General features: G+C 48.8%; 1 long non-coding RNA gene across 1 annotated transcript; it reads right to left on the bottom strand.

Annotated features, from left to right (window-relative positions):
- Positions 1-82,854: 82,854 nt before the first annotated feature.
- LOC125992780 (uncharacterized) lies at positions 82,855-83,552 on the bottom strand. The gene is made up of 3 exons (XR_007489779.2): positions 83,249-83,552; positions 83,094-83,164; positions 82,855-82,957 (listed from the first exon to the last, which is right to left on the bottom strand). It is a non-coding gene; the product is annotated as an uncharacterized lncRNA (long non-coding RNA).
- Between the last annotated feature and the right edge of the window lie 60,627 nt (positions 83,553-144,179).

Raw genomic sequence — 144,179 nt, forward strand, 5'->3', positions numbered from 1 at the left:
GTACATCGCATATGCGCACTGTCGATTGGGGAGATTCAACTTGTACAGGCGATGCCCCGAGGCCTTTGTACATCTCGTATGCGCACTGTCGATCGGGGAGATTCGAATACAGTCTCTCGTCATGAGCTAAACACCGGTGTGTTTGTGGTGCTGTACGCGGACAGCGACACAAACAGTGTCCACTTGATGTCCGGGCCCCAACCGTCGATGGGCGACAGCTGCACTGCAATGTCCTTCGGAGGGGTGTAACAGACGACATAGTGCTCCGGATCCACAGGCTTGTAAGTGCCCGGAACAGAGTCTTGCACGGCCACAAAGCTGTACGTGACACCGTGGGCTGCGTGAACTGTGTTATGCAGCATAGTGTGGGGCATCTTAATGTACACTAGACTGTTTGCGGGCGCCGGGTCCACCACCAGTCCCTTGAACACAATTGCGATGCAGCTGTGCCCCTGCATCATTTGTGGTAGGTGCATGGTTGCTCTGTCTGATGTGCCGACCAAAGCTAACAGCATGTTGTTTTCTTACTCACACCCTCTGCTTGAAAGAGTGTCCACAGTCAAAATTGGCCTCCATGAGGTTGTTAGCTATCATCCACCGTTTGATGACCGCACACAGTTGCTCTCTGGACATGTCTAGGAAGTGCAGGAACCGTATGGCGTCTTCGCGGGTGGTTGTGACAAAGTTAGCCATGAGGTTCAAAGGGCGCATGCTGCTGACCCACTTGGCGCACTGCCTCATCAGGCTCTCCGTAGTACGTGTGGAATCCGGCACGTGTGGCTTGAGCCGAGTCACCAGCAACTTGATGAGCACCCACTCTTCCATATCCACGCAACGCTGGCCCACCTTGAGCCTCCTCAAGTCCCCGGCCGGGCCCAAACTCACATCCCTGAGACAGAAGTCACCGCGCGCCGGGTTATACATGCCGTAGTAGCCCACCGGCGACGCCATAAACCGCCGCTTACGCTCGGCCCCGCGGTCGGCCGGATCACTGCCCCACTGCAGCATGTGTGTGGCGTTGCTGCGCTGTAGAATCAGGTTGGCGTCGTACAGCCACACCTGGTACGTGTCGCGGTCCCAGAAGCCCTCATAAAGGTCCAGCACCCCAGCCTGGTGATCGCTCAAGGTAGCACCCTCGGCATACATCTGGATAAGACGCTTCAATACCTTCAGCTGCACAGGACGCGGCATGCGCACCATCTCCGTGGCTTCCCGGTGACCCGACAGGATGTCATTCAGTAGCGCTGGCGCGGCCCTAGTATCTCGCCGGGTGCATATGGCGGCCACGCTCAGGTAATGTTCTTTGGCACACACCAAGTTGTTAGAGTAATACTCGTCGTCCACCAGCTTGCCCGTGGCGTGGGGATCCGTGGTTACCAGCATGCTGTTCCCGATATCCGAGGGGACCACGTAGGCAACGTGGTCCGAAAAATTGCGCACGGGCACTCGGTGCGCCCACATGTACCAGAGCTCGGGTACCACGTCGACGCCCCACCCCACCAGGTTGGAGCCCATAAGCGCTTTGGCCTTCACCTTGGCCGACGGTGCTACGTACTGGCGGCGCTGTACCACCGGCCACTCGCCCCTGCACGTGTACTCACAGTCGGTATACTGGCACTTGCGGGAGCCGTCCACCTGGCGGCGATTGCGGGCCTTCATAAATACACAGCGGCCACCTTGAGCAGGTACTCCACATGTTTGATCTCCACGTCTTTGTCCATGGCCGTGCGCAGCATGTCCAGGTCCAGAGACTCATCGTCTGTGCGGCCCACGGCCACCACCATGTGCACGTGGACCACAAGCCGTGCCTCACCCAGTATCAGGCGTGTGTAGTCATGGGACCGGGCGCGCACGGCCCGGTAGATGGCCTGGAAGGTTTCGGTAAAGTTCCAGTGGGGTGTGAGTATGAACAGGTCCGTGACATCGCGCATGGTGAAGCCCTCGGCCACGGCCCGGCTGCCCAGCACCAGCGCTACGTCAGAGCCGTCCACGTTACGCTCGTGGTTGAACCGATCTAGCATCTTCTGGGCGCGCGCCGAGTCGGCACCCGTTAGCACCATGAAGCGCGTGGGCCGTTTGACGCCACCGTACGTGGCGCCTGTCACCATAGTCCAACCGCCGTTCCGCAGCAACTGAGAAAACAGCGCCACGCCCGTGCCGCGCACCACGTCACAGTACACAAAGCTCTTCCTAGCAACCCCCAGTTGCGACATCACATAGTCGAACTTGACGCTGTAGTTGGCCAGGTTGCCCTGGGTGGGCAGGGCCGCCAGTGACGCTTTGCGCGTGCTGGTGAAGATGGTGTTGGTGCGCTGGTCTTCGGCCACCGCGCTCAGGTATACGCCCCGCTGGTACGCCGACATCTTCAGCTTGACCACCTTGAAGGGCAGACCGTCTATACGTCGGCCGCGGTAGCGCACCCTGACGCCGCTGCTCTTGCCTAGCACATATGACACACGCCCCTTGGCCGTCCTCATAAAGTCCTTCTCTGCACCCCGGACAAAGTTGCCCGCGCCCGTAAAGAATCGCGACTTGTCCACGGGCTCTGGCAAAATCAGGTTCATGACATCCACGATCTCGTCGGCGCGGTCCGCCATGGGCGTGCCCGACAGAGGCACCTTCTTGGCCCCACGCACCGACCTCATGAACATCAGCAGCGAGCGGTACGCCACATTGTCCTCCCTCAGGTTGTGCACCTCGTCCACGATGATGAGGTACCGCTCGTACGTGGTGGCCAGTAGGCCCCGCGACACGCGGTTACACCACGCGGCGAAGCGGTCGTATGTGGTGAAGCGGAAGAACTGCTCCACAGACCGCCGCTCCCGACGCCACGAGCTGTTGCACTTATCGAGCAGCTCGGACCGGAAGTTGCGCATTAGGCCCTCGCCGCGCGTGATCACCAGCACCCCTCTGAGGTACTTGGCGGCGCACTGGGCTATGGCCACGGCTGTGCACGTCTTACCGGTGCCCATTTCGTGAAAGAGCAGCAGCTCGTTATAGGGCGTCTCGGGACTCAGGAAGCGCGCCAGGTACTCCTGCTGCACAAAGTCATCCTCGGGGTCCAGGCCGCCCTCTAGCCTAATGTCCCCATGGACCCCAAAGCGCCGCTCCTCGATATCCGGGTACAGCGACAGGAAAACCTCCATTTTGTTTTGATCATTCGCAGATGAGATCCCTGAACCGGCCAAAGTCCACCGGCTCCCGAATGCTGTCGTAGATGCGCAGTGCCGTGAAGTACGTGTTAGTTTGGGTCTTGTCGGAACGCACACGCAGCACACGCCACGCGCCGTCCGCAAAGGCGCACTCGACCACGCAGCCGGCCATGCCCGGGTCCCACGCCAACACCTGAGCAAAAGGCTCCGTGGCTGCGTGCAGGTACAGCCCCGCGCACTGGGCGTCGATGGGCACCAGCTTGAAGTCCACCGTGTTCTTTTCGGGAGGCTTGTACTTTACCACGGACACGTCACGCCCACCGTAGAAGGGCTCCTCGTTGGACTGGAACAGAAAGCCGTCGCAGTCGGACCGGTCGGCATACGCCTCGTAGAGTGCTTCAAACTCCGACAATGGCACAAACACTTTAACCGTGACACGCAGGGGCCCGTGGTGACAACGCGCCACCACACGTGCAGCCTCAAGCCCGCTGTCCAAAGTGTAGTCAGCCACGTGGGTACCGCACACATACACCGCATCAAAGATGTACAGGTCCTGGCCGCAGTGCTCACAATCTACCAGGGTGTCCGTCAGGTGCAGGCCGCAGGGCCTCTCAAACCGCTCCTCGGTCAGTTGCCATATGGTCGCGCAACGGTCCATGACGTACACGTGGTCACGCCCATCTATGTACAGCATATACCGGGTGCCGTCAGCCTTCCATGTGGCGCGCCCGTCAGCGCCCAGCCTCACCACCTCGGAATAATTATGTCTGCTCATCGATACGGGCATGCAGCCGGGAAACTGGTCACGGTAGCGATAGCCCACGGCTCCTGTGATGACGCGTGTTATCTCAGCGCACAGCTCCACGTCGTGCACGGCCCCTAGGCCCAGCTTGTGTGTGGACGTCTCACAGTGGGCCGGTACGCATGTCACAGGCAGCTCAGGCAGCCATGCCGGCAAGTCGGCCGCCACTAACAGTGTGCGGGCGTTGTACTTGATGCACAGGGTCTTAACATACTCCTCCCTGTAGATGCCCGGAGGTCTGGCCTCTGCAAAGAGGCGGATGGCGTCATGCACCGACATCTTGCGGCACTCCACCAGGTAGCAGCACACCAGGTAACCAGTGCGATTGAAGCCGTATGTGCAGTGCACATACACCGGGCCTTGAGCGGCCTGACACAGGCCCAAGAAAGTGCGCTCCGCTCTGGGGCTGGGGCACTGGTTGTGTCCCTTGCAGCGTATCTTGTGATAGCACGAGCCCAGGGCTTTGCCATTGTAATAGCGTGTGGTGTTGGTTAGGTCTATCACGGCCCCATATGTGTAAGGCCTTGTAGTGGTTCGCGAGGGGAATGTGCTTGTCGTAGCGACTGTCAAGAAATGTTTTACCTGGGGTTATGAACCCGCAGATTGTGAAACCTTGGGCTGGACACTTGGCCCAGCCATGTGGAGGCAACATACCAGACATTGTTCATACCCTAGTAGTTACCACTTTTGTCTTGCACCTCTAAACACAACCCTTCAGACATCCAGTGTTGCATTTCGCTTAATCAAAATATGTGCCCAGACTCAAAGAGGGTGCACATCAGAAGTATCTTTATTTATTGTTCAAATCAGTAGCAAATGTTTCAGCAGTCATTCAAAGTATCGCGAAACAAGGACACATTCCTTTTCATGCGGCAGTCTTTCTCCATTATGTCGGTCATCCGGGCCCGCACATCGGACAAGTCAGCGAAAAAGTGGGTATCGGTCAGATTGTCGCAGAAAGCCGCGGCAGACGTTTTCAGGAGATTGTGTTTTGCCTGTAGCTCGGCAAGCTGGGCCTGGACCCGGCGAAGTTTGGTGGAGCTGTTGTCCGCCGTCCGATGCCGCTTCAGCTTGATACGAAGGCTCTCTTTGGTCAAATGCTCGTATGCCAACTCAACCTGAAGCTCGTCCCGCTGCTTGATGGCTGTTTCGGCCTCAGCGCAAGCCAGGGCATGTCGCCGCTCAAGAACCAGTTTCTCCGCACATACCTTGGCCATCTGGTTACCGGTGCCGTGCAACTGCAACATTAGCTGCTGTTTCCCCTTGTAGTGTTCGGCCTGCAGCCGTTGCTCCAGGTTACACAGGTCCCGACTGTGACGCAGCGCGCATCGCTCCTCGGTTTCACAGATGGCATCGGCTACCCGTCGCTCAGACTCGGCGAGGCACTCCTTCACCATGCGATCCGGATCATACACCTTCTGTACGTCCCCGAGGTACATTGTGGTCCGGCACACCGGACAACGGTAGTCGGTGTTGCAGATAGCAACGTCGGTTTCAATGCACTGCTGGCAAAATAGATGGCTGCACGGAGTAACAACAATAGATGTCATGGTCTCCAAACAAATGCTGCAGGGAAAAGGCGTAGACTCCATGGTGAAAGGAATGTTTCCCCTACCCATGTATTCACTCCACAACCAGCCGATTGGCAATATTCAAATATTGTTACCCCACAATTGGATGTTGATCAACATTCAATTGTTGTTGTGTTATTGTTTACCCTAACGCTCCAGACATTATTTACACCCCGAGTTAATATGTAGTGTTAATCGACATTTGTACTCGCACTCAAAGCAGACGTACATCAGAATCATTTTCCATGTTTATTGTTTAAAGCAGCAGCAGCAGCAAATGTTTCAGTAGTTATTCAAAGTATTGTGAAACAAGGCATGTGCCTGTGCCGGCAGTAGGCTAACACCGCCATGATTAAGAGGAACACCTCGGCCGCTAACATGTAAGGGATCAGGTACTGTAGGGACCTACTTTCCGGGGGGTCCTTACATGTGATGACAGAACGATCCACCTCTTCCTCTTGGTTACGCTGCCCCACGGGTGTAGTGCGACTGACTGGAGGGTCCTTACATGGGATGACAAAAAGGTCCACCTCTTCATCTTGGCCACGATGCCCCACAGGTGCAGTGCGACTGCATGTGTAAGTCCCGTTGTCAGAGCATGTTATGGGATCCCGGAAAAGCAGGCTGTCATCCTCACGTAGTGCAGTAGTGTTGGCCCATCTACCGTAGCAATTCACTCTGCCGGAGCCGCAACGCTTCAGAATAACGGCGGCCCCGTTATGCAGCCCTCTGTACCAGGTTAAGAACAAGTACTTGACATTAGCCACCTTGTCCGCCATGCATGGTATCATCACATTACGTGTGCCCTGCAGGACATGGACCGCGGGGAGAGCACTTGTTCCTGAGAGGATAGTCAGAAATAACACAACCACCTTCATTGTAGCTAGGGTGTTTTATTCCCAAAACAGTCAGTACATTCATGTTATTCAAATAATCAGAGAGAGTATATAGCTGCCCACGCCACACACCAATCCCACGACAAACATACGGGATATTGCGGTCACAGATATAACCGGTCTGCAACTAACGAGAGAGAGTATACAGACACCGCCCACACCAGACACCAATCCCGCGACAAAGACTCGGGCTACCGTGGTCATAGACATGGGTGGTCTACGACCACGCTCCAACTGTGTCCAGTCCAGGTCCGCTGGTAGCTTGTCCACGAGCATGGTTATTATATCAGGGCAACATTCAGGTTGCGCAGACAGACACTGCACATATATCTCCACACTGGCGTAAACCAAAGCCACCACACGTCCTATGTTGGGATCATCGGCCAGCACAAAGTCGATGATGCTGGCTACGACACTGACGTTGCCTGTGTTGAACACTCACTACCCCAGAGAACATGCGTGTCCCGTTGAGCATTTTGGCCACCTCTTCGCAGCTGTGTATCAGAGCGGCCTTAAGTGTAGGGCTGACTAGCGACGGTCTGTAGTCCTCCCGAGTCACCCCGTGGATAAGAGGCGCCAGGCCACGGGTCCTGAGCACATGATCCGCATAGCCATACACTACATCCTTTGTGACAGACATTTTACCTGTAGTCCTACGGTACACCGGTAGTATATATTCATATTTTATTTCAAGCAACATTATGTGGGATAGCTTTCTTGTATCGGTGTATGGCCACCCCACTGTATATCGCCAATACAATAACGGTAGACGTTTCAATAGATACAATATATGGCAGTGGCCCAGGACATGGTCCTGATGTGTGCACACCATATGGTGTGCACACAGACTATGCATAGTGTTCATCACGCCCATACCATATAATAACAGTGTTATGGCCACACCATGGGCAGAATGTCGTCTCTGTGACCGCATATCGGGCATGGGTATCATGTTGTGACTAAGCCTGACAATATAGGTGTAATGACTGTCCTGCTAGTCACACCATGGGCATATTGTATACATCGGTCGCATTATGGATGGGCATACTAGTCGTTCAATAGCTGGGTGTACTCAGGATGTTTGACCACGTGCTCCTGCAGCTCTCTTAGATACTGCCTCATGACAATTTGCTTCAAACTGTTTTCAAAGATCTCGGCTAGCAGTGACTCGGACCGCACCACAGAAAATTACTCAGGACCCGGTCTGACGCCCAGCCCGGCCATAACGTGCAGACACTTCTTGATCTCGTGCTGTGTCTCTGACACGTATGAGAGATAGAGCGAATAGTCCCACGGTAAGGTCCTGACCTCGTGCACGACGTTGGGCAGGTGGGGAGCCCGGGCGTAAAGGGTGGCCAAGATGTCAGACAATCCCTCAAAGTCGTTAGCCCTAAAGTGCGCCTCTAGGTCCTGATCCCGGGCAGGCATGGGCACCCTGAGCGTGTTCACCCTGTACGACAAGTACGTGAGCAGGTACGCCAGATCCACAGCCAGCGATCCTGGTGGCTTATAGTCCGCTGCCATGATTACGTACCACAGGCAGCTTACGCAATTATAGGTGGTGTACAAGCCATCCGTTACGTTGAACCGGGCCACTAGGTTAGCCATGGCCGTAACCATGGATTCCGTGTTCCAGTAGGTCTGCGGGATGTACACCTGGAGCACCTCTAAGGGTACCCAACCAGTGTTTACAAAGTCAGCCATGGACATACTGTCGTAGCTCAAGACAGTGTTCAGTGTCTCCAGACTGTAGTTACCGAGCACGGCGTGGTAGTCCGGTGACCACGACATGATAATGTAATGTAGCAGGTACTGGTTGTCCACTTGGGTGGTTGTCACGTCGTAGTGTCTCGCGAACGCCACTACGGCCAGGCTCATGCCAGCGTGAATCAGAAACATCATGTCCTCTGCGCTGATAAGAGGCATTTCGTGGGATGCCACGTGCACCAGGGCGTGTTCAGGCCACGTGTTAACCATGTGCCGCGACAGGGTGCTGGCGCCCACTTGTGCACCCGTGTCCATGTGCATTAGGAAAAAGTTTACCACCTCAGGATCGTAGCCCCTGGGCGCCAGGGCGAGGTTGGCCAGGGTCATGCCGTTTCCCGTTACCATGTACCAGTCGAACGGCGCCATGTGCGTGAGGGCCTCTAACATGTTGGCTTGTGCTGCGGCCTGCACCACGTTGAATCCGTGAGGGTCAAACGTGGTACTGAGCGATGACGTATCGAGTATGCCGTGCTGCACGCAGTATTGGAACGTGTCGGGTTTAGTCCTCAACAGGGTAAATACGTCCCCGGGCACAGCGCCCATTTCGATGGCCCTAACGGCTGCCATGTCGTCAGGCAGAAGAGGCAGCAGTAGTTGCAGACACTCAACGGTGCTCATACCGTGCTGTGCGCACAGCTGCGGCACCAGGTCCTCGGCCAGGCCGGACATCAGGCTGTCGTAGACCTCCTCTATGTCTATCATCACTTTTAAGAACCACAAAGGTATTTGAATTCCCCCACAGCGAACCTAGATGTGTGAACACACTGAACATGGGGGTGGAAAAGAGCTAGACGTGGTTGTAGAATTATCCGGGTACATGGGTACCAATAGGAAAAGTGTAACAATGAATAGCGGAACTATACTGCAGTGTGTTGTTTTGTGGTCAGTGGCCTGTGGAGTGCAGCCATCGGAGGGAGCCAATATGGGACAAACAAAGGTGGATTATGGCATGGACGCTTTCTGCAAGTGCGAGCTGGACGAGAATGCGGCGATGTCGAATGTGGTGCAGGTGTCATGGCAAAAGCGTATGTGGAAGGAATCATATGTTAATATAGGGTCATACAGCCGGGACCATGGACAGCACATCAACGAGCCTTACCAAGGCAAGGCGATCCTCAGCGACACGTCCCTCAACTCAACATCTCTAACCCTACGAAACGTCACATGGACAGATGCAGGTTGTTATACCTGCATCTTTAACATGTTTCCGATGGCCTCCAAACGCAAAGAGACCTGCTGCATCAATGTGGAAGGTAAGACTAACGCTCTAATGACCTGTGCAGTTTGTTAATGGCTGTTGCATCCCGTAGGAATCTCTGACGTGGACGCAATGACATATCAACCAGCCAGCGGGCCCAATGAAACCACAACGGTTGTGTTCAGCTGCTCCGCCACCGGGAAACCGGCACCCGCCATCACCATGTTATTATACAAGGCCACTTTGCTAAACAGGAGTATGTCCACCACAGTATATAACAAGGACAGCACTGTCAGCATAGCTAAGAATGTCACCATACTGGTGGAGAGGGGAAAACACAACTATGTAGGGTGTGCGGCGCGAAGCAGCAATCAAAGGAGGACAGTGAGGGTCCCCATCCCCTGGGATGTCAGCAACCAAGAGGAGGAAGACACAGGTATGTACACATTACAGTCACGACGTTTCATTGAAATGGTAATTAAACATTCCACTTTCTTAGTACAGGCATGTCTGCCCATTACACTAAAGTCAAGATATAAGTATGGGTTAAACCAACCCTCTAAATACAGGTTGCCCGGAACAAGAGCCATTTCTATTATAATCATAGCGTGACTGAGCCTTGACGGTATGGTTGTGGTTACTGTCAGCCTAGTCACACTATGGGCATATTATGAACATCAACACAATGGGCATAATGTTATGGCTCACACTGACTTATGAATGCCTGAGTCTGGGTTGTTATGTTTAATTGTAAACATATTACATTTCATGTGTCGATTTGAAGTAGCCTGTGCTGTGTTTGGTAGATGCTTTTCTTTTTTTCCAGGGTAAGGACCGCCCAATACAGGAGTCATTCCTATTGTGATCATTGTGTGACTAGACCATAATAGTATGGTTGTAGTAGCTACTCTGCCTAGTCACACCATGGGCATAGTACGGGCATCCGACTTAGTATAGGCTTCATATCACATCTCATGTTTGAATTTATAGTACACAATGCAGTGTTTGGTAGATGAGTAAACGTTATTGTTCTTCTTCTTCAAAGCAGGAGGAACACCACCCAGAACAGGAAACATTCCTATTGCGATCGTCGTGCTTGGTGTAATGGTCTTTATAGTCTAGGGGTCTGCATACCTATGTCTGAATGTGTTTCTGGCATCGGTGTGAGGCAACAGGTGGTTCAAGAGAGGGGCCCACATCGTGCCCACTATCAACAGCCAGTTATTACTAAGGGCACAGCTGATGAATGGTGATTTAATGTACATGTGTGACAATAACAATAAAGATCTGTATTGTCTTGGGACATAGCCATTGTATCTATCGAAACACCATACTACGGGTATTGCATACATTGGGACATGACAGCCGTCTGTTATATCCATATCCGTGGTGTATGTGGAGACCCGTTTTAGGCCACCAGTTGCATCACGCCAGTGGGCTTAGTTCTGTCATGTATCATTGACACGTATAGGGTTATGTTCCCGCCGAGCATGGTCACGGTGCCATCCCCGTTGGACGTGAGGACAAATTGTATGTTGTAGCTGGCAGGTAGGTCCTGGTTCACTCTGAGGATGTGGAAGCCGTTAAATATGCACACGGGCCCCAAGGTGACGACCGGGGAGAGCAACGTGTTTCTCGACAGGCCATTCTCCAGAGCCATGATAACCAGCTTGTGTTCATTAGCCACATCAGACGTCTTCACAACGAGCATGTACGACACCAAGACCTGGTCCGTGGTGTACATGGGGCCCATCGCAACTGTGCTATGCTCGCCCTCAAGCAGCACCGTGGTAAACATGTTATTGTCTATGGATAGTGTGTCATTGGTGAACGCGGGCGCAAACGTGTGCATGCGCCACTGACTGATCATGATGTTTTATATACCCCAAAGTCAATATGCCGTTTGCCCACCGATGTGGCCACTTCAGGCCTAAGGGCTCCCACAGCTAGGTTGCGTAGTGTGAGCATGTGCTGATACGCCTGCCCCATGCGCCCCTTGTACATGATGGACGGGGTTACATCCGACATCTGTGACACGCCCTGCCGCGGAGTGAAGTGGTAGATAAAGTTTACGACAAAGTCCTCGTTCACGTCTGACAAGGTCGACACCAGCCAGTCCAGGGGAGAGCGCCCGTTCACGGGGCTCACCATGTTCAAGTTGTACTTGCGGACCACTGCCTTGAGGAGCTCCATGTCCTGCAGACTCATGAGGGCCATAACCACGGCGCCACGCACACCCCCGGTCAATTCGACATCGCGTACCATAGTCAGGTAGCGTACCGCCGCTCTGTTACCCACGTCGGCCGCTAGCCAGATCAGGTCGACATCAATATCCATGCCATGCTCCTCCACCAAGGCCGTCAGCATGACCGCGTCGTCGGTTGCGACGGCTACACGGGCCAGCCTGTTGACATCATAGTCCATCAGCCTGATGAGATGTGAGGCCAGGGGCAACAGGTTCAGCGCCACCGCCAAGGCCACCGCGTCCAGACCTGTGGTCGGAGAAAAGCCCAGGTCGACTCTGTCCAGGGTCGACACCACATGCACCGCGACAGGGTGCCCCACATGCTCCTTAGCCATGAGGGCCTGGAAGGCCTGGCTGGTCATGGACAGAGTGTGCTCGGTGGCCGCCTGAAAGATGGGCATGGCCACAAATTCCTTGTCCTCGGCCGTTAGCACATTGTCAAACACATCTACCATAAATGTGTGGTCCGCGCGGTCGACGTGATTGACGTCCGAGCCGGCCCGCAGCAAGACCCGTGCCATCTCCACATCACGCACGGCCGAGAACAGTGGCGTTCTGCCGGTGCGGTCTTCAGCCGTCACGTCAGCGCCGGCGGCCAATAGGGCGTGCACGGCCTGAACATCACGCGCGCAGTGCAGAGCCGTTTCACCGCTGGTGTTGATGGCATTCACTCTGATGTCTGCGGTCCTGAGAAGATGTTCCAACACGTCCCAGGACTCTTCGGCAGCCGAGAGCAGGGGCAGGTGATGCCCGTGCACATGTCCAGTGTTGGGATCAGCACCCATGTCTAACAGAGCTGCCACTGCTGCGGTATTGCCCGTGTCCACAGCCACCTGCAGGGGCGTTACACCATCGGGCCCAAACTCGTTCACCAGGTCAGTGTACGAACTGTCAGGCACACCACCCTCTTCAATGAGGTCAAGCAGTGAGTCCATCCTTTTTCTAACATTTATCAGGCTTTCTATGTACTGTTTCTCATCGCGGTCTCAGTACAACAGGGCGCTATAATCCATTATACAGCCAACATAAAATGCTGGCCATAGATTTGGTGTGGAACGGCACACCACAGCAGGCCCACTTGCACGCTATGCAGACGTACGATGAGTTTGTCCTAGAGACGGCGCGGCGGAACAACACCCACCCCCGTTTTATGGTTATGGAGGGGGTCCGCAACATGCAGGAGCTGCTGGTCAACAGGGGGTCGATAACAGTATATGACGCCCTGCCGTATGCGTGGCGGGTTAACGGCTTCGAACCGCTGCCGGACTTTACGCGCATACAGGCCGAGGATACGCGTCTCCTGCTGAAGGAACTACTCGTTGTAACTAACCAGATGTGGTTAGGCATGCCCAACAGGTTCTATGCCATCACGGTGCCCCAGGGCCTGGTGACTAACGTTGATGATGTGTTAAGGAGGACGGCAGAGATCACGGGCAGGCTCCAGCGGTTGCTGGACATAGCGCCGTGGGTGCCCGTGCCCGAGGCCGTTACCACGGTGCGCTACGGGGACACGGAAGAGCTGCACGTGCAGATGGGTGTGGAGCTAGTAACCCAGCTCCAGGACAAGCGCGTAACCAGACTGTTGGACCTGGCCACAGCGAGCCAACACACCCCTCACCTGCAGTGTAAAGACTTTTTCAAATCTATGCCGGGCTTTAGGCCCAGTGAACAATGGATCACCACGGCGGCCGACAAGTATCCCCCCGACATGCTGGTCAACAAGTACAACCCGGAGCGCGAGGGCCTACGCGGGCTGGCCAACCCGTACAACAGCTATTACGAGGCGGCCATACAGTACGATGGCACCAGGCTTGTGTCTAGCATAGACATACCTAAAGAGAGTCAGAGGCACGTGGACAAGGATGAGTGCATATGGAGGGCGTACGGCTGTCTGAGGGCTTACATGTCGGTTGACATGGCCAGCCCTACTGACCTGATTGCGCGCATCCCGGTGGAGCTCGGACAGCCAGCAGAGGTTAGCACGTTTGTGGACTTTGTGCTCAACGACCGTGTAACCAGGGCTACTTTTGCCGTGGACGAGTCCAACGTGCCTCACAGGGCTAGGCCTATCATCTATATGCACCTAGTGGGCTCGAGTCGGGTCATGAGCCTGTCTCTTATCTCGGGCGACCGGGCCGTGCTCAAGTTCAGGGTGCGGGACAATGCGATCATGATGTTCCTCAGGGACTGTTTTGACATCATGTGGCAGCGCTATGAGAGTTACCGGCACGAGTGCCTGGCCTTCTACACGCTGTATGGGGACGGTACAGTGCAGTGGGGAGCCTTGTCCCAGGCCGCGACGACCGCGGCGCCTAGGCGCGCTACCGGCCGCATCGGATCACTGAGGAGTGCCGAGCCCGAAGTCTTTGTCAACACGTACAGCAGACACTGCGTGAACCTACCGCGTATCGTGGACGACCAGGAAGCCCAGAATATAGTCCAGGACAACACGCCCGCGCATGTTATGGAATGGCCCCTGTACGGCGAGACGACAAAGCGTAAGTACGCGTGCACGCACAATGCCAGGAACCCATTCCCGGGCGTTCACGAGAATAAGATCGAAGCCAACAAGGCCAGGTTCCCGTTCGTACCATGTTGCTACGCTGTAGACCAGATGAATAAGACGGGTGGTGGCTGGAAGCGGTACGCCCAGTCCCGCCCTCAGCCCGCAGCGGTGGCCGGGCCGCCCTTCGCCACGGATGTGCCCGACAACGTCAAGAGGCTGCTGGGTGACGACGTCAAACTGGGTGAACACAGGGCCCCGCTGTTCCAGCTACTGAGCCTACCCCTGTCTGATGTGCGGCGGGTGCTGCTGGATGACAGACTGCGCGCTATGTGCTACCAGGAGTTCAGCGCCATATGCCCGGACGATTCGTACATGGAGGAGCCGGCACAATTCCTGCAGAGAACCATCGGCTACGAGGGTGTGTTTAAGGCCGAGGTGTTTTACAGGGTCGTCGAGTACCTCAAGAACACGTTGGTGTACGTGTTAGACAAAGGTGGGTTTGTCGTGCCGCCCAACAAACGTGGGCATCTCAAGTACATGCCCGAAAACGACCGCATCACGCTATTGTTTGCCCACGACAATGACACATACAGTTTGCTAGAGCGCACTTCAGAGATGGCAGCGTCCATCCATGCCATGTTCATGGACACGTGTAACGTGTTTGCAAACGGCAAGCGCGCCGCGCCTATGAAACGGCTTACGGGGCTGATAGGCCAAATTGTGGACCGGTACGGCAAGTGCAGGCACGTGAGGCTGGCGCAGGGGCGCGACCAGTATGTTAAGCCGTGTCCGCCATACGCCGTGTACATCGACGCCACTATGGCCACGGAGCACCGGGTGCGTACCTTTGATAACGAGCACCGTGAGGCCCGCAAGCACCTCAACATCCTTAGGCACATGTACGCTAAAGCAGGTGCGCCGGCCGACCTGAACACATTCATGTCACAGTATACGCGGCGTGGCCCAGAAACCATGATTAGGAACGGTAGGTTCTACAGCCCGCACCTGGACACCTTTATAGCAAAACTCAGGGTGGAGGTGACAAACGGCACGTTTCGGGATCCCGGGCCCGAGCCGCACGTGTACGAACAGCCCAATGATTTTGTCGAGTCCACTGTGTTCTCCACACACACCTTCAAAGGGTCAGATTACGACCACAGCAAACTAGAAATACATAACAGCCTGGACAACACCACCCGGGACACCCCCCCCTTCATGTTCATGTTGAGCGACGACACCATGTGCCTGGTGCAGAACTGTGGCACCAACATGGCCACGTGCGCCCGTGTGTGTGCAGAGTGGCGGGCAACACACCGCAACGTGGCCGCAACCGACAACCCCGCGGACACCGTGGCCATGCAGGCCCAGCCGGATTACATGTGGAGTAACAGACAGCTGCTGCAGATGGACACGCGCGGCGTGTTCCAGGGTACCTTCTCTACCGGGGTGGCTGTAGTCTCAGATATAGCGGGAAACCAATATCTGGCTCTCCTGGAGGTGTGATATGCCCCCTCCCCCAGTGAGATGTCGCGGAAGCCGCACTCGAGGGCACGGTACCGCACCAACACGATCGTATAGGCTATCACGGTCATTGGAACCTTTATCTCGCCGGGCGACCGGGGCCTTGTAGCTACCGTTAGTCAGCGCCGAGGCCGTGTATTTACAACATTGCTAGGAAAAAAATGGAGAAGGCCTTAGCAGACATAGTGGCGGGCCGCTTCGTACCGCAGCCCTGGATGGAGTCGCACGCCAATGAGCTCCTCAACGCTATAGTGGTGTCACCCTACGGCGAGGAGCAGCTACAGGACTGGTGCGTACGTTTCAACACCACACCGGACCTGGCGCTTGCCGAGATTGATGTGCCCCTGGATGTACCTGATCACTTAGTGGTGCAGGCCGTGCGCCTGGGCTGTCGTGCATCTAACCTGTTTGACATGATTAGGGAGCGTCCGGGCTCTTTCGACACGTGTATTTGCGAGAATAGCATAGACAGCGTTCAATGGTACTGTAGACGAGCAGGGATATAACATCCTGTGGCACCTGGCCACCAGGCAGATGCTGGCTACTCTTGAGACGGTGCATGGGATAGACTGGTACGCTCTGGACCCAGACGACCTCACCCTTATGGATGCCACTCTGCTGGCCGACGGACGCCCTTCCACTGTTGTGCCTTTTTTCCTCAGGTATGTAGACATGTATGCGGTGGTGCCCGGCCTGGGCATCACCACGGTGGAGCAGGCGGCGCGCCGCTGGCCGGACCAAGCCCTGGTATACCTGGCGAGCACAGCCGTCGCCATGTCCGTAGATATGTTTGGCCACATGCTGGAGAGGAAAGACGTGCCGTTGGCCGTGGTTACATGGGTGGGACGGTTCAACCTGTGCCAAAGACGTACTGGGAGGTTATGGATGCGCATGGCCAAAGTCTACTAGTGACACTCATGTACAACCTGATTCAGGCCAGCAGCCTCTATGAAATAGACACCATGACCAACCTGGTCAACGTACTGAATGTCATTTGCCGAGAAGCCTTCGACCTGGTGGAGCAAGAGGCCAGTGGGGTGTACGTGGTGGATGCCGTCACAGGCCTGTTGACGTTTTTGTCCTTCAGAGTCAACACACACGCCGTACCCATGCCTCCTGTGCACCCGGATCCCAACGAAGACGCTGTCGCGTTGGCCGCCCACTTTGAAGAGGTAGACATGCCCGGGGTGTCCACAATCCTGAGCAACTTGGAACAACAGCTTATTGGCAGAGTGGACCAGATCCCTCTTACCTTGCGCAGCCAGCACAGGCTAACCTACCATGCCTTCCTGTCTTCAGTAGCACGATTGCAAAATGCAATGGTAGAATGCCTCAACACACTGGGTGCAGCTGGTGTCGCTATGGACTTTAAGTACCTACATAATGTGAGCCCCATACTGGCAGATACCTTCAGGGACACACTGGCAAAAGAGGTCACTCGGCAGCACAGGGCCCGGGTGTCTCGGTTTGCCATCAGATACCCCGAGTATAGGAGTAGACTGATGTTACGCAGTTGTCAGGCAGGGAACAAGGCGGAGGACTCGGATGCAGAGTCGTTTCTTTCTCTGATTTATTCCAGCACACACACTGATCAAAAGTACAACTCAAAACGCCTCTTGCGAGGGGAACACGTGGCAAAAAGTTCAAACAAAAGCGTCGCACTGGGGCGAGACAAAAAGGCTATGGGGATCAAGGCACTAACAAAAAGCGTCGCTCTGTGGCGAGACAAAAAGGCTATGGGGATCAAGGCACTAACAAAAAGCGTCGCTCTGTGGCGAGACAAAAAGGAGGAATCTTACTGAGAGCTCGGACGTCAAAGAATCGCTGGTGGTCGGGACGAGGCAAGACACACTGGCACAAGACAAGGGGAAGACGCGGACTAAATACACACAAAAGGGCTGGGAGGCAGGTGCTGACAATTAGCGCCAATCACGCCGGTGCCACAATCGGGATCGGGGAAGACAAGACAACCAAACACCGAGGAAGGAAACACGAACTGAAACGGAAGGGATGACAAAATAAAACAGGAAGTAAAGTCACGACACCGACGAGACAGAAAACCGGAAAAATAAACGCAACCGCATGACAGCAGTGTCCTTAAAAAGGTTTAGACATAATGTGTTACAACAACGTCATGTCACAATATATACCCAAATGCATGCAATGCCCAACTGATATCAACATATGGATGGATGCCGATGGGTGTTGAATAAATCTTTATTGTCATAGCCACATGTACATTACATTGCCATTAATCGGTTTATATGCAACAGGTGGCTGTCCTCCGGGACACGGTCCTGAGTTGCAAACGCCGTACAGTGTGCTCATCGTGAGACAGCTAAGAGTCTGAGAACAGGTCCTCTGTGTCCGTCTCGTACACCACTCCGCGTGGCATTGGCCCCCGTCTCCGGCGTCTCGAGGGCCGTCGGGCTTCCAGCCAGTCATCGCAGCACTGTGAACACGTGCACTCTTTTAAGGGCTTCCCGGTGTAATGGCACATGAGCGGGATGATAGCCACTGGCCTGGTGGGTCTCCTGACCCAGGAATCACTTGCTGTAGCCATGGCTACATATGCTGTCTCGCAGCCATACGCTTAGATTCAGATTTTTTTGCACACTTCAAAAACATGTACTCTCAGTTCGACATCACCGTTCTAACACCCCGGGTTGCAACCAAGGATGTGATAGAGGTTGGTGAAGACATCCATCTGAAGTATAGAGGATACAAAGACTGTAGCAAGATCGAGCTGGGCCGGTGTACAGCTGTCGACGCATATATGTTGGACTTTTCAATCTTTCTGCCCGAGGTAAAGCTGGCCGACAAGAGCAAGATCGGGCTGGTAGTCACGGCTACCCACCCAACGCCCCCGGCCGATGTAACGGTGCACAGGCCCGTTTACATCAATGGCAACAAGGTGTGGTTCAAGGGCACCCAGCCTATACGGCCAGGCAACTGCGACAGCACAAACATGCAGCTCGCCTACAGGATCGACGAGGCCGTCAACGCCGGGCTCACCCTGGCTCCCTCCGCCTCCAGCTACGTAACCGTGATACACAGCAAACGGTACGACATGGACCACTATCTGCAGACCCACAGGCCTGTGGTAGTAGCGCCCTAAGCGTCGCCAGTCTACTTTGCCTCTATGATGGTGCGCAGCTGGTCCGCCGACACATGCGGTGTGCCGGCCACTAGATTCACATCAGAAACTGAGTCCGGATACAGTTTGAGGGGTGTGGCCCGCACAAACCTCCACCCCTCGGTGCACAGGGCGCACAGCGCCACGCCGCGCAGACCGGGCGTTACGCCCAGCAGGGGCCCTATTGTCCTAGTGCTGCCTGTGGCATACAGAGTGCCATTGGCACACAGCAGGTGCAGCAGGGGCTTGGGCTCCCACAGCATGACCGGTGCGGTGGTTCGTGAGGGTATGAACACCACGCCACTGCATGTGTTCTGCTCGTTCGACCACATGCCGTGAAAGCTGGCCATCGTGTATATGGGTACGGCAGCGACCGATAGTTGGCATGCGCCGTTAAAGCACAGGGTCTGCAGCTTGAGCTGCAGCACCTTAGTGCGATCAAAATGAGACGTACGTCCATTGAGCCACATGTAGCTGTCGACTATGACACAGTCCGACACTTCGAATCTGTTGTCGTCTAGTAGTTCTCCAAACAGCACCGTGGTGCCCTCAGCGCCGTTGGTAAGGCCAGTCACCACAAACGCACAGCCCACGTTGGTGTTGTGAATGTGCGCCACCTCTTTGCTGATAACCAGCGTGCAGGTGGCACCCCAACGCTTCATGGCTACATTGTAGGTGCTGAAGAGTGTGCCGACATTGTGGAGGCTCAAGCGCATGAGGGGTGCCTGAGCCATGAGTACCGGTGCGTTCCACGCGCATGTGTCCGACGGTAGCCAACCTGCGCCCAGCACCTTGGGTTGGACCGTAGGCCTGTGGCCAAAAGCAGCAAACACAGTCTCAACAGACTTTGCGTCAGTTATTCCAGGCGGATGCTGCAGACGAGCCATGGTTAGGGCACGCCACGGACACAGGTTGACGTTGCCCTTGAGGGCGTACCAGCACATGACAAAGCACAGTAGGTTCACATCACTGCAATACAATTTGACTTTGGTTTTGGGTATCATAGAGACGATAGCGCTTACAAACTCGGGTGTCACCTTGGTCTCTAGGACCAGGTCGGCCGTATTGCGGTCAGTCACTACGGTAAACTTTCCGAACATGGTGTCTGACGGGGCTTCGGTTCTTCGGACGCGGGCCGTTCAAATCTTTCTTTTGCAGAGTGCGAAAAAATGACCGACCAGGATTACCGTTCCGAGTTCGACATCTATGCACGTACCGCCGTTTTCCACGAGCAGCCCAGGACGGGCGCCGAGTCAGTAGCACACATGGCAGCCTTCCACGCAGCCTTTGATGAAATGGTGCTGGCGCTGCCCGATGAGAGTCTTATCAACAAAAACGAGGCCATCCGGGCCATAGACGCAGCCTTCACGCATGTCAGGTACAAGAATATGCTGTGCGCATTATGGGGCTATTACGTCACCAAGGGAGGGCGGTTCGACGCGGCCGCCCTCGGTGACATAGAGCTCCCGCCTGGCTACACGAAGCTGGATGTGCTTCGTTACGCTAGGGCCTTCATCGATTTAGACTGATGTCCAACCAGCCCATGATCTTCTCCAGGCTACGGCTGCGCATCACCACCTTAAGGGAAGCGGCCGTCACCAGCTTAAAGTGGCACTCACTTGTAAAGACAATCTTGTGCTGCGTGCCTGCGCCGCTCATCGTGGTCATCAGATATCCTCGGGTGTTGTAGTCGGACCGGTCCCAAAACACCACGCGTCCGGACGAGGGCCGCGTGGAGCTCCAGTAAACACCCAGGTGCGCTATCGTGTCTTGCACGGCCTCGAGCATGTCGCTGACGCGGTTCCTGGCGTACCTGCCATGACGCGCGCCACGGCGCAAGCGACGCTGTACGAGCCGGCGTCCGGCCGTGAGCTCGGTTACGGCCTGCACGGGATCCTGAAAGACTGTGCCGTCTCTGAAGCAATAGCGGTTTCCCACCACATGAATGTGCATACTGTACAGGGCGTCCCCATCGAGGGTGTGCACGCTAAATACACCCCCATCCATGTGGCCGCAATACTCTCCCACGAGCACACTCTTTATGGGTCGCGACCTCAAGATGCCTAGGATCCTTTCCCGGTCGGCCAGTCCCCACCAGCGACGGCCCATCCTGTTCACAAGCATGTGCCACGTATCCATTAGAATGCAGTGATCGCCCACTGTGAGGACAGCCACCGTGGGATAGATCAGTGATTTGCCAGTCATGGCGACCAGGTACATAATGAGGGTGTGCAGGTTGGTGTGTTGAAAGTTGCCATCGGCCGTAGTAAAGGCCTGGGATGTGTACAGCACCCTGTACAGCACACCGCTATCCGATGCCACGTCTAGTATGTAGCCGTGATCCTGGCACATGAGGTCGTGCACCATGATACAGCCCTGGCCAACCCCACCAAAGACGGCCGGGGGATCCTTAGTGGGCACAGTAACATCAAGAAGCCCCTTATGTGTGACAACTAGGGACATGGGGGAAAAGGCGTAGCCTGGCCCCGGTGGGCACGGTAGACACACGGACGACATGTCACACACCCCCAGGATGTCCTGCACGCAGTCCAGGGGTGTCCTGTGCATGTCTTTGTCGTTGCAGTAGTGGCCACCGGTGTATAGCACGGGGTGCTCCATCCAGTTACCGGAACTGTCGCCCACTGATACAGAGAACACAATGCCCCGGCCGGTGCAATGGGTGGATGGGGGGGACACCACCGCTCGGCCCACTTGGGAGTGCAGGCCGTATGGCCACTGGCCCCACCAATATCGCTCCATGCATTCTACAAACTGGCACCATGTGGCATTCAAACCCATCCAAGACATAACTGCTATGATGGTCATGAAACTAGGGCAGAGTGGGCCATTCAAAAAGACAAATTTGTTTTTCCTGACTTTACAGCATCCAAACACACAGCAACCATGGATAGCTGCGATTGCAAACAATGTAAGAAATACTCCGGGGTGTTGAACTGTGTGTGTACCACCTCAGAAGAGCACACCCGTTGTGCCACCCACAAGATCATGTGGAGCGAGGATTATGTAACCAAGCGCCTCATGGACCCATCTTCTAAACAACAGCCGACGGCTTGCGAAGAGCCTGTAGCGGAGCCACACAGGATGCGTCCCAGAAACCCACGAGAGCGGGTTAAACACAATTACAATGAGAGAGCGCGTCGCGACCGCATCAAGAGGTCTGTGACCGAGCTGGCCATGCTCGTGAAAAGATACGGCTATCACGTGCACAGGACGGACACAGAGACTGTCTTGAGTATGGCTATACAATGTATCGGTGAGATATTGAATGGGCGCAGTCAATAAAATATGTACACCGTTGTCTCTTACTGAAATACATTGTTTATCACGTGAGCCTATGGGGCCTGCACAGGATGGACACTGTTATGATATGGGTGAGGCTGGATGTGGTTACGATGTTTACACTGTGTGACATGGTGTATTGCTATTAAAATGGATGTCTTTAGCTGGCTAGAGTTGGCCAAATGCATGTACAATACACTATTGCACAAGGAGGTTGTCGGCCGTAGTTCCCGCGGGGAGGAGGAGTGCCATCGGGCTATAGAAGCCATCACAGGCAAAAGATTTGCAAAAAGCAGATGCATTAAAAACCCGGTAACGGGTCACTACTTGGAACTCGACTGCTACAACGGGGCGCTCAAACTGGCCGTAGAGTACAACGGCCGACAGCACTACAGCCACGTGCGCCACTTCCACGGACCCGACAAGCACAAGTTTGTAGAGCAGAGGTACAGAGACGAGCTCAAGACGCGACTGTGTAAGGAGCAGGGCATAAAACTAATTGTAGTGCCCTACACGGTAGCAGTGGGTGACATAGAGAGCTACCTCAGGAGACATGTTTAAGGATTTCGTTGTAGACTTTATACTGGTGCACTGTTGCCAGATGGACAAGAGCTTTGCCCTGTCCATGTACAAATCCAATGCCCGGACATTCAAAAGCGCCTTCACCCACTCCAAGGTGGACCCGGTCTACAACTACGAGTGGTACGAGAAACTGGGCGACACTATCATCGCCAGCGTCATGACCCAGTACTACCTTGAGAGGTTCCCCAAGCTGGCACGTGAGCCACCTGTAACTATCGCGCGCACCGTGTCCCACCTAGCCATCACGTATCAATCCGGTACCACCATGAGCACTGTGGCGCACAAGATGGGCTTCCTCAAGTGGATCGTAACTCACACGGGCACGGGCCCGCTCACATATCAGGAGCAGCGTCGTTTGCTTGAAGACACGTTTGAGGCTGTGGTGGGTGCCATTTCGGTGGCCATGGACAGTGTTACGGGCATCAAGTGTTCAGGCCATATAGCCTGCTACCGATTTCTCAAGTATGCGTATGGCTTGGTGCCCATGAGACTGGACGGTCTCATTGACAACAAGAGCATGCTCAAGGAGCTGGTGGACATGCACCGTGACAAGCTGGGCCCCTTTGCCTTTACGTACAGCAACAACACCATGACCCTCACGGTGGGTACCAAGTACAGCCACTCAGAGGTTAACACAAAGGGCGTGTCCAAGAGGGACCTGGAGAAGATTGTGGCTGGCAAGGTGCTGACCCAGTTGGCCGAGGATGGCTTTGTGCACCGGTCTGTCAGGTCCTAGACGACCATGGTCCAGTCGTAAGGCATGCCCAGCTCCTTGCACATCTCCACTGCCCCACGGTCTAGGGGCAGCACCTCCCCATTAGAATACACACCGATCACTATAAGCCTATGAGCAAGCAGCGTCTTGTCTGGGTGCGGGTTTACCATGGTGCACAGACCCGTGGCTGGATCGTAAGTGACTCCGGGCATGCCAGGCACATTGGGTGCGATATCCTGGGCCTGCATCCTCACTGCGGGCCTCACGACCCGAGGCATCAGAGTGTTATTGAGAATGTGCAGTTTGGTCTGATTATGGTTGCCCTTAAGACGCTGCACCAGCGTGTCCTTATTGCCCGATACGGTGAGGTTGCGGGCCCTGCACATCTCCTTAAGTCTCACCACAGGTAGTTTGCCTAAGTCCTCCTCCATGTTACACACCCATGCAATCCCACATTCAACGCCCTCAATCAAAACCTGTGGTGTTACTATGGATGTTCATAATAACATCGTAAACCGGTTCGAAAAAATGGAGGTGGATATATGCGGCCACTTGTTCCCGTGGAACATTCTCAGCATAGCATACGAGACTGCCCGAGTGAGGCCCAGGGCCACAGTGCGCACCGCTCTGGATATCGCCCTGCGCAGCTCTTTTTACACGGCCAAGACCCAGGGTGAGTACATGCAGTACAGTGGCCGGGGGTCTTGCGAAAAGGTGGCGTACTGTCGGACAGTGCGCGCCCGCAAAGATCAGCTGGCCCTGGAACAACGCATTTACATCGTGGCCAAAACGTATCTGGCACAGCACAACCGCACCGGCGTGAGGGTGACATGTGCCCAGTACAGGTGAGCTGCTGCGCAAAGCGGCGGCCAGGGTCGGTCAGTGTTCCAGATATGTCACAGACGCCCAGGCGCTTTCGTATTACGCCAGAGCCGCAACAGTCTTTGAACGCGATGAGCTGGCCCTGCCTGTTAGAAAAAATTGTATATATATGTTATCATGCGTTCTCTAATGAGTACTTATTCACAATATTAGTGTTCAGTATGCTTGCTGCTTTGCCTTGCTTATTCTTATCTTGTACAACAGAACAGAAGGATTACGGCTGGGTCAGGGGCGAGATGACGGTTGTGTCAAACAAGATGCTGCTGACAGCTCAGCGTCCACCAGAACAGATCGTGAAAACAACACGTCAAACAATGCGTCATGAACCTTCTGATCTTCCTTAAAGAACGTCACTTTCTCTTTTTATCTCTCGGAATATCGCTTAAACTGTTTTGCTGATATAGCCATATCTGCACGCAACACTTTGTGCGTTACTTTTTGTTTCTTTTCTTACGAGACGAAGCCACAATCTCTTCCCCCCCCCCCCCTTAAGGGCTAATCGTCTCACACTGTGGGTAGGGCATTCCAAATAAAAAGAGCGAGGAGTGTAAAACATATTTTAGTGTAGTCGGATTGCTGTAAGTCTGAATGCACTCCTCGTGAGAAAAGACTCAATATTCTGTGTTAGATAAATTGTATATATATGTTATCATACGTTCCCTAATGAGTACTTATTAATAAAGTTATTGCGCAGAATGCTTGCTGTTTCTTCTTGCAGACATCACCCAGTCCACAACAAGTCAAACGATGCTGTCTGGAGCTTCCTGACCTTCTACACATCTGGGAATCCAAGAAAGTTGTTGATGTCTGCACATGTCATTTTGTCTATGCACTCTTTTCACATGACTACTTTGTTTCCCATAACATTTTATCCTTGCACACTTTTCGTTTCTCATGGGATCCTGTCTGCGACTTCTAGTTTCACATAGAATCTCGTTTCTTCTCTCATGAGACAAAGCCCACGCTTTCCTTCCACCTATCAGGGGCTAGTCTCACATTGTAGGTAGGGCATTCCTGAATAAAAAGAGAGGAGTGTAAACAAGACCTTTAGTGTAGTTGGATTGATGTAAGTCTGAATGCACTCCTCGCGAGAAAAGACTCAACATTCTGCCTCACTGGTTTTGTCTGCTGATCCTTTTGCTGATTCTGAACCTAACAGATTTTTGGGGGCTCGTCCGGGATCTCAAAAGACCTATTTCGGGGTTCCGGCCGACTTTTCGACGCAGGACAAGTCCTTGGCCAAGGCATATAGATAGAGAAACCCTTTTCACGGGGCTGTCTCGATCAGTCGGTTGGACGCCGGAGTGGTTGACGAGATCATCCGAGGAGAAGGCCCAGCAGACTGTGAGTACGAATCTTGATTCTGTTGAAAGTAATGAAAGTGCAGTGACAAGAGGTCACTTAAAACCTTGACAATTCTAGACCCTATCAAGTGCAATTAGAAACAGTTAAATTCCGCTGGGATGATGGAGTCCCCTGACTGATGAGTCAGTTAAATTCCATGGGAGAGCGGACCCATCTGTTTTCTAAAGAAGTACAGGTAATTTGGAGCAGTTAAATTCCGCTGAGGTGTCGTGGGGCCTCCTAGTTAACCTTCCTAATGTGTTAGCTTTCTGCTGCCATCTAGGGTGTTTTTTTTTTTTTTTTTTTTAACTCTTGTTTAGCTGGTTTGGCTTCTTTATCCATGAAAAGATAGGTTTTATATCTACTTTGAGAAAAAGGCAAAAATAAGTTTTTTCTTACACAATAGGAAGGTTAAAGAGTTTAGATTTTGTAAAGATCCACGGGAGGGCGGACTCCCCTGCTTGCCTGTGAGACGATAAGGATGCGCATTGTGTGTGTGTGTGTGTGTATGGTTTGACTGAGAGTGATCTCATTTGAGCTCTCCTTTATGTAAACAGTGGTTTTGTGTAAAAGCAGAGGAAAGGAGACTTACCACTCATTGAATATTTTACCACTGTCCGGTGAATAAAGTTGGCTTTAGGACACTGTAGGTGCCATTCGAATTGCCAACTCCAAAATTTAGAGAAATAAACCATGGGAAAATCAAATAGCAAACAAAAGCCGCTACCCCGACATGAATTGAAATGCAAGGGGTCGGCACCGACAATATAAAATATCTTGACAAATGCATATTTTGGACAGAGGGGATTGCATTATGTGACGTGGCGGTGGCGAGGCTCTCCGCACTTCAGTTGCTCCCCCCACCCTTGTTATCAGCTGGGAAGATTGTCATGTCTATGTTGTGGGCCCGTGTGTTCGTTTCTGTGTATGTTTGTCTTTGTGTAGCAGTTCGTTATAAAGGATGGAATTGCGTTAAATTGGTGCACGAAAGCGGTGTGCTAGACAATGGTTTATCAGATTTGCATTGTTAAATGTAAAAATTAGAAATGATAGAATAATCTGAGGGTTGTGGTCAGAAACTCGTCCAACAAGGAGAGTGCCCAGCCCTCATAAAAATGTGAGAGTAGGAGAGAACATACATTGTAGTATTGGATAAAATTAAATTATTGATTCGTTATGACATAAGACTATACAAGGACACATGTAAGGACAAGTCAAAGATTTGGATCACTTAGAGTGAAAAACAACATTGCAAGGGGGGCACTTTTTATCAAAAGAACACCAAGTATTAAGTAGTGGGCATTCGTGATTGGGATTGAATTAAGGATAAAATTAGGTCAATGATTAGAAATCAATGGTGCTCTACACAAAAAGGCTTAAATTTTAATGGGGAAATATTTGGAGTACTGACCCCCTCTCTGCACGTTGTTGGTCTACATAGGTCATGGGCCTAGTTTATTTGGTTTTGATTGTGGTTTGGGTTTATTTTGTTTATTGTTAAGGTGTTCCTTGTTATTCTCTTATCCCCTGCATTGCAAATGTCTTCTTGATGCAGATAGGTTAACAGGCTGGGACTTTAGTGAGGAGATAATTTGTCGATTGATGGGGGTTAGTAATTGTCCAAATTCTAGTCACATGTTTTGAGGGACCACAGCAACAACATTATATTTAATTTCCAGGCCATTATTTAGTATGATATGACGGTGTCTAGCTAAGTAGACTGTTCTATCAAAAAATGTGAGAGTGAAGGAGGAGGTTTGATTTGTAATCTGACATTTGGGTCCCATTTTGAAGAGCATAGATTGTTTTTGTTTGTTTATTTTTTAAGATATGTTTAACAGTTTATCTCGGTGCAGTAAGGATATAGAAATTTTGCAAGACTTAAAATTAAAAATTAAAAAGCAAAATTACATTCTCATTTTCCCAGATGTGAGGGAAATTGAAAGATAAGGAAGACGAAGAAAAGATAAAAAAGAACTTGCTGTTGCACAGACAGGAAGATGATGACACAGTGTCAGCGCGAGCTCGCTTAAGAACCGCAGCTGAGAATGTGATGAGTGAAGATGAGAAAAATGATCAAATTACAAAGGCAGATGTTGTGGCACGGCAAAGCGAACCATCCTTTCCGTCTTTGTACCCCAAATTAAACAACTCATTGCTTCCTATAATTTGAGAGGTGATGAAGTACAACAGGTTTTCATGGCATCCTTAACCAAACATTGGGCAAGCGTTAAAGGCACCTGGAGTCCTTTTGATCTCCAGGGCCGTCCATTGGAATATAACGGGGTGCCATTACAAATACAAATTGACCAACTATTGCAGGATAAAAATAAAATTTCAACGTAGAGCAAGTTACACAGACATTGGCCGGACTAAACAAAAACAAGATAAGTTGTTTGAAGACTTTAGACACAGACCAGAAAGAGTGTTCAACTGATGTCTATGATCAACAACTCAAAAATGCTCTACATGCAAATTTGCGACCAGTATTATGACGACAACGAATAAATTCGACAATTTTTTTCCCTATAAAATGGTGCCGTTTGGGTTTGAAGTACATAGTCGCTTCAAAGGAGGAAAAGCATGATTTAAGATACGCGATTGATCAATGAGAAGGCTATCCCTTGTGCCAGGGGTGTCAAACTCATTTGTTCGCGGGCCGCGGTTTAGTCATGGCTTCTTTTGGAGGTCCGGTATGACTGTCATACCCGAGTAGATGTGTGAGCGCCTCATATTGTGCGAGCTGCAGAACAAGCTGACGAGTACCTCGCTTTCAAATCAGACAAGTAAAAACGGGTCTAATATTTGAAATGTAACATATTACTAAAAGTGAAGATAATTTGCAATTCGAGTAATGGCACATGAATATGAAGCACAATTTGACACCTGTGCTTTATACGAAAGTAAAGTTGGATTGGAATTTGATGAAACGGATATTGACATCCACATATTCCATTAGAGTTTAAATTGCTTGCAATGCAATTGCGAATTAGTTAACACCTGTGTGGTTGATTGAGTGAGTGAGTGAGTGAGTGAGTGAGTGAGTGAGTGAGTGAGTGAGTGAGTGAGTGAGTGAGTGAGTGAGTGAGTGAGTGAGTGAGTGAGTGAGTGAGTGAGTGAGTGAGTGAGTGAGTGACTTTTCTGTCGCCTGCACGTCATCTTTCCTGCATGGCTACGTTGCTGTCTCAGCCGCACCTGACCGTTGAAAGATGCGAGACACTCAATCCTCCCACTCTCATTCCCCTTCCTGACGACGGCGAATTCCATGATTGTGTCGATGCTGCCCAACAAATTGCAAAGGCTCGGCCTGATTTGGAAGATACGCCTCTGCCAGATGGTCATGTGGTTTTTGTTGATGGGTCTTCTAAGAAAAATGAATCTGGTGTGACCAGATGTCGTGTAACATGGGGGTAGAGATGGTCCAAATGGTAGAATATGGATTGTTCACAGGAATAAATTGGCAGAGCTGAAATTCCAAATTTGTCCAAAAGATGGCGCCAGACCAAAACGGGAGACCAATAGAGGGGCCGGAATAAGCTAAACCGGTTAAAATGGATATAAAAAAGGAACACGGTGTCAGAGTGTGAGTCACGCATGGAAGCACAAATGTGATTTTTATTTTTATTTCTTTGCTTGGCTAAAAATGTATTCTGTAACCGCTTTAAGCAATATTATTTGTCAATTCGATCAAGAGACCCGTCACTGAGAATAGTGGCGTGACATAAATTGTTTGGAGAAGCACAAATGTGATTTTTATTTTTATTTCTTCGCTTGGCTAAAAATGTATTCTGTAACCGCTTTAAGCAATATTATTTGTCAATTCGATCAAGAGACCCGTCACTGAGAATAGTGGCGTGACATAAATTGTTTGGAGAAGCACAAATGTGATTTTTATTTTTATTTCTTTGCTTGGCTAAAAATGTATTCTGTAACCGCTTTAAGCAATATTATTTGTCAATTCGATCAAGAAACCCGTCACTATGAGAATAGTGGCGTGACATAAATTGTTTAAGAAAGTAGGTCAAGGGTGAAAAGGGGAAGTGAAAGGTTTTACCCCTAGCTGTGCATTTGGTGGAAAGTACTGCGTGGTCAGGGCGGATCTTTGTGTGAGACGCAGGATCACTGGACTGAAATTAACTTGGATTTACTCCTAAAAATTGGACTGGACAACTTTAAACGAGAAATTGGTGAGGATGACCGTTTTTATGTATTTTAGCGAGAGGGGGGAATAGTCATCGGGCCGCCGGCTTCCTCGTGGCCAGCCTGTTTCTCTAATTTGGATTTTAGAAGCAAGATCGAACTGATCACTCGACTTTGCTTCCACCAAAAATAGCACGCAACTGGTATTTACCTCTTCCCTTTTTTATGAACTGTGTTTTGCAATCGAATTGTTCTGGGATTGAATGATTTTATTAACACGGGTATCAGTGAGTGAAGTTGTTCAGTTTCTGGAGTAATTGAGATTTGTAATTCTATTCCATGTTTCTTCAATAGATGTGTTTTGTATATTACTTACTTCGTTGTGCGCGGATTTGTACTGAATATGCAACCGAAGGCTCAGGCCCGCTTCCCCTTTTAGACGGGCCGCGTAAAAAGGAACTCCGAACAAGTTAGAGACTTAAATAACTTCCGTAGTTATTTGAGCCACGAGTGAATTTCGATCCGTTCGAAAGTTGTTTCATTTGAATAAATTAAAGGAAGTGTTTAAATCAGATTATTGGTTTGTGTAGAACGGAAAGTTATTTAACTATTTGAAAGGCTCAGGCCCGCTTCCCCTTTTTGACGGGTCGCGGAAAAAGTAACTCCGAGGAAGTTGGAGAATTAAATAACTTTCGTAAATATTTAAAGGAGGAGTGGATTTCGTTAAAAGTGAATTGTTGGAAATTTACTTCTTCTAAATAAAATAACGACGACGGTTAAAATAAATCATTGGAGTTGGAGGAGAATAAAAGTATTTCGATTGTCCGTCGGGCGCGGCCCAGTTCCTAAAATTGTCGGGCCGCGTCAAAAGTTGAACGGGACACGATCAAAAAATAGACTTGCCTTCCAAATTAATTATTGGGCAAATCTAAACAGAGCACGACATTTTTATCCGGTTTAGAATAAGTTGTTATTTTTTTTTTACAGCAATTAAGAGGGGTGAAGAACTCCGACGGTTAAGAGCTAGATCCGCGTATACGAAGTTAGAATTAATCATATAGGGTGCATTAATTTTCTTCTTAAATGCTATTATTGTCACACTTTTATTAATTCGATTCTCTTTCGAATAAAAAAGTTGGTCGGCTCGCTGCATGAGCGACCAAGTGGAACGGACCCATATTAACATTTACTTCGGCAAAACTAGTGCTTGGGTGCGCTATACAAACGAATCCCTGAGGTCTTAACAAAGACATCTAAAAAATATCCGTAACGAATAAGAACTTCAAACATTAGCGGGGAGCCATCAATACGATGCGGTCACTTCGAAGTCCTGCCTCGAATTGAGTTACTCGGCACGCGCTTCGGGTGACTTGAGAGGGATTGGCGTCGTACAGAAATTAGATTGATTCCGGAGGAGTTAATTTAACTCGGGTGGTTAGATTACGGACGAATCTCCGAACCCGGCTAAAACAAACCCGTTACTGGGAAGCCGGGGGCACCTTAATCCGAGAGGTGCGTTTGACATTTTGGCGCCCAACGAGTAGGAGGGGGGTTGTGAGTAAAAGTCCATCCATCCATTTTCTGAACCGCTTAGTCCCCACGGGGGTCGCGGGCGTGCTGGAGCCTATCCCAGCCGTCATCGGGCAGTAGGTGGGGGACACCCTGAACTGGTTGCCAGCCAATCGCAGGGCACACAGAGACAGACAACCAATCGCACTCACACTCACACGTAGGGACAATTTGGAGTCTTCAATCGGCCTACCAAGCATGTTTTTGGAATGTGGGAGGAAACCGGAGTGCCCGGAGAAAACCCACGCGGGCCCGGGGAGAACATGCAAACTCCACACAGGGAGGGCCGGAGGTGGAATCGAACCCGCACCCTCCTAGCTGTGAGGCGGACGTGCTACCCAGTGCGCCACCGAGCCGCCTGTGAGTAAAAGTTTAGAAAAAAATAAAAATGAGACAATAGAAGAACATTTGTTTTTTTTGTTTTGCTCACAGCTCCAAAACGAACCTGTGTGGAGTTTTTCAGTTTTTTCTTCCCAGAAACTGTCTTAATTCCGCTCACTGATACAAATAAATGTCAGAACGGCCTTGAGTGACATAAGTACAGTCTCTTTAAGGAATAGAGTTTCCTAGAAAAGAACCTTGATAGCACGGGAGGATTAGAACTGTATTGTGTCATGGTAAACGGTGACCGTGACCCCTCAGCACATTACTTTAAGCATGAGTAAGGAGGAGATCCTTCACAGCTTGTACTTGTATGGGGTGCTGAAAGTAATGTTTGTAGTGTACGCAGAGTATGCGGCAGAACTTGCAAGAGAAAGAGGGGCCGGTACATGGGCACGGATATTGGGTATAAATACAGAAGATGAACCAGTCGATGAGGAGCCTGCAAATGTTTTAGATTTCATGCCAAAACCAAGGCCAAAGAGAAGGCAACCAATTAGGAGACCGACTGAAGAGAGGCCTTTTTATTTTGAAAGATAAAAAGAGAAGACTTGTCTCCCCTCTTCCTTTTCCTTTTTCTTGCTCAATTTAACTTTATAATAAACCTTCATTTCTCCCTTACAAATTTTTGTTCCCGGACACCTGTGTGGATTACAAATTTTCTTGTTTCCGGACACTTGTGTGGATTACAATTTTTTTTGTTCCCGGACACCTGTGTGGATTACAAGATTTTTGTTCCCGGACACCTGTGTGGATTACAATTTTTTTTGTTCCCGGACACCTGTGTGGATTACAATTTTTTTGTTCCCGGACACCTGTGTGGATTACAATTTTTTTGTTCCCGGACACCTGTGTGGATTACAATTTTTTTTTTTTTTTTTTGTTCCCGGACACCTGTGTGGATTACAAATTTTCTTGTTTCCGGACACTCGTGTGGATTACAATTTTTTTTTTGTTCCCGGACACCTGTGTGGATTACAAAATTTTTGTTCCCGGACACCTGTGTGGATTACAAGGATTTTTGTTCCCGGACGCATCAGAGGATTACAGATTTTTGTCCGCTGAACTCACAAAAGGATTTTTCTTCTTTCCGCCCTTTTCTCTTTTTTTTCCTGCTGTTGAAGACTACACTTCTAAGGCTTGTATGGTTCATGATTCTTAACTGTTGGCGACCCTCTGTGACTTACAGGTTCCCAAGAATTGAAAGGCTGAGTGGCTTCGGGCTGATGATTAGTCGTCATTTCCTGTTCGCTACAATAACGTTTGAATTAGAATTTGCAATTGAATGTACCCTTGTTAGAATTTCCTGTCAGTAGAAAACCTGGTGGGGAAAAAAGAAAAAGAGAAAGAAGTGCATCCCGCCGTTGAGAGCATCAATAAGCGAGGCAAAAGTTCTCATATTGGTGTTCTGAGTAGAGGCGACGCAAAGGGCGCCGCTGAGTAACTAAGAGCTGAATCGACCCTGTTCCGAATGCGCACGGAAAGGCTTCGAAAGGAGACAGCTCGACCCTACAACTAGAGAAACTGCTATTCATTGAAAAGATGGCTAGCGGTGGAAGGAGATCGGATCCCGAACCTGGAAATCCTATGAAAGGAACCGGAAAGGAGGGGTCTAATCCAGACTCTCCAAGACGACATGACCAGCATGTGTAATATTGTATGGAGGAGGCATAGAGAAGTGGCCTCAGAAATGGACTGAGTACATAGTGGGATCAAACCCGTCGATAGAGGCGGGATGCCTCTCGACGCGGATGAAAGAAGCCATCGAAAGGGATGGAAGATTTTTTGCCGAGCAACCAGGAGAAGATTGACTATGGATGAAGAGAAGCCCTATGAATGGACTCTTTACACCGATGGGTCAAAAAAGGAAGGAGAGCAGAATGCCCACTGGGGTTTTATTCTGAAGCAAAATGGAGTGGAGCGTTGCCGCCGTAAAGGAAAGACACCCGGCAGCGCGCAAGCAGGAGAGGCCACGGCAGTGCTGGAAGGACTGTTAGAAGCGGAAAAAAATCACGCTGGACGCGTAAGACTTATAACTGACAGTCATTATTGCGCGCAAGCTCTCAAATTCGATCTAGCCATTTGGGAAGAGAATGGCTTTGAGGGCGCGAAAGGAAAACTAGTGGCCCACTATGAAGTGTGGAAAAAGATAGCCGAGTTACGGCTAAATTTGAGTCTGGATGTGGTTCACCAGAAATCTCATGTGAAAGAAGGAGCTTATTGGAGAGGTAATAACGAAGTTGATCGATACGTCCAGAAAAGAAGAATAAAAGTTGTAGGAGCAGAAAAATGGGACAAGACCCCTCGCGGAAAAGTGGTCCCAGATGAGAGCGTGAGGCAAGTCGTGTCGGCAGTGCATGAAGCACTACGCCACGCGGGTCCACTGCCTACGCGAAAAAAGTTAGAGATGCTGGAACTCTGGGTCCCTGACCGGACGATTCGTGCGGTCCTGCGGGATTGTAATCCGTGCAACAAATACAACGCAGGGCGAAGAGGACGACGCACGGATGGATTGAAGATTAGGAGTACTGTGCCGTGGGGCTCGGTTTGTATGGACGTAGCTGGCCCCATGGGAATAAGTGGCGCAAAGGGTGAGAAATACCTTGTTGTGCTGCTTGACTCGATGTCAGGACACGTCGGGCTGAAAGCAGTGAGAAAAGCCAATGCAAACAGTGTGATCAAGACACTAGAAGATGGGTGCATGTGGCTAGGAATCCCAAAAGAGTTGAGAACAGACAATGGAACACATTTCAAAAACGCCCAGGTGGACGAATGGTGTCGTAGGTGGGGAATAGTCAGAGTCTATTCGCCTCCCTATACACCACAAGCAAATGGGGTGGCAGAAAGTACTATTGGTCTGGTCAAAACCTGGTTGGGAAAAAATGCAAACGGAAAAGAGTGGAGTACTAAATTGCTTGATTTGGTTGCAGACCTGAACGGGAGGAGCAGAAGCAGCCGGCCCTCCCCGTCCGAAGAACTGAACCAACGACTCTTTGTGTCACAAGAAGTGGGCAGAACCCAAGACGGCTGTCCCAGAATAAAGAGAAGTGTCGGATCAGCGTTGGACAGAAGGTGTGGATCAAGTCGAGGGACCTGAACAGCAACACGGCAGTGAAGGCCAAGTACGACTGCTCGGACATAGTTAGTGGAGTTTTGGATAGAAACACAGTACGACTAAAGAAGAAAGGTATCCAAGGAGTTGAACAGCTGAAGCCGTTATCGGCTGACCCGAGTCAAGCCAAGAAGTAATTTAAATAACATATGGCAACGGACCACGGAACAATCCCAGCCTTCGTGCGCATGGCCGCACACAAAGGTGTGGTCATCGTAAGAAGAACACCAAATGGGATCCAGACCGGAAGGGCCCTAAATCTGGTGAGATTGGCCAAGCGGGGTTGCACACCCGGTGGACCAGAACATTTTCACTGGACATGGGTCAACGAAGCTTGTGTCATTTGTTTGACACCCAACCTGTTGCCTACTATGTGGTCGGGAGTAGGCTTCATGATGCCACCTGTACTGACCACCGAAGTAAGAGAGCTGGAATTTGCCCAGAGAAATGAGGACAAGCTTCCAGTCAAAGTATTAGATGCCATGGTATGCCACCAGTGTCGAATTACCATCTTGGCACGAATGGTGTTTTTTTCACAGTGGGAGATCGGACCAACTACGGATGTACGGGCTCGACAAATTAACTCGTGCACGTATGTGTGGGACGGCGATGAGCTGAAATATTGCCTCATGTGTTTAGATCGCATGGCAAGAGGAAAATTATTGAAAGTCGGAGAAGCAGAGGGATGGCAAATCACCAGGGCAATGACCCCCCTGGCGACCCTCTATCCAGTGTTGGGAGGAGCATCTTGGCCGGCATATGATAATAATCAGGCCATGAAGAACCTTTATCTGGCCTTGGGCCATTGTTGGCCTTGGCCAAGGCCAGTCGGCCGGCCTGCCCCCGACAGTTATACAGAAAAGGCCGACGAAATGGCCTTGTTTGCTCGTGAGTCGGTTCTTTCCGCAGGAGGAACCGCAGTCCTTGGGGACCTGCTTGAGGGATCTTGGAGGCCCATGACTTGGGCTCGGGCTGTAGCCCAGTTGTTGGCGTGCAAGGACGCACCATTGGTCAAAGTGGAGGCAGCCCCTGCGGTAACAAGCCCGACCGTGAGCAACATGTACTGCTATCGAAGTGTTTTGGACACGAGTAACAAAGACTTCCAGTATGTGACCAAAAAGGGAATATACTGTTTTGCCCCTGGGAATAAAGTCGGATCAGTCCTTATAGTGAATGAGGGTGAAGCAGCACTGGTAGGGATTACAGTGAAAATGGCCATCATTCCTTACGAAGGAATATATTCACTGGGAATCAAATTGGAGGCCAAAAGGCTTAGCCAATTTGTAGCCATAAGAAACACCGGGTCCCAGATACGGGATATTCTTAGGGAACAAATACAAACGAGAAAGGAGCACGGCACAGTAGCGGAGATAGAACCTCAAGAAAAGGCCAAGGAGACAGATGACCTTGACCGGTCGGAAGCAAGAGAATGGGATAAAGGTCCCAGCCAGGAGTTGGCACAGGGATGTCCAGCTGGAGGAAGCATGTTCCAATCGGTGGTGACGTAGGAAAATTCAACCACTTCTCTCCCGCCAGAAGCAGGAGTCCAAGTGGAAAGTCAAACCACTTCTCTCCTGGCAGAAGTAGGAGTCCAAGTGGAAATTCAAACAACTTCTCTCCCGCCAGAACCAGAAGTCCAAGTGGAAAGTCAACCCACTTCACTTCTGCCAGAAGCAAAAGTCCAGGAGGGAAACTTATCATGTCCAAAAGCGGAGGGCGGTGGCGTAAGTGACCAACCCAGGAGGATTCTACAAGACTGGACCCCTTTTGATTGGACGAAGTTGTATCCGGCAAATTGCCCTACTCCTGGCTGCAACGGAAGCGGTAGCGCCCGACCAGGGGCAACACACCACCGCTCATTTAGAGCTTGCCCGGTGTATGTGGGGAGCCTCGAGGTGTGTCCCACGCCTGGATGTGATGGAAAAGGGAACACCAGATGGGGTCTGGAGCGTCACCGCACCCTTAAGACATGTCCAGTGCTGGCAGAAATGAAGCGCAAAGCCTCCGAAACCAGGAAACAAGCCGGTAGCCAAGAGAACAACATGTCGAATGATGCGGTAGACCCCAGGCCCGAGGAACCAGGTCCGTCTGCATCCGATAGGCCGCTGGGAACGTTGGCTCGAACGGCCTCCTATTATGCAGTGTGGTCCACAAAAACAGAACCTCAAAAGAAAAAGAGGGGTCGGGCCGCAGTAGAGGAATTGACTAGGCTGTGGAGCCAGCCAGATTCCCAGGGGGAGAACGACTGAAAAAAAAAAGAGAAGAATGTGTACATACATGTATATAAAAATGAGTGTGCATATAACGGTGTGTGTATACATGTGTATATAGAAGTCCTATAACAATGTATTGTTAATGGACTGTACATAACTAATAACAGAAAGAAAACCAGACGGAGACCGCCGGAGGAAGGGCCCAGCCGAAGAGGGGAACGGTTTCTTTAGCGCAAGGGAGGAGCTTGGGAAGGAGGAGGGGCTGGAAGACCTCCTATAAAGCCAGGAGAGAAGAGCCAGATCTTCATTCAGGCCTGAGGAGTGACCCACCATGAACTACCCGCGCGGAGCCAAGAGAAGGAGAACAATGACTCTGGAGAGTGGGGGGTCACCAATGACCCTCCCAGGCTACACGGATGATCCCGCTGGTGGCGACCTAGCGGGACCGGCGGTTGGGCGAAGCCCCGGGACCGGGGCTTCCACAGACAACGAGGGGAAGAACTGGAGGAATCCGTTTTTCATGGAAGAAGAGCAAGATATTTATGTAAATCAGGAATGGATAGCTCTGGAGCCAATCTACGCGAACGCAGTTCCCGTGAAAAAGGATCCAGAGCCGAACTTTGAAAGTCGAGGAGCAACTTTATTTGCAGACAGCGGGTATGAGATTCCCAGCACTTCGCCTTTCTGCAACGAACCACCGAATCTACCCGACAACCCTCCAATGGATTGGAGTACAATTGAATGGAGACCATCTATTTTCCCTCAGCCGGCGATATCATGGAAGAAGAATCTGGTGACGGATTGGCTGACAGCTATAATACTTTCAGTCATTTTGACAGGCATCCTACTCAGCTTCACACTTTGGAAGAGCGCGGCCCGCTATGACCCGATGGAGATGATCAATATCGAGTACGATGGAACGAAGCTCTTCAATCAAACCTGTTGGGCAGTGGACTTTGGAAGCGTCACCGTGAAATGGAATACATCCATAGCACCAGACATCGCTACCAGACAATATTGGACATCGGTGCTGCGACGACGAGAGAAGATGATCGCCTTGCCACTGGAACCAGGAGCAATTCCGCGCGCAGGAGACGAGGAGGAAAGACGGTATAAGACAAAAAGGGAAATAGTGAGTGAAGTAACTCACTTTCCCGATAATTTGGGTATCGTGAATTGGACAGGGCAAATAATGAGTAACATCAGTGCTTGTGATATGAGGTATTTCAAAGCGCCAGAAAACTTTGCTAACCTAACGATAAGTTTGATTTGCAAGAACAAACGTGAAGAGAAAATTGTTAAAAGAAATTGGATTTTGAAAGTGGGCGAGGAGCATGCGGAATGGTATAGCAATGCCTCGTGTGTCCCGTTGCCCGAATCAAAAGGAGGGTATTGGGAGAAAAGTGGAAAAAGGCCGGATGAATTTTCATTCCCGGCCCCAATGAAGAACTCCACGTGCCGTGGCACTTATCCCGGATGGGAGCCGTGCTGGAGTTGTTTAGAGTTGGTTTGCGAAAAAACTCAGGATTATTCAAGTAAGCGTCGCCTTAACCGGATGCCGAGAAGCCTGCCCGACAGCCAGAAGTCAGTATTTTGGGACTGTCAGGGAGTTTTTAGTAGGTTAAATGCGTGTTACTTTAACGTGGGACAATTTTGTGAAAATAATTATCATGTGATAATGTGGGCATATAAATTTCAAAAGATTAAGTCCCCTGTTGCGGTGTCAACAAGGGGAGGGAGGAAGTTCAACCCAAATAAGGAACCAGTAGATTTTGAATTTTGGCTAAATAGTTCATTTCCATGGTTATGGCAGGTAGAAAAATGGGTTGCTGTGCCCAGCAGTTACCAAGGCAGACACCGGTTATACCCGTCAGCAAGGCACTTATCGGTTCAACGGTTACCCACTCCTGCCGATTTGTTGACGGTAACTCCGGGAGAATTTGACAAAATTGACCAATGCGTAGTGGGGAAAATTTATGCTGGATTGCATGGGAGGGATTGGACAGTTGGGAAGTCACCAAGATGTGACCTGGATGAGATCAAGCGATCCGTCTTGGGCACCAGGTGGGTTCACAACTGTGCCAGTCTCTTAGTAAACAAAACAGTGAAAGGAATTTTACAGGCATGATCTGAAATAGACGTTCGGGACCCCGCCAAGACATGGTGGGGATTTAACGGGTATGAGATGAAGCAATGGGTTATACCCTGTTTAAACGTAACAACAAATTACTGGGTTCAATACCAATTTATGTCAACGGTATATTCAAAAGAGACTGATATCAAGCCCACAGGAATTTACTCCCCATATATTTATGTGAATCCCCGGCCCTGGTCGATGACTTGTAACACTGAGAAAACAAAATGTTTAATTACCTTAGCTCGTGAACAATGTGTTACACTGCCTAATTGGAAAGAATATTGTTTAGATAAATATCAAGATGAAGGATACAGGAGTGTAGAAGGGGCTTTATGGGAGTACGTCTCGCCACAAAACAGGTGGAGGCGTCAGCCCGCTAGAGACCGGGCGCCTTGTACTACCTGGGTACAAAATGAAGGATTGCTAAATCTAGGCGAGCCAGTGTCTATCCCCTATCGGCTGCCTGCGCTGATGCAGATTGCTGAGGGATGTGCGTTCCGAAAGAGTCTGTGTGAAGGGCGGCAGTTCATAGGTTTTGATTGGATTGGCCCCAATAGAATTTTCAATAATGGAACATGTTTCTCCCCTTCAGAGCATTGGATAAAATGTGGCCATGGAGAAAACATTCATGATTGCACTTGGTATGAGAAGATAGGGGCGGCGCTTCAGTCAGCAACAAGTGCCGCGGTTGAGGCTTTTGGTGATGTGATCAGCGGTGCATTGGAGGTGGTACTGGGGCCAATCTGGGCGTGGGTGCTAGTAGGGTTTGCGTTGATAGGAATAGCAACAACTTTGTGCATTGCCATAAAAGGTAGTATTAAGAGGCTTTTGTTTTACCCCCGCGAGAGAGAGGCGTCTCTAGTTAGGCAAATGACGGCCCACAAGAGGGGTGGTCGGAACGTCTTATTAAAAGGAGAAGTCGGGCGGCCGTCGGGCATTTGAGCCTGACAGCTCAGAGACTGGAACTGCAAGAGACAAAAGAGAGAGAAAAAAAAAAGAACTAATCATGGCAACAAACAGCTCAAGCGGGTTTTTAAATCCAAGAGGGAGGCCAGGAGCGATGAGAGTGAGTAACGAAGTTCAATATTGGGTTTTATTCAGTATCTGGACAGCCTACTGCTGTTCTGGGTCTTGGGATTTGCAACAACTCACTCGCCCCGTGATTTTGGTCATATCAATATTCAAGGTTTTGATTTTGAGATTTTTATACACAAGACACACGATGGGTTTGGGTCTTTTTGTAGTCTACATGTGTTAGGGTTTTCAGGTTAGTTTGATCCTATGATTATGTTGGAATGTAGAATGTAATGATTAAATCAATCACGTCTGGCCCTCACAATGTAATAATTAAATCAATCATGTCTGGCCCTCACAATGCAGAGTCTGTTTCCCACAATAGTGTAAAACACCCCCTGCTCTGTTCTTATCAGAGGCCGGGGGTTCACCAAACCTGTCCACTCCCACCCCCACTCTGTTCCTCCTAATAAATATGCCCTTGCAGGGAGGAGACTTTTAGACTTCATTCGATAATCGCTGTTCAGACAGCGACGAATGGACTCTCCACCTGCAGGTGTCTAAAAGAACTTGCTTGTCCTTCCTTGTGGTTCTTGCAAAATAAGTTGGAGTAAGCAAATCTCTAACATTTTGGTGCCGAAACCCGGGACCCTCATACCCATCATCTGGCTGACGGAGGACGACGCGCTGTACACCGTCGACGGGCCAGCGTCCACTAGCCGGACCTGGTAAAGAAAGACCTGGGAAGGAAATTCTTCGCTGGGCCAGCATCTTAGGTCTGCCTTCGTCTGACAGAGGTGGATTGACGGGACCCGGCAGTGCAACGAACCAGGGGACAAGTAAGTTCTTGAAATTGTGTTGTGTTGTTAAACGCGTAACACATAGAGGTGCACGGGAGATAGCTTGGGTTCAAGTCCCAGTGGAAGAAACAGGCTAAGAAAGGCAGAGCTTCTTTTTCGTTCATCGAAGAAGTGTGTAGACTCTTCTTTGTCTGTTTTTCCGAGCTGAGGGATCTGGCTTGGGTTAAAGTCCCAGTGGAAGGAACGTGCTAAGAAACACGGAGCTTCTTTTTTGTTAATCAAAGAAGGGCGTAGATTTTTCTTTGTATGTTTTTCCAAGCCAAAGAATAGCTTGGGTTCAAGTCCCAGTGGAAGAAACGGGCTAAGAAAAACAGAGCTTCTTTTTCTTAATTGAAGAAGGGCGTAGATTTTTTCTTTTGTCCGTTTTTCCAAAGCTGTTTGGGAGGGTTTTACACCCATCCCTGGATAGGCCTAAAAAAGCGCTGGAGTTTGTGTGATTGAGTGTGTGACTGGTAGGATAAGTTGACTAAGAAGCAGTTCTAGCATTGATCCACGGCAATAATACAGGCTAGTGATTTGTTGAAAGGTCAATTTAAACCTGCATTGAGGATCCTCAAAGAAAAAAAAATTGAAAAAAAATTGTAAAACCTTAAGCTACTAAAATTAAGATGGGAAATAAAAACGGTAAATCTCTGCCTCTTGACGGGGATGAGAAGTACATGGCGAGTAGATTTCTTAATTGTATGCAATACATGCCAAAGTGGAAGAAAAAGTATGGTGTAGAAGGGAAGTTGAAAGTTGAAGTGTGGAAGATAGTGGTTGAAGTTTTGGAGGACAGTGTGGCTAGGAAGATAGGACTGAAAAAGAAAAGAAAAGAGAGTGAATTGGATTGTGCTAAAATGTGGTTGAAACCTTCACAAGAAAGAAGAGAACAAATCCAAAAGACAAAAGATAGAAAGTTGAAAAGTGATGAGGCCGCCATTCAATTGAGATTTGAAATGCAATGGGCCAGACATGCTGAAAAGGTGATCAAAAAAGGCAAAAGTTCTGATGTATTTCATCTAGATAATGATGATGATGAACTAGATGAAGATACAACAGTCTTCTTCCAAGGGTCCCAGCTAGGCAGAGGGAGAGGTAGAGGCCAACAAGGTCGCAGGCCGCCATATAATTCAAAACCCCCGCGAGATTCTGACAACTGTTGGAACTGTGGGAAACGAGGACACTTAGCAAGAGTGTGTCGTTTTGCAAAACAATATCAATCAAAGGGTGGAGGAAGGAAAAGAGGAAAAGCCTCATTTTTAGCATGACAAGCTTCCTCCTCTTTGACCGCTTATGCTCATACAGAGAAAGAAAGAATAGATGCCCATATGACAGCAAAACATGTCATTGTCAGATTATTAGAATTTTTTTTAGATTATTAGAAGTCCTGTCCATCCAAGAAGTATGACAATGCTGTTTGTATGCACAAATTACAAATGACTAGAGCTCAAATTGTGTTACACTGAAGTTAAAATATGCAAATCAAGTGGTAAAGAAATGCAACTTGCTTCTAGAAGATAAATAAATAAAATTAGAATGTGCTGTCCTCGTGTGCATGGGAGGGACCAGCTCATGATCGACCACAGGAAATGGCCAGCCTGTGACGAATCATTGTGGCTGAGACCTACCTTTTGCATGCGAGAGCTGTGCATGTGTGTGCGTATATGTTAAAATGATGAACATTGGCTAAAGTTTTAGTATAAAAAAAATTGCTAGACTGTGGTCTATCCAATTTGCACCGCAGAACAGAAATGATTTTGAAAGATAAAAATGAGAGGAAAAAGAAATCTGTTTGCGAGCAGAAACTAATCCACACTAGTGCATGTAAAGTGTCGAGCCCACATGAGAAATTCGGGGGAAAAAAAAAAAAAAAAAAAAAAAAAAAAAGACAGAACATGCTTTCAAGAATTGGAAGAAGCTAAATTGTGAATTTAAGATTTTGCAATGCTACATTTAATAGGAATAATTGATTGGTTGTGTTATAAGATTATACAAAATTCTAAATGCAAGCTAAATCTGAGAGATTGAGTTCTTCAAATTTAAAAACAAAGAAAAAATTCAGATTAATTTGCCAGTTGTTTGTTTTAGTTAAGTTTTTTTTGAATTGGTGGATTGTTCTACCAGGAAAGCTAAGTTGAAAATGATATATGAATGTTGTGTGGTGAGCTTGGATGAATTGGGACCAATGTGATAGAAAGACTCCTTTTTGGAGACTGCGTGTGAGATGCAAATGAACATTGATGAATGATAGCCTGAATGAAAAGAAATTACAGGTTGAATGGTTGAAGTCGTTGGCGACTACTATAGAGAATTAGTAGAGCGACTTTGATGAAAGAGTGATTTTGAGCAGGTTGAATGTTAGGAAGAAACGCGTAGCTTTTGGATTGATAATTAACTAGAAAAAACATGGAGAACCAGTAACACATGTAGAAGATGTGTGAACTGAGAAATTGAGAAGCGTTTTGGAAAGTAAGTCAAATTAAATAATGATGGAATCGTATGTAGTAAAGAACACATTCTCCCAAAAAGTTTGTCAAGGTGTGAGGCATGGGCGTTGCCAGGCCTCAAAAAGGGGGGGAGTGAGTAGGACAGATAGTGGAAGATAGTAATAATACAACACTTTATGACAATGAATTTTCGAATACATTTGGTGTTATATTGTGGTAATTTTTTTGTTCTGGTGTAGATAGGTTAGCAACACGAGAGATTTAGAGGTTCAAAAGAAAGACAGTTAAAAGAAAACATTTTTGATTTGGACAATTGCAGGCTAACAGGAACATGAGAACGATAAGAACTACGAGGTGGGATCCAATTTCATTGGGGAGATTGAGAATTCACAGCACCATACTCTAAGTCACATTTTTGAGCAAGCAATAACATGTGATAGGTCAAGACATACAGATCAGGGCTTGATGTGGAAAGCAGACCTCGATGAGTTGATTTTCAATAATGATACTGAAGACAACATACTGTCCGATTAAATTGGAACTATAGATAGATAAAATGTAGCTCAAAAAAAATAGGATGAGTTGCAGGATTTACGATATAAAAACGAGACCTCTGTTATTAGAAGAATTTGAAGTTTGGTAAACAAACATTACCAGCAAATTGATGGAAGCAGCTACATTTGGAGATAGTCTTACAAGTGTTCAAACCAGCCTGTCATTCTCAGTGTCAGGGCCCCTGAAACCCAATCCGAGTCTTCGCCTGCAGCCGTGAACAACCACAAAATGGTGCCTGGCTCTGAAGCACCTTTGACCTTTGGCGAAGGACAAGAAAAGACTGCTGTTGTGCTTGGAGGAGGACAAGTACACTCCGGAGGAAATACAACATCCTCGGGGACGAGAAAAGACAGTGGAAAGCGGAGGAACTCACAATGATGAACATTGACTCATTTGAACAATGGACTCATTCAAGAGTGATGGATGGGGTCACTCTGAAGCAACAACAAAAGAACACCAACTTGATAGGGTGAAGTGCGGCAAAAAGATATGGACTTGGAGTGTCTGACAACCAAATCGCACTCCTTGCTACGGCGTTCCCAAATTTGGTGAAGCTTGGTTCAAAGTGGAAGGGAGGTTCATTGTGCACTGAGTTTGACAGAACTGAGGAGATTTGATAAATAAATAAATAAAAATTTGAAAAATACGTAGGGCTACAGATTATAATCAGAGATTGAACGGATTTGGATAAAACAAATAGACTAAAACGGTAGGAAACAAGAGCAAGATCTTATATTTTGGCTCATCAAGCTTAAGACGTAGAGGTCGAGTTATATAAATTTTAGAACAGGACATTGGGCAGTCAGGAGGAAGCTAGGTTGCTCAATGTACCTACTCAATACAATAGTAAGGTTTTTTATACCACAGTGGAGGTTGGATGGTCAGAAAGTTAGGTACGTTCAATTTTTGACATTCACACAGTCATGCATAGGAGTCACAAGGCGACAGTTAACAAGACAATGACTGCAATAGGGGCCACCTACGACTGCACCGACATGAAAAAGTAGAAGTGAGAGAGCAGAGTATGGGATTATATGCTAAAACGTCTGCTATACATTTACCAATAGGAGATTCTATCAAGAGAAGCTACATGAGAGATGGATTAGAATCTCTTTGTCTGCGTGGGTGCGTGTGTGTGTGTGTGTGTGTGTGTGTGTGTGTGTGTGTGTGTTCACACCCTGTGTGGGTGCGAGCGTGTGAGGACAAAGAAGGCATGGATAAGACAATCTCTTTTAAACCAGGAGGCAATAAATGGGAACGCCCCTGTCATAAATAGTTTTTGGTTAAAGGGAATCATTAGGAAGTGTTCAAACTCTTCCCGCAAACATTCCTATTTGCCAGTTAAATGGGCACTACAATTGACTACGAGAGTTGCAAACAACAGATGAAGAGCAGTCCTTGGCAGATTATATGATCAGGACGCTCAAACTGTGTCAAAGACAAATTTACTGCCGCTTGATCTTTCCTCCTCACAGGTCGACAACCCCATAAATCCAGTAGACTGGGTCTACATCGAGGTCATCAATTGAAGGAACTGGGCCAGCCACGACGGGAGGGACCATTCCAAGTCTTGCTGACTACACATGTTGCACCCAAGGTTGCAGGACCCACAAATGCATTAACGACGACTGCTCTCCAGGAGGAAACTGGATGGGAGCTTTGGACATCACCGCTGTGTGCCAGGATGAGAGAGCCGTTTTCAAGGTGTAAGGGCTCTACTACCAACATGGCTGCACCATCGGACGGGACCTACTTCATTCAGAAGTTCAGAGGCACTGCCTCACCTATAGACTAGAACATCATCAGCTGACGAAAACACGGGCACATATACAACTTCTTAGACGTGACAGTTGTGATAATGATAATGAGACGTGGATTGCGTAGATGCTGTTCTGTTGAGCATGTATTACGGAAACTTGTTGATTTGACCATCGAAAAGCTTCGCAAGTGATGGATACAATGATGTACTGTTTCTGTGTTTTTCTTTTTATTTTTTGTTATTCATAGCATTCTGGCCGCCTGTGGCAACGGGGCCGTGTAAGAATTTTCCTGCTAATAACATCTGGCCAGCAGGTTTTTCGCTTACACAATAAGTTTGAGGTAATGCTTCAATTTCACTGGAAAGTGTTGCTATCATTGTTTGTTGTTTTTATTTTTACCATTCTACTTTCTTCATTATACGTATATATGTTTTTTTTCTTGCCTATCGTTGTTGTTTGGGGTGGCATAATCATATGATAAATCAGGAGGGAGATGTTAGGGTTTTCAGGTTAGTTTGATCCTATGATTATGTTGGAATGTAGAATGTAATGATTAAATCAATCACGTCTGGCCCTCACAATGTAATAATTAAATCAATCACGTCTGGCCCTCACAATGCAGAGTCTGTTTCCCACAATAGTGTAAAACACCCCCTGCTCTGTTCTTATCAGAGGCCGGGGGTTCACCAAACCTGTCCACTCCCACCCCCACTCTGTTCCTCCTAATAAATATGCCCTTGCAGGGAGGAGACTTTTAGACTTCATTCGATAATCGCTGTTCAGACAGCGACGAATGGACTCTCCACCTGCAGGTGTCTAAAAGAACTTGCTTGTCCTTCCTTGTGGTTCTTGCAAAATAAGTTGGAGTAAGCAAATCTCTAACAACATGCATGGCCGAATGTATGTTGACCCTGATACCCCCAGAGGTATCGCCGAAATTGTATTGCTTATTTTGTGGAGTGTTTTGGAAGTGGTGTCAATTTTTGTTTATTATGTTGTTTTCGGGGTTGTCATATTAGAAGCAATATTAGTGATAGGAATGGCCATGTATGTTATAAAGATGGTAGTCAGACTTGACCAGCATGCCCGCACCTCTGTCGCGTGGAGATGGCGTACGGCCAAACTCGTACTCTGGTGCATGGTATGGGGGTCATTGTCTGTGTTACTTTGGACCGAAGTGGTGGACCAATTGGCAATGATAACCTGTTTTTTTACATACTCTGTTTTTTTTCCCCTCCCGCCCCGAGAGGCGGGAGGGCAGCCGCCGAGAAGCCCCTCTATTGTATACCGAGGGGCTGGCAGAGGGGTGATTGTTTGATGTGTAACATGAAAAATGTTAAAATTTGTGCTTCCATGTGTTACAGACTGTACACCGTATTACGGATGCACCTAAATGCATCCTATGCGGGATGAGCCACATGAAATTGGCCTGGGTGATCGGGAGATCTTATGTGGGAAACTGTTGTTATCAGGCCGGCTTTAGTTTGGCTTGGCTGGTCCCTGACGGTCTGTATGTAAAAGAGGGAGAGCAGTCCAGCTTGGACCATCTCGGATGGGAAGGATGTGCGGATTTGATGACCACTGCGACTCTGCTCGAGACAACTACAGGGCCCCTGATGGCACGTACGGTTCTCATGCATGGAGCAGGAGTAACCCACGGCACTATCTGGCCTTTGATTCACATGACCTGGCGTCAACAGAACGGCACCCGATGCGTCATTTCACATTAGCAATGTGGGCGCTGTCTGACAGTGAGCGCTCCTCATCGCTTTCTCCCGGCTGACTTTTACACGCACCCAAACGCAGGATATGGATTACACCGACCTATGGGGATGCCCAGCGAGGCCCCTGTGGGGCTTGTCCGGCCTGCGCGTCGGGGAGGAGGACGGTGTGTTGGACATTGGACCCTGGATGGGTCTTACGTCCGGTGCAGAGAGCCATGCGAGGGTTGCATGGGGCGTCGGGATCCAGACGGCAGCCGTACGTATGGAGGGCCTGGCTACAATGATGATCCTCCCCTCGACTCGCCCACCAGCCCCGTACGGCTGATAAGCCCGCTGGATGTGGATGCAGCTCCTTCTGAGTCTGAGGACGACGATGAGGCTCGAGACGGAGGATGCGGGAGTGAGGCTGAAAATGAGGAGGCAGATGTCGAGAGTGTGGCCACGGGGCGTTCAACACCGGAGCTGAGAGCCCTCGCCGTGGAGAACCACGCTGAGGACGACAACGCTGCTAGTCGGTTGTCGCGCCTGATCAACGCCTTCGCAGAGATCGCCCGACAGGGAGACATGGCAGCGGCCTGCCCTACTTCAACGACCGCTGAGGTTGTGAATATCTCAGACGAAGACGACGACATGGCTGTGTAGCTCTTGGGGATCAGGGATAATTTATACCTGTTTTCAATCCAAGGGGAGGGTGTCGTGTAACATGGGGGTAGAGATGGTCCAAATGGTAGAACATGGATTGTTCACAGGAATAAATTGGCAGAGCTGAAATTCCAAATTTGTCCAAAAGATGGCGCCAGACCAAAACGGGAGACCAATAGAGGGGCCGGAATAAGCTAAACCGGTTAAAATGGATATAAAAAAGGAACACGGTGTCAGAGTGTGAGTCACGCATGGAAGCACAAATGTGATTTTTATTTTTATTTCTTTGCTTGGCTAAAAATGTATTCTGTAACCGCTTTAAGCAATATTATTTGTCAATTCGATCAAGAGACCCGTCACTGAGAATAGTGGCGTGACATAAATTGTTTGGAGAAGCACAAATGTGATTTTTATTTTTATTTCTTTGCTTGGCTAAAAATGTATTCTGTAACCGCTTTAAGCAATATTATTTGTCAATTCGATCAATAGACCCGTCACTGAGAATAGTGGCGTGACATAAATTGTTTGGAGAAGCACAAATGTGATTTTTATTTTTATTTCTTTGCTTGGCTAAAAATGTATTCTGTAACCGCTTTAAGCAATATTATTTGTCAATTCGATCAAGAAACCCGTCACTATGAGAATAGTGGCGTGACATAAATTGTTTAAGAAAGTAGGTCAAGGGTGAAAAGGGGAAGTGAAAGGTTTTACCACTAGCTGTGCATTTGGTGGAAAGTACTGCGTGGTCAGGGCGGAAACAGCGGCTGAAGGCCACAGATAACAAAGCGTGGGGTGGCCAGTTCCCTCTATGGGCGTGGGAAAACTGGCCAGTTCCCTCTATAGGCGTGAGAAAGCTGGCCAGTCCCTTCTATAGGCGTGGGAAAACTGGGCAGTCTTACCCTATAGGGAAAGTACCGGAGAAAAGAAAGGGGAGGGGGGGGACGGAGAGGTCTATAAAAGGTCCTGCAGGAGCAGCTTCAGGGCTTTTCCCCCCAAAAGAGCTCTCATACGTGAAGAGGCCCGGAGGACTTTCAAGATTTTTTCCAAAGTCCCAAAGATCTTTGTGTGAGACGCAGGATCACTGGACTGAAATTAACTTGGATTTACTCCTAAAAATTGGACTGGACAACTTTAAACGAGAAATTGGTGAAGATGACCGTTTTTATGTATTTTAGCGAGAGGGGGGAATAGTCATCGGGCCGCCGGCTTCCTCGTGGCCAGCCTGTTTCTCTAATTTGGATTTTAGAAGCAAGATCGAACTGATCACTCGACTTTGCTTCCACCAAAAATAGCACGCAACTGGTATTTACCTCTTCCCTTTTTTATGAACTGTGTTTTGCAATCGAATTGTTCTGGGATTGAATGATTTTATTAACACGGGTATCAGTGAGTGAAGTTGTTCAGTTTCTGGAGTAATTGAGATTTGTAATTCTATTCCATGTTTCTTCAATAAATGTGTTTTGTATATTACTTACTTCGTTGTGCGCGGATTTGTACTGAATATGCAACCGAAGGCTCAGGCCCGCTTCCCCTTTTAGACGGGCCGCGTAAAAAGGAACTCCAAACAAGTTAGAGACTTAAATAACTTCCGTAGTTATTTGAGCCACGAGTGAATTTCGATCCGTTCGAAAGTTGTTTCGTTTGAATAAATTAAAGGAAGTGTTTAAATCAGATTATTGGTTTGTGTAGAACGGAAAGTTATTTAACTATTTGAAAGGCTCAGGCCCGCTTCCCCTTTTTGACGGGTCGTGGAAAAAGTAACTCCGAGGAAGTTGGAGAATTAAATAACTTTCGTAAATATTTAAAGGAGGAGTGGATTTCGTTAAAAGTGAATTGTTGGAAATTTACTTCTTCTAAATAAAATAACGACGACGGTTAAAATAAATCATTGGAGTTGGAGGAGAATAAAAGTATTTCGATTGTCCGTCGGGCGCGGCCCAGTTCCTAAAATTGTCGGGCCGCGTCAAAAGTTGAACGGGACACGATCAAAAAATAGACTTGCCTTCCAAATTAATTATTGGGCAAATCTAAACAGAGCACGACATTTTTATCCGGTTTAGAATAAGTTTTTTTTTTTTTTTTTAAAGCAATTAAGAGGGGTGAAGAACTCCGACGGTTAAGAGCTAGATCCGCGTATACGAAGTTAGAATTAATCATATAGGGTGCATTAATTTTCTTCTTAAATGCTATTATTGTCACACTTTTATTAATTCGATTCTCTTTCGAATAAAAAAGTTGGTCGGCTCGCTGCATGAGCGACCAAGTGGAACGGACCCATATTAACATTTACTTCGGCAAAACTAGTGCTTGGGTGCGCTATACAAACGAATCCCTGAGGTCTTAACAAAGACATCTAAAAAATATCCGTAACGAATAAGAACTTCAAACATTAGCGGGGAGCCATCAATACGATGCGGTCACTTCGAAGTCCTGCCTCGAATTGAGTTACTCGGCACGAGCTTCGGGTGACTTGAGAGAGATTGGCGTCGTACAGAAATTAGATTGATTCCGGAGGAGTTAATTTAACTCGGGTGGTTAGATTACGGACGAATCTCCGAACCCGGCTAAAACAAACCCGTTACTGGGAAGCCGGGGGCACCTTAATCCAAGAGGTGCGTTTGACACTGGGTATGCCATTGTTACTGCCGACATGGTTTTGGAGGCTGCTAAACTGCCATCCAATATGTCTGCACAGGCCGCTGAGCTCATTGCTTTGACTGGGGCCAGCAAATTGTTTGTAAACAAATCCGTCACTATCTGGGCTGATAGTCATGTATGCTTTTGCTACAGTGCACGTGTTTGCTCAGCAGTGGAGCAACCGTGGCATGATAACTTCTGCAGGGAAGCCCGTCACCCATTCCACATTACTGACTCAACTTTTGGACGCTGTCCAGCTACCTTTAAAGGTGGCGGTTTGCAAGTGTGCTGCTCACACTGCGAGCTCTGATCCTGTTTCTCTCGGTAATGCTTTTGCTGACAAATCCGCGAAGGCCGCTGCAGAAGGCCTGCTCCATGTCCTCTCGTCTCTCATGGCTCATGATTCGATGTCACACATCCCCCCTGATGTGTTGCTTGACATGCAGTCTCAGAGCCCCTCCCAGGAACGGCTCTCTTGGGAAAAACGGGGTGCAACTAAAAACACTGTTGGTCTTTTTGTGTGACCTTTGGGCAAACCTGTCTTGCCTCATAACTTGTTCAAATGGGCTGCTATTTCGAGTCATGGGGTCACCCATGTCTCGACGGGGGGTAAGGTGAAACAAGTTGAGGCTATTTATACAACATACGGCTTTGCAGCTTTTTCACAACAATTTTGCAGAGCGTGTTTGATCTGTGCTAAACATAACCCACAAGGCAATTTAAGACCTCAGAGAGGGAAATTCCCGACTCCGTTGTATCCGTTTCAGACAATACATATGGATTATATCCAATTACATAAATGTGAAGGGAAAGAATATTGTTTGGTCATAATAGACGCATTTTCTAAATGGGTAGAAACATTTCCTACCGAACATGCTGATGCACTCACGGTGGCAAAGGCCTTATGCAAAGACATCATTCCAAGATACGGTATTCCAGAAAAAAAAAATACAGCGACAATGGTCCACATTTTGTAAATCAGATAGTGCATAACATTGGGAGAATGTTCCACATAAATCTAAAGAACCATTGTTCCTATCGTTCACAATCAGTTGTTGAGAGATCTAACGCGACTATAAAAAACAGATTAAAGAAATGTATGGGAGAAACCAAACGACCATGGACTCAGTATGATGTACTGTTTCTGTGTTTTTCTTTTTATTTTTTGTTATTCATAGCATTCTGGCCGCCTGTGGCAACGGGGCCGTGTAAGAATTTTCCTGCTAATAACATCTGGCCAGCAGGTTTTTCGTGAAATGTATGGGAGAAACCAAACGACCATGGACTCAGTGCTTAGACCTGGTCAAAATGTACATAAATATTACAAGTACAACAGGGCTAACTCCCTATGAAACTATGTTTGGAAGACCTTACAGGCTTCCTCAGTTCAAGAACACATGGGAGATCCCCGAGAAGGCCGCGTTAGCTGATTACATGAGAAAAATTTTGGAACGTCAAAAGAATCTAACCAATAACACTGATGGTGAACCCATTTCTCCGCAGGAAGACCCCAAAGTGGTACCGGGAGACTGGGTCTTGATCAAGAGTATCAAGAGGAAGAATTGGCATTCACCCAAGTGGGAAGGTCCTTTTTTGGTACTACTCACGACACCTAATGCTTTGAAATTAGCCGAACTCAACACGTGGATTCATTTATCTCATTGTAAAAAGGTGATCTCTGCAGACCCAACCTAAGTACGGAAGGTGAGCAAAGTCTGGTAATAGTGCCTGATCCTGGTGCCAAGATCCAGGGTTGACACGAAAGCTAGCAGAAGCCAATTTCCAAGACACCAATCCGAAGCTCAGGGTGTTGACTCTGAGGAGATCCAAAATATGAGCATTAGAGAGTCATTTGGTGAGTGCTTTAATCGGGCTGTAGCCTGCGCAAAGTCTACCATGTGCTTTTGGTTGCTTTTGCTGGTTTGTGTTACCATTATATTTTTTTTCGGGGGTTATTTTATTTGTATGGATAGAGTACCATGAGCCTCGAACATTCTTCTCTCAGGCAGCTACCAAAGCTAATTCTAATTGATATGGCTCATGGGGGAAAAATTGCTAGACATAAGCGCGACACTAAATCCCCTTTTGATCAGGTTGTTTGTATTCCAGGAACCGTCTGCGTTCCAACTTGCGTACCATGGCTTTTGTCTTGGACTTACAATAAGTCATTAATGTTTACTGTGGCTCCTAATACATCTTCTTCTATTATTTTACCTATGAAGAGTTTGAAAGGTTTCGAAATGGTCACCCCACTCTCTGGTTCCAGTGAAAAGGCTGTGTTCTTTGCTAAACGAGTGACTTTGAAAAATGAGGGCAAAAGCCTCCTTTTGTCTCTTACACTCACTGATGGTCAAATTCTTCCTCCAAATGCCACCTTGTTTAACACTTCTTGTTGGGGTTTTCAACTGTGGGCTTGGTCCTCTGGAATTGATCCTCACTTTCCTATTGCTATTTGCATTAATAAAACAATGTCGGTCGCAGACCGTCCCGTTACAAATAATTACACCCTGTCAGCAGGAGCAAAAATCACAAGTATGCTCCTCACTGATGTAGACAGCTATTTTGTAGCCTCCACAGGGATAAGCGGTCAAACCAACAACTGGCTTCTTATGGCTGAGCAGGCCGCGAAGATGGCTAACACCAGTTGCATTGCATGCATGGGTCCAAGACCTCTTTTCAAAATCATACCTGCAAATATAGTTCCTAAGTGTGCTGTTGCTTTAATGTTAAGCCTATCCATTTCACCCACTCATGATTGTTTTGAATGTGATAAGGTTTACCCTGTTGCCTCTATGACAAAGTATAAACCCCTTTTTTTCGTTCTATGTAGCTAAGGGTAATTTTACTTGCATTAGATTACCTGGTACCGGTGAGAAGCTCGGCGCTCTACCTACTTCATGGTGTGGGTCCATGACCAATGTCGCTGCCCCTTTTTTGCCCATTGCTCGTAGTGATATTTGGTTTTGGTGTAATAGTAAAAAACTTTATGATAGGTTGCCTTTCAACAGCTCCGGAATTTGCGCTTTGGTAACCCTATTGCTACCTGTTCATTTGATACCGATGTCCTCTTATGATCTAACATCTTTTGCTAAGTCCGTGGTTCCCGTATTCTGGCCGAGAACGAAACGAAACGCCGAATGGCGGGGCGCGGCTAATCCAACTTACATTGACGCCATTGGTGTTCCTAGAGGAGTACCGGATGAGTATAAGATGGTGAATCAGATAGCAGCTGGTTTTGAATCCGCCCTGTGTTGGTGGTGTACTATTAACAAAAATGTTGACAGGATTAACTACGTCCATTACAACGTGCAGAGGCTTGGAAACTGGTCCGAGGCGGGTTTCAAGGCGGTCCACTCCCAACTGGCCGCTACTTCCCTCATGGCTTTCCAGAATCGAATGGCCCTTGACATGCTACTCTCAAAGGAGGACGGTGTCTGCGCCATGTTCGGTGAGCAATGTTGCACGTTTATTCCGAATAATACTGCAGCCGGCGGAAGCCTGTCCCAGGCCCTTGAGGGCCTGCGGACCTTGAACGGAAAGATGAAGGGGCACAGTGGGGTGAACACAGAGGTTTGGACCGACGGGTTGGACGTGTTCGGAAAGTACCGCACCCTGGTTTCCTCTGCCCTGGTCTCCATTGCCGTTTTCTCTGCCATTTTGACCTTGTGTGGATGTTGTTGCATCCCTTGTCTCCGATCCCTAATTAACAGACTAATTACAACTGCTATCTCTCCACCAGCTGAGACTTTCCCGTTGCTCCAAAGGGATGACCTTTCGATCGACGCGGGTTCCTTCTCTAGTGACGACCCGGTCGGCGACTCTATTGTGGTAAACCTGTCCGGTTTGTTTCTTGACCCTAGCTTTGCTGATTATGACTCAGTTTCCTCCTGAGTGTAAGTTAGTTCTTGCGAAATGTGATCCCTTGGCTGAAAATCTTTTTGAAGTGGCCATATGGGTGATGAGTTGTTCTCCGGGAACTTATGATAAAACAGGGGGGAATTGTTAGATAAATTGTATATATATGTTATCATACGTTCCCTAATGAGTACTTATTAATAAAGTTATTGCGCAGAATGCTTGCTGTTTCTTCTTGCAGACATCACCCAGTCCACAACAAGTCAAACGATGCTGTCTGGAGCTTCCTGACCTTCTACACATCTGGGAATCCAAGAAAGTTGTTGATGTCTGCACATGTCATTTTGTCTATGCACTCTTTTCACATGACTACTTTGTTTCCCATAACATTTTATCCTTGCACACTTTTCGTTTCTCATGGGATCCTGTCTGCGACTTCGAGTTTCACATAGAATCTCGTTTCTTCTCTCATGAGACAAAGCCCACGCTTTCCCCCCACCTATCAGGGGCTAGTCTCACATTGTAGGTAGGGCATTCCTGAATAAAAAGAGAGGAGTGTAAACAAGACCTTTAGTGTAGTTGGATTGATGTAAGTCTGAATGCACTCCTCGCGAGAAAAGACTCAACATTCTGCCTCACTGGTTTTGTCTGCTGATCCTTTTGCTGATTCTGAACCTAACATTCTGCCTCACTGGTTTTGTCTGCTGATCCTTTTGCTGATTTTGAACCTAACACTGCCCCTGGACACCGTACCCCATGTCACCCGGCACAGGGTCGAGGCCATGCTGTCAGGCATCCCACCGGCTGCACATGTAACTAGGGTCCCGGCCGAAGTGGCCCGATGCCCCGAGGAGGTGGGCCGCTATCTGTTCAAGAGTCGCGCTAGAGACTTGTCTGCTGCAAGGGCCGTACACAATGCGGATATGCTACTGAATCAGATGCTGGCCTACGCCGCTAGGCTGTGCGGCCAGACTCCCGCCGCCGCCGCTGAGGCACATTCCAGGCTGAGATCTGTGGAAAGACATGGAGAGGCTGCAGCCATATCCCAGGACCTCAGAGTCATGGCTCTGCAACAGAAATTACCCGAAGGCATCGAACCTCCTGTTATGCCCTTTCATCTGAGCGACCCTGACACTTACCTAGCAACTGTAGATTCTCTGAACGTGGACAAAGTGCAACGTAGGAGCGGGGACACACTAAGCTGCACGGACACAGTAGAGCCATTCATGTACGCAGGCCACTTATGGACCAACATATTGGACGCGGCAACGCACTGGGTGTGCAACCGCATGGACCCCCAGGTAACACCGGCTGTGTAAACCACGCTCCGGGCGTCCATGTCCACGGCCCAGGTGTACAGCAGTGTGTTCAACCGGAGCTTCGAGGCGCGACTGGAGACACGCTTGCATTCGGCTGTGCTCGTCAAATACCAAAGGCCTTCGGAGGATGCACTCCTTAGGGCGCTGTCCCGCTAGGGTTAGGGTTAGGGTTAGGGTTAGGATTGCGGTAGGAGCCCCCCTTCCTGTTGGAAGCAGGGGCAAAAGCACGGTCCATCCATCCGGCACACCTCCCAGCTCCCAGCCCAGGGTTCTGATGAGCAAAGCGGCGGCGTCGGCCATAGTGGACCGTGGTCCAACCTTGCTCCATGGCTGGAATTCACCTTTGTTATATATATAATAAATTTGTTTTTATCAAAAAAAATGTTTTTAATATGGTTGTTTTTATTGAAATAGTTTTTAATAAAATTTCTTTTGTTAGATTTTGTTTGGCCAATATATAATGTAAGTGTGCCTTGACAACGTTTCGGCCGCTAGGGTTAGGGTTAGGGTTAAAGAGTTCCTCCCCCAAAGGAGAGGAACAAAGGCATGTTCCTACCATCCTGGCCCGCACCCCACAACCAGCTCCAGAGCATCCTGCCCGTTGCGGCCGCGCCCGCCATGCTGGCCAGGACTAATTAGGGCTTAATAAAGATCGTTTTTGACCTTTAACACGTGTTTGTGCTTATTATATGTTTGTTTTTGATTGCTCTTTACCTATCCGGTCGCCTTTGTTATATAATTAATAAGTGAGTCTCGATTCGGCATGTAAGATTGACAGCTGCGCTTGCGTTCAACTAAATATTCGTACCTCGCACCTAATTCATCGACTCCCCTATCTGGGTGGAGCGAGAGCATCTTGCTCTGTGCGGCATCCATGCGCTCTCCTATCTGGGTAGAGCGTGGGTAAATTACTATTTGTTTCCAATTGGTTTTGTACCGGCGTCATTTTGCGCTGAATTTTGTTCATCTGTGTGGCCATCGACAACGTTTCGGCACTTTTGTGCCTTCTTCAGGTCTGGCACACAGGAATTGCATCTAAATTTAGTTTAGTTTCATCACATGGGGAGCTGCTTCCTCCTCCACGGCCGCATCGAGACTGAGAGCTCCTGCTCCGAACGGTGCTTATATACACTCCTCCAAGTGGGCGGAGCCAGCGATTTGCGCTTGTTTCTTTAGCATAGTAACTTGTTTCCTTGCAGGCACCGATTGGGCGTGGATTTGTGATCTCCGGATTAGGTAAGTATATTTTTGTTTTGGGTAAGTATTTACTTTTAACTGCTTTTTTTGCTTTTTTTTGTCCCAAATAATGCTTATTTGCAATTGTTTACATTCAAATTTGATAGGTATGCACATTTTTTTGTTTTGGGTGAGTATTGTGATTTTATTTGAGGTAAGTATTTACTTTTAACTGCCTTTTGGTCTCAAATAGTGCTTATTTGCAATTATTATTCAAATTTGTGTTTACGTTCAAATTTTGACTTGTTTATTTTCAAATTTTAACTTGCAGGTTGACTTTTTTGTCTTATCAGGAAATGGGGTCAGGTTAGGGTTAGGGTTAGGTTTAGGGTTAGGGTTAGGGGTTAGGTTAGGATGGGATAGGACCAGTTTAGGGGACAGCACACAGACGTAACAGGAGCTCGATGGAAACCGGAAACGTGGGGGGGGGGGCCCACTGGAGGTGACACAGGCGAGTTAGGATTAGGTAAAGAGTTCCTCCCCCAAAGGAGAGGAACAAAGGCACGGTCCTACCATCCTGGCCCGCACCCCACAACCAGCTCCAGAGCATCCTGCCCGTTGCGGCCGCGCCCGCCATGCTGGCCAGGACTAATTAGGGCTTAATAAAGATCGTTTTTGACCTTTAACACGTGTTTGTGCTTATTGTATGTTTGTTTTTGATTGCTCTTTACCTATCCGGTCGCCTTTGTTATATAATTAATAAGTGAGTCTCGATTTGGCATGTAAGATTGACAGCTGCGCTTGCGTTCAACTAAATATTCGTACCTCGCACCTAATTCATCGACTCCCCTATCTGGGTGGAGCGAGAGCATCTTGCTCTGTGCGGCATCCATGCGCTCTCCTATCTGGGTAGAGCGTGGGTAAATTACTATTTGTTTCCAATTGGTTTTGTACCGGCGTCATTTTGCGCTAAATTTTCTTCATCTGTGTGGCCATCGACAACGTTTCGGCACTTTTGTGCCTTCTTCAGGTCTGGCACACAGGAATTGCATCTAAATTTAGTTTAGTTTCATCACATGGGGAGCTGCTTCCTCCTCCACGGCCGCATCGAGACTTGACCAGCATGACCAGCATGGCTGGCGCAGCCACGACGGACAGGGTGCTCTGGGGCTGGATGTGGGACGTGGGCGTGGATGGTAGGACCGTGCCTTTGCTCCTCTCCTTCGGGGGAGGAACTCCCTTCTTAACCCTAACCCTAACCCTAACCAGGATAGGTAAAGAGCAATCAAAAAACAAACATACAATAAGCACAAACACGTGTTCAAGGTCAAAAACGATCTTTATTAAGCCCTAATTAGTCCTGGCCAGCATGGCGGGCGCGGCCGCAACGGGCAGGATGCTCTGGAGCTGGTTGTGGGGTGCGGGCCAGGATGGTAGGACCGTGCCTTTGTTCCTCTCCTTCGGGGGAGGAACTCTTTACCGAATCCTAACTCGCCTGTGCCACCTCCAGTGCGCCCCCCCCCCCCCCCCCCCCCACGTTTCCGGTTTCCATCGAGCTCCTGTTACGTCTGTGTGCTGTCCCCTAAACTGGTCATATCCCAGCCCTAATCCTAACCTATCCCCCATCCTAACCTAACCCCTAACCCTAACCCTAATCCTAACCCTAACCCTAACCTGATAAGACCAAAACGTCAACCTGCAAGTTAAAATTTGAAAATAAACAAGTCCAAATTTGAACGTAAACACAAATTTGAACAATAATTGCAAATAAGCGCTATTTAAGACCAAAAGGCAGTTAAAAGTAAATACTTACCTCAAATAAAACCACAATACTCACCCAAAACAAAAAAATGTGCATACCTATCAAATTTGAATGTAAACAATTGCAAATAAGCATTATTTGGGACAAAAAAAAGCAAAAAAAGCTGTTAAAAGTAAATACTTACCCAAAACAAAAATATACTTACCTAATCCGGAGATCACAAATCCACGCCCAATCGGTGCCTGCAAGAAAACAAGTTACTATGCTAAAGAAACAAGCGCAAATCGCTGGCTCCGCCCACTTGGAGGAGTGTATATAAGCACCGTCCGGAGCAGGAGCTCTCAGTCTCGATGTGGCCGTGGAGGAGGAAGCAGCTCCCCATGTGATGAAACTAAACTAAATTTAGATGCAATTCCTGTGTGCCAGACCTGAAAAAAGCACAAAAGATGCCGAAACCTTGTCGATGGCCACACAGATGAACAAAATTCAGCGCAAAATGACGCCGGTACAAAACCAATTGGAAACAAATAGTAATTTACCCACGCTCTACCCAGATAGGAGAGCGCATGGATGCCGCACAGAGCAAGATGCTCTCGCTCCACCCAGATAGGGGAGTCGATGAATTAGGTGCGAGGTACGAATATTTAGTTGAACGCAAGCGCAGCTGTCAATCTTACATGCCAAATCGAGACTCACTTATTAATTATATAACAAAGGCGACCGGATAGGTAAAGAGCAATCAAAAACAAACATACAATAAGCACAAACACGTGTTCAAGGTCAAAAACGATCTTTATTAAGCCCTAATTAGTACTGGCCAGCATGGCGGGCGCGGCCGGAATGGGCACGATGCTCTGGAGCTGGTTGTGGGGTGCGGGCCAGGATGGTAGGACCGTGCCTTTGTTCCTCTCCTTCGGGGGAGGAACTCTTTACCTAATCCTAACTCGCCTGTGCCACCTCCAGTGCGCCCCCCCCCCCCCACATTTCCGGTTTCCATCGAGCCTCTGTTACTTCCGTGTGCTGTCCCCTAAACTGGTCATATCCCAGCCCTAATACTAACCTATCCCCCATCCTAACCTAGCCCCTAACCCTAACCCTAACCCTAATCCTAACCCTAACCCTAACCCTAACCCTAACCCTAACCCGATAAGACAAAAACGTCAACCTGCAAGTTAAAATTTGAAAATAAACAACTCAAAATTTGAACGTAAACACAAATTTGAACAATAATTGCAAATAAGCACTATTTGAGACCAAAAGGCAGTTAAAAGTAAATACTTACCTCAAATAAAACCACAATACTCACCCAAAACAAAAAAAATGTGCATACCTATCAAATTTGAATGTAAACAATTGCAAATAAGCATTATTTGGGACAAAAAAAGCAAAAAAAGCAGTTAAAAGTAAATACTTACCCAAAACAAAAATATACGTACCTAATCCGGAGATCACAAATCCACGCCCAATCGGTGCCTGCAAGAAAACAAGTTACTATGCTAAAGAAACAAGCGCAAATCGCTGGCTCCGCCCACTTGGAGGAGTGTATATAAGCACCGTTCGGAGCAGGAGCTCTCAGTCTCGATGCGGCCGTGGAGGAGGAAGCAGCTCCCCATGTGATGAAACTAAACTAAATTTAGATGCAATTCCTGTGTGCCAGACCTGAAGAAGGCACAAAAGTGCCGAAACGTTGTCGATGGCCACACAGATGAACAAAATTCAGCGCAAAATGACGCCGGTACAAAACCAATTGGAAACAAATAGTAATTTACCCACGCTCTACCCAGATAGGAGAGCGCATGGATAACGCACAGAGCAAGATGCTCTCGCTCCACCCAGATAGGGGAGTCGATGAATTAGGTGCGAGGTACGAATATTTAGTTGAACGCAAGCGCAGCTGTCAATCTTACATGCCAAATCGAGACTCACTTATTAATTATATAACAAAGGCGACCGGATAGGTAAAGAGCAATCAAAAACAAACATACAATAAGCACAAACACGTGTTCAAGGTCAAAAACGATCTTTATTAAGCCCTAATTAGTCCTGGCCAGCATGGCGGGCGCGGCCGCAACGGGCAGGATGCTCTGGAGCTGGTTGTGGGGTGCGGTCCAGGATGGTAGGACCGTGCCTTTGTTCCTCTCCTTCGGGGGAGGAACTCTTTACCTAATCCTAACCCTAACCCTAACCCTAACCCTAACCCCAACCCCAACCCTAACCCTAACCCTAACCCTAATCCAAATCCCTCCCTGACTCCCATTATGAAAAAAAATTCAACCTGCAAGTCAAAAAATGGAACTTAAGAAGTCAAAAATTTGAACACAAACACAAAACTGAATATAAACTAAAAAGTGGTTGAAAGTAAAAATTTACACTATCAAAAAAACAATACTTACCTGGATAACCTGAAACAGAAAAACACACAGTTATACTTACCTATGCCGAGTTCACATATTCACACCCAATCGGTACCTGCAAGAAAAGAGCAAAAACAACAAGTTAATAAGCTAAAATGAGTAGATGGAAAATTTTCCGGAACGAAACGCAAATTGCTGACATGAAACACATATAAGGTCCGCTCGGAGCAGGAAATTCAGTCTCGATGCGGCCATGAAGGAGGAAACAGTACCACATGCAACAAAACTAAATTTAGCTGCAATTCCCGTGTGCCAGACCTGAGGAAGGCACAAAAGATGCCGAAACGTTGTCGATGGCCACACGGAGGAAATAAAAGGGAGCGCAAACTAGCGCCGATAGGAAAACAATTAGTCAAAGTCAAAGTCAAAGTCAGCTTTATTGTCAATTTCTCCACATGCCAAAGACACACAAAGAAACCGAAATTTCGTTCCCCCCTATCCCACGGTGACAAGATATGGCTCACAACAGACAAACAAGTAAACAAGTATAACAAAAGCGTGCTGAATAAATAATGAATAAATAACTGTCACGGATCAGAGACAGGACAACCAAGTGCACACGATCCTTTATTGAAAAGGGGGAAAAGGGGAAGTGGAACACTGGACTTGCGGTCTGGCGTGGCTGAGCAGCAGAGCACAGCGCGTAGTTGTAGTCGGAGGCAGGCAGGTTGTCAAGATAGGCGGCGATCAGGCGTGGTCGGTCAGTTTACGGAAACAGTTGGCAACAGAGATCGTTCAGGGGACCAAAAGGCAGTGGTGTCAAGGGCAGGGTAAAGAGACGAACTGACAACCACTGGCAGAATGCATAGAGGTTAAGTAGTGGACCTAACGAGCTGTAGCAGGTGCTGGCAATTCCTTGATTGGGGCTTGGCTGGGAGTCCGGTGACGCAGGGACGTGACAATAACACAACAATAAATAAATAAATAAGAGGAGCAGAACAAAAAGGAGCAAGTGTGCGTACAGCAGACATTCCCGAAAATAGCGCAACAGTGCCGCACGCTACGCAGAAGGGGGTAGCGAGTTCAGGGCCCTAACAGCCTGGAGAAAGAAGCTGTTGGCGAGTCTGGTGGTGCGGGAGCGCAGGCTCCTGTACCTCTTCCCAGAGGGCAGAAGGTCAAACAAAGAGTGAGCCGGGTGACTCACATCTCTGGCAATCGAGGTTGCCTTGCGGGCGAGATGGGAGGTGTAAATGTCCTTCAGGGAGGGGAGTGAAGCACCAATAATCTTACCAGCCGTATTCACTATGCGCTGCAGGGCCTTCAAGTTCTGTTCAGTGCAGTTACCACCCCAGACAGCGATGCAACTGGTGAGGATGCTCTCAATGGTGCCACGGTAGAATGTAGACAGGACTGCCTGAGGAGTACATGCACGCCTGAGCTTCCGCAGGAAGTACAGGCGGCGCTGAGCTTTCTTTGCCAGTGACGAGGTGTTTGCGGACCAGGAGAGGTCCTCACTGATGTGCACCCCCAGGAACTTGGTGCAGCTCACCCTCTCCACCACAGCACCATCGATGATCAGCGGCAGGTGTGTTGTGTGACCCTTCCGGAAGTCAACAATGATTTCCTTGGTCTTATTGACGTTCAGCGGGAGGTTGTTGTCCCTGCACCACGTGGTCAGAAGGTCAACTTCCGACCTGTACCGAGTCTCGTCGCCCTTCGTGATGAGACCCAGCAGAGTCGTGTCGTCAGCAAACTTCACTATGCGGTTGTCGCTGTAGGTCGCAGTGCAGTCATGCGTCAGCAGGGTGAAGAGCAATGGACTGAGCACGTAGCCCTGGGGGGCCCCCGTGCTCAGCGTGATGCTGGCGGAGATTTTGTCGCCAACACGCACCGCCTGAGGCCTCTGACAGAGGAAGTCCAGTATCCAGTTGCAGAGGGAGGTACTGAGGCCCAGCTCGTCGAGTTTGCAGATGAGTCGCTGCGGCACAATGGTGTTGAAGGCAGAGCTGAAGTCCACAAACAGCAACCTCACATATGAGTCCTTTCTCTCCAGGTGGGTGAGGGCCGAGTGGAGGGCAGAGCAGATGGCATCCTCAGAGGACCGCTTGGCACGGTACGCAAACTGGAAAGGGTCAATGGTGGGGGGGAGAACGGACTTGATGTGCTCCATGACCAGCCGCTGAAAGCACTTCATGATGGTGGGCGTCAGTGCCACAGGGCGGTAGTCATTGAAGCAGGACGGTGCAGGTTTCTTCGGCACAGGAACGATGGTGGCAGCCTTGAAACACGAGGGGACGATGGCCTGCTGCAGGGAAACGTTAAAGATGTCCGTGAAGACACCCGACAGCTCCCCAGCGCAGTCCTTCAGCGCTCGCAAAATTAAATAAAAATTAAATAAAATTTAATTAAAAATTAATTAAATTAAATTAAATTAAATTTAATAAAATAAAAAATTAGACGCAAAATTATAATTTACCCACGCTTTACTCAGATAGGAGAGCGCATGGATGCCGCACAGAGCAAGATGCTCTCGCTCCACCCAGATAGGGGAGTCGATGAATTAAGTGCGAGGTACGACTAATTTGACCGCAAATGCAGCTGTCAATCTATCATGCCAAGTCGAGACTCATTTATTACATATATAACAAAGGCGACCGGATAGGCAAAGCGCAAACACAAAAACAAACAACAAATACAAAGCAAATACATGTTTATTAAGCCCAACTTGGCCTGACCAGCATGGCTGGCGCAGCCACGACGGACAGGGTGCTCTGGGGCTGGATGTGGGACGTGGGCGTGGATGGTAGGACCGTGCCTTTGCTCCTCTCCTTCGGGGGAGGAACTCCCTTCTTAATCCTAACTGGCCTGTGCCACCTCCACTGCCACCCCACGTTTCCAGTTTCCATTGAGCTCCTGCTGCGTCTGTGCGCTGTCCCCTAAACCGATCCTACCCTAACCCTAACCTAACCCCAAACCCTAACCCTAACCCCAACCCTAACCCTAATCCAAATCCCTCCCTGACTCCCATTATGAAAAAAAATTCAACCTGCAAGTCAAAAAATGGAAATTAAGAAGTCAAAAATTTGAACACAAACAGAAAATTGAATATAAACTAAAAAGTGGTTGAAAGTAAAAATTTACACTATCAAAAGAAACAATACTTACCTGGATAACCTGAAACAGAAAAACACACAGTTATACTTACCTATGCCGAGTTCACATATTCACACCCAATCGGTACCTGCAAGAAAAGAGCAAAAACAACAAGTTAATAAGCTAAAATGAGTAGATGGAAAATTATCCGGAACGAAACGCAAATTGCTGGAGGAACTCCCTTCTTAATCCTAACTGGCCTGTGCCACCTCCACTGCCACCCCACGTTTCCAGTTTCCATTGAGCTCCTGCTGCGTCTGTGCGCTGTCCCCTAAACCGATCCTACCCTAACCCTAACCTAACCCCTAACCCTAACCCTAACCCCAACCCTAACCCTAATCCAAATCCCTCCCTGACTCCCATTATGAAAAAAAATTCAACCTGCAAGTCAAAAAATGGAAATTAAGAAGTCAAAAATTTGCACACAAACACAAAATTGAATATAAACTGTCATGCTGTCATGTGTCGTCCGGATTACTTCCTGTTTTATTGTGTGATTTTCCTCTCGTTCCAGTCGGTGTGTCCTTCCCCTGTGCGTCCGGTCACGTGAACCCCTGATTCCAAGTGTGTGCACCTGCGTCAATGACCAACTGTCTTCACCTGTGTTCCCCTCCTGTGTCCATATAACCCGCGTCTTTCCCAGTATCCAGTGCCAGTGCGTCTTGCCTTGTAAGAACACTAGCGATCACGAAACCCTCGAGTTCCACGTAGAAGCCTTGTTTGAGCGACTTTGATCCCCGATGTTAACTTGGTTACATCACTGTTACAATCTTGTTTTTGTATTTCCCTCGGTTCGAGGCGCTTTGATTTCCCCTTTTTCTCCCTCGGTTCGAGGCGCCTTAGTTTTCCCTTTTGAGGCGTTTTTTGTTCGACTATCAGTGGAGACAATAAAAGCCTTTTTGGACATTGAAATCTCTGCATTCGAGTCCTCTCCCTGCTCTGCACCTGACATTGCGCACTGGCCAGACATGGACTCGGCAGAGACAGCGCAGCTGGTCGCCCAAGTACGCTCCCAGACTTCGCAACTGGGCCAACAGCAGAAGCAGGTAGACGCTCTGAGTGTTGGGGTTCAGGAACTGGTGAAGAACCAGGAAGGCTTCAGAGAGGCGGTGGCCGCCCAGGTGGATTCGCTGAGTCGTCAGATGCAAGACGTCCTCGCTCTGCTGACCACGGGGCGAGCTGTGACGCCCTGTTCCACAGCGGCGCCCCCTGTGGACCACCCGGCGCCCGCGCCTATGGCGAGGGGGATCAGACTGGCTTCCCCGGAACGATATGCAGGTGAACCCGGGCTGAGTCGAGCCTTTATAACGAATTGTGAGATGCAGTTCGAGCGAGCTCCCGGCGACTTCCCAACGGAACGCTCCCGGGTGGCATACACGATCTCCTATTTGACGGGAAGAGCCCGGACGTGGGCGACCGCAGAATGGGCCAGGAATTCCGCTACCTGTCACTCGTTTTCCGGATTCATCGAGGCCCTGCGCATGGTGTTCGATCCAGTTCCCACGGACCGAGAGAAGGCACGAGAGCTGTCCCATATCACCCAGGGTCGAGAGACGGTCAGCGACTACGCGATCCGCTTCCGCACTCTGGCCGCGGAAAGCGGATGGAACTCGACGGCTCTGTACGATGCTTTTCTCCGGGGTCTTTCCGGGACCATCCAGGACCAACTCATTCCCCTTGATCTTCCTGTGGAACTCGACGCTCTCATTGCGTTGGCCGTCCGAACTGACAACTGACTACAGGAGTGGAGGAAGCAGCGGGCAAGCCGGGGTGCGATCGTTACTCCTTCCGCATCATTGGCCGGGCGGTCATCCCACGAGACGCACCACCAAAGATCGATCCCGGCAGGGCCACTCGCGGGGAGGGAACCCATGCAGCTCGGCAGGGCCAAATTGAGCGAAGAGGAAAGACAGCGTCGACGCCAGGAGGGCAGATGCTACTACTGCGGGGCGCTTGGTCATCTCTTCCTCTCCTGCCCGGAGCGGAGTGCGCTGAGGGTAAGCACCTTCTCCGTGGTCCGGCAGAAGAATAGGGTTCTACCCGTCGGGACGCTAACCTGCCAAGGCAAGGAAATCGAGCTCGGGGTGTTGATTGACTCAGGGGCCGACGAGAATCTGATTGACTGGGCTTTTGCTCGCAGCATAGGTGTAAAGACCGAACCCTTGAACACGACCATAAAGGCTAAGGCACTTAACGGACAAGCCCTTTTTGACGTATCCTATATAACCGAACCCCTCTCATTGTCGTTTGGCACTCATCATGAACTAGTAAGACTGCATGTAGCCACCTCCCCCCTGAATCCGCTTATCCTATCTTAACTTTGCCGTTTCAGATATGCGGGTATTACACCGCGGAAATGACGTCAATAGGCTGAACTCTCGCCAAAATTCAAATCTGTGGGCGCAATGGCCTAGAGCGAGACAACGGATACAAACACGACGATTATCAACAGAAATATCTTTATTTTCTGCTTGCAAGTGGACCGTCTAGAGCGTACACGGTAAGTACAACTCATTGTGTTTAAAAAGATTTACGTTTGTGAATGTTGGTTGAGGCTAAATATGAATGTTTAATTTCATTCCTTTAGGTTCCACGGTGTTTGTTGGCTGTATGTTTTCCACTGCAAGAAGAGGCTCGTATCATTGACCAGCAGGAGCTACAATGGTGAGTACCCCTTTCGTCGTCCATTTATGTGAAACACTTCCTATTTCATGTCTAACAGTACTCGATTTAACAAATAACCATAAATAAATACAGTGTGGGCAGTCAAGTTAACATATGTGATTATCCTGCCTAATATGTTTATCACAAATATGTCACTAATCACTAAAATGTTTATTTGTTTATCACAACACCTTTGGACCTTCAGCAATCGATTATTTCCCTTCATCTACGTAGAGACAGAACGATGGTGTCTTAAACATCTCATTCATTTCACCAAATAACTTCACGCAGGTGGATAACGGCCGTCTCGGTCACGCTATGTTGTGTGATGCAGTTTTGAAGAACTAAATGCATTTATTCAATGAATAAGTCAAGCTAGATCTATGTTTATGATGTTGTAAGTTACGGTACCGATTGAAGTTGAGTCCGAAGCCAGTGGAAAACAGCACTGCGTTTGTGCGCTCCAGGTACAAATGTTGTGATCTCTGACTGACGACCGGGCGAGACTCGAGTAAGAGATGTCCAAACGAGCTCCGGCAGGGCGGGCCAAGGCGGCCTGAACGGGCGCCCTTCAGGCCGCCAATGACGAGCTGAGAGCCAAACTGATGGACGTCCAGTTAGGAGAAGAACAAGGTGAAAACCTCAACAGACAGACACTGCCTGCCTCCCTGCCTGCGTGCCTGCCTGCCTGCCTGCCTGCCTGCCTGCCTGCCTGCCTGCCTGCCTGCCTGCCTCCCTGCCTGCCTCCCTGCCTGCCTCCCTGCCTGCCTGCCTGCCTCCCTCCCTCCCTCCCTCCCTCCCTCCCTCCCTCCCAGTTTTCCCGATGTAGATTTGACATGCGTGTGCCATGACTGTGTCAGCCTACATCAACAAATGCACCGAGGACGTCAGCACCACTAAGAATATCATCACCCGGGGCAACCAACGACCCTGGATGACTGAGGAGGTACGTCAAACGCTACGAGCGCGGAACTCTGCCTTCAAGTCTGGCGACAAGGAGACACTGAGGACAGCGAGAGCCAACTTGAACCGTGCCATCAGGGTAGCGAAGCGAGACCGCAGTCGAAAAATTCAGGATTGTTTCCACGATGCCAACAACAACAGGAGTATGTGGCAAGGCATACGGGCGATTACAGACTACATTTTTAACACCTCGCTGGGCCAAGCCACAGTGCCAGCGTGCTTTAAGACTGCCTCCATCATTCCGGTGCCGAAGAAACTTCAAATCACCTCATTTAATGACCTGTTGCACTGACTCCGGTCATGATGAAGTGCTTCGAAAGGCTGCTTAAAGGTCACATCGTTTCCAGACTCCCCCCATTATTTGACCCGTTCCAGTTTGCCGACCGGCAAAACCGCTCCACTCAGGACGCCATCTCCTCCGTTCTTCACCTGAGCCTGGCTCACCTGGAGGAGAAGAACACCCATGTGCGGATGCTGTTCCTGGACTTCAGCTCAGCGTTTAACACCATCATCCCACAGCATCTGGTAGGAAAATTGGAACACCTGGGCTTCAACACCCCCCTTCGCAACTGGGCTGCTAGACTTCCTCACCAACAGTCCTCAGTCAGTCCGGGTCGGACAGAACACCTCTGATGTCATCACCCTCAGCACAGGCTCCCCTCAGGGCTGCGTCCTGAGCCCCCTGCTGTTCACCCTGATGACACACGACTGCGTCCCCAGGTTCACCACCAATCACATCGTGAAGTTCGCAGACGGCACAACGCTGGTGGGGCTCATCAGAGAAAACAACGACCTGGACTACAGAGAGGAGGTGGAGCAGCTGGTGGGCTGGTGCAGAGACAACAGCCTGATCCTGAATGTGGAGAAGATGAAGGAGATCATCGTCGACTTCAGGAAAAAACAGCCTCACCACGCTCCACTGATCATCAACAGCTCAGCTGTGGAGGTGGTCAGCAACACCAAATTCCTGGGGGTCCACATCACAGAAGACCTCACCTGCACTATGAACACTACGGCACTGGTCAAGAGGGCACAGAAGCGCTTGTACTTCCTGCGGAGGATGAGGAGAGCCCACCTGCCCCCACCCATCATGAGGACGTTCTACAGGAGCACCATAGAGAGCATTCTGACAAGCTGTCTCTCTGTGTGGTGTGGAGGCTGCACCGCCTCCGATTGGAAGAACGTGAGGAGAGTGGTGAGGACAGCAGAGAGGATCATAGGGGTTCCTCTTCCCTCCATTGAGGACATTTCATCTCAGCGCTGCATGTCCCGTGCCCGTAACATCATCCATGACCCATCACACCCCCACCATGGACTGTTCTCCCTGCTGCCCTCTGGGAAGAGGTTTCGCAGCATCCGCTGCAGGTCCACCAGGTTCTGCAACAACTTTTTCCCTGCTGTCATCAGACTGTTGAACACTAGAACTGTTGAGCTCTAAACTGAACTCTGCATCACACATTCACAGAACTGTACTTTATGACACTACGGACCTCTATCTTGCACTATCTCGCACTACCAACTTTACTGAACTTGTATAAACCCTTTAAATAGAAGTTTAATACATGGTTTAGCATTCCTCTGCACACTCTTGAATACTGTTATGCCTACTTGCACTATTGCATAATTATCACTGCTGCACTTTATACTTATTTATATATATATATATATATATATATATATATATATATATATATAGTATATGTATATATATATAGTATATGTATATATATATTGTCATGTAACATGGGGGTTAATGGTAAAGGTGGTGCAAATGGTAAAATATGGATTGTTCACAGGAATAAATTGGCAGAGCTGAAATTCCAAATTTGTCCAAAAGATGGCGCCAGACCAAAACATGAGACCAAAAAGGGGCCACAATAAGCTAAATTAGTTAAAATAGAAATAAAACAGGAACACGGTGTCGGATTGTGAGTCACGCATGGAAGCACAAATGTGATTTTTACTTTTTGATTTCTTTGCTTGGCTAAAAATGTATTCTGTAACAGCTTAAAGCAATATTGTTAGTCAATTTGATCAAGAGGCCCACCACTATGAGAATAGTGGCGTGACATAAATTGTTTGGAGAAGCACAAATGTGATTTTTACTTTTTGATTTCTTTGCTTGGCTAAAAATGTATTCTGTAACAGCTTAAAGCAATATTGTTAGTCAATTTGGTCAAGAGGCCCGCCACTATGAGAATAGTGGCGTGACATAAATTGTTTAAAGAAATAGATCAAAGGTTTGGATTTTTTTCAGTGCGGCATAATGTTGTTCAGTGCGGGATGGTGTTGTTCAGTGCAGGATGGTGTTGTTCAGTGCGGCATGGTGTTTTTCAGTGCGGGATGGTGTCTTTCAGTGCGGCATGGTGTCGTTCAGTGCGGCATGGTGTCGTTCAGTGCGGCATGGTGTCGTTCAGTGCGGCATGGTGTTGTTCAGTGCGGCATGGTGTTGTTCATTGCGGGATGGTGTTGTTCAGTGCGGCATGGTGTTGTTCAGTGCGGCATGGTGTTGTTCAGTGCGGTATCGTGTTGTTCAGTGCGGTATCATGTTGTTCAGTGCGGTATCGTGTTGTTCAGTGCAGTAACGTTGTGTTGTCCGTATTGTGTTGTGTTGTTAGTAATGTGTTGTGTTGTTAGTAATGTGTTGTGTTGTTTGTATTGTGTTGTGTTGTTCGTATTGTGTTGTGTTGTTCGTATTGTGTTGTGTTGTTCATATTGTGTTGTTCGTATTGTGTTGAGTTGTTCGTATTGTGTTGAGTTGTTCGTATTGTGTTGTGTTGTTCGTATTGTGTTGCCTTTAACACTTAGCCTCTAACACTTAGCCTCTAACACTTAGCCTCTAGCACCTAGAAGGTAAATAAATAGGAAGGAAGGACTCACCGGTGACGTCTTTGCCCACGTCCAAGCGTTGTACTTTGTATTTTCATCCTTCTGACATTGGAAAACATATAGCCAACAAACACCGTGGAACCTAAACGAATGAAAGAAAACTATCATTTGGCCACAACCAACATTCACAGATACAACACAATGTGACGTGCGGTGGTAGAGGTTAAAGGTTGAGTGAAGGGCCCTCGTTTTAAACAACTTTTTTGAAAAGGATTGGGAACAAGTAAGACGTATTTAATTTATTTAATGGGAAGTAGTAAGAGCTATTGAATTTAATCTATGTATTATATTCTATTGTATTGTACTCTGTTGTATTCTTTTGGATTGTATTCACACTAACCCCACTAAAACTTCAGCCCACAAAAACTCGCCTCTGGCGCCTAGCCTCTGGCACTTAGCCTCTAACACTTACCCTTTAACATTTAGCCTTTAACACTTAGCCTAGAAGGTGAATAAATAGGGTTAAAGGTTGAGTGAAGGGCCCTCGTTTTAAACTACTTTAATACTAACTTAATATTTAATATTACTTAAAACTTAATATTAAACACTTAGCTTGTTATTATCTTCAAGGTAATCAGATTTGTTTATTATTCTAATGGCCTTTTCAAAACTATTCTGGATTACTACTTTGGATCTATTCTACATTACTTGGCAACAACATACTCTGTAACAGATTAGGCAGTATAATCACATATGTTAACTTGAGAGTGCCCACACTCAATCTATTTATCGTGATGTGTTAAATCAATTACTGTTAGACATTATTTGTCTGATAATCTACCAAATCTTTGAATTGAAGAATTTGTGATTTTTATTAATAGCTTGCTATTATGTTCAGGGTAATCAGACTTGTATATAGTTCTAATGGCCTTCTTTTGAAAACTATTCTGAATTACAACTTTGGATCTTATATTACTTTGCAACAATATACTCGGTGACAGATTAGGCAGTATAATCACATATGTTAACTTCAGTGCCCACACTGTATTTATTTATGGTTATTTGTTAAATCAAGTACTGTTAGACATGAAATAGGAAGTGTTTAAGATAAATGTTATGGCTACTCACAATTGTAGCTCGCTCCTGGTCAATGATACGAGCCTCTTCTTGCAGTGGAAAACTTGCAGCCAACAAACACCGTGGAACCTAAAGGAATGAAATTAAACATTAACACTTCGCCTCGACCAATATTCACACGTACAACGCAACGCGGCTACACTTCTGCTAGGGTTAGCGCCTCAGCTACACGTTGCTATTACCGTGAACGCTAGCTACATCGACAACTTTAGTAAATCTACACAAACGTAAATCTCCTTAAACACAATGAGTGTTACTTACCGTGTACGCTGTAGACGGTCCAGTTGCAAGCAGAAAATAAAGATATTTCTGTTGATAATCGTCGTTGCTCAGTGGCTCACGGCCATCGCGCCAACAGATTTGAATTTTGGCGGAAGTTCCGCCAATTACGTCATATCCGCGGCACATGACTGCGAAGTAATACCCGCTTATCTGAAACGGCAGTTAAAAGTAGAGTTACATCAAGTTTTCTTGGAACCTAAATGAATGAAAGAAAACTATCATTTGGCCACAACCAACATTCACAGATACAACACAATGTGACGTGCGGGGTTGAGGTTAAAGGTTGAGTGAAGGGCCCTCGTTTTAAACTACTTTTTTGAAAAGGAGTGGGAACAAGTAAGACGTATTTAATTTATTTAATGGGAAGTAGTAAGACTTATTACATTTATTTAATCTACTTTTCTTCCCAGGCAAAATTTGATGTGCTGCAATTCCAAATTTCCAAAGTGAATGAAGGAATGAAGTCCTTTAAATTATGATTTTGTATAAATACTAGGCATAAACACAAAATCTACGGCACAAAATGGGCAGACTTTACTTGTTTGAAAAGGACTGGTTACAAGACATACTTTTTTAATTTATTTAATGGGAAGAAGACTTATTTAGTTTAATTGATCTATTTTTGTTCCCTGGTAAAATTCGATTTGCTGCAATTCCAAATTTCCAAAGTGAATGAAGGAAAGAAGTCGTTTAAATTATGATTTTGTATAAATACTAGGCATAGACACAAAATCTACGGCACAAAATGGGCAGACTTTACTTGTTTGAAGAGGACTGGTTACAAGACAAACTTTTCTGATTTATTTAATGGGAAGAAGACTTATTTAGTTTATTTCATCTATTTTTGTTCCCTGGCAAAATTGGATTTGCTGAAATTGTATTTTGCCAAATCTTGACTTGAGACCTGATAGGAAGTATTAACAATATACTCGGTGACGGATTAGGCAGTATAATCACATATGTTAACTTCAGTGCCCACACTGTATTTATTTATGGTTATTTGTTAAATCAAGTACTGTTAAACATGAAATAGGAAGTGTTTAACATAAATGTTATGGCTACTCACCATTGTAGCTCGCTCCTGGTCAATGATACTTGTAGCTCGCTCCTGGTCAATGATACGAGCCTCTTCTTGCAGTGGAAAACTTACAGCCAACAAACACCGTGGAACCTAAAGGAAGGAAATTAAACATTAACATTTAGCCTCAACCAACATTCACAGATGTAACGCAACGCAAACTACACAAACGTAAATCTTTTTAAACCTAATGAGTTGTACTTACCGTGTACGCTCTAGACGGTCCACTTGCAAGCAGAAAATAAAGATATTTCTGTTGATAGTCGTCGTGTTTGTATCCGTTGTCTCGCTCAAGGCCATTGCGCCCACAGATTTGAATTTTGGCGACAGTTCAGCCTATTGACGTCATTTCCGCGGTGTAATACCCGCATATCTGAAACGGCAAAGTTAAGAGTAGAGTTAAATAAAGTTTTTAATCAACGCAATCATTTACAACCGTTGACCAGTCGAAATAATCGTCGAAATTCGACGTTCCCCCCCAAACGCCACACTCACTCGCTTTTCAGGGCAACAAAAGTGTTAAGGATCGGACAGTACAGCCAAGTGCGTAACGATGGACTTTATTTGAAGGGGATGATGGGAACAGCTGGCGATCGGGCTGGAGAGGACAACGGTTCTGCGAGGGTTTCGAGTAGTCAAGTGAGTCAATTCTCTCTGGGATTGATGAGCGAAGCAGCATCAAGGGACAGACTGGCACTCGGTTCTGCGCTTGCGGCGCTGATATAGCGCTGTCCATGAACCCGTGGCAGGTGACGGTGATTCCACTGACAGGGGGGGCGTGGTCCCGTCGCAGGTGGCACCAGCACGTGACAGAACCCCCCCCACAAGGGACGGCTCCCGACGTCCCCAGGAACCGAAAACAACAAAACAACAACAAAAAACAAACAAAAAAAACAAAAAAAAGGAAGGCAATACCCCGGGCGGCCAGGTGGAGGGGTCAGCACACCGCTGAAACGTCCGACACCTCGCCAGACGCAGGCTCGACGGGCGCGGGGGCAGAAGACCCCGGTACCGGTGGGCAAGACCTCCCCGGACCCTCACCCCTGGTCCCCTCGTCCCTCCACGGGCGCCCGCGCCGAGGACCCGGTTGGTCCGGATGACAGCGATGGAACTCCGTGATGAGCGAACGGTCGAGTATCCAGCGGCTCGGAACCCAGGAGCGGTGCGCGTCGTCATAACCCTCCCAGTCCACGAGATATTGTAGGCCCCGACCACGCCGCCGCGATCGGAGCAGGGAGCGGACAGCGTAAGCCGGGCCCCCATCGACGAGCAGGGGCGGCGGCGGCGGAACGGGCGCCGGCGCCAACGCGCTCTCATGGATGGGTCGCACACGGGACACGTGGAACGTGGGATGAACCTTCATGGAGTCTGGAAGGAGCAGACGGACTGCGGCCGGGCCAATCACCTTCTGGATAGGGAACGGTCCAACAAAGCGGGGCGCCAGTTTGCGGGATCCCGCTCGCAGCGGCAAATCCCGCGTCGAGAGCCACACACGCTGCCCCACTCTGTACTCCGGAGCCGGCGTCCGGTGTTTGTTCGCCTGGCGGGCGTAGCCTGAAACAGAGCGGAGAAGAGTGACCCGGCCCCTCGCCCAGGCACGATGACAACGGCGGACACAAGCCTGGGCCGACGGGCACGCCGCACCACGCTCCTGGTGGGCGAACAAGGGTGGCTGGTACCCGAAGACGCAGTGGAAAGGCGAAAGTCCCGTGGCCGAGCTGGGAAGGGAATTGTGAGCATACTCTACCCAGAGAAGCTGTTGAACCCACCCGCGCTGGTCCCCGGCGGCCATGCATCGGAGAGCCCTAGCCAGTTCCTGGTTCAGGCGCTCCGCTTGACCGTTGGACTGAGGGTGAAACCCCGAGGAGAGGCTGGGCGTGGCGCCGAGGAGTCGGCAGAACTCCATTCAGAAGGTGGACGCGAATTGAGGTCCTCGGTCTGACACGATGTCTTGTGCAAGACCGTGGTGACGAAACACCTCCCGCACCATGATGGACGCCGTCTGCTTCGCAGATGGGAGCTTAGGCAGAGGGATGAAATGCGTCATCTTGCTAAAACGGTCTACCACCGTGAGGACCACCGTGTTTCCCTCTGAGGGGGGGAGGCCTGTGACAAAGTCAATTGACAGGTGAGACCAGGGACGCTGGGGAACCGGCAAGGGTTGAAGCAGCCCGGCCGGAGGACGAGTAAACGTCTTGTAGCGGTTACAGATTGAGCAGGCCCTGACGTAATCGCTGGTGTCCACTTGCCAGGTGGGCCACCAGAAACGCTGTGCCACCACGTACCTCGTGCGTGCAGCGCCGGGATGACAGGCCAGGCGTGAGTCGTGCGCCCATTGCAGCACGGCCGATCGCAGGCCTTCAGGGACGAACAGGCGACCCTCCGAGCTCGGGAGGATAGTGGGAGGCGGACCCTGTCCCTCCTCCCCACCAGGAAACAAACGCGACAGGGCGTCCGCCTTCGCGTTACGGGAACCCGGTCTGTAGGAAAGAGAGAACTCAAACCGGTCAAAGAACAGAGCCCACCGTGCTTGTCTCGCGTTCAGTCTCTTGGCCGATCTCAGATACTCCAAGTTGCGGTGGTCGGTCCAGACAATGAACGGAGTGGTGGCGCCCTCCAGCCAATGTCGCCACTCCTCCAAAGCCAACTTGACGGCGAGGAGCTCCCGATTACCGATGTCCTAGTTCCTTTCTGAGGCTGACAAACGGCGAGAAAAGAAGGCGCACGGATGGAGACGATCGTCTTGGCGGCTACGTTGAGACAACACCGCCCCGACACCCACGTCCGAGGCGTCCACTTCGACCACGAACTGTCTGTCGGGTTCGGGAACTCTGAGGATGGGAGCGGATGTGAACCTCCTCTTAAGCTCCTGAAATGCCTGTTCCGCCCGTTCTGTCCATTTGTATGGGGAGGCGGGGCTGGTAAGGGCGGTGAGTGGCGCGGCCACCGTGCTGTATCCACGGATAAAACGTCGATAAAAGTTCGCGAAACCTAAGAATTGTTGCAGCCGCTTGCGTGTCTCGGGAACAGGCCATGATGTGACCGCCTCCACCTTCCCAGGGTCCATTTCGATGGATCCCTCACGCACCACGTAGCCGAGGAATTTGACAGAGGGGGCGTGGAACTCGCACTTCTCTGCCTTCACGTAGAGCGAATTTTCTAGGAGGCGTCGCAGCACCGCCCGAACATGCTTGATGTGCTCAGGAAGCGAGCGGGAGAAGATGAGGATGTCGTCCAAATAAACGAACACAAATTTGTCCAGCATGTCTCGTAACACGTCGTTTATCAGTGCCTGGAAAACTGCTGGGGCGTTGGTGAGCCCAAACGGAACCACCAAGTACTCGTAGTGTCCGCTCGGGGTGTTGAAAGCTGTCTTCCACTCGTCTCCCTCCCGGATGCGGATCAGGTGGTAGGCGTTGCGGAGATCCAGCTTGGTGAAGATGGTGGCACCCTGAAGGCTCTCAAAGGCGGAAGAAAGAAGAGGCAGAGGGCATCGGTTCTTTACGGTGATTGCGTTTATTCCCCGGTAGTCGATACACGGGCGGAGCGTGCCCTCCTTCTTCTTCACGAAGAAAAACCCCGCTCCCGCAGGTGAAGAGGACGGCCGTATGATGCCGGCTGCCAGGGACTCCCGGATGTACTCCTCCATAGCCCGGCGCTCAGGAGCGGACAGGGAGTAGACGCGCCCCTTGGGAGGGAAGGTGCCGGGCAACAGGTCGATGGCGCAATCGTAGGACCGGTGTGGAGGAAGAGAAGCGGCCCTGGCTTTACTAAAAACCTCCTTGAGTTCGTGATAAACTGCTGGGACATTGGAGATGTCGGGACTGTACCTGGGCGGGGCTCTGCCGAGTGGGCTGGTGGCCGCCTTCAGGCACACTCGATGGCAGCGTTCGCTCCACTGCCGTACAAACCCCACCTCCCAGTCCAGCACCGGGTTGTGCTGCCGCAACCAAGGGTGCCCCAGGATGAGCTGCTGTCCTGGGAGGGAAAGAAGAAAAAACTGGATGGTCTCGTGGTGATTGCCGGAGAGCAGTACCTTAACCGGTTCTGTCACGAAAGCCACCTCGCCAATCAGGCGGATCCCCCCGACGCCGCGTGAGCTCCGGCCTTTTAGCGGGCACCCCACCACCCGATGGCCCCCCTCCCCACAGTAAAAACACAAGCCCAGCGAGAGGCGTCGACGGTGCTCCTCCGAGGAGACCCGAGCCCCTCCCAGATCCATGGGCTCGGCGGGTGGAGTGGTGGGCGGGTCCCCAGCAGACGGAGGAATGTGGCCACGCGGATTCCGCGGGGACCTCCTCTCCCGATCGCGCCGCCGCGTCCGGATCCGCCGGTCTACTCGGGCCGCCAAGTCCATCGCGCCCCTCAGGGTTCGCGGGCGATCGTAAGACACCAGTTCGTCCTTCATATAATCCGCGAGGCCGTTTAGGAACGTGCTAACGAGCGCTGGCGCGTTCCATCCGCTGCTGCCGGCCAACGTCTGGAATTTAAGGGCGTACTCCGCGACCGATCGGCTACCCTGACGCAGCGTCGCCAGTTCCTCGCCTCGGCGGCGGATCCCAGGTCGAACAGGAAGAGCAATTCCTCTGCGAAGGCGTCGAAGGAATCGCATGCCGGGGCCATCCGTTCATACTCTGCCAAACCCCATAGCCGCGCCTCGCCCGTGAGGTGGGTTAGAACGAAACCGACCTTGGCTGATTCTGACGCAAACATGACGGGCTGGAGGCTGAACATTATGCGACAGTTGGTCACAAACGCCCTCACGTGCTTGGGATCGCCGTTGAACTTTTCGATGTTGCCGAGGCGGGGCTCCGGGACGTCCACGAGCCTCCTGGCCTCGGCAGACGGGCGGTGCGGGGGTGCCGTGACAGCCGGGGACGCAGCCACCGACAGTCTCTGGAGGGCTTGGGCCATCTCCTGCTGCTGCAGCTGTTGTTGCTGACCAACCTCGATCAGGTTCCGGATGTCGGCGGACAGGCTGCTGATGGCGGTCTCGGCTTGCTCCAGTCGGCCCAATGCCGTCTCGTCGTTCGCTGACTGCATCGTGTTGGCCAGTCTGTACTGTTAAGGATCGGACAGTACAGCCAAGTGCGTAACGACGGACTTTATTTGAAGGGGATGATGGGAACAGCTGGCGCTGGAGCGGCGATCGGGCTGGAGAGGACAACGGTTCTCCGAGGGTTTCAAGTAGTCAAGTGAGTCAATTCTCTCTGGGATTGATGAGCGAAGCAGCATCAAGGGACAGACTGGCACACGGTTCTGCGCTTGCGGCGCTGATATAGCGCTGTCCATGAACCCGTGGCAGGTGATGGTGATTCCACTGACAGGGGGGGCGTGGTCCCGTCGCAGGTGGCACCAGCACGTGACAGAAAAGTACTTATTTTTAAAAACGATGAGTTGTACTTACCGTGTACGCTCTGGACGGTCCAGTTGCAAGCAGAAAATAAAAATATTTCTCTCGTTAGTCGTATGTTACCATCCGCTGTGTCTTTGTCAACATCGCCATTTTCCTACTTCCTGTTGCGAGCCACGCCCACGGATTTAAATTCTGGCGGAAGAGCCCGCCCATTGGCGTCGTTTTCGTGTATAGCAAATCCGATTGGTTGGGAAGGGGGCGCGGTTATGCAGCCAAGGGGTCCTGTGATCGGTGGGATGTAAAGTAGGCATCGACGTCACGTCCGCGTCACGTGACCACGACGTGGCAGACGTCATATAGCAACCGCTGTTTTGTTTAGTAGACTTACAGTTGTTATGCATTGACATAATGGCGCACACTCCAAATGGATTTGAATAAATTAAATAATTCTTCTGCCCACTCCCTTTTAAACAAGTTAACTCTCCCCGCGGATTTGAATTCCGGCGGAAGTTTCGCCCATCGACGTCACGTCTGTCACGTGACCACAACGTGGCAGATGTCATATAGCAACCGCTGTTTTGTTTAGTAGATTTACAGTTGTTATGCATTGGCATAATGGTGTGCACTCAAAATAGATTTAAATAAATTAAATATTTCTTCTGCCCACTCCCTTTTAAACAAGTTAACTCTGCCCACGGATTCTAATTTCGGAGGAAGGTCCGTCCATTGATGTCTTGTCTGCGTCACTTGACCACGACGTAGCGACGTCATATAGTAACCGCTGTTTTGATCAGTAGACTTAGTTATTATGCGTGGACATAATGGCGCACTGGTTAGCATGTCCACCTCTTAAGCATGATGTTGCGGGTTCGACGCCTGATCAATGTTAGCCATGGAGTGAGCTGAAGTGCATGGCGCTGAAGATTTGAATCTTTGAAATGCGCTGAGGTCTGACATATCAGGCAGAATGGTTTGCCATCACGTTCAACAAAAAATAGAAACTTTCCCACTCTGATAAAAACGTCCTGTGTTCATCTACATATTTCCGTTTTGCTGTGCATCTTTTCCCTGCCATTTCAATTGACACTAATAGTTTACTGGAATGTGTTTGCCCATCCTACTTTGTGGAATTTCACCACATGCGCTTTTGACCAAAATACCAAATTGAACTCAAGTGAAGCCAACACGCACAACACCCCATCCCCCCCCCCCCACACACACACACAAATGTTGATATGAACATAAAAGGGCCGCATGAATCCAAGCAAAGGAATTGCGGCTTGGCCAAACCTGTACTATACAACTTTATTTGTATAAAATTTTCACAACAGCTGTCACACAAACAAAGCGGGAAAAAACGAAGACGTGCGTGTTCCGCCCACGCTGGATTTATTTGCACCTTTGAAAAGACACCGTATTGCCGCAGATGTGGCAAAGAGTACTTTTGGGCATCTGAGACGGAAGGATGTCCAAAGCATCACGTCACCTGCTCTGGTAGGAATGGTGGTGGGACGTTGAGGTCAACCGCTTTGGGGTTGGCTGAATCTTTGGTCGCAGGATGCCACACACTTGAAGACAGAAGCAGAAAAGCAGAGCTAAATGCAAAATGTACTCACCGGTGACTCCAATTTTTTCCCCCCCTGAAGAAATGGATGGACGGGTGGCCCCGGCTGGCCGGTGGGACTCTTGTTATTCTGACCCTTTTTAGTGCGCGTTTGGGGAAACAACCGTTTTTTGTGGCGCTCTCTTCTGGTTCAAGAGTGCCCTGCATGCGAATTTGCCTTTCCTGCCTTCTGATTGGATGAGCGCCGGTGTGACGCGGTGCCTCTGTCACCGTGGCGGGGGGTATACGTCGGCATCGGAGCGTCTGCCAACGTCTGAGACCGGCTGGCAGTGTATCGGAGGTGTCGAGTGCGGTGCCGCTGGAGCTCACTCACCAGCTGGTGTTAGGGCCACAGAATGAAGGCCAAGGAGAAGAATAGAAAGAGAAACAGAAACTTCTCCTCCAATTGTTTGATTTGTCTCTTCTGAGCTTCGATGAATTCTTTCAGCTCTTTGTTCCTCTAGGACGGACAAATGGAAAGTGGCCTTCAAAAGCCAGTAAGCGTGCAAGTAAGTGCCGGGCTGGCTTTGGGCCCTTACCTGTTGCGCGCTGTGCAGCAGATCCATTCTCTCTTGGAGGATGCAAGCGTCGCGCTCCATCAACTCGCACATCAGGGCTCGCTTCCATTGGTCCACGGCGCTCCTAAGCTCTTCTCTCTGATCCGCCGTCAGCACGTCATTCACGCCAGCGTGGCTGGCTTTTTCGCCGTCCGTGGCGGGGCAGTCCCATTGCGGGAGCGCCTCGTACAACATGGCCTCCAGCTCCAGGATCCTCTGGGCCGCAATCCTCGTCCATCAGTGGTCCGGCGGGAGATTTGAGGGCGGCTTACCTTATGAGCCTGGTCCATGGAACGCTTCCTGAAGTCCAACTCTTCATCCAGGTAGCCCTTCTGCTTACAGAACATATCCTAGCACAGCTCAAAGTCAGAATTGTTGGGGCACATTGCCGGAGTTCCCCTTGGCTGATGTCGCGTGTCTGTCTACCTTCTTACTTTCAATGTCCAACATCTACTGTTGAAGTGCTGACTTGGTCACTTTGATGTATTCTAACCACTGAGGAAAGGCTGCTGTCACATAAGCAGAATGCGAGAGCGTGCGTGGACGTGCGCGTTACCTTCTCGGCTAGGGTGAGAAGGGTCCTGGCGTGAATCACGACCACCTGCTCCTCGTTGGTGAGATTCTGCAAGAGCCCAAAGGCACAGCGTCAACAAGCTTCTTTCAGCGCAAAGCCTTCCAAAAGTCACATTTGAGCCGCCGAGTCTCGTGGAGTGCGAACATAAGGAGTTCGACATACACTTACGGCGTTATCGCCCAGGATGTCCAGCTTCTTCATCAGATCACTGATGACGATGTCCGGGGGAAAGGCGCAAGGAGAAATGTAAGGTGTTCTGGGACCTCGGGTTAAGGTTAGGGTTGCGAGGGACGTGTTACGTACGCTCACGCCCTCGGCCTCGCAGTAGATCTGCAAAGGGCTGAGGCCGTCTGGGAAACGGACTTACAGAAACTTCAAGACGGGGGAGCGCCACTCCCTCTCCTGAAAGGCAGAGGCATGCATCCGTCCGTCCGTCCGTCTGTCACATCTCTGGCCTCAACACGCTTGTGCGAGTCTTCCCACCTCCAGCTCCAGGATGCGGAACTCAAGCAGTTCGTTTTGGTCTCGGATATCCTGGATGTGCTCTTTCAGACGCGCTTCTTCCGCCTCCATCCGCCTGACCTGAAAAGACAGTCAGACCTCATCTGCGGGGCTTCCCGACGGGTGTGACGCCAAGCGACTCCGCCCAGCGCCTTTCTTTCCGTCACCTTTTCGGCCAACTGCTGATTGCTCTGACGCAGCAGCTGCTTCTCCTCCACCCACTTGACATTCTAGAAGAGACAAACGCGTGGACAGCTTTGGAATGTTGTGTCATTTTCATCCACAAATTCTTTGGTTGACTGGAAAATGACATTTGCTTTTCTCCGCATTTTCCCAGCCACGTTCAGGGGGGGGGGTTGGTCCAGTAATGCCAGACGAATGAGTGACTGAAGAATGTAGCTATTTTGTCTGAGAAAAAGGTGTGCTCATTGATGAGCTTACCTGTCCTTGTTGCTTCAGCGCTGACTCCAGATCTGCTACTCTGCTTTGATAGTGACCCATTTCTACCATCAGCTTTTCTCTGGTCTGAAAGGAGGAGGAGGAGGGAGGCTCCTCCTCCTCCTTTCAGACCAGAGAACACCCGAGGCTGGGTGAGAACGGGGAGGCTGCGACCCGGCCGGGGGTTGCGGGAAGGGGCGCCACCTTGATCTCCTTCTCGGCGTCGTAGTCCCCTCCGCTGGTCTGGGCGAGCAGAGCGTAGGCTCGTTGCAGCGCTTGATATTCTTGCGTCAGCTGGCGGTAGCGAAGCTCCGCCTCCTCATGCACACACCAATGCAACACAGAACTAGTACCAGAATCAGTCAGACCGGCGACAAAGCACCCGCGACGCAAAGACGAGTCCGATTCCAGGCTGAAGAGGAATGTTTGGCGCCAATACGCTGGCAGAAATGGCGGGCTACCTCTTCGGGTTCCGTGTCGGGGGTTCTGTCGGTGTGAAAAGACAAGGACGATCCGTCCGAGTCCACCAACACGTCTTCGTCGTAGCCGTAAAATGTTTCGATGACCTGCGGGCGCGGAAGCAAACATCTCTCTGAACAAACTGAAGCGACACCTCACGATGAATCGACGAGAGGAACGATAGCGAGAAAAAGGCCATTTCATCTTGCGCAACACCAAGTAGCCGCAAACAAACAGACTCACCTTGCAGGACCTCACGCTTTGTTCCTCCTCAGAGATTCTCGACGTCGGTATCGTAGCAGCAAATCTCTCTCCTGTCGACACAAATAATCCGCCTTTGAGATTCTTTGGATGCAAAGGGAACGAACGGCTCCGGCGCAGAAACAAACGCGACTCACAATGACATTTCTGACATGAGCTCCTGTCTCCAGAGCCTGAAAAACACGTCACCGGCGATGATTGGAGGGACGCTCGTCTTTTCCAAAAGTGACAACTACAGGGTGTGTCAGGGTTTTCCAGATTATCTTTATCGTATGATTATGTTGCTTTGACTTTGACTGCAACCTGTAATAAATAATATTATTTATCCCTTATTTATCCCTATCATAAGCGATAGCAACTTCCTACACAAAGTTGTAAAACACCCCTTGCTATGTTTTGACTAGAGGTCAAGGGCTTTCTCCATTCAATCCACGCTTACACCCACCCTGTTTCTCTTAATAAAAATGCTCGTGCAGGAGCCGAGAGTCAGACTTCATTCGTACAACGGATGGACTCTCCACCTGCAGGTGTCCAAAAGAACTTACTTGTCTCCCATGTGGTTCTTCCAAAATAAGTTGGAGCGAGCGCAACTCTAACAGGGTGCATTTTGCCGCTAGCTGCCTACGGACAATGACGTCGCGCTCGCGGCTAATGGTTGACGGGCTGAGCAGCCGGGCGAGTCCGTCGTTTTCAGCGCACAGCGAGTGGCAAAGGCGCTGACAAAACGGGAGCTTTGAGCTGCTGAAAACGGCAAAACAAGTCTAAAGCGTGTTCAAACGCGTGCGCACAATGCTCCTGCTTGAAAGGTCGGAATTTAAGGGGCCAATTTTTTGGATGGTGGCCGCCGGCCAAGCTTTGGACGGAAAAGGTTTCCTGGCGACAGCGAGCGAGCGCGGCGCTGCCGTACGTGCACCGAGTCGCCTGCCTGAAGACCTTGGACAAGTCGTCGATGATGTGCCGCTGCTCCACAACTTGAAGGAACTCCATTTCACCGTCCTGCTGGCCGCAACCGCGGTCCAGGTCATTGAGCGAACTAGGCCTTCTCTGTGGAACACAAATGCAGTGGACTCTGTTGGCACGCCGCCGTTGTCCACGTCGACTTACCAAGCTTGCCATCTCCTCGTTCTCCTGGGTGACAAAGCGCACTTTGTTTTCAAGGCGACACAGCACCAGCGAGAGTTCTTCATTCTTCCTGCTCAGGCGTTTGTTTTTGTACAGGAGTGGCAGAAACTGGCTTTCTGTTTCTCTCAGTCGCTTTAGCTGCAAGCATGAAGTGCGGGATGTGAAAGACGCACAACACGCGGGCCAGAACGTATCCATTCCTTTTGCATCGGTTTGAACGGAATCGTGGCATTGGCTCCCAATAAAAGACATCTACCAGGCAACCGACTCGCCGCGCCGCTCAACTAATAAGCAAGCGCAATGGGTGCCTCGCTGGATGGCGCGCATCAAAGGTAGCGCAAACCTTCAAGCGTGCCGTCAATAAATTACCAGTTCATCGCGCTCTTCAGAAAGCAGGGCGTTTCGATCCTCCAGTTTCCTGATGACTGCGCTGAGCTCAGCGATTTTCAGATGAAACCGTCGCGTGTCCCGATCCTCCTGAGACTCAAAACGCCCCGCAACACACACACACACAACCACTCGTTCAAAGTTCAAAACTGTTTTTGTGCTACCTTCCTCCAGCAACGAACTAAGTCATGCGTACTGCAAGTGTGTGATGAGGTGGCTTACGCTATGAAGAGGATTGCTAGTAGCGGCGTTGACCCCACTTCCAGGGTAGTTTAGGCCCGCCCTTTGGGAATCCCTCAGGGCAGCGATCTGCTGCTCGGCAGCCTGAGTCTGCAGCTGAAGGCGGTGGACGTGGCCGGCCCCAGGGCTTTATCCAAAACACTAACCGCTCTGTCTTTCAGCTTGATCTCATCCATCTGGATGTACAAACGGGGAGCGTTCAGGCAGGCGGGCAAACTCATTTGCCAGAATTGTGACAAAAACAAAGAGAGCAACCGGCCAATTTTTTTCTTGAATCGACTAGAACACCTTTGCTGTGACAAAAGCGAAGCGAGCAACCGGACATTTTCTTCTTGTGAAATAGAATAGAATGCCTTAGGTGTCATTGCACTGCAGGTATACGACGAAATTGGGAACATAGCCATGCACCGCGCATCTGATCAGTCCTACCAGTCAGCGGATCTCCCTCTCGCAGTCTCTCTTGGTTCGGCTCAGCTCCTCCCGATGCTGGTGATGAGCCGATCGGAGCTCGTCCGCTCGGGACTGCCAGGCCTGCTGGGCCGCTGCCACGGTTTGTGACAATAATAGCATTTAAGAAGAAAATTAATGCACCTTATATTATTAAATCTAACTTCTTATATGTAAATCTAGCACTTAACTGTCGGAGTGCTTCACCCCACTTGATTGCTTTAAAAAGATTAACAACTTTCTTAAAACGAATAAAAATGTCTTACTCTATTTAGATTTGCCCAGTAATTAATTTGGAAGGCAAGTCTATTTTTCGATCGTCTCCTGTTTAACTTTTGACGCGGCCCGACAAATTTAGGAACTGGGGCGCGCCCGACCGACAATCGAAATACTTTTATCCTTCACCAATTCTGAAAATCTATTTTAACCATTGTTGGATTCTGTCCACAATTTAGGGAGCGCGTTATCTGCGCCTCACGGCAAAAGCCTTTGCCAATCACCTGTTATCCAATTTACTCACTGCGTGCTCGTTTGATTTCTTCAGATTTAGGAAAATGCAAAGACACTGAAGCAGAAATTAGACTTAGACAGATTGGTTGAGTTCAATCACAATTCTTGTTCAAAAAGCTCTGTTTTCAGGAAAGTACAATACAGCGCTGGGCCCTTCAAGAGCGGAAAGTCTCCATTCAGAAAAGGCAAAGTCCAAGGTTGTTAGATCAGTTTTATATTCAGTAGCACATTGTGGGCTGGGATTGATGGGCGATGAGTCTTCGGGGTGGGGCAAGTTCGAAGGAGAGTCTGCTTCCATGGGAGTGGTGCTGGTTATGGGCGACTCGGTGTGTTGGGGGGGGGCTGTTGGTGTGTGTGTGTGTGTGTGTGGAGGGGGCTGTTGTCTTCCATCCCGTCTCTCGGCCTTGGCGATCATCTTTGGCCGAGTTCTCGGGTGGCTCCTTCTGGCACCCACTGGTTTTATCTCCACGTGACCTTCCTGTGAACATTCTTCTCCAATCTTGGACATACACTGTCGTACCGCATTCAACCGTATCTTTTCTTTGTTAGGCAAACTATTTCCCTCTGTGCAGAGCGTTCAGTAGTAATCAAAAACTGGCGTCTAGCATTAGTCAAAACATAAGATACAATCAAGTACTGAACGGTCAAGACGACTCTGGCCGTGTCCATGATTCAGAGAAAAAACATCAGGCATGCATTCCACAGTTCCTTAAGGGTCATTAAGCTATTTAGGCAATATATCAAAAGTCATTTGTTATTTCAAAGTCCTCAGAAATATATATATCAGATCATAAAGTTATAAAAACCTTTCTCATCACCACTTATCAAAAATGTCTAGTTATGTCTTCTTTATTGATTTGGTGTGTAGGTATAATTATATGCTTCAAATGTTTCTTTTATTTATTTAATATGTGAATATACTTGTCTGCTTATGTACTTTATTCAATGAGGTTTGAGCATATCTGTTTTTGTAGCGAGGCAGGACTTTTTGTATTTCGACCTCATTCCTTCACCATCGTCGTTATTTTATTTAGAGGAAGTAAATTTTCAAACGAATTCACTTTTAACGAAATTCACTCTTCCCTTAAATATCTACGAAAGTTATTTAATTCTCTAACATGTTCGGAGTTACGTTTTACGCGGCCCGTCAAAAGGGGGAACGGGCCTGCGCCCTTCAAATAATTAAATTACTTTCAGTTCTACACCAAACTAATAATCCAATTTAAACACTTCCGTTAATTTATTCAGACGAAGCAAACTTTAAAACGAATTGAAATTCACTCGTGTCTCAAATAACTATGAAAGTTATTCAATTCTCTACAATTGTCTGATGTTACTTTTATTTATTACGGTCCTATGTTATACCATAATAACCCCCCGCACATTAATCAAATCGTCAAATCAACCCCAAACCATCGATTGCACATTCAGTACAAATCAGAGCACAACCAAGTAGATGAATATACACAACACATTTATTGAAGAAACATGAAATAGAATTACAAATCTTAATCACTCCAGAAACCGAACAATTTCACCCACTGATACCCGTGTTAATAAAATCATTCAATCCCAGAACAATTCGATTGCAAAACACAGTTCATGAAAGAGGGAAAAGGTAGATACCAGCTGCGTGCTATTTTTGGTGGAAGCAAAGTCGAGTGATCAATTCGATCTTACTTCTAAAATCCAAATTAGAGAAACAGGCTGGCCTCGAGGGGGCCGGCGGCCCGATGACTATTCCCCACTCTCGCTAAAATACATAAAAGTCGTTTTCACTCGCATAGTTTCTCCTGTAAAGTTGTCCAGTCCAATTTTTTGGAGTAAATCCAAGTTAATTTCGGACCAGCGATCCTGCGTCTCACACAAAGATCCCGGGACTCTGGAAAAAATCTTGAAGCTCCTTCGGGCTTCTTCACGTATTCTTTGGGGGAAAAAGCCTCTTAGCTGCTCCTGCAGGACTTTTTATAGGCTTGTCTGGTACCTATATCCTCTCTATAGGGTAAGACCGCCTAGTTTCCCACGCCTTATAGATTTTGGTCAGTTTTCCCACGCTGTATAGGGTTTGGACAATTTTCCCACGCTCGTACACCTGCTGTCCTTCAGCAGATGTTTCCGCCTTGACCATGCATTACTTTCCACCAATGTACAGCTAGCCCCTGGTAAAGCCTTTCACTTCCCCTTTTCTTCACTTCCTGTTTCATGAAAATAACTTTTTAAAGTTACGCTTCAATTAACTCTGAAATAAAAATCCAAACCTTTGATCTATTTCTTTAAACAATTTATGTCACGCCACTATGAGAATAGTGGCGGGCCTCTTGACCAAATTGACTAACAATATTGCTTTAAGCTGTTACAGAATACATTTTTAGCCAAGCAAAGAAATCAAAAAGTAAAAATCACATTTGTGCTTCTCCAAACATTTTATGTCACGCCACTATTCTCATAGTGGCGGGCCTCTTGATCAAATTGACTAACAATATTGCTTTAAGTTGTTACAGAATACACTTTTAGCCAAGCAAAGAAATCAAAAAGTAAAAATCACATTTGTGCTTCCATGCGTGACTCACAATCCGACACCTTGTTCCTGTTTTATTTCTATTTTAACTAGTTTAGCTTATTGTGGCCCCTTTTTGGTCTCATGTTTTGGTCTGGCGCCATCTTTTGGACAAATTTGGAATTTCAGCTCTGCCAATTTATTCCTGTGAACAATCCATATTTTACCATTTGCACCACCTTTACCCCCCATGTTACATGACAATATATATACATATATATATATATATATATATATATATATATATATATATATATATATATATATATATATGCAGAGGAATGCTAAACCATGTATTAAACTTCTATTTAAAGGGTTTATACAAGTTCAGTAAAGTTGGTAGTGCGAGATAGTGCAAGATAGAGGTCCGTAGTGTCATAAAGTACAGTTCTGTGAATGTTCAGTTTAGAGCTCAACAGTTCTAGTGTTCAACAGTCTGATGACAGCAGGGAAAAAGTTGTTGCAGAACCTGGTGGACCTGCAGCGGATGCTGCGAAACCTCTTCCCAGAGGGCAGCAGGGAGAACAGTCCATGGTGGGGGTGTGATGGGTCATGGATGATGTTACGGGCACGGGACATGCAGCGCTGAGATGAAATGTCCTGAATGGAGGGAAGAGGAACCCCTATGATCCTCTCTGCTGTCCTCACCACTCTCCTCACATTCTTCCAATCGGAGGCGGTGCAGCCTCCACACCACACAGAGAGACAGCTTGTCAGAATGCTCTCTATGGTGCTCCTGTAGAACGTCCTCATGATGGGTGGGGGCAGGTGGGCTCTCCTCATCCTCCGCAGGAAGTACAAGCGCTTCTGTGCCCTCTTGACCAGTGCCGTAGTGTTCATAGTCCAGGTGAGGTCTTCTGTGATGTGGACCCCCAGGAATTTGGTGCTGCTGACCACCTCCACAGCTGAGCTGTTGATGATCAGTGGAGCGTGGTGAGGCTGTTTTTTCCTGATGATTTGTAGTCTGTAATCGCCCGTATGCCTTGCCACATACTCCTGTTGTTCTTGGCATCGTGGAAACGATCCTGAATTTTTCGACTGCGGTCTCGCTTCGCTACCCTGATGGCACGGTTCAAGTTGGCTCTCGCTGTCCTCAGTGTCTCCTTGTTGCCAGACTTGAAGGCAGAGTTCCGCGCTCGTAGCGTTTGACGTACCTCCTCAGTCATCCAGGGTCGTTGGTTGCCCCGGGTGATGATATTCTTAGTGGTGCTGACGTCCTCGGTGCATTTGTTGATGTAGGCTGACACAGTCATGGCGCTCGTAGCGTTTGACGTACCTCCTCAGTCATCCAGGGTCGTTGGTTGCCCCGGGTGATGATATTCTTAGTGGTGCTGACGTCCTCGCTGCATTTGTTGATGTAGGCTGACACAGTCATGGCACACGCATGTCAAATCTACATCGGGAAAACTGGGAGGGAGGGAGGGAGGGAGGGAGCCAGGCAGGCAGGCAGGCAGGGAGGCAGGCAGGGAGGCAGGCAGGCAGGCAGGCAGGCAGGCAGGCAGGGAGGCAGGCAGTGTCTGTCTGTTGAGGTTTTCACCTTGTTCTTCTCCTGCTGAAGTTCTAACTGGACGTCCATCAGTTTGGCTCTCAGCTCGTCATTGGCGGCCTGAAGGGCGCCCGTTCACTCCGCCTTGGCCCGCCCTGCCGGAGCTCGTTTGGACATCTCTTACTCGAGTCTCGCCCGGTCGTCAGTCAGAGATCACAACATTTGTACCTGGAGAGCACAAACGCAGCGCTGTTTTCCACTGGCTTCGGACTCAACTTCAATCGGTACCGTAACTTACAACATCATAAACATAGATCTAGCTTGACTTATTCATTGAATAAATGCATTTAGTTCTTCAAAACTGCATCACGCAACATAGCGTGACCGAGACGGCCGTTATCCACCTGCGTGAAGTTATTTGGTGAAATGAATGAGATGTTTACGACACCATCGTTCTGTCTCTATGTAGATGAAGGGAAATAATCGATTGCTGAAGGTCCAAAGGTGTTGTGATAAACAAATAAACATTTTAGTGATTAGTGACATATTTGTGATAAACATATTAGGCAGGATAATCACATATGTTAACTTGACTGCCCACACTGTATTTATTTATGGTTATTTGTTAAATCGAGTACTGTTAGACGTGAAATAGGAAGTGTTTCACATAAATGGACGACGAAAGGGGTGCTCACCATTGTAGCTCCTGCTGGTCAATGATACGAGCCTCTTCTTGCAGTGGAAAACATACAGCCAACAAACACCGTGGAACCTAAAGGAATGAAATTAAACATTAACATTTAGCCTAAACCAACATTCACAAACGTAAATCTTTTTAAACACAATGAGTTGTACTTACCGTGTACGCTCTAGACGGTCCACTTGCAAGTAGAAAATAAAGATATTTCTGTTGATAATCGTCATGTTTGTATCCGTTGTCTCGCTCAAGGCCATTGCACCCACAGATTTGAATTTTTGCGAGAGTTCAGCCTATTGACGTCATTTCCGCGGTGTAATACCCGCATATCTGAAACGGCAAAGTTAAGAGTAGAGTTAAATAAAGTTTTTAATCAACGCAATAATTTACAACCGTTGACCAGTCGAAATAATCGTCAAAATTTGGCGTCTGTGGCTGGAAGCAGACGCCGAGTTCGACGTTCCTCCCAAACGCCACACTCCCTCGCTTTTCAGGGCTACACAAAAAAAACATATTTTCGAAAACAATGTGTTGTTATTACCTTGTCCGCTCTAGACGGTCAAGTTGCAAGCTGAAAAAAAAAATATTTGTCTTGTTAGTTGTCGTGTTACTAACCGCTGTGTCTTGTTTGCCAGCATTGCCGCTTTCCTACTTCCTGTTGCAAGTCACGCCCACGGATTATAATTTTGCCGTGAGTTCCGCCTATTGACGTCATGTCCTCGTCACATGACTGCGACATAATATAATCTAAAACTGTTTGTGCGGTATTGTGTTGTTCTGTGCGGTATTGTGTTATTCTGTGCGGCGTCGTGTTGTTCTGTGCGGCGTTGTGTTGTTCAGTACGGTGTCGTGTTGTTCAGTGCGGCATGGTGTAGTTCAGTGCGGCATGGTGTTGTTCAGTGCGGCATGGTGTTGTTCAGTGCGGCATGGTGTAGTTCAGTGCGGCATGGTGTTGTTCAGTGCGGCATGGTGTTGTTCAGTGCGGCATGGTGCTGTTCAGTGCGGCATTGTGTCGTTCAGTGCGGCATGTTGTTGTTCAGTGCGGCATGGTGTTGTTTAGTGCGGCATAGTGTTGTTCAGTGCGGCATGGTGTTTTTCAGTGTGGCATGGTATTGTTCAGTACGGCATGGTGTTGTTCAGTGCGGGATGGTGTTGTTCAGTGCGGGATGGTGTTGTTCAGTGCGGCATGGTGTTGTTCAGTGCGGGATGGTGTTGTTCAGTGCGGCATGGCTCAAATGTGACTTTTGGAAGGCTTTGCGCTGAAAGAAGCTTGTTGACGCTGTGCCTTTGGGCTCTTGCAGAATCTCACCAACGAGGAGCAGGTGGTCGTGATTCACGCCAGGACCCTTCTCACCCTAGCCGAGAAGGTAACGCGCACGTCCACGCACGCTCTCGCATTCTGCTTATGTGACAGCAGCCTTTCCTCAGTGGTTAGAATACATCAAAGTGACCAAGTCAGCACTTCAACAGTAGATGTTGGACATTGAAAGTAAGAAGGTAGACAGACACGCGACATCAGCCAAGGGGAACTCCGGCAATGTGCCCCAACAATTCTGACTTTGAGCTGTGCTAGGATATGTTCTGTAAGCAGAAGGGCTACCTGGATGAAGAGTTGGACTTCAGGAAGCGTTCCATGGACCAGGCTCATAAGGTAAGCCGCCCTCAAATCTCCCGCCGGACCACTGATGGACGAGGATTGCGGCCCAGAGGATCCTGGAGCTGGAGGCCATGTTGTACGAGGCGCTACCGCAGCAGGACTGCCCCGCCACGGACGGCGAAAAAGCCAGCCACGCTGGCGTGAATGACGTGCTGACGGCGGATCAGAGAGAAGAGCTTAGGAGCGCCGTGGACCAATGGAAGCGAGCCCTGATGTGCGAGTTGATGGAGCGCGACGCTTGCATCCTCCAAGAGAGAATGGGTCTGCTGCACAGCGCGCAACAGGTAAGGGCCCAAAGCCAGCCCGGCACTTACTTGCACGCTTACTGGCTTTTGAAGGCCACTTTCCATTTGTCCGTCCTAGAGGAACAAAGAGCTGAAAGAATTCATCGAAGCTCAGAAGAGACAAATCAAACAATTGGAGAAGTTTCTGTTTCTCTTTCTATTCTTCTCCTTGGCCTTCATTCTGTGGCCCTAACACCAGCTGGTGAGTGAGCTCCAGCGGCACCGCACTCGACACCTCCGATACACTGCCAGCCGGTCTCAGACGTTGGCAGACGCTCCGATGCCGACGTATACCCCCCGCCACGGTGACAGAGGCACCGCGTCACACCGGCGCTCATCCAATCAGAAGGCAGGAAAGGCAAATTCGCATGCAGGGCACTCTTGAACCAGAAGAGAGCGCCACAAAAAACGGTTGTTGCCCCAAACGCGCACTAAAAAGGATCAGAATAACAAGAGTCCCACCGGCCAGCCGGGGCCACCCGTCCATCCATTTCTTCAGGGGGGGAAAAAATTGGAGTCACCGGTGAGTACATTTTGCATTTAGCTCTGCTTTTCTGCTTCTGTCTTCAAGTGTGTGGCATCCTGCGACCAAAGATTCAGCCAACCCCAAAGCGGTTGACCTCAACGTCCCACCACCATGCCGACCAGAGCAGGTGACGTGATGCTTTGGACATCCTTCCGTCTCAGATGCCCAAAAGTACTCTTTGCCACATCTGCGGCAATACGGTGTCTTTTCAAAGGTGCAAATAAATCCAGCGTGGGCGGAACACGCACGTCTTCGTTTTTTCCCGCTTTGTTTGTGTGACAGCTGTTGTGAAAATTTTATACAAATAAAGTTGTATAGTACAGGTTTGGCCAAGCCGCAATTCCTGAACCGCATGCGGCTCTTTGCTTGGATTCATGCGGCCCTTTTATGTTCATATCAACATTTGTGTGTGGGGGGGGGGGGGCGGTTGTGCGTGTTGGCTTCACTTGAGTTCAATTTGGTATTTTGGTCTAAAGCGCATGTGGTGAAATTCCACAAAGTAGGATGGGCAAACACATTCCAGTAAACTATTAGTGTCAATTGGGCTCTCGAAATGGCAGGGAAAAGATGCACAGCAAAACGGAAATATGTAGATGAACACAGGACGTTTTTATCAGAGTGGGAAAGTTTCTATTTTTTGTTGAACATGATGGCAAACCATTCTGCCTGATATGTCAGACCTCAGCGCATTTCAAAGATTCAAATCTTCAGCGCCATGCACTTCAGCTCACTCCATTGATCAGGCGTCGAACCCGCAACATCATGCTTAAGAGGTGGACATGCTAACCAGTGTGCCATTATGTCAACGCATAATAACTAAGTCTACTGATCAAAACAGCGGTTACTATATGACGTCGCTACGTCGTGGTCAAGTGACGCAGACAAGACATCAATGGACGGACCTTCCTCCGAAATTAGAATCCGTAGGCAGAGTTAACTTGTTTAAAAGGGAGTGGGCAGAAGAAATATTTAATTTATTTAAATCTATTTTGAGTACACACCATTATGCCAATGCATAACAACTGTAAATCTACTAAACAAAACAGCGGTTGCTATATGACATCTGCCACGTTGTGGTCACGTGACAGACGTGACGTCGATGGGCGAAACTTCCGCCGGAATTCAAATCCGCGGGGAGAGTTAACTTGTTTAAAAGGGAGTGGGCAGAAGAATTATTTAATTTATTCAAATCCATTTTGAGTGTGCGCCATAATGTCAATGCATAACAACTGTAAGTCTACTAAACAAAACAGCGGTTACTATATGACGCCTGCCACGTCGTGGTCACGTGACGCGGACGTGACGTCGACGCCTACTTTACATCCCACCGATCACAGGACCCCTTGGCTGCATAACCGCGCCCCCTTCCCAACCAATCGGATTTGCTATACGCGAAAACGACGCCAATGGGCGGGCTCTTCCGCCAGAATTTAAATCCGTGGGCGTGGCTCGCAACAGGAAGTAGGAAAATGGCGATGTTGACAAAGACACAGCGGATGGTAACATACGACTAACGAGAGAAATATTTTTATTTTCTGCTTGCAACTGGACCGTCCAGAGCGTACACGGTAAGTACAACTCATCGTTTTTAAAAATAAGTACTTTTGTTGCCCTGAAAAGCGAGTGAGTGTGGCGTTTGGGGGGAACGTCGAATTTCGACGATTATTTCGACTGGTCAACGGTTGTAAATGATTGCGTTGATTAAAAACTTTATTTAACTCTACTCTTAACTTTGCCGTTTCAGATATGCGGGTATTGCACCGCGGAAATGACGTCAATAGGCTGAACTGTCGCCAAAATTCAAATCTGTGGGCGCAATGGCCTTGAGCGAGACAACGGATACAAACACGACGACTATCAACAGAAATATCTTTATTTTCTGCTTGCAAGTGGACCGTCTAGAGCGTACACGGTAAGTACAACTCATTAGGTTTAAAAAGATTTACGTTTGTGTAGTTTGCGTTGCGTTACATCTGTGAATGTTGGTTGAGGCTAAATAATGTTTAATTTCCTTCCTTTAGGTTCCACGGTGTTTGTTGGCTGTAAGTTTTCCACTGCAAGAAGAGGCTCGTATCATTGACCAGGAGCGAGCTACAAGTATCATTGACCAGGAGCGAGCTACAATGGTGAGTAGCCATAACATTTATGTTAAACACTTCCTATTTCATGTCTAACAGTACTTGATTTAACAAATAACCATAAATAAATACAGTGTGGGCACTGAAGTTAACATATGTGATTATACTGCCTAATCCGTCACCGAGTATATTGTTGCAAAGTAATATAAGATCCAAAGTTGTAATTCATAATAGTTTTCAAAAGAAGGCCATTAGAATTATATACAAGTCTGATTACCCTGAACATAATAACAAGCTATTAATTAAATCACAAATTCTTCAATTCAAAGATTTGGTAGATTATCAGACAAATAATGTCTAACAGTAATTGATTTAACACATCACGATAAGTAGATTGAGTGTGGGCACTCTCAAGTTAACATATGTGATTATACTGCCTAATCTGTTACAGAGTATGTTGTTGCCAAGTAATGTAGAATAGATCCAAAGTAGTAATCCAGAATAGTTTTGAAAAGGCCATTAGAATAATAAACAAATCCGATTACCTTGAACATAGTAACAAGCTAAGTGTTTAATATGTCCTATGAAGTCAAAATTGGGCACCATCATGTGGTGAAATTTGGAATTGCATCACATCCAATTTTGCTTGGGAACAAACAGATTAAATAAATCTTAGTTTTGAATAAGCCACTCCTTCTCAAACAAGTAAACTCTGCCCATTTTGCGCAGTAGATGTTCTGTTAATATCTAGTATTTATACAAAGTCATAATTTAAATTGCTTTCAACCTTCATTCATCGGTTCAACCAACATTACTCGCTCTTATTACCAATTTGTATTGATTTGACTAAGCGTTTAATACTTCCTATCAGGTCTCAAGTCAAGATTTGGCAAATCCAATTTTGCCAGGGAACAAAAATAGATGAAATAAACTAAATAAGTCTTCTTCCCATTAAATAAATCAGAAAAGTTTGTCTTGTAACCAGTCCTCTTCAAACAAGTAAAGTCTGCCCATTTTGTGCCGTAGATTTTGTGTCTATGCCTAGTATTTATACAAAATCATAATTTAAACGACTTCTTTCCTTCATTCACTTTGGAAATTTGGAATTGCAGCAAATCGAATTTTGCCAGGGAACAAAAATAGATCAATTAAACTAAATAAGTCTTCTTCCCATTAAATAAATTAAAAAAGTATGTCTTGTAACCAGTCCTTTTCAAACAAGTAAAGTCTGCCCATTTTGTGCCGTAGATTTTGTGTTTATGCCTAGTATTTATACAAAATCATAATTTAAAGGATTTCATTCCTTCATTCACTTTGGAAATTTGGAATTGCAGCACATCAAATTTTGCCTGGGAAGAAAAGTAGATTAAATAAATTTAATAAGTCTTACTACTTCCCATTAAATAAATTAAATATGTCTTACTTGTTCCCACTCCTTTTCAAAAAGTAGTTTAAAACGAGGGCCCTTCACTCAACCTTTAACCTCAACCCCGCACGTCACATTGTGTTGTATCTGTGAATGTTGGTTGTGGCCAAATGATAGTTTTCTTTCATTCGTTTAGGTTCCACGGTGTTTGTCGGCTATGTGTTTTCCACTGTCAGAAGGATGAAAATACAAAGTACAGCGCTTGGACATGGGCGAAGACGTCACCGGTGAGTCCTTCCTTCCTATTTATTTACCTTCTAGGTGCTAGAGGCTAAGTGTTAGAGGGTAAGTGTTAGAGGCTAAGTGTTAGAGGCTAAGTGTTAAAGGCAACACAATACGAACAACACAACACAATACGAACAACTCAACACAATACGAACAACACAATACGAACAACACAATACGAACAACACAACACAATACGAACAACACAACACAATACGAACAACACAATACGAACAACACAACGATACTGCACTGAACAACACGATACCGCACTGAACAACACGATACCTCACTGAACAACACCATGCCGCACTGAACAACACCATGCCGCACTGAACAACACCATGCCGCACTGAACAACACCATGCCGCACTGAACACCATGCCACACTGAACAACACCATCCCACACTGAACAACACCATGCCGCACTGAACAACACCATGCCGCAACAGGAGGAGGACAGGAGACTAGACAATTAGATATTAATTTTTGATTTAAAATAAAAAAGGGAAATTTTAATTGAGGAGAAAATTTTGCGTAGGGAGGGTTCTTTTTACAATTTAATATTGTATGTTTTATGTGTGTGTTGTGGGATGACAGTTTGTCTGTAATGCTGTATGAATGTCAAGTCTGTACTTGGGATGGGGTTTGTGTATTGTGAATGGTTAACATGATTCAAGGTTGGGGTGATGTGATCACAGCAGAGGATAACATTCCTCTCACCTGAAAAATATAGAGATACTACAGATTTGAAAAAGCAAGATTGATCAGGGCTCATTTTGGACTAAATATGGGTTTAGGATGACTCTGGGGCACCATTGACAACAAAAGACTTCAATGGAGAAGGCCCATTTCAAGATTGTGACCAGACGTGACTATACCAGCATTGACAGTCAAGACTCTGAGCCAAGACAGTGTATGACAACAACTCTGGACTTGCCTGACAGTGTGACGAAATGTATGTGACGGAATTTGTGATGACTTGCTTTGTTTTGATGTTTTACCTAATTGTATTGCAGCCTCTAACAGCAACCCAGGGAGCAGATTGTGCTTTATTTGTTAAACTTGCTTTACTTTGCAGGTTGTCAACTGCAGTCTTGGAGAATTTTGTGTCATGTCTGTGAACATGCATTAACAACTAACCCCTTACTTTTCATAAGGAGTTTGTAAATGTGATCGGTTTCATGACAGGCTCAGCAGGCTCCAATTTTCTATTTCATGTGTTTGACATGCGCCCGTGTGTGGATTATTATTTTTATCATTATGAATTTTATTTGTTGGTTTTATGGATGTTTATTGTACGGAGAGCTGCATGCACAGCTACAGGTGGGTGGTGGCTTTTGTTCATACAGCCATGTGAGATGCTGCCAGTCGAGTTTCAGGGACTGAGAATTGGTGATTCCAGGCTAGGATGGCATCTGGAGGTACACCGAAGTCCAGCTGGCGATGGGTATGTCACCATGGACATTGTTATTTTTACTTTATAACCATTGTGACACATTTTTTAGAATGTGTCAAAAGGGGGAGGTAGAAAAAAAAACAAAAAAACAAAAAAAAACAAAGGGGGGAATTGTGAGATTTTAAGTCTTTTCAGATTTGATGTTTTTTAAGTCTTCAACATGCTGGACGGAGGAGAAGAAGCAGCTCGGCAGAAATGAAGTGAATGGGAGACAACATCATGAGATGGAGCCAAAGCCTGGTAACAAGTGTGAAGAGTTTCAAAATAGCTTATAATAAACTGTAGACCTTCACAAGATAGGATCAAATAGGTGGGAGAGTATTAAATGTAAAAAATTAGAACAAGAACATACAGACTCCATACAAATTGGGAACAGGTGGATTATGAACGTTAAAGTTTGAATAACACATTATTCACGTGATTCATTTGCAGGATAAACAATGGAAGGGATTGATAAACTGAACAAATTTAAGATGATTGCGGAAGTATTACGTCGGAAACAAATAGATTCGACAAGTTTTTTCCCTATAAAATGGTGCCGTTTGGGTTTGAAGTACATAGTCGCTTCAAAGGAGGAAAAGCATGATTTAAGATACGTGATTGATCAATGAGAAGGCTATCCCTTGTACCAGAGGGGTCAAACTCATTTATTCACGGGCCGCAGTGTAGTCATAGCTTCTTTCAGAGGACCGGTATGACTGTCATACCCAAATAAATGTGTGAGCACCTCATATTATATAGAGTAAAAGCTACAAAACAAACTGACAAGTAACTCGCTTTCAAATCAGACAAAAACTGGTCTAATATTTAAAAATAAAATATTATTAAAAGTGAAGACAATTTGCAATTCAAGTAATGACACATGAATAAAAAGCACAATTTGTCTTCGCGGGCCGCATAAAATCATGTGGCGGGCTGCATCTGGCCCCCAGGCCTTGAGTTTGACACCTGTGCCCTATACAAAGGTAAAATAGGATGAGAATTTGATAAAACAGATATGGACATCATCATATTCCATTAGAGTTTAAATTGCTTGCAATACAATTACAAATTAGTTAACACCTGTGTTGATTGATTGATTGATTGATTGATTGATTGATTGATTGATTGATTGATTGATTGATTGATTGATTGATTGATTGATTGATTGATTGATTGATTGGTTGGTTGGTTGAGTGATTCATTGAGTGATTCATTGAGTGACTGACTGAAGGGCTGAGTGACCGAATTGGCAATCGTTCGATGTCTGTCTGTCCATATGTATGTACTATATATGTATGTATGTATGTATTTCGTTATTTGTTTTGCGTATGTATTTCGTTATTTGTTTATGTATTTCTCGTTCGCATTTTCTTTCTTATCTTCCACTTCTTTCGTTAGAAGTTAGGGGCCGCGAATGCAGAGCGATCGTTTCCATATCTTTCTGTGCCACCAACCATCTGCATGTCCTATCTTTGTCTCTGCCACACTCTCCATTATTTTGGCCAGTAGATTTCCAAGCCTCGCTTCTAACATTCTTTCCGATAACTTCATGCTTTGCTTAATCAACATAACAACACCTCTGTATGTCACGTGCTGGTGCCACCTGCGACGGGACCACGCCCCCCCTGTCAGTGGAATCACCGTCACCTGCCACGGGTTCATGGACAGCGCTATATCAGCGCCGCAAGCGCAGAACCGAGTGCCAGTCTGTCCCTTGATGCTGCTTCGCTCATCAGTCCCGGAGAAACTTGACTCGCGTGACTATTCGAAACCCCCGCAGAACCGTTTGTCCTCTCCAGCCCGATCGCCGCTCCAGCGCCGGCTGTTTCCATCATCCCCTTCCAATAAAGTCCGTCGTCACGCACTTGGCTGTACTGTCCGATCCTTAACAGTACAGACTGGCCAACGCTATGCAGTCAGCGAACGACGAGACGGCATTGAGCCGACTGGAGCGAGCCGAGACCGCCATCAGCAGCCTGTCCGCCGACATCCGGAACCTGATCGAGGTTGGTCAGCAACAACAGCTGCAGTAGCAGGAGATGGCCCAAGCCCTCCAGAGACTGTCGGTGGCTGCGTCCCCGGCTGTCACGGCACCCCAGCACCGCCCGTCTGCCGAGGCCAGGAGGCTCGCGGACGTCCCGGAGCCCCGCCTCGGCAACATCGAAAAGTTCAACGGCGATCCCAAGTACGTGAGGGCGTTTGTGACCAACTGTCGCATAATGTTCAGCCTCCAGCCCGTCACGTTTGCGTCAGAATCAGCCAAGGTCGGGTTCGTCCTAACCCACCTCACGGGCGAGGCGCGGCTATGGGGTTTGGCAGAGTATGAAAGGATGGCCCCGGCATGCGATTCCTTCGACGCCTTCGCAGAGGAATTGCTCTGCCTGTTCGACCTGGGATCCGCCGCCAAAGACGCCGCCGAGGAACTGGCGACGCTGCGTCAAGGTAGCCGATCGGTCGCGGAGTACGCCCTTAAGTTCCAGAAGTTGGCCGGCAGCAGCGGATGGAACGCGCCAGCGCTCGTTAGCACATTCCTAAACGGCCTCGCCGAGTATATGAAAGACGAACTGGTGTCTTACGATCGCCCGCGAACCCTGAAGGGCGCGATGGACTTGGCGGCCCGAGTAGACCGGCGGATCCGGACGCGGCGGCGCGATCGGGAGAGGAGGTCCCCGCGGAATCCGCGTGGCCACATTCCTCCGTCTGCTGGGGACCCGTCAACCACACCACCCGCCGAGCCCATGGATCTGGGAGGGGCTCGGGTTCCCTCGGAGGAGCACCGTCGACGCCTCTCGCTGGGCTTGTGTTTTTACTGTGGGGAGGGGGGCCATCGGGTGGCGGGGTGCCCGTTAAAAGGCCGGAGCTCACGCGGCGTCGGGGGGATCCGCGTGAGCTCGACCAGCACCGGCTCTCCCAGTCCCAGCACGCTCACGCTACAGGCACGTGTCCAGCTTGCGGCGGGCGACCAGAACGTGGCGGCCTTGGTGGATTCCGGCGCGGAGGGGAACATCATGGACATTAGCCTGGCGCGTCAGTGGGGTGTCGGCTTCCTCCCGCTGAGCCCGTCCATTCCCGCGCGTACCATTGATGGCCGTCTGATTGGCGAGGTGGCTTTCGTGACGGAACCGGTTAAGGTAATGCTCTCCGGCAATCACCACGAGACCATCCAGTTTTTTCTTCTTTCCCTCCCAGGACAGCAGCTCATCCTGGGGCACCCTTGGTTGCGGCAGCACAACCCGGTGCTGGACTGGGAGGTGGGGGTGGTACGGCAGTGGAGCGAACGCTGCCATCGAGTGTGCCTGAAGGCGGCCACCAGCCCACTCGGCAGAGCCCCGCCCAGGTACAGTCCCGACATCTCCAATGTCCCAGCAGTTTATCACGAACTCAAGGAGGTTTTTAGTAAAGCCAGGGCCGCTTCTCTTCCTCCACACCGGTCCTATGATTGCGCCATCGACCTGTTGCCCGGCACCTTCCCTCCCAAGGGACGCATCTACTCCCTGTCCGCTCCTGAGCGCCGGGCTATGGAGGAATACATCCGGGATTCCCTGGCAGCCGGTATCATACGGCCGTCCTCTTCACCTGCGGGAGCGGGGTTTTTCTTCGTGAAGAAGAAGGAGGGCACGCTCCGCCCGTGTATCGACTACCGGGGAATAAACGAGATCACCGTAAAGAACCGATGCCCTCTGCCTCTTCTTTCTTCCGCCTTTGAGAGCCTTCAGGGTGCCACCATCTTCACAAAGCTGGATCTTCGCAACGCCTACCACCTGATCCGCATCCGGGAGGGAGACGAGTGGAAGACGGCTTTCAACACCCCGAGCGGACACTACGAGTACTTGGTGGTTCCGTTTGGGCTCACCAACGCCCCAGCAGTTTTCCAGTCCCTGATAAACGACGTGTTACGAGACATGCTGGACAAATTTGTGTTCGTTTATTTGGACGACATCCTCATCTTCTCCCGCTCGCTTCCTGAGCACATCAAGCATGTTCGGGCGGTGCTGCGACGCCTCCTAGAGAATTCGCTCTACGTAAAGGCAGAGAAGTGCGAGTTCCACGCCTCCTCTGTCAAATTCCTCGGCTACGTGGTGCGTGAGGGATCCATCGAAATGGACCCTGGGAAGGTGGAGGCGGTCACGTCATGGCCTGTTCCCGAGACACGCAAGCGGCTGCAACAATTCTTAGGTTTCGCAAACTTTTATCGACGTTTTATCCGTGGATACAGCACGGTGGCCGCGCCACTCACCGCCCTTACCAACCCCGCCTCCCCATACAAATGGACAGAACGGGCGGAACAGGCATTTCAGGAGCTTAAGAGGAGGTTCACATCCGCTCCCATCCTCAGAGTTCCCGATCCCGACAGACAGTTCGTGGTCGAAGTGGACGCCTCGGACGTGGGTGTCGGGGCGGTGTTGTCTCAACGTAGCCGCCAAGATGATCGTCTCCATCCGTGCGCCTTCTTTTCTCGCCGTTTGTCAGCCTCAGAAAGGAACTATGACATCGGTAATCGGGAGCTCCTCGCCGTCAAGTTGGCTTTGGAGGAGTGGCGACATTGGCTGGAGGGTGCCACCACTCCGTTCATTGTCTGGACCGACCACCGCAACTTGGAGTATCTGAGATCGGCCAAGAGACTGAACGTGAGACAAGCACGGTGGGCTCTGTTCTTTGACCGGTTTGAGTTCTCTCTTTCCTACAGACCGGGTTCCCGTAACGCGAAGGCGGACGCCCTGTCGCGTTTGTTTCCTGGTGGGGAGGAGGGACAGGGTCCGCCTCCCACTATCCTCCCGAGCTCGGTTCGGGTGGCGGCTCTCACATGGGAGATCGAACGCCAAGTGGAAGCCGCATCACGCAATCAACCCGGCCCCAGCAACTGCCCGGAGGGTCGCCTGTTCGTCCCTGAAGGCCTGCGATCGGCCGTGCTGCAATGGGCGCACGACTCACGCCTGGCCTGTCATCGCGGCGCTGCACGCACGAGGTACGTGGTGGCACAGCGTTTCTGGTGGCCCACCTGGCAAGTGGACACCAGCGATTACATCAGAGCCTGCTCAATCTGTAACCGCTACAAGACGTCTACTCATCCTCCGGCCGGGCTGCTTCAACCCTTGCCGGTTCCCCAGCGTCCCTGGTCTCACCTGTCAATTGACCTTGTCACAGGCCTCCCCCCCTCAGAGGGAAACACGGTGGTCCTCACGGTGGTAGACCGTTTTAGCAAGATGACGCATTTCATCCCTCTGCCTAAGCTCCCATCTGCGAAGCATACGGCGTCCATCATGGTGCGGGAGGTGTTTCGTCACCACGGTCTTCCACAAGACATCGTGTCAGACCGAGGACCTCAATTTGCGTCCACCTTCTGGATGGAGTTCTGCCGACTCCTCGGCGCCACGGCCAGCCTCTCCTCGGGGTTTCACCCTCAGTCCAACGGTCAAGCGGAGCGCCTGAACCAGGAACTGGCCAGGGCTCTCCGATGCATGGCCGCCGGGGACCAGCGCGGGTGGGTTCAACAGCTTCCCTGGGTAGAGTATGCTCACAATTCCCTTCCCAGCTCGGCCACGGGATTTTCGCCTTTCCACTGCGTCTTCGGGTACCAGCCACCCTTGTTCGCCCACCAGGAGCGTGGTGCGGCGTGCCCGTCGGCCCAGGCTTGTGTCCGCCGTTGTCATCGTGCCTGGGCGAGGGGCCGGGTCACTCTTCTCCGCTCTGTTTCAGGCTACGCCCGCCAGGCGAACAAGCACCGGACGCCGGCTCCGGAGTACAGAGTGGGGCAGCGTGTGTGGCTCTCGACGCGGGATTTGCCGCTGCGAGCGGGATCCCGCAAACTGGCGCCCCGCTTTGTTGGACCGTTCCCGATCCAGAAGGTGATTGGCCCGGCCGCAGTCCGTCTGCTCCTTCCAAACTCCATGAAGGTTCATCCCACGTTCCACGTGTCCCGTGTGCGGCCCATCCATGAGAGCGCGTTGGCGCCGGCGCCCGTTCCGGCGCCCCAGCTCGTCGATGGGGGCCCGGCTTACGCTGTCCGCTCCCTGCTCCGATTGCGGCGGCGTGGTCGGGGCCTACAATATCTCGTGGACTGGGAGGGTTATGACGCGCACCGCTCCTGGGTTCCGAGCCGCTGGATACTCGACCGTTCGCTCATCACGGAGTTCCATCGCTGTCATCCGGACCAACCGGGTCCTCGGCGCGGGCGCCCGAGGAGGGACGAGGGGACCAGGGGTGAGGGTCCGGGGGGGTCTTGCCCACCGGTACCGGGGTCTTCTGCCCCCGCGCCCGTCAAGCCTGCGTCTGGCGAGGTGTCGGAAGTTTCAGCAGTGTGCTGACCCCTCCACCTGGCCGCCCGGGGTATTGCCTTCCTTTTTTTTTTTTTGTTGTTTTGTTGTTTTCGGTTCCTGGGGACGTCGGGAGCCGTCCCTTGTGGGGGGGGTTCTGTCACGTGCTGGTGCCACCTGCGACGGGACCACGCCCCCCCTGTCAGTGGAATCACCGTCACCTGCCACGGGTTCATGGACAGCGCTATATCAGCGCCGCAAGCGCAGAACCGAGTGCCAGTCTGTCCCTTGATGCTGCTTCGCTCATCAGTCCCGGAGAAACTTGACTCGCTTGACTATTCGAAACCCCCGCAGAACCGTTTGTCCTCTCCAGCCCGATCGCCGCTCCAGCGCCGGCTGTTCCCATCATCCCCTTCCAATAAAGTCCGTCGTCACGCACTTGGCTGTACTGTCCGATCCTTAACACTTGAAGTCACATCTCAATGTAATTTGGCTAATATTGGGGTAATGTGATCAAATTTTCTTGACCGTGAGAGCAGCCTCGCAGCGGCATTTTGCACTAACTGTAGACTTTTGATACTGGACTTAGGAAGACCAGAGAATAATACACTATAGTAGTCCAGGCGCGACGTGACGAACGCATGTACAATAGTTTCCGCATCCCTGGTCGAGAGAATCGGACGAATCTTAGCGATATTACGAAGGTGAAAAAACGCAATCCTGGTTATATTCTTAATGTGTTTTTGAACGGAGAGCGTTTGGTCAAATATTACCCCGAGATTAGTTACAGTATCACTCTGAGTGATAGTACGGTTATCTATAGTTATAGTGGTTTCCTTAAATAAGTGTTGATAACGAGTAGGACCAATTATCAACATCTCAGTTTTATCTGGGTTAAGACGAAGGAAATTGAGAGACATCCATTGCTTGATCTCCGCAAGGCACGCCTCGAGATTACAACAGTCCCGCGAATCTGTCATCGATAACGGCATATATAACTGGGTGTCGTCCGCGTAGCATTGAAAACTAATATTATATTTACGTATTATGTCCCCAAGCGGAATCATATAAATATTAAATAAGATCGGTCCGAGTACCGATCCCTGTGGGACACCACACGTAACATTATAGAGCTTAGAGGACGTATTGCCATGGACCACACGGTGCGTCCTGTCTGATAGATAGGAATTGAACCAGCTGAGTGCTGACCCTGAGATACCAACACAACTTTTAAGACGCCCTAATAAAATATCGAAGTCTACAGTGTCAAAGGCAGCACTAAGATCGAGTAGTAACAATACAGACAACGTATTTAAATCCATAGCTATGAGGAGATCATTAGTCACTTTAGCAAGTGCTGTCTCTGTGGAATGATTAGCTCTAAAACCAGACTGAAAAGCGTCATATCGATTATTAGCGATCATGTACTCAATAAGCTGCTGCGCTACTACTTTTTCAAGAAGTTTTGCTATGAATGGGAGGTTTGAAACTGGCCTATAGTTACTGAGACAGTCCGGTGCCGGTGACCAGTGAAGCTTTGGCGGGGAATTACCTCCCTCTGGCGGACACGGTGAAAAATTACACCACCTCTCGCACTCAGCGCATATGTGCACTGATAACACCAAACTGCAGTTGGCAAGCAGCAAAACGCGGAATAGATTCTAATCCTGCTCTGTCTTCTCTGTTTGTGCGTCATTTTTTGTGAGCGCTGTCTGCTCAATGTCGTCTGTTTGAGATTGTCTGCGCGTGCAGAGACGTGTGGGATCCCATGTGTGTGTGAGTGTTCCCATGGGTGTGTGTGTGTGAGCGTGTGTGTGTGCGCGTGTGCGTGGTCGAGAGTACGAGTGTGTGGGTGTGCTCCTGAGTGCGCACGTGTGGGTGTGTGTTTGTAGAAGCAGCAAAAGCTAAAAGGATAGTGAGTTTCTCGGTGCTCTGGGGCACGTGCCCGCCTGCGGTACCCGCTCGGGGAGGGGAATCTGGCTTCGGGGGCGGGGCAGGGAGTGGCCAACCTGTACCTGCCCACCGTGTTTTAAGGCTAGGCACTCCCCGTGTGGGCGATGTTGGGGCGGGGCGCGGGGCCGGAGTTGTGCCCATTTTGGGGCCTACCTTGCTGGTAGCGAGAAAATGTGACAGAATGATGGAGGACGGCATGCTGAAGGAGCAAAAGAATGCATGACCAACAGTGGAGGTCCTGCGGTAACTGCAACCCAAGAGAATTAATGTGCCACAGCTGTCTAACAGCAGAAACAAGAAGCATGGGAATGCTACCTAATACGACACTAATATAGATGTGCATGTATGTATCTCAAGTAAGAGTGTGGCCCCCTCGTAAATAATGAGGGACCCTACTAGGGTCAGCTGGCGCCCCCTAGACCCTCTGGGAGCAATGAGAAATTGGAGTTGAAGAAAAGCCCAACTTGTTAATTTAAATTAAAGACAGAATGATACAATTGAAAACCAATTATTGATATTGCTCTCTGTGGCTCTCCTCAATACTTCTGATTTTCTGTTTACATAAAAAACCTGAGACGGCGGATACATCCGTTTCTCCAGGGGGACAAAGAGACACAGACTGAACTTCCAAGTTGTCTGGAGAAGAGTTTCGTGGAGCGTCACATTCAAATTCTTAAGGCCAGTGTGATTTTGTCCACAAACTCTTGCATTTCACTCTAACCTGGGAACAGGGATTGCATAGCAGACTGACTACAGACTGATCATCGTAAACTTGTGAACAATCGCTTTTCAAACAAGGGGTCATCTCCAACATAAGTTGAGTGCGGGTACAGAAATAGCGTGGGCGGAGTACACCGGATCAAATATCAATTGAGACAGCCGGTCTTAAGGGGCAGAATTCCGATATGTCAGCCATCCTTGAGAAGCTGCCCACCATTCAAGACGGAGCACACCCTTGGATATCCAAATTGGAGGAGTGCATGGTGGGAACCCAGTTCGCGGTAGGAGACATTAAGAGGCTTCTGGCTAACGTGGTAGGAGTTCATACCATGAAAGACATTTTGGGAAAAGCAGGGTTACATCGCTTTGCTACAACATCAGCAAATGACACTGACCGGTTTGCAGCAGTCCGAGGCCAGATGTGGGGAGCACTGAAGGCAGCGTACCCGACCAATGCAAACCCTGATAATATTGTGCTCGAACCCCTGGGACTGACAGAGAACGCACACTCATACGTGGCAAGAGCATATCAGACTTGGAGACACATCACAGGAAATGATCCAGATACAACCCAAATGGAAAAATCTATCTTGCGGGATAAGATCCAAAAGGGCCTGCCCGTGCAAGTGAGGAGCAAACTGGCTGAAGTGGTGGGACTGGGAAGCATGGCGACTAATGTCTACACTGATCACATCGCTCATCAAGTTGATTGGTTCCGCAAGAAGGAGATGGCTCAAAAGGAGCAGGACCAAGAAGTGGTGAGGAGGCTGAACCAAGTGCAGCTCGTGGACAATAAAAAGGAAAAGAAGCAGACAGTCGTGGTGCAAGCTCCACCGCAACAAATCATACTACAGCCCACGTCCCCGCATGGCCTAACTCCGCAGGCAGCCATGGCGGTGCCCTTCAGCCCAGCCCCTCAAAGGGGAAACAGACCGGCCCATCTCTGGGGAGCCACGGCCCGTGGAGACAAAGGACGGGCAGGAAGGCCTAATCTCCCGGGGGGCCTACAACAGAGATCTAATGCGTGCTATAATTGCGGACGAGCAGGCCACATGCCTCGCCAGTGTGATAGGCCCTATAACAACTCCTCTGGAGGTGGCTTCAGAGGGGGAATCAAACCACGAGGCCAAAGGCCTCAGGGCCCGGTAAACCCTTTGGGGGACCAGAGCTTGGATTTTAGGGGTGCCCAGAGTGCCCTAAGGGGGGATGTCAGCTGGTAGTGTCAAGTCCGGAACAGGAGCCAACAATAACAGTGAAAGTAAATGATCAGCCTTTGACAGCTATGGTTGACAGCGGAGCGGCTTTCACTTGTATCCGGCCCGAAGACGCTACACATCTCCCCATGTTCGGTCATTTTATGCGGACAATAGGGTAAAGTAAAGCTCTGCTGGCAAGACCACACAATAAAAATTCCAGTCCTGGTGTCAAACCGTACACCTATTGCCCTCCTCGGCAGAGATGCCCTGTGTGGATTGAACTGTACCATAAAGTGTTCTCCCGCTGGATGTGAGGTTGAAATACCATACAAAACGTGCCACGAGGTGATGACGCAGTCAAGGTCCGGGAAGTCAACGCCCACTGTATTTTGGGTGGGAGATGTCAGCGACAACCTGTTGGAGCCATACAAGAAGTGGGAAAAGTTTATCCGCTCCAATAGACCAGGAGCAAGGACCCTAGAGTACCCATTCCACTGCACGCTACAATATCACAAAGACCTAACGCAGGCACAGGCAGAAGAGTGGTTGTGTCAGCAACCTCAAGAAGTGCAATTGAACGGCACTTGCATTATCCTGGGACCACAGGGAGTGGCCATGAAAATCCAGAGAAACGGATTCATTGACAAGGAATTTAAAGTCAAGAATAGCATCCCACATGTGACTTTGTTGATAGCAGAAGATTGGGAGCAGCAACATGTAGGAGAAATGATGGCGGAGGCGGAAACACTCAAGTTTTCCCCGCTGGGAGGAAACAATGCTCTGTGAGTGTTGATAAACGTTTCATGAAAATCATGGTTTCAGCGCATGGACATGGACAGCCCCAAACGGTGCAGCTGTCGCACGACTCCATCCTCAGTATGACGACAGATCAACTCAAAGAGGACATGCTACAACAGGTCCCTGACTACCTGTGGTCTCGCCATAGTACGGATATTGGACTTGTAAAATCAGCACAACTGGTAAAAGTGGATCTTCGGCCAGGCTGCAGACCTCCATGGAAAACACAGTACCCCCTGAAGGAGGAAGCAGTGCGGGGGATTGAAACACAGATCGAAGGATTGCTCGTGGCAAATGTGTTAAGGATAACGCAGACCCCTCTTAGTAATACGCCAATACTGCCCTTGAAAAAGCCTGACAACACCCATCGGCTAGTACATGACCTTCGAGCCGTGAACGAAGTGGTGATTGACAATGTAGCCGATGTGCCAGATCCGCACACCCTGCTGGCACAGATTCCGCCGGATGCGGAATGCTTCTCTGTGGTGGACCTTTGTGGCGCCTTTTTCAGTGTCCCACTCAGTAGCGAATCACAAGGACTGTTCGGGTTCATGTTCAAAGGACAGTTTTATCAGTATCAGAGACTTCCTATGGGTTACAAACATAGCCCTCATGTGTTTAACAAAGTGTTGAAAGATGATCTCGAAGGGCTCGAAAGACAGGTGCAGAGCGCTGTTATTCAATATGTGGACGACATTATTGTCTGTGCAGCGGATGTCGAGACGTGTCACAAAGACTCGATCAAACTGTTGCAAATTTTGGCAGAAAATGGTCATAAAGTGTCTCAAAAGAAATTACAATACTGTCAAAAACAGGTTGACTATTTGGGCCAGAAAATATCGTATGGACAGACGTATCTCAGATGGCCATTTGGAGGCAATACGAACGGCTCCGAAACCCAGAACTGTTCGGCAAATGTTAACCTTTCTGGGAATTGCGGGATATTCGGCCTCTTGGGTCGAAGAATACGCCAAATTGGCAGGGCCGCTAAGAGCTATGATCAAAGACACAGGCAATAATGATCTCCACGCCACGCTGGATTGGACACAGGATGGCCATGTGGCGTTTGAAACAGTCAAAGCAAGGTTGCAAGAGGCTCCGGCATTGGCTTTACCAGATTGCTCCAAAAAGTTTGTGTTATTCACGTCAAGCTCGGCGGGGGGTAGGTTTGCATGTGCAATTCTTTGTCAGCCTACAGGCACGGGGTCTGGACCCCAACCTGTGGCCTATTATTCGACATCCTACTCCGAGGTGGAGATGGGCCTGCCGCCATGCTATAGAGCTGTGGTTGGAGTCTATTTGATGTATGACAAAGCCTCTGCTATCACCATGGGCTATCCTGTGACAATTCTTACTCACCATAGTCTTCGGACTCTGTTGAACCATGGCAAGTACACCTTGACAGAGCCCCAGCTCCGGGACTATTACAGGCTTTTGGAGCAAGAGGATGTCACTCTAGCAAGGTGTACTACTGTAAACCCAGCTGAGTTTTTGCCAACTTCAGAGGATGGGGACCCCCACGATTGTTTGCATGAGTCGGAAAAATTCTCTAGACTGCGGTCTGATTTGCAAGCCATCCCCCTAAGGGAGGCGGATCTCGAACTTTGGACAGACGGCTCTTGTTATCGAGTCGGGGAAAATTTATGCGCTTGCTATGCGGTCGTGCAAGCGCAGGGACCTGAGTTTGTAACGATCAAAGCCGAAGTGGTGCCACAACCGGCCTCGGCCCAACTTGCTGAACTGGTGGGGTTAACAGAAGCGTGCTTGCTCGCAGAAGGGGAAAGAGTGACAATCTATACAGATTCGGCATATGCGCATAGTGTGTGCCACCTGTTTGATGCTGTGTGGAGGAATCGGGGGTTCAAGAAGACTGACGGTTCCCCCATCCAGCATCATGCGCAGATAATGAAGCTGCTGGTGGCCATGATGAAACCTAGAGAAATAGCCATTGCAAAATGTGCTGCCCACAAGTCCGATGCGTCCAGAGTCACGCAGGGAAATAGAATGGTGGACGAGGCAGCCAGGGCTGTCACGAAAGGCAGCCAGAAGGGGAAAGTTTTGTTAGTTACGCATGAGGTCGACCTCGAAGACAGGGTCACACTCAGAGATGTAATCTTAATGCAAGCAGCCCTTAACCCGATGGAGCAAAGGGGGGCGAGTCAAGACCCTACTGGACTGTGGAGAAATCACGAGGGTCTGGTAGTGGCGCCGCCAGATTTGCTGGGACTGTTAATCCAGGAGACACATGGGTTGGCCCATGTGTCAAGGGGGGAGGTAAAGAGAAAAATAACCGCAGAATACGGGTTTTGGGCGCCATATTTGCTCGAACAAATCGACCAGGTAATTGGAAAGTGTGCAATTTGTTTGAAAAACAATGTGAGAAGAGGGGTAGCCACCCCCACGGGTTACATCCCGACTCCTAATGGCCCCATGAGAGAACTAGTGGTGGATTTTGTCGACATGATACAACCTGTCGAAGGGAAAAGATACATGTTGGTGGTCATAGACCGGTTCTCAAGATGGCCGGAGGCCTGTCCAACTAAACGGAAAGATGCTCAGTCTATGGCCAAGTTTCTGTGCCGCGAAGTTATCAGCAGATGGGGTCTGACGGATAGGATTTCTTCAGATAACGGGAGAGAGTTTGTGGATAAAACGGTCAAAATCATAATGCAAAAATTGGGAATTAAACAGCGGCTCGGAGCAGTGTATCATCCACAAAGCCAAGGCATTTGTGAAAAAATGAACGGCGTCATAAAAAATCGAATTTCCAAAATTTGTCAACATACAGGCTTGAATTGGATAGATGCCTTACCACTGGCACTGATGGTTTGCCGGTCGAGTGAACTCCGCGATTTGCATTTGACCCCACATGAATTGGTAACTGGTAGACGCATGCCTTCACCGTTTTTGCGTACCAGTGGGAAAGGTCCAAGCCTGTCAATTTTGGAGGACGAAATGAAAGCCTATGTCAAACATTTAACCACGCTACATAGGAATATTTCCACCTATGTTGTTGACAGGCAGAAACAAGAAGAAGCACAAGAGAGACTCGAAGCAAATACTAAAGACACAGTTCAGCCAGGAGACAAGGTGTATGTGAAAGTGTTCCGTAGCAAGTGGTACAACGAAAGAGGGCAGGGGCCATTTGAAGTTGTCCGCTGTACCGGAACAGCGGTGCAAGTAAAAGGGTCGCCAACTTGGTACCATCTGACACACTGCGTCAAGGTGCCCAAAGATGAACCCCAAAGAGGGAGTCGCGGCTGCGAGAACTCCGAACAACTGCCAGAACAAGAGTCGCCCAGGGGCCCAGATCGGGATGAAGACGGGCAAGGTCGAGCTGTGGTGGATAACGTGTCTGCTGTATCTGTTCCTGAGGACATCGGGGGCGACACAGCCGACGACCGAGGAAGCCAACAGTTCGACAATGTCAATCTTGACGACGCGCCCTCCCCAGATGCAGGTGACTCTCCTCACCACAGCGACACCGAGCCAACTACCACCGGAGATGGTGTCCCCAATGGACACGGTCACCCTACAGGACCAAGCGACGGACGCCCAGTCCGCCACAGAGTCCGGCCGGAGCATTACATTGAGCAATGTTGAGGGAGTGTTGGGAAGGGCTGTCCTACTGCCATGTAATTGCGCAAGGACAGGAGGGTCCCTGTGCAGACACGCCGCCAAATGGGAAGACAACACCGGTAACATCCTTGCCCTGGCCCAGCGAACACATGTGGACAATGTACTGTTACTAAATACATATAGGCGATTTGAGGTGTTAGGAGATTGCGCTCTATTTCTGACAAAAATTGGCATGACTGATTTTGGAAACTATACATGTACCTGCTTCAAAATGGGAGTGGGAAAAGCAGAACGCATGGGCGACCAAACGACGGTAGACAGTGTTACTTTCGTGACATTGACGGAGAAAAAAGAAATTGATGACGAACAACCAGACAGCCCAGTCACGGAGTATGTTAAGACGGAGAAGGCAGTCACAATCAAAATTAACATTGTATCCATGACAACGATTGGCGACAACATTGAAACACAGTCGACCGCGTCGGGGACGCTCATGACAACGGTGGAGGCGGTAAAGCCGATGCCTGATGTTCCAGGAACCGTCCACGAAGCGTTTGCGGACTCGGACTGGTCCCCGGCGGAGGTGCGAACCAATTTGCATGCTATGGCAAGACAGGAAGCTGCTTGGAAGGCTTATGGGTTCGATGCTTTAGCATTACTGGGGGTTGACGAATGGGCAGGAAGAAACATGTGGTATCAACTGATGATGCATTCGATCAAGTCGTTCAAGGCAGTGAGTGGGCCGTACTTGGTAAGGGTAAAATCACCAAGTACACTGAAAGCTGTTTTTCAGACTGTTCCGGTGCCGGTATCCGACGATTGCCAACTTAGGCTACTGCTTTGGTTGGTGTACGAACAGTCGTGGTAAGCACCTGAAACTGACGCTCAGGTCAGGAAGATTTTTAAGCCCACAGGGGTGTGCGCGTGGATAAGTGAACTTCCCTACTTGAATATGCTCGCCGTGCATGAGGACATTCAAGTTGCGGTGCCAGAATCCATAGATGTGCCATCTATAAAGGTGCCCGCCTGTTTTTGCTCTGTGACTCACGGTGGTCCGGGGGTGCCTATGGGGGTGGCAGATTGCGACTATTACTCTATGCAATTCCCAGGTGAAGCATGGGGGGAAAGGGGAGCCATCCATTCGGTGACCTTTCCTCTACCCGACTCCTACAACGCGATTACGGTGATGGTGGAGAATCGCACGGTGCCTGGAAACACAACCATAGGTAACCTTAGAGACATCTGGTGGGTATGTGGGACTAAAGCTTATTTGTTTTTGCCTTATGGATGGTTGGGCTGCTGCTATTCTGCTACCCTGAAGCTCCCGTTTGAGGTGATGACAATAAAGAGGGGCCACAAGCCAGAGGGGCAGACTTATCAGGCGGTCCCAAGCAGGGCCAAGAGGGAGATGGCAGAGTTTCACACTACGGACGCGTACCATTGGAGAATTAGCTTGGGAGAAAAATGGGGCCTTGGGATCTTTCCCTGGTATGGGGTGACATTTTTGGCAGATCACATTGATAATATTACGTATACCCTCCAGGGATTTGCGAATGAGACGATCAAGGGCTTCCGACAGTTGTCACTTACCCAAAAGAGCCATCGGTTAACCCTGCTTAAACATGACATGGCTTTGGATTATATCTTGGCGAGGCAAGGGGGGTTGTGCATAGCCCTAAACTTGACAGATGACACTTGCTACACTTTGATCCCAGATAACACCGACAACATTACCAGTATCATCGACTTGCTTAAAGTCATTCAAAATTCGTTTGGCTTGTCTGGGGGCTCTGGTTGGTCAGCAATCAGCTGGATACAGGATAGACTGGGACCTGTGGGGACGATAGTGGCGCAGGTGTTGGGGCGCTCGGGATATCACTATGTGTGATGCTTTGTTTTTGCACTGTGATAATGACTTGCGCAAAGGCCATGATATTACGGTGGATAGGCGTGGTAATGCCAAGGGACCAAACCCAGATGCCGCTGCTCCCGATCGACTGTAAGACTGATCTGACTTACTCTGATGAAATGATAGTAAATGACAGGTACTCGGATTAAACATAACAAAATGATAAGGGGAGTGCATGGGAGAGGAGAATTAACTTCAGAAAAATACTAAAAATAGAGCTATACATGAAAATGAAAAAAACAAAGATAGGGGATGAAGGAGTGGGAACATCGGCGTAGCACCAATTCCTTGGGTTTTCATTTTCCTTTTTGTGTGATGTGTTGCATGATTCCAGTGGAAGGTGGTCCACCGTATGTTGTTGCCCAGCCCGTGACCGGTTTACCATCTTTTTTGTGTCAAAGTTGCATGTGTTTTGCGTTTAGTGCCATTGTCATCACTCGATACTGGCGGTAGTTCTTATTCGTTCCAGAGCCTCTGAATGCTGACCGGGGCCGTGCAAGGGACTCTATGGACAGTGACCTGGACATAAGGACTTTGTATGGACAGCAGGCCCTGGGCAGTGATACCCAGCACGTCCTATCGCTGAAGATTCGGGGAATGGACTCTGCCTCGGCACGCACTTACACATGAAGAAGGGGGGCGACGTTTTGGAGGCTTGATTTAATAGCATGTTTTGATACCTCATTACTATATATCTCATTGTTTATTCCAATATTATTTACCTCATTTTGTTACCTGCTGGCATGTTGATCATGTGACGGTACAATTTCACTGTTTGGTGATAGGTGGACATGTCATTCCATTTCCATACTGTTTGGTGAGCTCGTACTGTTTTGTGGATTGTAATGTGCCAGGGCTCCTTACACCTGGGTGACACCAGGTGAGGGGAACCACTGGGGATGGTAGAAAGGGCCTTCCTCTTTTTCCTTGTCATTAGACTGGCGAGGTTTTTTCTTGAGGAAGCGCCGGCAGCTTTTTGGGGCTTCTAACGGGCCACGCCAAATTTGTTACTTCGCATTTTGTCACCGTTGTAGGGGTATTACCTAAGGGGGGTGGTATCGTCATTTGTATAATGTGGACTTCAATTTTCTTTACTTGTGGTTCCTGAGAGGCCTCAGATTGTTGTCAGGGAGCACTTGGCAAACTAAATAGTTTGAGCTTTCCTAGTTAAAACAACCTTACGTAGCATGCCTTGAGCGTGATTTAGGCTGAGGATTTTTGGGCCAAATTGTAGACGTGAGCATATATAAAATTTGGTTGGGGGAAGATGTTTGGACCTTTACCGATGTCATCTTTTGTTGGACCGTTTCCGGCCGGGACTATTACTTTGTCCCGGAAGGGGGTAATGAAGTGTAATTTGGAATTCCCTCTATTTCTGTAGGTGGCCTTAGAATGTCCACCTGGCGTCAGTGATATGATTCTATTCTATATTTGCTGGTCAGGGAGAATTCAGTTTCAGCAATAATAAGGTAAAGTGGCTGTTGTCGTCCATCACCAACAGCGCTGGTCAAGATCTCCTTTTTAGGACTGAAGTAAACTAGTAGATTGAAAACCGCAGCTGGTACACAAAGCCATGACATCACCTCCTTGCCAGGTATAAAAGATACAGGCCTGACAGGGGTTGGGGGGCTTTTTACATCCATGCCTTGGGGCCACTCAACTTTTTGGAAAGACTTCATTCTGACGTCGGTTGAATAAACTCTTTTCCCAATCAGCCGTGTGTCCCTGAAGTGTTCATTTGTCTGGAGCCAGCCACCGACCACCGAGTGTTTTTTGGAGACCAGCGAAGCAACAAAAACCATATACCACACGCACACTCGCATTGCTCCGCGTCCGATGACACTTTAAGCGGGCAAACGGCGGGTGTAACTATAACTCTCTTGAGGTCGGCTCATTTGACATTTTTTAACGGTTCGTGGAGGCGACCGGCACCACCGGGAAGCCGTGCGCACAAGCGATGTGGCCGAATAATGCTCCAGCAGGCCCGGGTGATTACTATTAGGCTCCCCGGCCGGCGTTATGGAGCTCTGCTGGTCCTCCGCGGGACTTGGAGCAGCCGGCGCGCTCACGCGCACCGCCCAGCACCACCGGGAGGCCATGCGCACGAGCCAAGTGGCCGAAAATAGCTCCAGCCGAGCGGCTCGGCACTGTATAAGCACCGCGGAAGAGATCGCGGAGGCTTTTTCGACTTCCGGCGGCCGGCGCACTCACGCGCGCCGCCCAGGACCACCGGGAGGCCGTGCACACGCGCCGGGTTGCCGAAAATAGCTCCAGCCGAGCGGATCGGCACTTTATGAGCACCGCGGATGGGATCGCGGAGCCTCATTCGACTTCCGGCGGCCGGCGCACTCACGCACGCCGCCCGGGACCACCGGGATGGCGTGCGCATGCGCCAAGTGGCCGAAAATAGATCCAGCCGAGCGGATCGGCACTTTATAAGCACCGTGGATCAGATCACGGAGCCTTATTCGACTTCCGGCGGCCGGTGCACTCACGCACGCCGCCCGGCACCACCGGGAGGCGGTGTGCACGCGCCAGGTGGCCGAAAATAGCTCCAGCCGAGCGGATCGGCACTTTATAAGCACCGCGGATGAGATCGCGGAGCCTCATTCGACTTCCGGCGGTCGGTGCACTCACGCACGCCAAGTTGCGCCTGAGAGACGGTAAAGGCAGCGTTGTGGATATGTTCCTGATGGAGGCGCTCTATGTGCCATAATCTTCTTTTCTGTTAAATCGGCTACAGCGCAAGGAGCGACAGTCATCTTCAAGGAGGGACAGAATCAGCTCATCTATAAAAATGGTACGGGTTCTGATATTCATATGAATTTGTTTGCTACGACCAAAACAGTTCAGCATATCTTATTTTCTATCCAGAGACAGAGAAAGTAACCAAAGATAGACTGGTGAAGTTTGTTACAAAAACTTTTATTGAATGTGACACTCAGATGACCTGTATGAACATTTTGAGTCTAGAAAGAGGGTGGAGACCCCACAACCAAAACCGGATGAGACACAACATATCCCACCTGATGTAAAAATAGTGTTTTGTGATTCAAACTTAAAATGTGATGGTGAGAGCAGCCAGAGTGGTCGTTATCCAAAGCGAGAGGAGAGCCCCTCTATATTATTCAGATTGTGATTATGAGGTCAAATGTGATGAAGCATTCACAAGTATTGATTATTGTTATCGTGTGACTTGTGATGCCCTACGAACCCCAAAGAAGCTTTGAGCTCTTTTAAATCAAAGCAGTGGGCCACAGCTATGAAAGAGGAAATTGAGTCTCTAATAGAGAACGATACTTTTACTTTGACGAGCAGGTTACAGTCAAGTGGCAGGATTAGACTATAAGCAGTGGGCCAAAGCTATGAAAGAGGAAATGGACTCTCTAATAGAGAACGATACTTTGACGACTTTACCAGATATGTAGCAAAAGGTTGTGGTCAAGTGGCAGGATTAGACTATAATGAAACCTTCTCACCAACTGCTGATATGACTTCTGTTCCTATTTTGATGCAGCTCGCAGTACAGTACAATTTAGTGCTACATTTGATGAATGTTAAAACAGAAGTTCTCCATGCTCTACAGACTGTGTGATTTACATGGAGCAGCCTGAAGTGTTTGAGGTTAAATCTAAAACAGGAGAGAAACTAGTGCGTAAGATCAATAAGACACTGTATGGTTTGAAACAGTCAAGATGAAACTGAAATAGGATGTTACACAATTTCCTTATTGAAAATGGTTTTGTTCAAAATATTGCTGACTATTGTTTTTACTGTAAAAATGTTGGAAATGACAGAATCCTGGTGATTATTTGGGTTGACGATTTTCTTGCAGTGAGTAATGTTGTGAAGTTTTGTTGTTGGTAAATTATCCCAATACTTGTCTGAACTTAAAGAACAGCACTGGGTGGCAGCTAAACATGTTCTGAGATGTTTGAAATGCACTCTGGACCAGGAGTTGTGCTATAAAAAGCAAAATGTAAACTTGAAGCTTGTTGCCTATAGTGATGCAGACTGGGCAGCTGACCAGAATGACCGGCGCAGTGTTACTGGTTACTGCTTTAGTTTGTCTGAGGCTGGGGCTATTGTTTCCTTGAAATCTCAGAAACAGCCCACAGTCGCCTTATCTACCTGTGAGGCCGAATACATGGCTCTGTCTGCAACAACTCAAGAAAGCTTATATCTGGTTAACCTATTGAAAGGAATGGACAATACTTTGAACTTTATACCTGTGACTGTTTTTGAGGACAATCAGGGTGCTATTGCTCTCTCCAAAAACCCTGTGTGTCGACAGCGATGCAAACATAATGACATCAGATACCATTTTGTTCGCTCTGTTATTTCAGAAGGCACAATTCTTTTTCTCTATTGCCCTACGGGTGATATAGTGGCCGATGTTTTTACTAAGTCTGTTGATAAAGTCAGGATGGAGAAATTTGTATGTTTTCTATTTGGTAACTGAACTATGGACTATGGATATGTCATGTCCCTAATTGACCCTGTGATCCAGTGAGTGTGGGTGTGGTTACACACCTGTGTGCAATCCATAAATGGCAGGAGCTCATTCACAAAGGTGATCACATGCAGGCCAAACCAAATTCATGTCTATGCCTTATATTTGTCCTCCGTATTTATCCGTCTGCACCGGCTCTTACCGCGATGGCTGGGCCAAAAATAGTTCATGTATTATATGCTTATAAAAAGCATTTAGATTTTTGATGCTCCAGACAGTTATTTCTTTTTTTGGAGGGGGGGGTGGGGGGGGGGTGTCAATATGGCTCTTTGAACATTTTGGTTTGCCGACCCCTGATCAAGGCGGTCAAAGACACGCTCCAGACAGACAGGTCCGCCAGGAAGTTAACCCAGAATGAAGCCAAACAGTACCACATCCATCAAGGTTTTGTGGTTTAATGCAGAATGTGCACAATATTAGAGCAAATCTTTAAAGAAAATGACTGGAGAACAGCGGCAGCAAGACGCACCAGCGTTCGCTCACATCCGGTTTGCTCCAATATATTTACTGTTACAGTCAAACCTCGGTTTTGGAATGTCCCGGTTCTCGAACAAATCAGAATTCAAACGAAAAATTCGAGATTTCTTTGCTTCGGTTGTCAAACAAAATTCGGCGGTCGACCCTCGCGAGATGAGCTGAAAGGACCCGAGAAAATCGGACTGCACGGCCCGGATGCAGACGGACTCCGCTCGTTATTGTATTTTCGTTACTTTGAGGATTGTATTAAACTCCAATCATGCCTCTAAAGAAAGCAAGTGGGAGCAGTAAAGCCATCCTGAAACACAAAGATGCTCTTAAAGCAATGCGACAGATAGTGCCCGGCGCACTGCGGTTGCCTGATCAGACCAAATTAAGCTCCCTGCACCCTGAGGTCGACTTAAATTTTGGTTTGTACATAAGGACTTTAAGAATATTTGTCTTATTTTCTTCTTGAATAATGCAGTGTTGCCGTCGGCGGCGTCCTAAGGTTGCGCGTTTGGTGGTGCGCTGCAGTTGCGTGATCGGACAAAATAGTCCAACTTAAAACATGCTTAGGTGGTGTTTTGTTTTAGTCTTGGAACGGATTAAATCTTTTTCCACTATTTGTAATGGTAAAAATAGATTCGGAATTTGACCAATTCACTTCTCGAACCGCCTTCTGGAACGGATTGTGCTGCGCTGAGACAGCGCTGCGCCGAGTCGGCGCTGCGCTGACCAACTCGGCGCGGTGCCCTGTCGGCGGGGCGCGCGGGCCGTTTTGGCGCAGCGCGCGCACCCTCTCGGCACAGGGCCCTCTTGGCACTGCGTCTTCTCGGTGCCGGGAGGGTGCGCGCGCGTGCTGCGCCGAGGCGGCGCAGTGCCGAGTTGGCGCTGCGCCGAGAAGGCGGAGAGGATGCCGCAAGGGCGCCCCGAGGGTGCTGCAAAGCCTGGAGGGCGCCCCAAATGGGCGACACCCTCATGGTGCAGCACCCTCATTGCGCGTAGTCCTCTCGGCGGAGCGCCAACTCGGCACGGCGCCTTGTCGGCGGAGTGCGCAGGCCCTTGTGGCACAGCGCGTGCGCCCTCTAGGCGCGGGGCCCTCCTAGCACTAGGTCCTCTCGGCGCCGAGAGGGCGCGCACGCGTGCTGCGCCGAGACGGTGCTGCGCCGAGTTGGCGCTGCGCAGAGACGGAGATGGTGCCACGAGGGTGCTGCAAAGGGTGCCGTGAGTGCACCGCGAAGGCGCCCCAAACGGGCAGCGCCCTCATGGCGCAGCACCCTCATGGCGGGTAGTCCTCTCACCGCAGCGGCAACTCGGCGCGGCGCCCTGTTGGCGGAGCGTGTGGGCCCTTTGGCGCATCATCCTCTCGGCGGAGCACGCGAGCTCTCTCGGCGCAGTGCCCACTTGGCGAGGCTCCCTCTCGGCGCTGTGCCAAGAGCGCTACGCCGAGTGGGCAATGAGCCGGGAGGGCACATGGGCTGCACCGAGAGGATAATGTGCCGGGTCTCGCCGCGGCGTCCTCTTGGCGCGGTGTGACGCAGTGCCTTTTTGTCGCAGCGCTGCAAGCGCCGCGCTAGCAGCTCGTGCTCCCTCTCGCCGCAGTGCTGAGAGGGCCCTGCGTTCAGAGGGTGCACGCGCTGCGAGCGCTGACCTGCAAGCGCTGCGCCGAAACGGCACTGCGCGGCGCCGAGAGGGCACAGCAGCTAGAGGGCCCGAGCGGTGCGCCGAGGGGGTTCGCGTCGAGAGGTCGCCATGCTGCACCGAGAATGAGCCGCACCGTGGCGATGGGCCTTGGGGCGAGAGACACCGCACCTAGAGACCGCGCGCCGTGAGGGCGCCACGCTGAGAGGACGCTGCATCCAGAGGGCCCTCGACCAAGAGGGTGCTGGACCGAGAGGGTGTGCGTGCTGTTAGCGCTGCGCCTAGAGGGCGGGCCCAGGGTGCGCCAAGATGGCGAACGCGTGCTGCAGCAGGAGTGCACTGCGTCGACAGCACAGGCACGCTGTGCCGAGTGGGCACTGTGCTGACAGGTCAAGCGTGCTGCGCAGAGTATGTGCTGCACCCAGAGAACGCGCGTGCGCTGCGCCGGGAGGGCACGGTGTTTAAAGGGCGCCGTGCCGCACCAGGAAGGCGCCACGCTGCTCCGACAGGGCACCGTGTCACGCCGCGCCGAGAAGGCGCCGTGTTGCGTCAAGGGTGCGCCGCTCTGGTTGGACACTGCGCTGAGAGGACGCCGCACCGAGAGGGTGCCGCACCGACAGGGTGCGAACTGCGCAGAGAATACACGAGCGTTGCACGCGCTCCGCGCGCTGCGCCGGCAGAGTGGGCCGAGGGTGTGACGCGCCGAGAGGGCGTTGCGCTGAGAGGGCACCGTGCAGAGAGAGCGCTGTGTCGCGCCGAGAGAAAGCTGTGTCACGCCGAGAGATTGACGTGAGGATGCCGAAAGGTTGCTGCGCCGAGAGGGCGCCCTGCTGCGCCGCGCCGAGAGAGAACCGCGCCAATAGGGCGCCGCGCCATGGTGGAAGGGTGTGGCAGGGCGCCACGAGGTTGCCGTGGATAGAGGGCACCGCCACGAGAAGGCGCCTCGTCGAGAGAGCGCACGGCAAGAGAGTGCCGCACCGAGAGGGTGCCGCGCTGCGTCGAGGAGGCGCGCGCGCTGCATGCGCTGTGCGAGATACGCGCGCTGTGCACACTGCGCTGTGATGGCGGGACGAGGGTGCATTGCGGCGAGAGGGAGCTGTGCGCCAAGAGCGCTGCGCCGAGAGGGTGTTGCGCAAAGAGGACGCTGCGTCAAGAGAGCGCTGCGACGAGAGGGATCCCGCGCTGTGAGCGCTGCTGCGAGAAGCCGCGCCAAGTGTGCGCCGAGAGGACACGCACGCACTGCGCCGAGAGTCCGCTGCGCCGAGAGGGTGCGTGCGCTGCACCGAGAGGGTGCTACAGCGAGTGGGCGCCGTGCCCCGCCAAGAGGTACCTGGGATGACAGGGCGCCCCCCTGTGCCGAAAGGGTGCTGCACCGCAGCGTTTGGGCGCTGTGAGGGCACTGCGAGGGCGCCCTCTCGCGGCACATGCAGTCGCCTTCTTGGCGCGGCGCCCTCCCGCCGTGACCTCTCTCGGTGCGGCGCCTTCTCGCAGCGGCTCCCTCTATCCGCGGCGTCCTCGTGGCGCCGTGCCGCACGCTTTCGCTATGGTTCGGCACCCTATCGACGCGGCTCTCTGTCGATGTGCCGCAGCACGGCACCCTCGGCGTGGCAACCTTTCGGCATCCTCGTGTCACTCTCTTGGCACGACACAGCTTTCTCTCGGCGCAACGCGGCACTCTCTCGGCACGTTGCCTTCTCAGCGCGGCGCCCTCTCGGTGCGTTACACCCTCGGTCCACTCTGCCGGCGCAGCACGCGAAATGCGCGCAGGGCTCGTGTCTTCTCTGCACAGTTCGCACACTGTCGGTGCGGCGCCTTCTCGGTGCGGTGTCCTCTCAGCGTGTCGTCCACTCAGAGCTGCGCTCTCTTGACGCAACATAGCGCCTTCTCGGCACGGCGAGACGCGGCGTCCTGTCATCGCAGCGTGGCGCCTTCTTGATGCAGCACGGCGCCCTCTAGACACTCGCAACGCAGCGCGCGCACGTTCAATGAGCGCGGCGCGCACTCTGCGCAGCGCGGTTGACCTGTCAGTGCAGCGCCCTCTCGGCGCAGCGTGCCTGTGCTGTCGACGCAGTGCACTCCTGGTGCAGCACGCGTGCGCCGTCTTGGCGCACCCTGGGCCCGCCTTCTAGGCGCAGCGCTAACAGCACGCGCACCCTCTCGGTCCAGCACCCTCTTGGTGCAGGGCCCTCTGGGTGCAGCGTCCTCACGGCGCGTGGCCTCTAGGTGCGGTGCCTTCTCGCCGTGTGGCCCGTTTTGCCGCGGCACAGCTCCCTCTTGATGCAACACAGCGACCACTCGGCGCGCGCCCTCTCGGCGCACTGCCGAGAGGGCCCTGCGCCGAGAGGGCCTTGCGCCGAGAAGGCGCGCGTGCAGTGTCGAGGGGTTGCACCAAGAGGGTGCCGCACCAATAGGCAGCAGCGCGAGTGGGCGCTGCTCTCGCCTCGCGGCATCCTCTCGGAACAGTGCCCTTCCGCACAGCGCACGCGCGCGCCCTCTCGACACGTTGCCCTCTCGGTGCAGCGCCCTGTCATCGCAGCGCGGTGCAGCGCAGTGCAGCGCAGTGCAGCGCGTTACAGCACCATAGCGCGGTGCAGCGCGGTGTAGCGCGGTGCAGCGCGAAGCACTTCATCATGATCGGAGTCAGTGCAACAGGCCGGTAATCATTAAATGAGGTGATTTGAGGTTTCTTCGGCACCGGAATGATGGAGGCAGTCTTAAAGCACGCTGGCACTGTGGCTTGGCCCAGCGAGGTGTTAAAAATGTCTGTGATGACCCCAGCCAGCTGACTTGCACATTCCCTGAACACATGCCCAGGAATGTTGTCGGGGCAAGGGGCCTTACGGGGGTTGACGCTCCTCAGGGTCTTTGTTGGATTAATTTTAAGTGAAGCCTTGGCCTGCCAGACCTGGAGGCCTCGCCTTTACGAGTTTATCTTTCCTTTTATCTAGGTTCTTCCTTTTATGTGATAGGGATGTCTTTTGATCCCTGTCAGCCATTTGTATCCTTCCTGTCCTTATGTTGTCTGTGTGTTTTTGTTCCCGTAAGAGGCCTCCACTAACAATAAGCAGGGCTTATTTGCATAGGTGCCATGTTCTTTGTTTGATTCACAGGAACTTCATTTCTTTTCATTTAGCTGTAGGTTTGGTTCATAGATTGCAGACCTGTTTTTCTTTGTTAAGGGTTATATACAGTTAGAAGTAGTTGCATAAAAGTTATCCCATATTTACTCAATGTTTGTTTAAAGAACTGCATACCAGTTACCTCACGTTTGCTTAAGGTGTGTTGAGGTGTTTAGGACAAGTTACTTATTGTTATTGTGTGTTAATTTACCAAGTAGATAAAGTTAGCAAAGGTTTAGTTGCATTTGTTCGGCAGCAAAGCGGCAATCAACGTGCTTCAAGGTATTTGATCACAGTCGAGGACGAGTCAACCAACTGTGAGAGAAGACGGCTGGTTGAGGAAAGGGAACGACCTCTGCGGGGTGTCATGTAACATGGGGGTAGAGATGGTGCAAATGGTAGAATATGGATTGTTCACAGGAAGAAATTGGCAGAGCTGAAATTCCAAATTTGTCCAAAAGATGGCGCCAGACCAAAACGGGAGACCAATAGAGGTGCCAGAATAAGCTAAACCGGTTAAAATGGATATAAAAAAGGAACACGGTGTCAGACTGTGAGTCACGCATGGAAGCACAAATGTGATTTTTATTGTTATTTCTTTGCTTGGCTAAAAATGTATTCTGTAACCGCTTTAAGCAATATTATTTGTCAATTCGATCAAGAAACCCGTCACTATGAGAATAATGGCGTGACATAAGTTGTTTGGGGAAGAACACATGTGATTTTTATTTTTATTTCTTTGCTTGGCTAAAAATGTATTCTGTAACCGCTTTAAGCAATATTATTTGTCAATTCGATCAAGAAACCCGTCACTATGAGAATAGTGGCGTGACATAAATTAGGTCAAGGGTGAAAAGGGGAAGTGAAAGGTTTTACCACTAGCTGTGCATTTGGTGGAAAGTACTGCGTGGTCAGGACGGAAACAGCTGCTGAAGGCCACAGATAACAAAGCGTGGGGAGGCTGGCCAGTTCCCTCTATGGGCGTGGGAAAACTGGCCAGTTCCCTCTATAGGCGTGAGAAAGCTGGCCAGTCCCTTCTATAGGCGTGGGAAAACTGGGCAGTCTTACCCTATAGGGAAAGTACCGGAGAAAAGAAAGGGGAGGGGGGGGACGGAGAGGTCTATAAAAGGTCCTGCAGGAGCAGCTTCAGGGCTTTTCCCCCCAAAAGAGCTCTCATACGTGAAGAGGCCCGGAGGAGTTTCAAGATTTTTTTTCCAAAGTCCCAAAGATCTTTGTGTGAGACGCAGGATCACTGGACTGAAATTAACTTGGATTTACTCCTAAAAATTGGACTGGACAACTTTAAACGAGAAATTGGTGAGGATGACCGTTTTTATGTATTTTAGCGAGAGGGGGGAATAGTCATCGGGCCGCCGGCGTCCTCGTGGCCAGCCTGTTTCTCTAATTTGGATTTTAGAAGCAAGATCGAACTGATCACTCGACTTTGCTTCCACCAAAAATAGCACGCAGCTGGTATTTACCTCTTCCCTTTTTTATGAACTGTGTTTTGCAATCGAATTGTTCTGGGATTGAATGATTTTATTAACACGGGTATCAGTGAGTGAAATTGTTCAGTTTCTGGAGTAATTGAGATTTGTAATTCTATTCCATGTTTCTACAATAAATGTGTTTTGTATATTACTTACTTCGTTGTGCGCGGATTTGTACTGAATATGCAACCGAAGGCTCAGGCCCGCTTCCCCTTTTAGACGGGCCGCGTAAAAAGGAACTCCGAACAAGTTAGAGACTTAAATAACTTCCGTAGTTATCTGAGCCACGAGTGAATTTCGATCCGTTCGAAAGTTGTTTCGTCTGAATAAATTAAAGGAAGTGTTTAAATCAGATTATTGGTTTTGTGTAGAACGGAAAGTTATTTAACTATTTGAAAGGCTCAGGCCCGCTTCCCCTTTTTGACGGGTCGCGGAAAAAGTAACTCCGAGGAAGTTGGAGAATTAAATAACTTTCGTAAATATTTAAGGGAGGAGTGGATTTCGTTAAAAGTGTATTGTTGGAAATTTACTTCTTCTAAATAAAATAACGACGACGGTTAAAATAAATCATTGGAGTTGGAGGAGAATAAAAGTATTTCGATTGTCCGTCGGGCGCAGCCCAGTTCCTAAAATTGTCGGGCCGCGTCAAAAGTTAAACGGGACACGATCAAAAAATAGACTTGCCTTCCAAATTAATTATTGGGCAAATCTAAACAGAGCACGACATTTTTATCCGGTTTAGGATAGTTGTTATTCTTTTTAAAGCAATTAAGAGGGGTGAAGAACTCCGACGGTTAAGTGCTAGATTTGCGTATACGAAGTTAGAATTAATCATATAAAGTGCATTAATTTTCTTCTTAAATGCTATTATTGTCACACTTTTATTAATTCGATTCTCTTTCGAATAAAAAAGTTGGTCGGCTCGCTGCATGAGCGACCAAGTGGAACGGACCCATATCAACATTTACTTCGGCAAAACTAGTGCTTGGGTGCGCTATACAAACGAATCCCTGAGGTCTTAACAAAGACATCTAAAAAATATCCGTAACGAATAAGAACTTCAAACATTAGCGGGGAGCCATCAATACGATGCGGTCACTTCAAAGTCCTGCCTCGAATTGAGTTACTCGGCACGAGCTTCGGGTGACTTGAGAGGGATTGGCGTCGTACAGAAATTAGATTGATTCCGGTGGAGTTAATTTAACTCGGGTGGTTAGATTACGGACGAATCTCCGAACCCGGCTAAAACAAACCCGTTACCGGGAAGCCGGGGGCACCTTAATCCGAGAGGTGCGTTTGACAGGGGGGTTACGAGCCAACAATGAACTGCTAATTCACACCACACTACATTCTTTAGCTAATCAGCGTTGCTACAGACACAATCTCCCCTCCCTTAGTGTAGCAACGCCTCTGTAACCAGGGGAACCATAACATTAAAAAGAGGGGCACGTGGAGTAAGGACTCAGAACTTATGGCGGTTGTAACTGAGATTGCTTTCTCTATCGTTCTCCTCGCGAGTAAACCTGTTCTGGTTGTCTTCTCCTCTTCATTCCAGCGAGTGATTTAATGTCTAATCGTATTTAGACCCAACAGTCTTCAACACATCGGCGGAGTCAAGGCAGAGTACCTCCTCTTCCTGATGGGGGACAGTTTTAACTGCTGGAGTGCCATTTAGTGCCTCGAACCTCCCAAAGAAGTTATTTAGACCATTTAGGAAGTCAGCATCAACTTCACCCACCGGGGGGAGGGTGAGTTGTAGTCTGTAATCGGCCGTATGCCTTGCCACATACTCCTGGTGTTGTTGGCGTCGTGGAAACGATCCTGAATTTTTCAACTGTGGTCTCGCTTCGCTACCCTGATGGCACGGTTCAAGTTGGCTCTCGCTGTCCTCAGTGTATCCTTGACGCCAGACTTGAAGGCAGAGTTCCGCGCTCGTAGCGTTTGACAAACCTCCTCAGTCATCCAGGGTCGTTGGTTGCCCCGGGTGATGATATTCTTAGTGGTGCTGACGTCCTCGGTGCATTTGTTGATGTAGGCTGACACAGTCATGGCACACGCATGTCAAATCTACATCGGGAAAACTGGGAGGGAGGGAGGGAGGGAAGCAGGCAGGCAGGGAGGCAGGCAGGGAGGCAGGCAGTGTCTCTCTGTTGAGGTTTTCACCTTGTTCTTCTCCTGCTGAAGTTCTGACCGGACATCCATCAGTTTGGCTCTCAGCTCGTCATTGGCGGCTTGAAGGGCGTCCGTTCGCTTTGCCTTGGCCCGCCCTGCCGGAGCTCGTTTGGACATCTCTTACTCGAGTCTCACCCGGTCGTCGGTCAGAGATCACAACAATTGTACCTGGAGAGCACAAACGCAGCGCTGTTTTCCACTGGCTTCGGACTCAACTTCAATCGGTACCGTAACTTACAACATCATAAACATAGACATAGCTTGACTTATTCATTGAATAAATGCATTTGGTTCTTCAAAACTGCATCACGCAACATAACATGACCGAGACGGCCGTTATCCACCTGCGTGAAGTTATTTGGTGAAATGAATGAGATGTTTAAGACACCATCGTTCTGTCTCTATGTAGATGAAGGGAAATAATCGATTGCTGAAGAGTTGAGTAGAAGTACGTTTGCGAGGACTAACAGGCAGGGAGGATAAAATTTTCTCCACAACTAAACAGCTGGGAGCTGTTAAGAGGTGTTGTTAAGATGGTGTTGTGACAAACAAATAAACATATTAGTGATTAGTGACATATTTGTGACAAACATATTAGGCAGTATAATCACATATGTTAACTTGAGTGCCCACACTGTATTTATTTATGGTTATTTCAAAGTCAAAGTCAAAGTCAAAGTCAGCTTTATTGTCAATTTCTCCACATGCCAAAGACACACAAAGAAACCGAAATTTCGTTCCCCCCTATCCCACGGTGACAAGACATGGCTCACAACAGACAAACAAGTAAACAAGTATAACAAAAGCGTGCTGAATAAATAATGAATAAATAAATAAATAGGAGGAGCAGAAAAAAAAAAAGGAGCAAGTGCGCGTACAGCAGACATTCCCGAAAATAGCGCAACAGTGCCGCACGCTACGCAGAAGGGGGTAGCGAGTTCAGGGCCCTAACAGCCTGGAGAAAGAAGCTGTTGGCGAGTCTGGTGGTGCGGGAGCGCAGGCTCCTGTACCTCTTCCCAGAGGGCAGAAGGTCAAACAAAGAGTGAGCCGGGTGACTCACATCTCTGGCAATCGAGGTTGCCTTGCGGGCGACATGGGAGGTGTAAATGTCCTTCAGGGAGGGTAGCGAAGCACCAATAATCTTACCAGCCGTATTCACTATGCGCTGCAGGGCCTTCAAGTTCTGTTCAGTGCAGTTACCACCCCAGACAGCGATGCAACTGGTGAGGACGCTCTCAATGGTGCCACGGTAAAATGTAGACAGGACTGCCTGAGGAGCACATGCACGCCTGAGCTTCCGCAGGAAGTACAAGCGGCACTGAGCTTTCTTTGCCAGTGACGAGGTGTTTTCGGACCAGGAGAGGTCCTCACTGATGTGCACCCCCAGGAACTTGGTGCAGCTCACCCTCTCCACCACAGCACCGTCGATGATCAGCGGCAGGTGTGTTGTGTGACCCTTCCGGAAGTCAACAATCATTTCCTTGGTCTTATTGACGTTCAGCAGGAGGTTGTTGTCCCTGCACCACGTGGTCAGAAGGTCAACTTCCGACCTGTACCGAGTCTCGTCGCCCTTCGTGATGAGACCCACCAGAGTCGTGTCGTCAGCAAACTTCACTATGCGGTTGTCGCTGTAGGTCGCAGTGCAGTCATGCGTCAGCAGGGTGAAGAGCAATGGACTGAGCACGCAGCCCTGGGGGGCTCCCGTGCTCAGCGTGATGCTGGCGGAGATTTTGTCGCCAACACGCACCACCTGAGGCCTCTGACAGAGGAAGTCCAGTATCCAGTTGCAGAGGGAGGTACTGAGGCCCAGCTCGTCGAGTTTGCAGATGAGTCGCTGCGGCACAATGGTGTTGAAGGCAGAGCTGAAGTCCACAAACAGCAACCTCACATATGAGTCCTTTCTCTCCAGGTGGGTGAGGGCCGAGTGGAGGGCAGAGCAGATGGCATCCTCAGAGGACCGCTTGGCACGGTACGCAAACTGGAAAGGGTGGGGGGGAGAACGGACTTGATGTGCTCCATGACCAGCCGCTCAAAGCACTTCATGATGATGGGCGTCAGTGCCACAGGGCGGTAGTCATTGAAGCAGGACGGTGCAGGTTTCTTTGGCACAGGAACGATGGTGGCAGCCTTGAAACACGAGGGGACGATGGCCTGCTGCAGGGAAACGTTAAAGATGTCCGTGAAGACACCCGACAGCTCCCCAGCACAGTCCTTCAGCGCTCGACCCGGGATGTTGTCAGGGCCCGCCGCCTTACGGGTGTCAATAGCGGCAAGCGCCCTCCTCACACCGTCGGCAGAGAGGCGCAGGGGCTGCTCGTGTGGGGGGGGAGTGGACTTCAGTGGGCAAGTGCTGTTCTGGGCGTCGAAGCGAGCAAAGAAGCGGTTCAGATCGTTCAGCAGACGGACGTCGCCCTCACAGCTCCTCGGCGCGGGCTTGTAGTCCGTGATGGTCTGAATGCCCCGCCAAAGGCTACGTGCGTCCTTGCTGTCCTTGAAGTGGGTGGAGACCTTGCACGAGAACGCCTTCTTCGCTTCTTTGATGCCTCGGGACAGGTCGGCCCTCGCTGTCCTCAAGCCAGCCTCATCCCCCGCTCTGAAAGCCTTGTCCCTGGCCCTCAACAGTCTGAGGACAGCCCCCGTCAGCCACGGCTTCCAGTTCGCGCGAGTGACGACGGATTTCGAGCAAGTCACATCATCGATGCACTTTGTGATGTAAGAGGTAACAGAGTCAGTATACTCCTCTATGTCCGTCCAATCGTTGTAGGTGGCTGCCTGCTTAAACAAGTCCCAGTCAGTGGTGTCGAAGCAGTCACGAAGTGCATCGGAGGCACCCTCAGGCCACACTCGAACCTGCCTCCGAACCGGCCTGGATGCCTTTACCGATTGTCTGTATGCGGGCAAAAGCAAAACGGTGAGATTGTTAAATCGAGTACTGTTAGACATGAAATAGGAAGTGTTTAAATAATTTGAGGACGAAAGGGGTACTCACCATTGTAGCTCCTGGTCAATGATACGAGCCTTTTCTTGCAGTGGAAAACATACAGCCAACAAACACCGTGGAACCTAAAGGAATGGAATTAAACATTAACATTTAGCCTCAACCAACATTCACAGATACAACGCAACGCAAACTACACAAACGTAAATCTTTTTAAACACAATGAGTTGTACTTACCGTGTACGCTCTAGACGGTCCACTTGCAAGCAGAAAATAAAGATATTTCTGTTGATAATTGTCGTGTTTGTATCCGCTGTCTCGCTCAAGGCCATTGCGCCCACAGATTTGAATTCTGGCGAGAGTTCAGCGTATTGACGTCATTTCCGCGGCACATGCCTGCGATGTAATACCCGCATATCTGAAACGGCAAAGTTAAGAGTAGAGTAAAATAAAGTTTTTAATCAACGCAATAATTTACAACCGTTGACCAGTCGAAATAATCGTCAAAATTTGGCGTCTGTGGCTGGAAGCAGACGCCGAGTTCGACGTTCCTCCCAAACGCCACACTCCTCGCTTTTCAGGGCTAAAAAAAAACGTATTTTTCAAAACAATGAGTTGTAATTACCTTGTACGCTCTAGACGGTCAAGTTGCAAGCTGAAAACGAAAATATTTGTCTTGTTAGTCGTCGTGTTACTAATCACTGTGTCTTGTTTGCCAGCATTGCCGCTTTCCTACTTCCTGTTGCAAGCCACGCCCAAGGATTATAATTTTGCCGCGAGTTCCGCCTATTGACGTCATGTCCGCGTCACATGACTGCGACGTAATATTATCTAAAACTGTTTGTGCAGTATTGTGTTGTTCTGTGCGGTATCGTGTTGTTTTGTGCGGTATTGTGATGTTCTGTGCGGTATTGTGTTCTGTGCGGTATCGTGTTGTTCAGTGCGGTATCGTGTTTTTCAGTCCAGTATCGTTGTGTTGTTCGTATTGTGTTGTGTTGTTCGTAATGTGTTGTGTTGTTCGTATTGTGTTGTGTTGTTCGTATTGTGTTGTGTTGTTTGTATTGCGTTGTGTTGTTCATATTGTGTTGTTCGTATTGTGTTGAGTTGTTCGTATTGTGTTGTGTTGTTCGTATTGTGTTGCCTCTAACACTTAGCCTCTAATACTTAGCCTCTAGCACCTAGAAGGTGAATAAATAAGAAGGAAGGACTCACCGGTGACATCTTCGCCCACGTCCAAGCGTTGTACCTTGTATTTTCATCCTTCTGACAGTGGAAAACATATAGCCAACAAACATCGGTGAACCTAAACAAATGAAAGAAAACTATCATTTGGCCACAACCAACATTCACAGATACAACACAATGTGACGTGCGGGGTTGAGGTTAAAGTGCTAGAGACATCCCTTTTTTTTTTTCAATTAGAACGGAATTTGATAGAATGTATAAAGTGAACACATTTGCCGCATTGGAATACAGCTGAAATGAAATGCCAGTTCATCGATCGGGTCCCGCACGAAGCCAAACTGGCGGCGCCATTACTGTGACGTCACAAGTTGTACATCTGGATGTCAACAAACCCAAACAACATGGCAGATGATAGCGACAGCTCCGTTTCTAGCGGCAATATTAGCATCATTTTATCCGATTCAGAAACCTCTTTTGACGCAGAATATGATGAATCTAGCAGTTCACTTGGGCTGAGCTGAGCACATTTTCTGAATTGTGCCCCTCCCGTCACTCTGGTTAGGTTGGCATAGTAAAAAGTAAAAAGTGCTCTTGGGGGCTTTAGAGTGCCGAGTTGATCTCGGCACATGAAGACATGACCACCTGCAACGTTTGGTTTAGGTTTTATAAGCATTTTTAATTTTATTGCTTAAATCGCATTTTCTCGACGAGCTGAGCACGTTTTCTGAATGGTGCCTCACTGTGGTTAGGTTGGCATAGTAAAAAGAGTAGAGTGCCGAGTTGACCACTGCGAATGAAGAAATGAACATCTGCAGCGTTTGGTTTAGGTTTTAGGCGCATTTTTAATTTTATTTCTTAAATCGCATTTTTTCGACGAGCTGAGCACGTTTTCTGAATTGTGCCCCTCCCGTCACGCTTCGACATACTTTTCAAAGTCAAAGTCTCAAAGTCTCCTTTATTGTCAATTCCTCCGCATGTCAAGACACACAAAGAGATCGAAATTACGTTTCTCACTATCCCAGGGTGACAAGACAGCGTTCACAACGCACATACAAGTAAACAACACAGGAAAAATAAAACAAGAAGATGAACAATAAGAGTGATAGCCCGCTAGCCGCTCCCGATGCACAGCAGAGTCCGGAAAGATAAGACAGAGTTCACAACGCACATACAAGTAAACAACACAGGAAAAATAAAACAAGAAGATGAACAATAAGAGTGATAGCACGCTAGCCGCTCCCGATGCACAGCAGAGTCCGGAAAGATGAGTCAACCAAGCCACTGTGAACACGAGCACACAGCAGGCACGCACTGTCCGGTTCGTGGATCCTATTAGGCGAACTCAACCCATCTTGTCGTCCCGCGAACGAACGTACGCCAGGATAATGGAAGGCACGGCTAGGCGAGCTGGGTTGGCCGCAAACCTGGCCCGACGTCTCCGCGCTGGCCCCTCTTCTCTTTTTGTTTACATTCACTGAAGCTAAACGCGTACAACTTGAGACGTCATGAGACGTCACTTCCGGCTGGCGGCTCGATGCAGTCAAACTCGTCTGTGCGGCAAATTTAAATTATATTTTTCAGAGCAACAGCTTCCTTTTCGTTGTTTCGAGCGTCAATTTATATTTATAAGCCCATAAGCTAACTAAAACCGATTTATACATATACCGGTGTCTCTAGCCCTTTAAAGGTTGAGTGAAGGGCCCTCGTTTTAAACTACTTTTTTGAAAAGGAGTGGGAACAAGTAAGACGTATTTATTTAATGGGAAGTAGTAAGAGCTATTGAATTTATTCTATGTATTGTATTCTATTGTATTGTATTCTGTTGTATTCTTTTGGATTGTATTCACACGAACCCCACTAAAACTTCAGCCCACAAAAACTAGCCTCTGGCACCTAGCCTCTGGCACTTAGCCTCTAACACTTAGCCTTTAACACTTAGCCTTTAACACTTAGCCTGGAAGGTGAATGAATAGGGTTAAAGGTTGAGTGAAGGGCCCTCGTTTTAAACTACTTTTTTTGAAAAGGAGTGGGAACAAGTAAGACGTATTTAATTTATTTAATGGGAAGTAGTAAGATTTATTAAATTTATTTAATCTACTTTTCTTCCCAGGCAAAATTTGATGTGCTGCAATTCCAAATTTCCAAAGTGAATGAAGGAATGAAGTCCTTTAAATTATGATTTTGTATAAATACTAGGCATAAACACAAAATCTACGGCACAAAATGGGCAGACTTTGCTTGTTTGAAGAGGACTGGTTACAAGACAGACTTTTCTGATTTATTTAATGGGAAGAAGACTTATTTAGTTTATTCAATCTATTTTTGTTCCCTGGCTGTTGGGTCTAAATACGATTAGACATTAAATCACTCACTGGAATGAAGAGGAGAAGACAACCAGAACAGGTTACTCGCGAGGAGAACGATAGAGCAAGCAATCTCAGTTACAACCTCCATCAGTTCTGAGTCTTTACTCCACGTGCCCCTCTTTTTAATGTTATGGTTGCCCTGGTTACAGAGGCGTTGCTACACTAAAGGGAGGGGGGATTGTGTCTGTAGCAACGCTGATTAGCAAAAGAATGTAGTGTGGTGTGAATTAGCACTTCGCTGTTGGCTCTTGACCCCCCGCAGAGGCCGTCCGCAGCTGTCTTCCTTCACAATTGGCTGACCTGTCCTCGAGGTCAACAAATGTCCTGACGCACGTTGATTGCCGCTTTGCTGTGGAACAAATGCAACTAGACCTTTGCTAACTTTATCTACTTGGTAATTAACACACAATAGTAATAAGTAACTTGTCCTAAACATTTCAACACACATTAAGCAAACGTGAGGTAACCGGTATGCAGTTCCTTAAACAAACATTGAGTAAATATGGGATAACTTTAATGCAACTACTTCTAACTGTATGTATCCCTTAACAAAGAAAAACAGGTCTGATAAACTACAATCTATGAACCAAACCTATCTCTAAATAGAAGGAATGAAGTTCCTGTGAATCAAACAAAGAACATTTCACCTATGCAAATAAGCCCTGCTCATTGTTAGTGAAGGACTCTTACGGGAACCAAAACACACAGACAACATAAGGACAGGAAAGGTACAAATGGCTGACAGGGATCAAAAGACATCCCTATCACATAAAAGGAACAAAGAGATAAAAGGAAAAGATAAACTCGTAAAGGCGAGGCCTCCAGGTCTGGCAGGCCAAAGCTTCACTTAAAATTATTCCAACATTTCCCCCTGTTTATCACATATTTGCTCAAATTTTACATCACCAAAAACACCCACTTCACTCGATTTTCAGTTGTCGGATCACAGGTATGAGCACAAATATGTTTACACCCAAAAGGTTAATTGGTGCATCATCATCATTTGGAAACACCCAGATCTGGAAAAAAGTCTGTAAACTCAAGTGCAAAAATTTCATCTTCATCGTTATCATCAACATGTTGGCGTTCAGACATTAGGCATACCCGGGCCATCTTGTCTTCCATGGGCGATATTGCTGTAGTGATGAGACGATTAAACAGAGCACGCAGACATGGAATACAACAACATCCACACAAGGTGAGTATAGCAGTAAATACTGCAACTGATATTATAATTGAGGACACAAGTGCTTTATACTTCCCAAAGGCATGCATCTAGTTGTCCCACATTGATGTGTCCACGCCAGAGTGCTCTTTCATCCTCGTGTTGAGGGATCGCAGGCCTTCAATGGCCTTTGTCAGGCTCCCATCAGGGGCGGTGTTGTTGGGGATAAAGGTACAGCACTGTTCTCCGAACATTGCACAGACCCCTCCTTTCTCAGACAACAACATATCAAGAGCAATGCGATTCTGGAAGGCCATTAGGGAAGTCGTGGCTAGCTGTTCATGCACTGCCTCAAGCCCCGCTTGTGTCCAATTGCCCAATTTTTGCACGTTGTAATGGATGTAATTTATCCTGTCTACGTTTTTGTTTATCGTACACCACCAACAAATGGAAGACTCCCATCTTGCTGCAATTTGGTCAATTAATTCTTATTAATCAGGATCTCCTCTGGGGACTCTAATTGCATCAATTAAAGTCAGATCATCGTCGCCTCACAAATTTAAAGACATTTTGGTTTTTACCAGCTTTTCCCCAGATCTTGGCGTGTCGATACATATACAATTTTGCTTGACTACATTCTCTAGAAGCAGTGGTTTCTTTTCTTTTCCTCAACGGATATTATATAGAACGCTCTGTTGCACATTTCACAATCAGTAGACGTGACAGATTTCACACAATCTTTGGTCAATGGTAATGGTACAACATAAAGAATCGGTCGCAAACGCATACACATGACATATTCATTTTTTTTCTTTTTTTTTTTCTTCTTCTCTCTGGTTTGCAGCTTGTTTTGCCATTAGCAATCAATCGTTTCTTTTACCAGTTACTCTTATAGGTAGTTACCTGAAATCAATTATCAAACATTCATTTTAGAGATATTAATTCCATTCTTTAACTTCTACAGCTGTTGTTGCCAAAGTATTATTTCGTTACATAACATTTTTGCCACTGTTAAGGCATTCAGTGTTTACTTTGAAGCCAATTCAATCCATTTTGAGAATGCATCTATTATGATCAGGCATTATAACCCTGTGGATTGAGTTTAGCACATGGTAAACAAGCTTTACAATTTTTTTTTTTTTTTATAAATGTTTTGTATATGAATCAAATCCATATGTCGTATAAAGCCGACTGAACTGCCCTTTCATCCCCCCTGTTGAGCCATGTGTCAAGTCAACATCACGTGACAACTTCATGGCTCAATATTGCTGCCCATATGTATCGGTTCATTTGTACGAGCACATAATATTGCTGCCCATTTGGATCGGAAGTTTTTCTTTCTCAAAGTGACAAACCAATCCACCAATCGGAAAAAAATCAACAAAATAACTGCCAGTGAATTAATATAATAGTTAATTGTTGTTGTTTCTTAACTTTAACTAGCTCAATCGCTCTCTTATTCCCAAATTTTAAATTTAGCTTTGAAATGTCGTTATTACATAATTTTTCTTCATCCAATTCCAGAAAGCAAGTCCTTTCCGTCTCTCAAATTTTGTTTCATCAAGGCTAGGCATTAATGCAGTGTGGACCAGTTTCTGCCCATAAACAATTGCTTGCTTTTCTTTACTTTCTATTTTTTCAAAATTGATTTGGTTTTGCGGTGCAAATCAGATAGACTACAGTCTAATAAATTATTTTGTGCACCTACGTATATTAGCCAATTTCATCCTTTTAACACATAACACTGACAGCACACAAACAACACAAAAACAGCAGAGACACAGATCACAAACAACGCTGCGCAAACGTCATCCTCTATTTTGACGTTTTGGTTATACCCTTTTTTTTTTTTTTTTTTATCAGTGCCTTTATTACTTCATGCTAATGTTGTCACATCTTCCTTAAGCATCACCCTGCTTCAAACATTCTCTGAGAAACTCACACTTTCCCTGCCTCGCTCACAGCCACAGCACCCCCCGTGCGAGGGGGGGACGCGGCATCAATGTTGATTGGTCACAGGCTGGCCATTTCCTGCAACAATCATGATGCCGGCCCACCGCCCACACGAGCATAGCACAGGCCTACGCGCACAGCCCCGACCCGCGACTACGCGCGAGCGCAGGCACGCTTCCTATCAAGCCACCGTTCTCGTCACTTTCTGCCACACACGTCTTATTTTCTCTACTGCCACACACTGCTCATCTTAGGTTCTCCAACCAACTTAAGCACACCATCATCTATTTCTCAATTACCCTATTATTGCTCAACAGCCTCCTGAACATTCCTATTTTTGATTTCTTCCATAGGACACACATCTCACTCACACGCTCACACATATACACAACATTCATGAGGATCCTCTGCGCGCACGCACACACAAACACCAGCACAAAAGGTTGACGCACATCATATAAGACCACATAGAGCGTACTAAGAACACCCTTTTTGCTCATCTTACATGTCAGATTTATTCTCCATTTTAGTTTCAGGAGCTATTTGTAATTCAGTTCCATTTATTTTGCAAATTTTAACTTCAGTGTTTCTTTATCTTACTTTATCCTTTTAACACAAATATCTCCTGTATATTTAAGCTAATTTCTCTTTAATTTTGGCTGCCAGGTCCCCACTTTATTACATGAGAATCTGATTTATTTTGATCTTGTATTAGTCATTATTGTTTTGTTTATATGGACAATTGTGTGCAATGTGGCCCTTTTCTCCACAATTCCAACATTCACGTTCACTATAAGGTACAAATCCTCGCCCCCTCTGACCTTTCCACGCTCTGCCTGTATCTTGGTAGAAAGTGTCACTGTCCTCATCTACCAAAAAAATGTCTTTTGTCGCTTTCACTTGTTTCTGTTTTTCTTTGACTACTTTTTCTGCATGGAGGGCGTGATTTATGTATTCCTCCAAAGTTCCGGTGTTCATGCCTATATAATGTTTGATCACCCAGCCTTGTATTGCTGGCCTGGACCCTGCGTGGATAGCATTTTTTAATTGCTGTTGATAAGCACCTTGAGGCGCAATATCTTCCACCAGCCCACTGTGTGTTTTAAACACTTTTGTCATGCGCACTCGATACTCGTCAAAGGCTTCATTATCATTTTGTTTTGTTCTCCCTATCTCTGTATAATTTGCTCTCATTCTATATCTGTTGCGTACCCGGTTAATCAGCCCTTCCATTTGATTAATTAATTCTGGGCTGTTATAGGGTAAGGGTTGACCCCGAGCATTTATGGGTGCCCACTCTCCTCTGACCAAATGCCACTCAGGGCCCAAAGCAGTCATCCAGACTTGTTGGACTTCAGTCCCATTCAAACTATAAGATCTCCTCAAGTCTTCCATTCCTGTACAGAACTGTTCCACATCCTCCCTATAAGAAACTACCCCTTCTAACGCTTTCCTTATATCATCCATTGTCCATGTTCTGTAAACCATTACCACCCTCGGGTGTACTTGTTCATTTCTTGGGTCATAATTTGGGTTGGCCACTTGTATCATTGGATACAGCGGCATATCTGGAGTTAATTCTGAATTTTCAACAGTTGCCTCTTCAGCAACTGGGGCTGAAGGCCCAGGTTTGGTTCTAGGGATTAATGGATAGTTTGCTCCCATTTCCTTTGACCAATCCATTTCTATTGGGTTTTTCTGTCTGGTGGCTCTGTCTGTTAACCCATAAGGGGGGGGTGACCCCTCTTGTGCACCAGTGTCGGGTATTTGTGGATACAACTTCTCTATGACCTTATGTTTTGAAGTTGTAGCACGTGCTTTCCCTACGTGCTTCTCTACTTCCTCTACACCTCCCCCTTCTTCTCTAGCTCTCTGTAAATTTTGATTATCTCTTGCCTGCCTACTATTAGGCCCAGTCTCATCATCTTCCTTCCTACAATACAGTGCCTTTTCCACTTTCTCTTTTTCCCCTCTCTCTCTCTCTCCTGCTACTTTGAGCCAAAACACCACATCCTCATCTCCTTCTTTTTTCATCTTTCTAGGGTCTCTCTTTGTTTTCTCTTTCATGGCGCCTCTAAGTTCTATCAATTTGGTTGTTTTTAGTTGTCCCTCAAATTTATATTTCTTAACCCATTTATCGAGGTTTTTAAGTCGGTCGGGATCCTGCCTTTCAATTATTTTCCAATCTTTACATTTAAGATTATCTCGGATATTATTTTTACTCTTCCCGTTCCCCATTTTAATCAATTTGGTCCCAACTGTAAAACCATAGGGGTTTCTAAAGTCGGGTGTTTCCAGTGGGATAACGAAAAGATCCTGTGGTGATTCTCACTTCTACCAGCGTTCTGGTGGAGAATCCTTGCCTATTGCGTCCACAGAACCACGTTATGTGCTCCCCACTGCTTTAATATGGAATACTGTATCTAGTGATACGTACTCCCATTCACACTCTCAATCACTCAGTATTACGGAATTTTCGGCATCACGTGGACTTCCGCTGACCTTTTACTTTTGACGGGCCTCTCCGTCGGACACCTCTGTCCTTTAACCGGTTTGTTACACTGGCGTTGTGTAACTTTATTTAAACGGACCTCTCCGTTTAGGTACCTTTAGAACGAACCTTTCCGTTCTGTCCTAGGACTTTTATAGGGCACCGAGCCCTCGGCCGCTCATTCCTTTTATATAAAAAAACAAACTCACCCTCTGGTTCTCTTCACCTCTGCACCTCGGACTGCCTTCAACCCTTAGATCCCAGCTGACGAGCAGACAGCCAGCCTTTGAAAAGGATTTAGGACCCCACCTAGGAAGGTCCTGCCGCGCGCAGTCTTTCTGGATCTCTGCTGCCGTCCGCTGGAATCCTCAGGTGTGTTGGCATCCGGCTCGAAGGACCAATTAAAATGTTGGGTCTAAATACGATTAGACATTAAATCACTCACTGGAATGAAGAGGAGAAGACAACCAGAACAGGTTACTCGCGAGGAGAACGATAGAGCAAGCAATCTCAGTTACAACCTCCATCAGTTCTGAGTCTTTACTCCACGTGCCCCTCTTTTTAATGTTATGGTTGCCCTGGTTACAGAGGCGTTGCTACACTAAAGGGAGGGGGGATTGTGTCTGTAGCAACGCTGATTAGCAAAAGAATGTAGTGTGGTGTGAATTAGCACTTCGCTGTTGGCTCTTGACCCCCCGCAGAGGCCGTCCGCAGCTGTCTTCCTTCACAATTGGCTGACCTGTCCTCGAGGTCAACAAATGTCCTGACGCACGTTGATTGCCGCTTTGCTGTGGAACAAATGCAACTAGACCTTTGCTAACTTTATCTACTTGGTAATTAACACACAATAGTAATAAGTAACTTGTCCTAAACATTTCAACACACATTAAGCAAACGTGAGGTAACCGGTATGCAGTTCCTTAAACAAACATTGAGTAAATATGGGATAACTTTAATGCAACTACTTCTAACTGTATGTATCCCTTAACAAAGAAAAACAGGTCTGATAAACTACAATCTATGAACCAAACCTATCTCTAAATAGAAGGAATGAAGTTCCTGTGAATCAAACAAAGAACATTTCACCTATGCAAATAAGCCCTGCTCATTGTTAGTGAAGGACTCTTACGGGAACCAAAACACACAGACAACATAAGGACAGGAAAGGTACAAATGGCTGACAGGGATCAAAAGACATCCCTATCACATAAAAGGAACAAAGAGATAAAAGGAAAAGATAAACTCGTAAAGGCGAGGCCTCCAGGTCTGGCAGGCCAAAGCTTCACTTAAAATTATTCCAACACTGGCAAAATTGGATTTGCTGAAATTGTATTTTGCCAAATCTTGACTTGAGACCTGATAGGAAGTATTAAACGTTTAGTTAAATGAAAGCAATTTAAATTATGACTTTGTATAAATACTAGATATTAACAGAACATCTACTGCGCAAAATGGGCAGAGTTTACTTGTTTGAGAAGGAGTGGCTTATTTAAGACTAAGATTTATTTAATCTGTTTCCAAATTTCACCACATGATGGTGCCCATTTTGACTTCTTAGGACATATTAAACACTTAGCTTGTTATTATATTCAAGGTAATCAGATTTGTTTATTATTCTAATGGTCTTTTCAAAACTATTCTGGATTACTACTTTGGATCTATTCTACATTACTTGGCAACAACATACTCTGTAATAGATTAGGCAGTATAATCACATATGTTAATTTGAGAGTGCCCACACTCAATCTACAGTGGAAAACTTACAGCCAACAAACACCGTGGAACCTAAAGGAATGAAATTAAACATTAACATTTCGCCTCGACCAATATTCACACGTACAACGCAACGCGGCTACATTTCTGCTAGTGCTATTACAGCGAATGCTAGCGACATCGACAACTTTAGTCAAACTACACAAATGTAAATCTCCTTAAACACAATGAGTGTTTGTTAGAGATTTGCTCACTCCAACTTATTTCGCAAGAACCACACGAGAGACAAGCAAGTTCTTTTAGACACCAGCAGGTGGAGAGTTCACACGTTGAAGGAGTGAAGTCTGAAACTCTCCCAACTGCAAGGACATATTTATTAAGAGAAAGCGTGGGGGCATGAGTGGACTGAATAGGAAGGCCTTGTGCTCTAGTCAAAACATATCAGGGGGTGTTTTACGACCTTGTGTAGAATGGGACAAGTTATCTTATTCATTACCGGTTGCATTCCAACATAATTATACGATAAGGATACTCTGTAAAACCCTAACAGTGTTACTTACCGTGTACGCTCTGGACGGTCCAGTTGCAAGCAGAAAATAAAAATATTTCTCTTCTTAGTCGTCGTGTTACCATCCGCTGTGTGTTTGTCAATGTCGCCATTTTCCTACTTCCTGTTGCGAGCCACGCCCACGGATTTAAATTTTGGTGGAAGTTCCGCCCATTGGCGTCGTTTTCGCGTATAGCAAATCCGATTGGTTGGGAAGGGGGCGCGGTTATGCAGCCGAGGGGTCCTGTGATCAGTGGGAGGAAAAGTGTGCACGGTCTCGTCGATTTGAAATGCTGCCTTCCGATTAGCGTTGTCAGGCCAAGTTCAGCTGCGCTCTGATTGGTCAGACTGAATTTGGGCTGAGGTAGGAGGCGGGCAAAGTGGCACTTAGGTTTTAGTTTTTGAAGGCACCTTTCACTCTTGAGGTGAGCGTGTGTTGCTCTTCTGTCACTGCCATAGTCACGAGTCTTTGGTCGAGTGGTAACGTTAGTACCTCTGGTACGAAGGAACAAGTGTTCGAGACCTGCCCTTGGGCTGTACTGTGTCAATTTTCTCTCACTTCTGCATAAAGTTTGTAACTGTTCCCCCCCCCCCCCTGTAATTTGGCCTAGGAATGAGGGAACCTGTTCAAATTTGCCACACTACCTGAGCAGACCCCAGGAAGACAGAAAAAAAAACAGTCGATGTCCAGGATTCACCATTCTCAAAATAAGGGGGGGGGGGACATATCCTCACGGCGGCCCCGTGAGGATATGTTCCCCCCCTGTAATTTGGCCTAGGAATGAGGGAACCTGTTCAAATTTGCCACACTACTTGAGCAGACCCCCAGGAAGACAGAAAAAAAGCCAGTCGATGTCCAGGATTCACCATTCTCAAAATAAGGGGGGGGAACATATCCTCACGGGGCCGCCATGAGGATATGTTCCCCCCCCCCCCCCCTGTAATTTGGCCTAGGAATGAGGGAACCTGTTCAAATTTGCCACACTACCTGAACAGACCCCCAGGAAGACAGAAAAAAAGCCAGTCGATGTCCAGGACTCACCGTTCTCAAAATGGGAGGGGGGCACAAATATTCACGGCTTGACATTTTTTATAGCGTTCCTGTTACAATTTTTATCCCACCACCTTTCACTTTGCTTGGGACAAAAGGAGCCTTCAGAACTGAAATTTCTTCTCAATTATTCATTCAAATCAATTCACTCAAATCATTCTCGTTATGAAAGATTTGATTACAAAATGTGTGTGGCTTTTTCTTAAATGAACACATTTGACATTGCTATAGTGTCACCTTTTAATTATATTGTGCTGTCATTTTAAAGCAAGTTAATGAATGCAACAATATTAATTTGCTTTGAAAATACCTGAGTAATAAAATGGATGGTGTTGGATTTTGTCCACAATTTAGGGAGCGCGTTATCTGCGCCTCACGGCATAAGCCTTTGCCAATCACCTGTTATCCAATTTACTCACTGCGTGCTCGTTTGATTTCTTCAGATTTAGGAAAATGCAAAGACACTGAAGCAGAAATTAGACTTACACAGATTGGTTGAGTTCAATCACAATTCTTGTTCAAAAAGCTCTGTTTTCAGGAAAGTACAATACAGCGCTGGGCCCTTCAAGAGCGGAAAGTCTCCATTCAGAAAAGGCAAAGTCCAAGGTTCTTAGATCAGTTTTATATTCAGTAGCACATTGTGGGCCGGGATTGATGGGCGATGAGTCTTCGGGGTGGGGCAAGTTCGAAGGAGAGTCTGCTTCCATGGGAGTGGTGCTGGTTATGGGCGATTCGGTGTGTAGGTAGGGGGCTGTTGGTGTGTGTGTGTGGA

The sequence above is a fragment of the Syngnathus scovelli genome, unplaced genomic scaffold (assembly GCF_024217435.2).
Source record: "Syngnathus scovelli strain Florida unplaced genomic scaffold, RoL_Ssco_1.2 HiC_scaffold_24, whole genome shotgun sequence".
Taxonomy (NCBI): domain Eukaryota; kingdom Metazoa; phylum Chordata; class Actinopteri; order Syngnathiformes; family Syngnathidae; genus Syngnathus; species Syngnathus scovelli.